The 131779-nt window shown below is 49.5% G+C and overlaps 1 long non-coding RNA gene and 1 pseudogene across 2 annotated transcripts; both read right to left on the bottom strand.

Annotated features, from left to right (window-relative positions):
- Positions 1-13288: 13288 nt before the first annotated feature.
- Positions 13289-121053, bottom strand: LOC120610284 (uncharacterized). Of its 2 annotated transcripts, XR_005654902.1 has the most exons (4): positions 120045-121053; positions 66024-66525; positions 25276-25379; positions 13289-13851 (listed from the first exon to the last, which is right to left on the bottom strand). It is a non-coding gene; the product is annotated as an uncharacterized LOC120610284 (long non-coding RNA). The 2 variants fall into 2 exon arrangements; XR_005654901.1 differs by lacking the exons at positions 13289-13851; positions 25276-25379 and having other exon boundaries at positions 62355-66525.
- Positions 83381-83499, bottom strand: LOC120610341 (uncharacterized; annotated as a pseudogene).
- Positions 121054-131779: the final 10726 nt, after the last annotated feature.

Below are 131779 nucleotides of genomic sequence, written 5' to 3'. Positions count from 1 at the left end.
ACCCACTGCATCACTGCGAGTCTTCCCGCCGGGCAGAGACCACATCAGCTTGAGCCACTGACGTGCTCCTCTTGCCCTAACAGAGCCTGGTGACAACGGAGCCCCAGAGTGCTCAGCGCAGGAGAAAATCCTGCACAGGGCTTCCATAAGGTCACACAGCAGGTTAAAAGCAGAAGGAGGCTGAGAACTGTGGGCTTCTGACGGCTGTGCTCAGGTGTGGAAAAGGTAAGCCTTCCATGCGCTGAAACCTGGCCCCAGTTGGCTGTCGCCCCCACCCCCAACAGCTTCCGCACAGAGAATGCCCCCTGGGTAACTTCGGGGCTAGGCCGGAGCAGAGTCCAGGTCTCGTGTGTGTGTGTCCTGTGGAGCTCTGCTGAGTGGGCCTGGAACATTCTAATCTTGCCAAGTGGGCACCTGGGAGGCCTGATGCTTCAGGCTGCTGGCTACTGCATCCTCCATGGGGAGGTCCCTGTGTGCCCTATGGGCTTCATAGGAGGGAGGTTGTCATTGCAGATGGTGGCGTCCACAGAAGGGCATAAGCAAGACTAGAAAATGAGTTTGTAACAGAAAAATACCTCTGGGCAACTACAGATTACAAAGTGTGCACCCTGCAAGGCCTTGGGCCTTTGGCATGGGCATCTCAGAAAAACCTTGGCAGGAGCCCATCCGAGGGCAGCCAGGCAGAGAGGTGGGAGCACGCCAGCCAGGCCTTGCCGAGCACACCAAGCCAGAGCTGGGCGCGCGCAGGCTGAGCTCACACCCAGGAACAAGGCAGGTTTTTCAAGAATGGGCAGCCCTACATGCTCTGTTTTGCGGGATGACCCTTACATGTTAGAAAAAAGCAAAAGGAGGTGACTTGGCACATAGTCAAGAGGATGCCTGGGGTGATCTGGAGCGGGGGTGGGGAGCGCCAACTGCCCACTCTGAGCTGTCCCGACATCTGGGAAGGAGGGGGCTATGAGGTCGGAACGGCAGCTTGTTGCGCCTTCACTCTCTCACCTGGACACGGCCTGTGAGGACTGAGCGAGCGAGTGCCGTCACGATCCTCGGCGTGCTCCACGGACGCTGGCCATGGCCGCCGGCGCCAGCTCTGCCGGGGCATCCAGGCATCCAAGCGCTGCTCTCTTGCCTTTGGTCGCTTGGAAAAAAAGACAACACCAAGAAGCAAAAGCAGCAATGTCACAGATGAACACCCGTCACGAACCGAACCGGAAATGACACTTCACTGAAACGCAGCGTTAATCACCCTCAGCACAGCCCCTCATTCACACAGATGTGTTTGTTTGCCACCTTTTGTCTTAAATGCTTCAGGTCCACCGACACCTTTATTGAAGGGCCCATGTGACCTGTTACTGAGGACACGCCCACTCTGTTTCACCGGGATGGAGCTGCTGGAATGGAGCTTTGTGTGCCTCTCTGACTCCTCCCACAGAGACCATGTGCGGTGTGATGGGAGAAGCTGCCCAGCTCACTCATCATCTACTCATTCATTCATTCATTCATTCACTCAGTCATTTGCCTATTCATCAGTTAGCTACTGAACACCTGCCCACAGCAGGCACTGTTTCAGGTGCTAGGGCACTGTGACATCCAGACGAGAAAAGAACTGCCCTGCTAGTGACGGGCAGATAGCCTGCAGATGGAATCCATCAGAAGCGCGGACAAGAATTAGGCAGAGGGCGATCGCATGGTGCTGGAGGCCTGTCTGGGGTCAGAAGGCCAGGTGGCTGGCTGAGCAGTCCAGGCAGGCGGGAGGCAGAGGAGGCTTAGAGGCCAGAGGCCCTCGCTGGCCAACGGGGGTCTCAAGGTTAACTACCCAGACCTGAGCTGCCAGACCCTTCTCACATCCATGGGCCTCCATCTCAGAGGCCCTGCCCCTAACCTCCAGGCATCGCTGTCTCCTTCTGACCCCGTGACACAAAGCCACAGTAAAATAGGAAGTGCTGGTCCCAGGAGCCTCATCTCCTAGTGTGGGCTGCTCTGCTCCCTGGAACCATGGGTGGGGAGGGGCCTCTGGTTCCTCACTCATAAAATGGGTGTGATCCCCTCTTCACAGGCCCGCCCGCAGCCCCAGGATACGCAGCAGAGTCACTGTGCGAACGAGGCCCACCGAGCACGTTGCATCTGAAATTGGGCTGTAGTCTCTTGAACTGTGCTGACCTCGACATTTCCTTTCAGACCGAGGTGACATCACCTGCCTTTGGTGCCTCTCCCAGCCCCAATCAGGGTACACCGGGCAGATCTTCCTTTGCTGTCTCCACCCACCTAGGAGGTCTCTGAGGCTGGGTAGGACAGCAGTTAGTGTCGGCAGTCGCCAGCTTCTACCTCATAGACAGGTACCAAGAACTGTCTCCACCTCTTTCTCTTACTGAAAAAAAATAGAATGGCCTTCTCAGGCGGTCACCAACCATCACCACTTGTAGTGCCTCTGTGTCACGGGCACGATTCCAAGCACTTCACTCGCGTTCACTGCTCACAGTAGCCACACAGTGGTTACGACCATCATCCCCACTCCACAGGTGGGGAAACTAAGGTCCAGAGGGGTTAAGAGGTGCAGGTAGGACTTGAACCGTGAGGTGCACTTCCTTACTCTTCACTCTGCCCTCACGCGTTTTTCTGGCCTTGGCTGTCCACATAGCTGCCTCTCTCCTCCGCCCATCCCGGATGGAGTTTGGGGCCTTGGCTCCAGTAGAAGGTGCATTCAGCTCAGTCCCCCCTTTTCCCTCCTCGTCCCTCCTTGGGAGGCTGTGGAACCTGAGGTTGGTGGTAAGAAGCCAGGCAAAGGAACCAAGGGGATGCAGTGACAGCTGACTTTGGAGCAACACGACCTCGCTTTGCCCTCAAACCCCTGGTATGGGTTCCGGCCAGGTGTTTCTGCGTCCTTACTGCTCAATTTGCAAGTCCCTTTCCTTCCCAGGCCTCTGAGTCCTCCTTGGCAACCAGGGGCAATGCTGGGTATTCTTGAAGGCCCCACCCACTCTCACAGAACTTCAGCAACAGCAGGGAGAGGGGATGGCGGGCTCCACAGAGGTGGCCCATGAAAATGTCTAGATGGCTACACCCATGCCAGTCGCCCTGCTGGTAGGTGGGAGAAGGGACCGGAGTAAACTCGCCCTTCTCAGATAAGGGCCCTGTCCTTCACCAGAGGCCCCTTCCAAATGAGCCCTCTCATCATAAAAGGCCAGGGTGATTTGGGCCAAGCGTCTCAGCACAAGCCCTCTAGATGTTCTCAGAGAGAGGAAGTTCCCCAAGAAATCTGTCTCCAAGTCTATATGTCAGGGAGTATCAGCATGGGATGAAAACTCGGGTCACCGGTGAGCTGTACCCCGATGAGGGAGAGCTCACTGTGCCCAGCCTCCTCGTCCCCGGGCACAGCTGAGAGGGCAAGAATGAGGAGTGAAAGGCCCGGAGCCGGGGTAAGCAAATTCCTGGGGCTCAACGGAACCGACGGGCAGGCAGGTGAGCTGGCCACTCTGCTACAAGGAAGGCTGGCCTGTCTTTGGATGGAGCAATCAGGGCACTCAGGATAGACCGTCTACGCATCCGTCCCTTGTGAACCTTCTTTCTTGTCTATGAATTTCTTTGCTTTTTTTGCTCAGAGTGAGAGGACGTCTTGCTTTCTGACATTTGTGAACCTCCTATAAAATACTCTTTGTGAGGCAATAAGGATGGTGTGGCCATTTCCAACTTCGCAAACCCAAGTACTACATTCTTTTAAGTAAACTCTTTATTGAAGTAAAACACTGAGAGAAAAGTGCACAAATGAGCACGAAAGCTTAATGAGTTTTCACCAAGGGCCCGAACCCATGAAATCGCTGGCCAGGTCGAGAAACAGGACGTCACTTGGCTCCCAGCAGCCCTCTGCGCCTCCTTCAGCCTTGTTCCCCAAATCGCTGTGCCTTGCTTGTCTCTTCTCCCCATCAGGGAGCTTGGTCTGTTCTTGAAGCTCGTGCAAATAGAGCCGCTCCGTGTCCCCTGGGTTGTCCGCCTTCTTTCACTGAACTTGAAGATTTCAGTCCTGTATCACTGTGTGTTAGATTGTTCACTCTCACTGCCAAGTGCATACATTGTATGTATCCATTCCACTGACGATGGAAACGCGGATGGTTTCAGTCTTTGGCCACTGTGACAGGGACAGCCGTGAGCAGCTGCGTGCAGGTCTTCCGTGCACACGTGTGTGTGTTTCGGTAGGTGCGGAATTGCTGAGCTGGGATACAGGTGCTCGGCTGCAGCAAACACTGCCCAACGATCTCCAAAAACGGTTGTAGCAGTTTACACCCTGCTGGTCGGTGGGTGGCGGTCCCTAGAGCCCCACGTCCTCTCCAGCACGCAGAGTCATTAGTCTGTTTACTGTGCAGTTGGGTCTCCTTTACTTTGCACCCCAGCTCACATTTCCTGGTAAATTGTGTCATCTCTGTTGTGAAGTGCCTGGTCAAGCCTTTGCTTACTTTTTCTATTGGGTTATTAGTGATTTATGCAAATTTTTAATATATTCTGGATACAAGTCTTTTATTAGGTTTATGATTTACAAATATCTTCTCCAACTGTGGGCCACCTCTTCACTCTCTTTATGGTGACTTTTGATGAACAGAACTTCTCAGTTTTGATGAAGTCCAATTTATCAATCTTTTCCTTTGGGCTAAGTGCTTTTTGTACTAGACTAGAGAAAATTTTTCCTGTTCAAGATCATGAGATTATTCGCTTAGGCTCTTTTCAGAAGTTTTGTTATTTTATCTTTCACATTGAGATCTACAATCCACCTGATTTGACTTTTATATCTGGTGTGAGGTAGAGTTAAGATTCATTTTTTAAAATATAAATATCTAATTGACCCAGCAAAGTCCATGAAAAGACCACCCGTCCTGTCTTCGCCGCATGGCAGTGTCCCCTGATCACAAATCAAGTAACTGCGTATGTGTGGCCTCTTCCAGACCTCTCTTTCCTCTTCCATTGGTTGGCTTGTCTATGCTTATACAAATCTCACACTGTCTTGTTCACTAAAACTTCAGAATAAGTCTTGACAAACGTTCTTATTCAAGATTGTTTGGGTCTTTTAATTTCCCAAATAAATTATAGAGTAAAGTTTATTTTAAAAATAAAATAAACACAATTCTACTGGGATTTACATTGAAACTGCCCAAGCTCTGGATCGATTTGGAGAGAACTGACTTTAAAAGTTTTTAAGATTTTTATTCTATAAATATTTAGGATTCTTTTAATTTCTCTCAACGTTAATCTTATAGTTTTCAACAATAATCTTTAGTTTTCAACTATATTTCATTAGATTTATTTCCCTGCATTTTAAAAAGACTTTGTTATAGTACTTTTAGGTTCGCAGAGAAATTGAGAGGAAGGAACGCAGATGTTCTAGGCACTGCCTCTTCGGTAATGGTCACCGCACCACCAGAGTGATACATTTGTTATACTCCGTGAACCTGCACTGACACATTGTGATCACTCCAAGTCCATGATTACATATGCTTCACTCTGAGTGTTGTCCATTCTGTAGGTTCGGACAAACGTATAACGACACGAACCCACCATTATAGTATCATGCAATGTTTTCACTGCCCTGAAAGTCCTCTGTGCTCTTTCTATTCCTTGCATTTTTGATCTTATTATAAATGATATTTAATTTTTTTTTCAATTAGTTGTCACTATTTAAAACTATTAGTTCTCTTAAGTTAATTAAACAACCCCTCTGCAGTGCAGTTGATGCTACTCATTTGTCATTCAATGCCACCATTCACGGTAGAGAATTTTTTCAGTCTATTTTCTCTTGTTATTCAGACTGGATGATTTTATTGTTCTTTCCTCAATGTCACTGATTCTATCTTCTGTCATATCCATTCTACTATTGAGCCTGTCCAATGACTTTTTTTTTCTGTTATTGTACTTTTCAGTTCTATAATTTCCATTTGGTTCTTTTCTTACAATCTCTATTTTTTTGATGAAATTTAAAAACCTTTTTTTTTTCATTTGTTTCAAGAGAATTTGTAATTGCTTTCTGATTCATTTTTATGACAGCTGCTTTAAAGTCTTTCTTGGATACTTCTGTCATCTGATTTGTCTTGCTGCGCTGTCTCTCAGCTGGTTGTCTTTTTGCATTTAAGTAATTTTTCTGGTTCTTAGTATGATGTGTATTTTTTAATGGTATCTGGACGCCTTGTCTTTTATGTTAGGAAATGTTGGGTCTTATTCGAATCTTCTTATTTTTATTTTAAAGCAGGCTCTCACCCTGTTTAGGTTTAGCAAGCAGGTCGTGGCCTGGTTTAGTGGGCTGTGGGGCCAACGAGTCTTCTCACACCGTTCGTCTCCGGGCCCCCACTCGTTCTTCCTGCTGCTGCCTGAGAGCTAAAGGAGGTCCCCCATTTGGCCTTCCCGGGGCCTCTGGGTGGAACAGGGAGTTCCAGGGCCGTGGAGACCAAGAGTGCTTCTCCCCAGGCAGGACCACTTGTTACAGTTCAGTCTGCTTTGTTGGTGCCACTGGCTACACCAGGTGTCTGTCAGTGAGGGAGGAGAATATCGGGTCCAGCAGGCAAGGGCAGGGATGGATCCACATTGGTGTCCCCAGGTGCCAGGTTGGGCAGCAGGAATATCAAGTCTGGATCACCTTCTCCTGTGGGATGATGTGGGAATAGAAGACATTCGACTTCTACGTTGTTCGTCCTCTCCCAGGACCCTAGCCTGTCCCCTGCCTCTTTCCCCAGCCCAGTTTTTCCTTAAGGGGCCTCTGGCATTGCCTCCAGAGTTCGTCAGGAGGAGAGACGGGGAAGACGAGTTCATGCCATAGTGTCTGGACCAGATGGGCTGTCAATAACTTCTGAATGAAAGAATTCATTGAATGAATTGTTAATGAGACCACCTTGAATACAATTTATCAACCTAAATATAGCCAGGCTCAAAAATTGGAAATAAGTCACGAACTCTTAGAATTGGTGGGATCTTAGAGTCTGGTCTACCCTCCTTCATAAGGGAGACACTTTTGCAGAGAGGCCACCAACATGGGGACAGCCCACCGCCACCATGCCATGGGATCACAGGGCTTGCCCAACCGGTGGCTTCCTGGTTGCACTCTGAGCAGGGCCATTCAAGGAAGACTGTGGGTCCAACGCACCAAGCCAGGGAGAAGGAGGCAGCGCTGCCTGTTTTAATTTCAGTACCTAGTATATATTGGGACAACGTGCGAGCAATGGGAAAGATGAATGTGGATTGCGGATGAAAAGAACACTCATGGAAGCAAAGCACGTGGGTTTTTTGGATGTATGTTTCATCCCCTCCCAGATCAAAAAAGGAGGCAGAGACCTGCTGTCCGAAGCAGGAAGTGTTAGCAAATGCCAGCTGAGACACTGCCCGCTTGGCACCCGCGAGCCCAGCTGGCCTTCTGACCCTGCTCCTATTTTAAGCCTGTGACACAAAGTCCAGCTTTTGTTTTCTGCACCTGAAAGAATGCCTTCAGTCCAGACAGAGTCCTTATTGCAAGTGGCGGAGTTAATTTTAGAGCTGGGCATGCAGTTCGGAGGGATGACTCTGATGAACACACACCCACTTCCCTGCCCCAGGTCCTACCAGAGGGAAACTCGTTTCCCAGGCAGCTTGCTAGTCTGGAGCCAGCTGCCACTGCCAAGGATGACTCTTGGCTCCCCCACTACCTGTAACACCAGATCGTACCCATCTTGTCAGTGGAAGTGAGCCCCTCCCATTCCTGCCCGCACGGGCTTACTTTCTCTGGAAAGCACAAGGACACAGTCAGACCGTGTCAGTCCAACTCTGACGTGCTCACAAGCTGTGTCTTTAGGAAAATTACTCCTTTGGGTCTTAGTTTCCCAACCTACACAAGTGGGACTAATAGCTCATGGTTATAAGGATTAAGTTAAAGGTTGTAGATAACAAAGAAGCCAGGGTTCTGGCAGCAGGTGGTGCTCAGTCAATTCTAGTCCCTATTATTATATTATTAGTTTTTGTAATTATTATTATTATTAGCAGTAGTAGTATTTTATTATTATTGGTATTCTCAGAGTTCTCAGAGCACTTTTATGTGTTGCTTCATCTGGTCTTAACAAGAATCTATGAGAGAGGGGTGATCGTCTCCACCTTATAAATGAAATCAGTGAGGCTCAGAATGGTTGGTGAAGTGACACAGAGAAGTCCCAGGGGAGTTCAAGTCTGTCGGCACCAGTGACGGTGCCTGGGGGCGGCACAGCAGATAGATCACTACCATGTAGGACAGCGGCCACAGGACCTGTGACAAGTAATCGGTCATCTGTGTACCGGCTCTTATTAAATACACACGACAACTGCAGGCTCTGGGTGCTATCAGTAACCCCATCTCTGGTGAGCAGACTAGACTTCAGAGAGATCCAGGAGGGTCCAGAGCCGGGAATGGAGGAGATGGGGTGTCCACTGGCCCACTGTCCCTGAGCATGCCCTCTTTATTGCAGCAAACCCTGAGAACAAGTGCACGTGGTCCCCTGTCGGAGCAGCCAGTAGAATGGAGACAACCTGCTTTTTGTAGACTTCTTGAGATTTTCTATGTAGATAAGCACATTGTCTGCAACAGGAGAGTTTTATTTCTTCTTTTCCAATCACTTTGACTTTGATTTCTTTTTCCTGCCTTATTACAGTGACTAGGACTTCCTGTGTCATGTGAATAAGAGTGGTGAGAGCAGACGTCCTTGCTTGTTTTAGAACTTAGAGTGGTGCCTTCAGCCTCCCACCACTAAATGCGACGTTTGGTATAGGCTGTAGTAGGTGATCTTTACGAGATTAAGGAATTTCCCCTCTATTCCTAGTGGGCTGAGAACTTTTTTCCCCCCACTATTAATGGGTTGTTTAATTTTGTCCAATGCTTTTTCTGTACCAAATGATATGATCAAATGATATTTCTTCTTTAGCCTGTTCATGTGTTAGACTACACTGATTTTCAAATATTAAATTAGTCTTGCATGATTGGCATAAGTTATTCTTGATCACAGTGTTTTTTTTAATATATATATATTTATATATATATATACATGCATATATTTATTTTATATATATATATCTGTATTTGAATAAATTTGGTTGGTGATTTTTGCATCTAAGTTCATGAGAGATATTGGTATGTAGCCTTTTTTTTTAAGTATCTTTGCTTGGTTTTGGTAGCAGAGTAATAATGGCATCACGGAAAGAATTGGGAAGGTGGCCTCTCCCGCTTTCTGGAAGAGACTGTGCACAACTGACATAAATTAGTCTTTGAATGTATGGTAAAATTTTCCATTGAAAATATCTGGCCCTGAAGATTCTTTTGGGGGGAGCGTTTTAATTACAAATTTGATTTCTTTAACAGTCATAGAACCGAATAGATTATCTATCTGATCTCGGCCGAGTTTTGGTAGTTTGTGGTTTTGAGGAGCTGGCCTATTTCTTCTAAGTTGTCGACTTTATGAGAGCGAAGTTTTTTCTAATATTTTCCTACTGTCTTTTTAATGGCTACAAAATTTGTTGTGGTATCTCCTGTTTTATTCCTGATATTGGTGATTTATGTTTTTTGTCTTTTCATCTCTGCCAATCTTGTTAAGGTAATTCATTTTACTGATTTTTTTTTTTTTGAAGAAACATCTTTCTGTTTCAATTACTTTTTCTACCACTTTTCAGTTTTCGATTTTATTGATTTCTGCTCTTTATTATTTCCTTTTGTATATTTGCTTTGAGTTTAATTTGCTCTTTCTTTAAAATTTCCTGAAATAGAAACTGAAGTCGTTATTTGAGCTATTTCTTCTTTATAATGACATAAATTTCCCTTTCAGCATTGCGTTAGCTGCATTTCATACATTTTAATACTTTTATTTTCATTTTCTTTAGCTCCACGTATTTTTAAAATTTTATTTGAGACAGCCTCTTTGACTTATGAATTATTAAGGAGTTTATTGTTTAGTTTGCAAGTGTTTGGAGATTTTCCTGCCGACTTTCGTTTTGATTTCTGGTCTAATTCCATAAGGTCAGACAGCACGCTCTGTATGATTTCAGTCCTCTCAAATCTGCTAAGGTTTGCTTTGTAACCTAGGAGCTGGCCCGTCCCATGAGCCCTTTAAAACAAGGTAGGGTCAGCTGTTGTTGGACGGAGCCTTACGGTGGTGGCGGTGTCGAGCGCTCTCTGTTTTCGCTGCTATTCCCTGTAGTTCTGAAAGTCCAGAGTGAGAGGGTGGAGCGGGAGCTTAAGCTCCCAGTCAGAGGTGTGGATATATCCAATTCTTCTTTCAGCATAGTTTTGGCTTCATACATTGTGAAACGCTATCGTTTGTTTCACAAGACGGCTCCGCCTTCTTGGCGGGTTAATCATTTTGTCGAGTAACTTCCCTCTTTGCCATTGGTTTACTCCGAATTCTGCTGGGCCTGATGTTAACGTAGCTACTCGAGTTGCGTTTCCTTTCGAGTAACACTTGTGCGGTATATCGTTTTCTTTCTTTTGCTTTCAGGCTACACGTGTCATTGAATTTAAAGGGAGTGTCTTGTAAACAGCGTATAGTTGGATCATGATTTTGAAACCACTCTGCCAATCTCTACCTTTCAATTGGTGAATTAAGGCTATTTACATTTAAGGTAATTAATGATCTGTTAGGAATAAGTCTGACATTTTATCGTTTGTTCCTTCTGTTTATTATTCTTCTATTTCCTTTTTATTGATTTCCTGTGGGTGACAAACATTTTTTCAGAACTCTATTTTGATTTAATTGTGTTTTTCAGTATACCGTAGCTTCATATTCTTTTGTTAGTGAGCGTTATGGTCAAAGACTCTGTTGCTAGGTAACCTTTGGGAGTGGAGAAGAAGCTGGTGGGCCTGGAAGTCCTTATACCACTTGGCAGAGGCCCAGAAGACATAGGGCTCCACGGATGCTGTGGCTGCCCACTGCATCTCAGTTTGGACCAGGAGCCAGAACTGCCTGGGCTTTGCTGCTGCCGGTGGATTGAATCATCTGCAAGGGCCCTGGGTCACAGAGTGGGGGCTGGAGCTTCTCGCTGGGTCCCTGTTACGTTTTCCCTTGCCCAGACTTTGGCAGAGAGAGCAGAGTATTCTAGGGTTTGAGTGGGGTTTTTATTTGTTTGTTTGCAAGCTTCTCCTGTGTCCAGGTCAGGGTACACGGGAGACACAAAAACTCAGGAAACAACCAGTTGTTGTTGCTCAAGTCTCAAGGTTTCTTGCCAGTCTTCCTTCTTTTCCCCCACCTTTCAGATTTTTTTAATCACTGTCTGTTGGACAGTTTCCAGGGTGTGTAGTTTACAGAAACGGAGTAGGGAGAAGTGAGTGTACGGACTCCCGTTCCAGAACCAGAAGCCAGGACAGTCTTTTTTTTTTTTTTAACGCTTCAGACATAGTTTCTTTCCTGGTTGATTTTCCGGAAAGCAGAAGAAAATACTATCAATGGTGCTTTCCATGATCCAAACCCCACCCTCATCCTCCTTGAAAGGGACCAACTGCGTTAGTCAGTACTGCGGTTACCGTTCTTTGCGCCTGCTCTGCGTTCAGTCAATGGGATATCGGACTCCTTTTAAAACCTAAACAGGTTGTCGCGTCTTTCCTGGACTGAAAGTTCATGAGCAACGTAAATACTCGTCTGTAATACCGCAAAAGGGTTTCTTTGAGCTCTCGCTGGTCCCTGCCCAGGGCCTTGAATGAAGAGATTTTCCTTTGGCCCTGGGAGGCTGGCTACATCTACCTAGACATAGATGGCCATGGACTCTCTGGAGCGTTCTCATTTACAAATGCTTAGCTGTGCAAGTACAGACTTCTTACATCAGTGCTGAATCACTTGTTTCTCATCTTGGGCCCTTGAGGGACAATATGGGATGGGCCTTGCGCCCCGTGGCACACGGGAAAGTTCAGTATCAAAAGTTGCAGTTAATGTTTTAAATTTATCAGCAAAGACACAATAAGCAGAACACTGTGCCAAATGACAGAGCCCTGAGCCTCCTTAAAAAAAAAAAAATGCTATCTTCTGCAGCGTTTCCCTTACCTTGAATAACCAGAGTGGAGGGCGAAAAAATGGTCAATGTGTTCAATATCTTCTACCTGAAAGACACAGTTTAGAAAAAAGCAGACTGGGTTGAACATGATTTATGTCACTCCTTTTTTGGTGTCATATATTACCTCTTTTCAGGATTTTGAAAACTTCTATAAAATGAATGGATATTAAAGTATATAGCACAAATTGTGCACTTACGTGACTTTAGGCTTACATGAGTACAGTGATTCACATACTGTGGTAAATAATAGATACTCTTAAAATGGAATATTTATATCCTGAAGATGAAATTGAACGCTCACATGTGAAGCAACACATGTTCAAGTACATTTTATGGTTTTGTTTTTTTTTTCTGAAATTGCTTTATCTCCACTGACTTTAATTTTTTTTTTCAAAAGATACTGTTTTCTGGCACTCCATGAAAAGTTTATTGTTTTGAGTGCAAGGTTAAAAAGCAGCCAATAAATTAACATATTATATTTGACATGGGCACTGTTCACTCCAAATTTTCAAAAGACCCAGAGAAATCATGCACAGACAACCAACCAGCCGATTAAAACTATTTTGAAAGTTATTTTAAAATCTGTGTTGAAGCACATTTGATTCTTTTTTATTTGTGAAAGTGGGGCAATTTGAGTGATTTTAATTTACAACATGAATAGAAGACTCCCAGAATCAGCTATAACCTCAGCAGAAAACATAATTATATAACTTTGCTTAAAACCTCAGTTTCCTACAGACACGTGTGAAATGAGAACATATTCTAATCTCTTAAAATATCTACCTCTTCACTGAACAAGAGACAGAGGACAAAATGAGGATGTAATACACACATGGAAAAAAGTGGCAGCTCTTGCCTACCTTCGACAAACCTAACGTTAAAAGAGAAAATAACTATAATGAACCTATCCTTTCACAAAGACAACCGCTTTTCCCCTTGTTTCTTTGAAGTGAACCTCCTTTTATTTTTTATTTTTGGAAACCTACAAACGAAGGCTTACTTGGAAACGAATGAATTTTGTGGTTTCCAGACTCAGAAGATAAACAAAGCAATTTCTCTTCCCTCCCCACCCCCACCGGGTAAATAGCCTGAGGCCACAGTCTAGGCTCCCTCTGCTCCCAGTCTGGGATGGGGGGTGGGAGTAGAGGAGGGGCTGGGAAGGCTAGTGAGGTGGGGTGGGGCAGGGGGTTGTTAACCACAGCACGCAGCCGGTAGAGAATGTCACATGCATGCCCGCACACACAAAACGTCCACAGTGGAACCAGGCAGAAGATTGTTTAAGAAGAGAAAGAAAGACAAAGTTCTGCTTCATCAGCTAAAAAACAGTGGTGTTCTTTGCTGGTTTGATGTCGGCTGGAAGCACTGGCTTGGAATTGCCCGCAGCGCTGCTGGGCCCCTGCCCACATGGCAGGCAGGCGGCTTTCTCTGCCAGCAACCGGCTTTTAATAACACAGGAGGCTGTCACTCCTAGGACTCCCCTGGGATTGCGTCCCAATCCCTATGCACTTCCTCCCCGAAAGCAGCTCAAAAGCAACTCGCGGGGACCCTGTGCTGGCCTGCTTGGCCCAGGGTTTGGCGAGTGTTTGCAGGCATCCACCAGGTCCCTGGAGCTATCTGCTCCCTGCTCATCCCAGCGTGCATTCCAGCTTTTATGAAGGCTCGATGGTCAAACAGGATGGATTTTGAAATAAGGAGCTGGCTTTCGCAGAAGGATTAAGACATCTGGTCCCCAGCTCCCCACAGCAAACTTTAAGCAGTCATGCCAGGTCTGGATTTGGATAGGACTTCCCATCTCCAGTGTGATGAGTTTAGCATTTGGGGAGGTCCCCCGGCTTTGTCTTCTTCCTGCTTGGAATGGAATAGAGCACGTTCCATTTGCAAAGCGATTTCGGAAGTTTTCCAACTACAGTCTAATATAAAGTCTACACTACTGAGTGAGCTCTCGGGGTGGCCTCCACACCCGCAGCTCCACACTGCCACCCGCCCCGGGGCATCAGCTGCCCTGAAGTGTCACCCTCCTCCTAGGCCCTGCTGTAATGTATTCAGGTTGGGTGAGCACAGAGTCAGCACTGGGGACTGGAGGCATGTCTACCATCAGCAGGTGGACTCTGATGAACTCCAGCGTGAAAGAGAAGTTGTTGTCATTGATAAAGAAGGTCTCACAACCGAGATTTCAGTCCCCAAATATGCCCTGGCTTCCTGACTAGCTTTAGACAACTTGGTGTGTGTGTGTGTGTGTGACCCAGTTTCCTCACGTGTGAAATGCATGGGAGGCTGTGGAATATAGTGAGCAGTTCACATGCTGTGACTCCTCCTCCAGGCCTGTGCAGACATTACTAATCCTTCCCAGCACCTCTCCCAGGCCCAGAGGGGAAACCCAGTCAGCCACAACCAATCGATCAGAGGTGGCACTGAGCAAAGGCCTTTAATGGTTTCTAAGTTTTCTTCCAAGCACAATAGTCTTTGAGTCTAAATCCACTACATTTGGATTCACTTTGAAGTTCTGGGGAAGAAATGGAAGGGACTGATGTTACAGGTGGTGTATTCATTCCAAGTTTGTGACTTTGGAAGAGAAAAGAGGAGAGGAAAAATGTAGGGAGGGAACATCTGGGCCTGGGGACAGTGTCAGCATGGAGAGCTGTGTCTCCTGGATCACTGCCCAGACCCACCCCGGAACAGCAGGGTGCTGGAGGGAAGCAGGATGCACTGACCAATCTGGGGAGAGCGTGCTGCAGGAGGCTCGCCAGCGTGACCAGAAAGGGTTTAGATGGAAACTGCAGAGGGAGGAAGGAAATAAGCCCAAACAAATCTATAAAACCAGGAAAAACGCAGCCAACATCAGAACCTCAGCTAGGGCGCTGGGCAGCAGAAGGGCTGGCTCCCGGTGACTCTGGCAAAAAGAGTGGGCTACGGAGATGTGCACGGAGTCGGCAGAAGAGTGCAGCCCCAGGCTGCAGGGACAGGCTGAGGCCAGCGCAGGAGCAGGACTGTCAGTGCCTCTGCGGGGCATGGGGGCTGCCTTGCTGCTCCCGAGGTTGCTGGACTCAGCCCGGCTCCGGACTCTCAGGCCAGCAGAGGGGACGCTGTGGATGACAGCGTGGCCACCTTACCGCTTCCATGCAGGGCCACAGCACCTAGATTCCCATTCTTGGAACACTGCACCATGGTCAAGGCTGTGCCGCAAGGGGACATCGAGTGGCAAAAAGGAAAGGGCCATATGTGGCAGAAGTGTCATCCCACAACCACAGTAAGTGAGCAGACTTATACTAGAATGGGGCATATGTCCATCTCAGAGGAAGAGAGGCAAACAGCCAATCCAATTCTGCAGGCCCACCGGGCAGAGTGGAGAGGTGACACCAAGGCCAGCCACCGGGTGTGGAAAGCCCGCCTGGTAGGCACGGTGGGGTCTGAGGGTGAAGACACGAACAGTCACCAGCAGCCCTCAGCACTACACTGAGTGGGGCATGGGAAGGGGTCGAGCACACATCCGTCTAGAGTCCAGCCAGGAAGCGCGGATCTGCAGGCAGGCACAGGGCGTCCACCTGCATGGCTAGCGGGGCCGTCTTGCTGGAAGGAGCTGCATTTAAAGGTCTGGCTGCCCTTCATGGTGGAGTGGGGGCTGTGTCTGGGGGTGTCTGCGATGTCATTCATGCTCCGGTGGGCTCACAGGAGCTCTCCTCTTGGGGAAAGTAAACCTCCTGAATTAAGATGGGGCTCCTCCTTGTCTGGGTCTGGACCTTACTCCCAGGGCCAATCCCCGCTTCGTGGTCCTACTGCTTCACAGGGGTCTGCAGGCTGGGGCCCAGGGCTAGGCCGGGTGCTGCCACTAGTATCTCGCTTCCTCAAGAAGCAGCAGCAGAGCCAGGAGGAGACCGCAGTCCTGGTGATATTCACGGAGCTCTGGACCCAACTGCTTGGTGGTCAGCCCTCGGAGAACATTCTCTGAGTCAGTTGATAGATGCACTTCTGTGTTTTGGCCCGTTTGAGTTGGATTTTTATCACTCGTCACCACAAACAGATAGGTAACCATACTAATATTATTCCCAACGATGTGAAAGTGGCACTGAAATTCAACAAAGTCAAATGGAGCAAAATGCCCTGCACTATGTCCTGACAGTGTCAAGTGGCCCATTTAATTGCTGGGAACCTCAAATTACATGAGACAGTTGGAGAAGGTGGTTGTGCGTGTCCTGCAAGAGATAAGGTTTTGCAGGGGCCGGGATATCTGTCCACACCTACTTGATGGGTGTCACACCGGGTGTGTCCCGGTTTTTGTCCTCGGAACAGCACGTTGTCTGCCTCAGGGACTGCATCTTCTGGGAAGGATCAGGACTCTGAGTCTAAGGAACTCAAGATCGCACTCAGACCCTCGGAGAGATCCTCCCAGCTGCTAGTGGGCATCCGGGGCCAGGAGACGGGCAGAGACCCCCTCTTCCGGGGGTTACAAGGAGAGGCCTTGAATCTGCACGGGGTTTGGGTGTGGTACCTTCTTTCTTTTTTTCTCCTTAAGATGGGAACCATCAACAGACTCAGGGTTTGGAAGGAGGGGTTCAACATCGTCCTCAGGCACATTCTATCTTTCTTGGAAAATGAACACTAGGTTTATTTCTGCACTCTTCCACCCTGCCACTCTGTGATGCCCTGGAGCAGGTGCAAAATTCGTCCAGGAGTCGCTTCATCAGAGTTCAATAAGATCTAAATGATTTTTCAGTGGACTAGTGCTGTAATAGCTGGGTTCAGAAGAAGGTGACCCAGTGACACAGACCAGATCTGACCCTGGAGTGGAGGGTGGGTCTCCAAGCAGGAGCCGATTCTTTGTCAGTGAGGAGGGTGTTGGAAGTGGGCATGAGTGGACATGTCACCCGGTCTGCTGAGAGGGAAGGCTATGAGCTGAGCTGCTTGTAGCCACCTCTAGGGGAGGGTCCCACTGGCAGCCCGAAAGAGGCAGACAGAGGAGTAAGGCGACTGAGACCTACAGACTTCGTTGAATTGGCCAGTCCGACTGTTCAGGCGTTGACCAATAAAAGCCTTTTTTAGCCACTCTGAGTTAGCTTCTTTCCCAGATGTCCTGACCTCTTACTCCTGGGCAGAAGCACTGCCCGCCCCCACATCATCAGGCCGCCTGCAAGGAGGCGGCTTCGGCGGTGGGAGTTAAGCAAACAGGAAGGTAACATTTGTATAGTGAGACCATTTTCTCTGTGTTTGAAACCAGAGATTTAAAACAGGCCTCTGGGGGCATTTCCTGGTCTGAGCTTCTGAGCGATGCACCACGTGCTTACTGCTCATTTAAAGGCACGTCTGCTCCTTAGAGTAAAAACCCCAGGGATGGTGGGTGCCAGTGAGGCCTTGGGGAGAGAATCCGGGTGGCTTTCACACCAGCATGGAAAGAGGGTCATTCAAGAAGTAGTATTTGGACAACAGGCATGCAGCCATTTGAGAAAAAAATGGTGACTCCATACTTGAATCATATATCTTAACAAAATCTCCATAAGCCAAGTATTTAATGTAAAAAAAAAAAAAAAAAATAAAAGCAAAAGAAAATAACCATTACTTTTTCACTTCAGAGGGAAGAATGCCTTTATTAGCATAAACACAAAGCACAAAACCAAAAGGGAAAAACAGTGGTTGAAAATGACCACCAAAGAACCAAGTTTTCTCTATGTGGCCAAACACACCATAAACAAATTCAAAATGCAAATGTCACACTGAGAAAAACTGTTTTAATTAATATTGCAAAGTACAAATATCTCTAATATGTAAAGGCTCCTAGAAATCAATTAAAGACCAATAGTCAAATGGAAAACTGAGAAGCGGTGTGAACCAAGGCGATGCAGGGGCAGGAGCGTGAACAGCCAAGCATTTGAAGACAGCTCGCCACCGCTCACAGAAAGAGAAGGGTAGTCAACAGTCACACTGAGATCCACCTCTCGTCTTTCAGACCATCCCGCTGTGGTCCCGTGCTATGTTCAAAGTGGTGTCTGGAACCAGGTGCTCTTCCTCTTTGTGTTTGGAGAACGGTCGTTTGGATGGAGGGCAATTCGGCGACAGACACACTTTCCTTTCACTTGGAGACGCTGCCTCTGAGAATTCGCCTACAGACATTCTCACACGGGTGTGAGCACACGGCCCGGATGGGTGTCAGGCAGCATTGTTCATATTTGCAGACGGCGGAATGCAACACAAATGTCTAACATCCTGCAACTGGTCAGACTGACAGCAGCACAATCCACTACCCTGCGTGTAACAAAATGTGGTCACCTTGACACTCAAGGGCCATCCGACTGCCCGTGCATGCTAGGAGCGAGTTTCCGCACACAGGTATCAAAGCCATCCTTGCCCCTCTGGAAGGCCCAGCCCCACTTCGGGCTCTCCTTGGCCCTACAGAGGCCTGCTGTCACGTGGTCCCCGCAGAAGGGACAGGAACACAGACTGGTCACTCTTACAAACGCCCAGCAGGGACTGTTTTTAGATGAGCCAATGAAGTGTTGAGTGAGAGTCCTGGAGTGTCCCTTCTGTGGATGAGCCTCGCTGTGTGCACACAGGTGTGAGTGTGCGCAGGTGTGATTATGTACGGGGCGAGTTTGCGCATGTTTGAGTGTGTGCGCCTGCTGTGTGCGCCACATGTGTGAGTGTGTGTAGATGTGAGTGCATGTATGTGCTAGGTGTGCGCATATGCGTGCACAGTGCTGTGCATGAACATGTGTGAGTGTTTGCAGGTGTGTGCATGTGCGTGCATATATATGAGTGTGAGTGCGTACAGAGGCTGTGTGTATGCACATGCTATGTGTGTACATGTGTGAGTGTGCACATGTGCTGTGGTTTTGCTGGTGTGAGTGTGCATGTGTGCTGTAGTTATATGGATATGAGTGCGCATATGTGTTGTGATTGTGCTGGTACGACTGTGAGTGCAGGTGTGAGTGTGCACATGTGCTGTGGTTGTGCAGGTTGAGTGTGCACATGTGTGTACCATGTCCATGTCGACACCAGGCTTGTTCACACACACACCCCGCAGCTGCACAACCTGCTCTTGTTCTGACAAGAATCTCTTTCCCAGACTGCCTGCTCATGGGACCTCTCACACAGGGAAAGATCCAGAGAAAACTGTCGCGCTCCTGCGCATCAAAGTAGCCGGTGCCTAAGGTGGCGAACAGGGCTGCCCTGCGAGACCTCTGACCTGCCAGTGGATGGGGAGGCAGAGCTGCTTCCCAGCCTTTGATGCTGAGCCCCCACGGGCCAGCCTGGGTACCTGTCTGCACCCACTTCCTCCATGCAGGGAGCATCTGCCGCACTGAGCAGAAAGCAGAGCTGCAGCTGCTTTTCTAGTTAGAGCTGGGGAGGACATTCTGAAAGGAAGGAGAGGGAGCGAGAGAGACACAGAGAGGAGGGGCTGTGTACACCTGCACCTGAGTTTCTCTATAGAAGTCACTACGGTATAGTGGAAGCTAGCACAGGTCCCACGGCCAGGGCTGTCATGTCTGGCTGGCTGGACCTCAGTGTACCCAGTGGACATTTCCAGTCAGCTCTGGGCATTGGACTGCTGGCCTCAAGGAGACTGCCAGGTGCTGAAGGGGTGCCCTCCCCGTAGTGTCCTGGCTTGTGGGGGAGGGTCCAGAATCCTCTACCACTAACCAGTAGGGATCTTGGGTAGGTGATCTCCCTGCTCTGAGCTTCACTCTCCCTATGTAAAAGCTACATCAGACGCTAATAGACAAAGTAGGCCATTTAAGTGCTAATCCGAAGGGAAGAGAGCTTGGAAGCAGAAGCTAGAGTGAGCTTGTCAAATGAAAACGTGTGGTGCACATGGAGGACTTTTCCTGAAAAGCCGAAATAGCGCCACAGCCGTAGTATCAGGGACTGTCCCCCCAGCACACGGAGTGGAGGAAGAGCATCAGGAAGGGGCTGGGAGGCCCACGATTGGCACATGCAGGTGAGGGCGAGTGTGTGCGCGCATGTCTGTGTGAGCACATGTATGCATGTGTCTCTCTGTGTGTTTGTATGCGTGTAACATGTGTGTCTGTGTGTATAGGTGATGTTCTGTGTTTGTGTGTGTGCATGTGTGTACGTGTGTTTGTGTGTGCTGGGGGTAAAGGGAAACTGGAATGAGCCCTGAAAAAAAGTAAAGGTGCTGAATGCCCAGCTCAAGCAATTGTTTTTCCCCTGAAGGCGAAAATTTGTGGGCAGGTAGCCAACAGCCACATTAGGATAAGAAATATAATCTGTTTATAGTAAGTTTGCAAAACCCATCTCATTGGTATAGTGGGTGTGCAGTGCCCTGCAGTCGCAGTGAGGTTGGCCTTTGCCTGGTGCCGACGGCTAGCGCCCAAGCTCATCGGCGGGTGTTTGGAGAGCCTGCCCTGCCCCTTCTCCACACTCAGTCCCCTCTGGGCCCGAGAGGCGACAGCTATAGGTCTTAGAGCCAGGGGAAACTGCTCTCAGGCTGGAGCCACTGCTGCTACTGAAGCAGAGACCTGGAGTGACCTCTCCAGGCTGGGAGCCCCAGAGGTTGCTCCGTTCTCCGATGGGGGAGCGCAGGTCCCTGTGAGGTCCTGGGCTCTGCTAGGCCCCCAGTCCGGACCAACTAGGCTACCTGCCCCTACCACACTGTTGTGCCTAGGCTCGGGTCTAGCTTCTGGGGCTATGGAGCCTGCCACCTTTCGGAGCCAACCAAATGGAAACAACAGCCAGCACGCAATGGGGCGGCTGCTGTGAGCCCGGCACTGTCTGAGCACGTCATGGGCATGACCTCCCGGTGCCCACTGTCACCTTCCAGGGAGACGCATTGTGACCCATTGCACATGTGAGAAGGAAGCCAGAGCCCTAAACGACTTGTCCAAACTCCTGCCATTTGTGGCATTAGCGTGGAGTCTCGGTTTGAACCCAGGTTTTTCCAACTCCAGACTCCTGGCTCCTTCCCAACAAGCACCACCATCATCCTCCTTCCACAAGGACACCCGTGGAGGTTCCTGTCGCAGAGCCTGGCATGTCTGTTGCCACCCACCCAGGAAACGTCCTCTAGCTATTTTTTAGATCTCTCCTGACCTCTGCAAACTCATGTCCCCAAAGGTCACTGGTCCCCTCTATTCAGAATCAAATAAACAATGAACCCAGACAGCTAGAGGCAAGGGCATCGGGGTCAGCACTCTGACCCCCACCCAGCAGGAAGACAAAGACCCCTTTGTCTCTTACCTCTGTGTCTACCAAGGCGGGAGGCCGAGTGGAGGACCTGGACAGTACGTACCCCCCGCCTCTCCTGCCGGAGCAGTGTCAGAAAAGGCCATCCCCGCTCTCACAACAGAACACCCAAAACATACAGGTTTCAACAGAAAATCCCTCATCGTATCAAGAACTGGGATAATCGCAAACTGCATGAAAACAACCAATTAATAAATGCCAACGCCAAGGTGACAGAGACGTTAGAATGATCTGACAAATATCTTAAAGCAACCATCATAAAAATGCTCCAGAGAACAATGAGAAATACGCTTGAAACAAATGAAAAAATTAGAAGTCGCAGGCAAGAAAGATAAAATAGAAGGAACCACAGGGAAATTTTAGAACTAAAAAATACGGTGCCCAAAACAACGACCACAACCACAACCCGCCTCCATGGAGGCGCCAAACAGCAGAGTAGAAAGGATGCAGTGAACATGGAGATGGGGCGATATTACATATCCAGGCTGCATGATGAGAAGAGAAGAAAACGCACTGGATACAGTAGACAGAGCCTTAGGGACCTGTGGGGTGACAACACAAGATCTAACTTCTGTGACACTAGAGTTCTGGAAGGAGAGGAAAAGGGGGCAGAACTGGAAAAGTACTCGATTAAATAACGGCTTGAAACTTCCCAAAGTTGGCAAAAAACACAAGCACAGATTTAAGAAGCTGAGCAAACTTCAAACAGACTAAACCCAAAGAAATATATATCAAGACACACGGCACTGTCAGATTTCTGAAAAACAAAAAGAAAAAATATATGTGTATTGAAAATGGAGAGAAACGACAATTTACCTAACAGTTATAATGACAGTTTTAATAGGAACCGTGGAGGCCAGTATACTCTCAAGTGCTGAAAAAAAAAAAATAATAAAGACATTGTCAGAAAAAGAAAAGCTAAGAGTGTTTGCCACCACCAGACATACTACGTAAGAATGGTTAAAAGTTTTCTAAACAGAAAAGAAGCGGTAATAGAGAGACGCCCGGAACATCGTCAGGGAGTACAGAAAACAACGAGCAAAAACACCGATAAAGATAGCAGTCATTCCTTTCCCTCTTGAGTTTTCTAAACCATGTTGACGGTTGAGGTAAAAACTCTGACACTGTTTAATGTGATTCTAAATGTATGTAGAAGAATATTTAAGACAATTATATTATAAACAGGTAGGGTAACGGGAGGTAGAGAGAGGTGAGCATTCCTCACTTCACTCAGACTTGTGAAACGGTACACTAGTAAACTGTGTTGAGTCTCGATTGATGCAGGAAGATCATTAGATAAAATCCAACAAATAGTTCTGATAACTCTCAGCAAACTAAGAATAGAGAGGCAGTCCATCACCCTAGAAGGAACATGTGCTGAAAACATGCAGCCAGCATCGTCCTCAGTGGCAGGAGATCGACATGTCCCTCGCAGGGTGACAGACCCACACGATTCCTCCTGGACGTTGTAGTAAAGACCCTACCCAGTGCAGCATGGCCAGCAATAGAAATAAGAGAGACCCAGCTTGGAAATGCATAGGTAAAGCTGTTCTTTTTGCAGAAAACACGAGGGACTCTGTGGAAAACCTTGCAGAACCAAAAGCTACTAGAGCTGAAAAAATGAGTTTAGTAAAGATTCGGGGAACAAGGTTAATGTGCAAAAGTCAACTGTATTTCGGTCTGCTTGAGATGAACAACTGGCAACAGAAGTTTTAAAAACGCCATTTACAATAGTGTGAAAAGGTGTAAAAAATTTAGAGTGAAACCGACAAAAGATGGACAAGATCTAGACATTGAAAATCATAAAACATTGCTGAGAGAAATGAAAGAGAGCCTAACTGGATACCATGTTTACGAGTCGGAAGGCCCAGCGTATTGTCAAGGTGTGCATTCTCACCACATCGATCTACAGAGTCCTTGCAATTCTGATCAACATCTCAGCCGGTTGTTTTTTTTCTTCTCTTTCTTTTTTTCTTTCTTTTTTTTTTTTGTAGAAATTGAGAAACCGATCCTAAAACTCCCATGGAAATGAAAAGGACTTAAGATAATCAAAACAACTTGGCAAACGAAGAACAGAGTTGAAGAAAGGACATGGCTTGATTTCAAGACTTATGATAAAGTTACAACAATCAAGGGAGTAAAGATAAGACCAATGTCAATGGAACTGCAGAATCGAGAGTCCAAAGAGAGACCACACGAATAGGGTCAACTGGTTTTCAACAAAGGTGCAAAGCAAAGCAGGGGAGAAATGAGCATCTTTCCAACAATGGCAAGGATGCTGGGATATCAGCAGGCAAGACAGGGAACTTCGAGCCACATCATATACAAAACTGAACTCAAATGAGATCACCATAGATTGAAATACCTACAGCTTCTAGAAGAAAACAGAAGAGAATCTTTATGACCTTGGTTTAGGCAAAGATTTTGTAGATGCAACACCAAAAGCATAACCCATAAAAAAAAAAAAGATATATTGGAGTCTTTCAAAATTAAAAACAAAAACCACTGTTAAGAAAATGAAAACACAAGCTATAAACATTTGCAAATCATACATTTAATCAGGGACTTGTATCCATAATACATGAAGAACCCCGCAAACTCAGCTTAAGAAACCAATCCCAGGAGTCAGTTTTAATCTTCCCTGCTCAGTTTCCTCTTTACAGGGCCATTGTATAGCCACCTTTCCAGCAGCTGAAAGCTTTCTACAGAAGCAATCTGGAGTCGATCTAGCTTGGAGACCATTTTTCTGGTGTTTTCTTTGAGGCACCAGACCAGGAAGTTAGCATGGTGTAGTGGAGACTGCCCAGTCCTTTTAGGTTTGCTTGTTTGCTGGTTTGAGGTGTCTTGCTTGAAAGGTGGCATCGTGCCCAACTAAACGAAAAAAGAGGCCGATGGAATGCCCTGCCTCTCAGAAACCTCCTCTAGACAGATTTTTGAGGACTGAACACAGCCCCAGGGTGCTTGCATCTGAGCCTGGTTCTGTCCAAGTCAGAGGGGGCCAGCAGGAGGGACTTGCACCCAGAACCTGTGGTTTTCCTGCCTCTGGAAGTTCTCCCCGCGGGGCTCAGGGAGAGGACTGACCCGAGAGGAGGTGCTTTCCCCCAGAGCATCTTCCCAGGCCTGCCTGGGGAGCAGCTCAACTGAGAAACCACAGCTGCCAGGTGTGTACGCAGTCCCCGCCGCCCGGCGCTGAGGTGGGCGCCCCTTGTGGTGACCGCCTGCGCACTCCTGAAGCCCAGACGCCCACGAAATCAGGCTAACAGGTCCTCCCTACCGCCTTATGTTTTTCTCATTTCAGTCTCTCTGAAATGACCAGCGAACACTCCTTGGAGATAAAATCAACCAACCGGAGAAGACGCGCCCCGCCTTTTTTGTTTTTGTTTTTGTTTTTGTTTTTGTTTTTGTTTTTGTTTGGTGCGGAAACGGAGCTTTGGGTCTGGAAGCCCCTGGACGGCCGGAGTCTGCAGTGCTGGGAACGCTGGGGTCTGCCCACTGAGGCACCGGCAGGTGGCCGGCCACGTCTGGCTTCTCTGAGTGCTCCTGGCTCTGTGGGACAGACACAACCGCAGCCCCAACCTGGCTGCCAGATGCGCTGCAGAGCTGCACCCGGAGGGCTCAGGAGACTCACGCCAGGTTGTTCTCAGCCCTTGTCCAATTTCGCTTATTAAAAAACTCTCAAAAGGTTCACATGCCATCTGGGGACAGAAAGGATGTGCGAGGATTCAGAGATGGAGCAATCCATCAGTAGAAACAGAGCCATTACACAGTCCCGCACGGGGTAGGGTGTTTTGCTTTTCCTCGGCAGTGAGTCGTGACTTAGGTGTTGATTAAAACGCACCCTATGAAGTGTATGGATTTCTGTGGACTGCTCCCCAAATGTTGCTGTCTTGCCTCTGTGTCACTGCCTGGGAAAGGACCGAAGCCCTGGCGCTCTCTGCACCCCTCCTTCCTGCTGGGATACCCTGTCCCCTGTTATGTCCCGTAAGCCCAGCACTGGTCTGGGAACAGGGATGCCCTCATGCACCTCCACAGGAGCCCCCAGCTCTTCATCTTTGAAGTGGGTCGGTAGTGTTCTCTTACCGGTTGTAGTCTCCTTGCAAGGATCTAATTCACAAGGGACCACTGGTGTAGAGATAGTCCATCTCGGCCAGGTCCTTCCCTCTCCTGCTTCCTGCTTTGCCCACCTGTAAAATATAGGGAAGGGTGCACTTTATCAGCAATGTTTCAAGTATTTTACCTAAAAAACACTGGAGTCATCATTACAAAAGATGACTAGTTCTGGAAGATGGGTCCTTGAGATTTTGTTAAATTATTCTCTGTAGTTTTCTGTATCTTTCAAAGTCTCGTGTTCCAATAAATTTTTTTTTTTTTTAAATTCACATATGAAATAGTGTCCTCTCCTGCCGGACTGCAGAAAGGACAGGCATCATTGTAACTCATCTCGGTTCTGTCCTTGCCCCCCGCCCCACTGTCCAGGCAGCTGCTGGCTTGGTGGCATAGGAGTTTTCTAGTTCTGCGCAGGTGAGTCGGGCTGATGCCATTGACACTTCTGATTTCATTTCACTCACAGTCCGCCCTCGACAGTACCGCCGGTACCAAACAGAAACATACACCTGTACCCAGAGACACCCCTGCCTGTGGGCATCAGAAGTTTGCTTAGGGCACTAAAATCCCAAACTTTCTTGGGCTTAATGAAACCACGTTGCTAGAAAAAGCTCCCATTTGACACCCCCTCCACTCTGGCTTAAAAACAGCCCCACTAAATTAAGTAACAACAACAAGACTTGTTCCCCACACCGTGTTGCTGTGCTCTTCACAGCACTTTGCAGCCTGAAACAATTTCATGCTTGAGTTGTAACTTATGAAAATAGGCGCACAGGGGGAAATGCGAGCAGACCCTCGGCTGCACTATTAGTCACCGCCACAGCTGAATGCGTTCCCGCACAGAGGCGTTATCCTGCCTGAGTATCTCGGTTTTGAACAAAATGCAGATCGCTAATGGGTTATGCCTCATGTAGCTTTCTGTAACCATCACATCGCCGTTCTCTGTGATTCATCCTGTTTTTCATTAAGAGTGTGTGTATCAGATGGGCAGGCACCCAAGTGTGCTCACGCACACACATGTTTTAAGTTCCATTTTGTTTGTGGCTGAAAAGAAGGGCCGTGGAGCTGTCGGTCATTTGGGGGAAACCCCACTGAGTATCGATGAAGAGCATCTCTGGACCTCAGAGTGGTGAGTGGAAGTGAGTTTGGATTCTGGAGCGCCAGTGCATCGGGGCGGCACTCTGAGCGAACGGATGGAGGAGGTGGAGGCAAGAGGAAGGGCTACCGCTGGGCAGAGGCACCGGGCTCGTTTGCGGAGCGCTCTCAGGTCCCCTGGACGACGACGAGATTCCAGCCACAGCCCCCGTTAGAGGTGTCAGGCCTGAGCTCAGAGGTGTGGCCCCAAACCAGTGGGGCTACAAATGTGATTAGTGAATGAAGCTAAGTGAATACAGGAGTCAAGATAAAACTCAAGGCTTTTGAGTGTTAACGTCTTAAAAAAAAAAAAAAAAGATAACAAAAATAGCAGGCGAGAAAAGAATCAGGAGAAAGAAACTGGGAGGGGCCATGAGAAGCTTGGAGAACATGCCGGCTTTCACGAACAATGACGAACCACTAGGATGGCCCGTGTGAGGCTGGGCTGGAAGCAGGCCCTAGAGCTGGGTCCTCCTCACAGCTCTCAGCCTGCGCAGAAGCCCTGGGCCTCTTCCCTGAGTAGGATAATGGCGTTGTCCCCAGACACCGCCTGGCCAGGAGGGTCATAACTGGGAACCAAATGGGCTCTTTTAACCCCTTTGAAGTGGTAACGAATGCTTGGATCGCCTTCTTTCCTCCTCATTAGGACAAATGCGCCCAGGCCGCTCTGCCCTGGGGTCTGGTGTCGCCACTTCTTGCTCAGAGGAGCCCAAGCACGGCCAAGAGTTCTGTCCTGTCTGGCGGCAGAAACGCCTGCCTTGTAAAGGCTGCTCTACCTTGGTTCCCTCTAGCACTTGGATCCCTGGGCACGTCCCCAGGGCCCTGCTCCCATGAAAACACAGAGGTGCTTGTGCTAACCCTCAGCCAGAATGTTCTGTTAGGGCTAAGGCATACAGACCTGCAAGGCTTCCTGGATGCTGTGCCCAGCACGAGTGATCAGCCTGGACAGAGTTCAGGGAGACAGAGCTGCTAAAAACCTGGAATCTTTATAGATCACAAAGCCCAACTCTGCCCTCACCCTCGTTTTACCGGTGACACACTGGGGCAAAGTGGTTGACCCTGGACCTCATGGCCAGGTGGCGTGGATTCTCCCGGCTGGCCCACCTGCCATAAGCCCCCACTCAGCCCTCCACTGCCCCATGCCTCAGGCAGGCCCCGTCAGAGGGATGGAAGCCTGTAGGCGGGAGGAAGATGGAGCCTGCGGTCAGCGAGGCGGAACCTGGTGCCTACTGCCGGGGTGACGTAGGCCAGAGGGACAGCCCTGGACTCTAGAGGCACAGACTGAGAGAGGGATCCACGATTCCTAGAGGGCACACTCTCAGTGACAGCTGTAGGCTGCGATGGAGATCTGGGTGCTGGGCGAACCTATCAGGTGGGAAATGGGACTGTGGCAAGAGGAGAGTTCACAAGAACAGAAATTCAGACCTGGGGCAGCAGCCTCTCTCATCCCACCCGCCCCTGGCTGTAACTTCCACGCTGACGAGCACAGCATCTGGCCGAGTGTGCGTCCCCTCACCAACTATGAGCCCTTGCACCATCTACAAGGCTTGCTTCACCACAAAACCTGCCCCCACTTTTATTTTTACTGTCCTCGTCATTGTAAGTAACAGTTCAAGAGAGCACATCGGCAGTGCCACATAACACCCCCCCCCGCCACTGGACTCGTCACCTTGAAACACTGAAACTGTCCCATTAAATGCTAACTCCCTATCCTCCTCTCTCAGCCCTGGCATCACCCTCCACTTCCATTTCGATGTTTGACTGCTCTAGGGACCTCCTATAAGTGGGGTCACACAGTGTTTGTCCTTTTGTGACCGGCTTCTCTCACTTAGCATGACATCCTCCAGGTTCATCCGTGGTATAGCATGTGTCAGAGAGTCCTTCCTTTTTAAGGCCGAGTGCTATTCCACTGTGTGTCATGTATACACATTCTGTTACCCAGTCATCTGTTGCTGAAGGACACTTGGGTTGTTTCCACGTTTTGGCCGTCATGAGTAAGCCTGTTGCAGAGGTGGGAGTGCAGATCTCTCTCTGAGATCTCGCTTTTCATTCTTTGGGCTGTATTCTTAGAAGAGGAATTGCTGAGTCATGAGGCAATTCTATTTTTAATTTTTTTGAGGAACCTCTATACTGTTTTTCACAGCAGCTGCCCCATTTTACATTCCCGCCAAGAGTGCATGAGCGCTCCCTGTTCTCCACAACCTCTCCAGCACCTGTTTTCTGTTTGTTTCTTTTTTTCTTTCATAGCAGCCCTTCTATTGGGTGTGAGTTGGAGTCTCATCATAGCTTTGATTTGCATCACCTTAACTCTTAGCGATGTTGAGCGTCTTTTCATACAGCCATTGGCCGTCTGTGTGCCATATTTGGAGAAATGTCTATTCTAGTCCTTTGCCTGCTCTTAAATCAGGTCGTTTGGTTTTGTTGTTGAGTTGTGGTAGTTTTTTTATATCCTCACTCCCTTTTTTTTTCCAAAAAAACAAAAAACAAAACCCAAAAGGTTCAAAGAGGTCTAGAACTTACTTGCTGAAGTAAACACTGCCCATCAAAGGCACACTCTGTGTTCATGGCCTCGTGGGCCAAACCACGTTTGAAAACCAGCGGCAAACGTTGGCTGCAGAGGACTCAGAAGGTGTAGACCCACGTTTGTGACAGATCCACCTTCTCCGCTGTTCCCCCTCCAAGGAGAGGCAGAGAGAAAAGGCTGCTCATGGAAAAATAAATCTAAACAGATCAGCGCCAGGCAACCATTTTCACATCTGTTCTTAACAGGTTTCAGCTGAAACTACTGAAAATCTACATAGATCTGTTTATGTGGAACCAGTTAAATATGATAAGATTACAGTTTGGAGGGGAACTGCGCTGGCGGAAGGGAAACGCGCCCTCCCCAGCGGCGACTGCGCATGCTCAGAGCGTTTTACCACAGATGTTGCCGGGGAGTCGGATTTGCTGCAAGTTAAAAAAGATCTTCGTTTTTCCATATTAGTTACAAACAAACTCAAGATGTCCCGCAGCCTCTTGGCAGCACGTGACTCCTGCCCGGCCTCCGATCTCCCAAGTCCTTTGTTATCAGGGAGAGGACCACAGCTGGGGAACCACCTGTTTTTTAGCGATTCTGTCTTCACCCCCCAACAAGCTGGTTAGGGGGAGACGGTAAGCAGGCTCCTTGTGCACAGAGTACCCAGGGGTCTGCTCTGTGCTCTGGGAGGCACTTGAGGCCAGCAGTGTCCCCTGAGGACGTGCAGCCCGCCACAACAGAGGGCTGTTTCTGTAGCAGTGCCCTTCTGTGAGCCTTCTACTGTACCAGCAGGCACCATCCAAGGTCACACTGTCATGCCGTTGTAAAGGTGGGAAGACTGAGGCTCTGTGGTGAGTTGCCAAGGGCCACTGGACAGCGAGGAATGAGGAGCTGTAAAAGAACAAGCTTTTTCCTCCTATCCGAATACCCCACAGGGCAAGGACACAGCTCAGACACACAGCACCCAGCGGAAGGGAAAGATGTGGGGGACAGTGAGTGGGCACAGCTAATAAGTGACTTCTGGATCTTGGTGCTGGGGGCAGGAGGCGGACACTGTGGGCCCAGATCTTCTGGTTTTTGTAAAGGGAGCCAGAAAGCACTAGATTTTTACATGTTGGTTCAGGTAATAAAAGCAAACAAAATAAACAAACCCACTGTGAGACCCTTGGACATGGGAGGAAAGGGACTGGCTTCCTCTCTAGGTGGGGACTTGGGGTTTGATTGTCAGGAGCCTTGTCTCCCCATGCGGAGGTCTCCGTCACACGAAACGGGCGCCACAGCTCAGCGCCTGGTCCTCATGGCCCTTCTACAGCTTCTTCCTGCAACTTCACAGACTCCTGGTCTTGTTTCCACCACCCTGCAAATGTGCATGCATCTATAAACATTCATCTAATAATTTATCCCCACAAAGTGACATCAGTCTATAAAACACACCACAGGACACAAGAATAGCAGTCACATGGCCTCAGAAACAATCAGCCCAAATCAGCATCTGACAGCGTCGCTCTCCACCCCACACCCAGCCTCACAAGTTGGTGAGGTTTTCATTCCTGCAGACCCCACGCTGTGAAAACGCACCTATGTCTGTTAGTTGGGAATCTTTTTTTTTTTTTTTTTTTTTTTTAATAAGCAGCCCAGTGGCAAACAATTGTGAATGGCAGCTTCATTACATGGGGATTTTTAGAACAAAGAGAATATTGCTCATACTCTGCGACCTGTTTGATGACACTGAATTTTAATTTAAAAATGTTAGCAAATTAAATTGATGACAAGGAAGTGTGACACTGGGGCTGTCAGAGAAATCAGGAAGGCAAACCATGGAGACAGACAGCATCGGTGATCTCTTCACTGGCACTTCAACCTTATCTTCTCTCTCTTTTATTTTTAAATTTGCACTGTTCCATTTCAAATGAGCAGAGACTTGCTCCAAGCTGTACAGACCTCGAATGGGGATGCTGTGACACTGGGGGAGGGCACAGGAACGGTCTTATTAGCCCTCTGGGGGTCTCAAATGCCATCATGTGTGAAGGATCAGCTGCTGTCTCAAAGACCCCCTCGAAGTGGCTACTGTCCCAGGCCACCTAGGAAGCCCTTTGAAAGGGTCCGTTTTTCTCAGCAGCAAACTTGGGGCTGTTCTCGGGTGATCATTTCAAGGTCACCTTTGTAGGCCTGAAAACTGAGAACAAACAATTTTGAAGCATAGACTCAAGGGCGTATGGGCCGGCACTGGACATCCAATCCAGCCAAGCTTCACTGGTTATAAGATTTTCTTTCTGAGATGACACCATAATTGAACAGAAGAATCCAAGTGTGTTAGTACGTCTGGTTGAAGAAAGGCTGTCTAAAGAAAGCCTGTCTGGACAGGCTCTTAGGACACAACGTGTCTGCTCACATCAATGAGAGTGGTCGGTTGTCCCCACCACAGAGGCCCGATTTCTGGCCATGGGGCCTGAGTGCAGGGAAGAGGCAGCTATCCCAGGTCTCAGGAGCCTGACTCACACTTGGACCAAGTTGCAGACAATAGGGTGCTGGGTGGCACCGGGTCCTGGAGCTGGTGGGACCAGCCTCACATATGAGACCTCAGGCGTCTAGCCTTCCCTGAGAGCACAGCTTTGCAGAGATGGGCTGCAGTCTGGACCCCGAGCCAGAGCAACGCTGTGACTCTCCCTGAGGAAGAGACTGGAATGCAGTCAGAGTCCAGGCTCCAAACCAGGGCAGACCAGCAAGTGCCAAGGTCCTGAGGCTGGATGGGGCAGGGCAGAGGGATGGGCCACAGCTGTGACCTAGGGGAGGTGTTGGCTATATGCAGAGAGGAGGCTGAATTATAAGAGCAAGAGGAAGCCAAACAGGAGAGGGACATAGCTCAGTGAGCATTTCCCAAAGGTCCCTCTGCACCCTGAATAGAGTCTAGAGGGGTGGGAGACCGGGCTGTGGGCCACATGGGCGAAGAGGTGGGAGACCCGGGGGATGGACCTGTGATGCCTTTCACAGGTTTAGCCAGCAAGACGTGAGAGGGGCTGGGGAAGGAGGGTGGGGGATGACCAGGATCAAGTCCTCTGACCCCTGTTGTCCTCAGGGGAAAGACTCAGTGATTCTCACCTATCAGAGCAGGTGTGAGGGCTAGAAATGGTACAAGTACCTGGCTGTCAGCAGGCACCGTGGCTGTGAGAACATGTCTGCACTCCAGTTGCCCCTTGGTCCCCAGGGCCACGGGGGACAGGCATCTGTCTCTGGCAGGGCTCCTTCTGGTCCCTGTCCCCTGGAGGGTGGGAAGTAGTGCCTGGGCCAGACAGCGGCAGGAGGGTTGCTATTGTCCTTCCTGAGAAATCATGTGCAGCTCCACAGGTGGACAGTGACACCACGAACTTCCAAATTTTTAAAACAGGATGACAGTTACGAAAGGACATTCGCGGGGGCTGATGTGCCCACCGCGGTGTCACTATCACGCAGCCCACACAGCCAGTGGTCAAATTACTCCCCAGAGTGCAGCAGGCGAGCTGACCCAGCCACTGCCCCTCAGGCTGGGACCCACCGGGACCCGCCATCCGCTCCCTGATGTGCATCCCCAGTCCCTGCACTCACGCGAGGGAAGCGGGACAGAGCAGGCGAAGGAAGCAGAGTCCCAGTGTCAGGCCAGACACGCACTTCTGAGCTCGCCCCCCGGGCCCTGCACACATGCCAACCTGGTTCCCCACAGTCCTCACTAGGGGACACATGCGGTTTGTCAGCAGGGGTAACTGGCCCTTAGACTGTGGGTTGTCCTGCTGGCAGGGAGGTGGAGGGTGTTGGAGCCATGTGAGGACAGGCAGCGGGCAGGTCCCAGCTCAGGACAGGTCCCAGGTCAGAACACACAACCAGCTCTCCCCAAGCCAGCTCAGTGTCCTCACCAAATAATAGCCAAGACGTCTCCTCTTCGTGAGGAGACCCGTGCTTCTGCATTTTTCAGCACTTCTGTGATTTCCAAAAGAAGTGAGCAGTGACTCCTGAGCCCCTTCACACCTAGCCCTGACCCCAGGGACCCTGGCCCCAAGGAATGATATCACCCATTTCGGGAGGCCAGCCTACCCCACAAAGAGCTCCCTTCAGCCACCACCCTCTGTAGATACCAGCATGTGTGGCCAGCCTGCCTTGTGCTCCCAGCAGAGTGAATCGGGCCTCAGTTCACCCAGGAAGGGTCACTGTCACCCCGGGGCCACAGTGTGTGACTCTCTCCCGCCCTGGCCTGGCTCACCTCTGGACTCCAGCCGGCGGGCTCTAACTGGACGGTGGACTCCTGCCTCCTTGGGAACCTGGCCACCATGGCGGGCTTAGCTGTTCATCACATGTCTGGAATGCATAGGACACAAGCCTTTTGGAGAGCAGGTGCCTGCCGCGGCTTCGGGCATGGTGGACTCTGGGCTGAGGCCCTTTGCTGCATGTTTTCAAGGGAGGGGACAGTTTTCCATACCTGAGTGGGCCCTGCTGATTGGTGCACAGCACTCCTACAGGAGTTCACATGTCCAGAGACCTTGGCAGTAATGCTGCCAGGCCCAGCGCTTGGCACACGGGGTGGCTGTGAAGCCACTTAGGAGAGACACAGGCATGGGGCTCGCCACCAAAGGGTTAGTGACCACGGACGAGGACAGCCATGCTCAGCTCCATGCAGTGAACAGTGAACAAAGCAAGCAAGAAAAAAGAAGACAGAGACAAGCCCACAAGTACAGTCCCCTCAGCCCCAGCAGTGCCCCCACCTCCCAAAACACCCGGACCCTGGGACCACAGACTGGCACACAGCCAAATTTGGCACAGAGACCGCAGCGAAGAAAGAACACGCCAAGTTACACAGCCCCATCTGGTTGGGCCTCCGTGCACTGTGCTTGCAGGGGAGAATCGGGAGGTGGCCATTGGGTCGCACACGCCCAGCTTGGCTTTCGTCCCAGGCCTTTGCTGGCCTGGCCGAGGCAGAAGGTCAGCACCCTGTCCCGCAGGTGGGGACAGATAGAAGAAACCAGAGGGTGTAATGGGAGGCAGGAAACCTTTCTTTCAAAAGCTGACCCACCTCTAGAGAGGAAACACGTGAGGACTTTGCTCTGGACAGTACTCTGTTTTCCCAGGGCAGCAGGGAGAGCCTGACGGCCAGGGTAAACAGGGCAACACACACGTGTGCTTGCAAGGCTGCTGGCAGGCGGGGCAGGAGGGGAAGTTTGCAAAGACCGCTTCCTACACTCTGCTCCAGCTAGGAGTGAGCTGTCAATCTTGTAGGCTGGAGGCACTCCAGAAAACTCCAGTGGAAAGAGAGGTGGCCGCAAGGGAGAAACCTAAGCCACAGGTGTAGACTGGCTCACCTGGCCCGCACCCAGTCCAAAAGGCTGCCCCACAACTCACAAGTCGGAGACAGACCTAGACTTCTGAAATGCAACCCGGGTGGGTTTCAGCCTCTGCTTTGAGCAGCAGGACAGGCAGGTGGGCGGCAGGTGAACAGCAGTGAGGCCTGTGCTTGGAGCAGGTGGGGGAGGGCCAGATGTGTTTTAGTCATTAGATACCATCCCTGCCAGCAGGCACTCAAGACACCAAGGAGATGGGACTGCACAGAGCATCAGTAGTCAGAATGACATTCTTGGGGTCTCTCGAGACGGGTAGGGTAGGGGTGGCATCATCCCCCCCATGTCACAGTGGAGGACGTTGAGGCACAGCCAGACCATGTCTTGCCCTGTGGGCACAGCTGGCTCCAGTTTGCCCATTAGCTAGGACAGGCACAGCCAGGAGCCAGTCCCTGCAGAGCGTGCCCAGGGCTGCACCACACAGTGAAGGACACAGTACACTTCATCCTTTTCCTGGTCTGTGCCTTGATTGGCTTCCTGTGCAGATAGAATGCTGTTATGCATGTGTCCCCTCAACATCTATATGCTGAAGGCCTAACTCCAGGACCATAGGATGTGATCTTATTGGAAACAGCTCCACTGCAGATGTCATTAGTTAGCTCAAGATGACACCGAAATACAATAAGACTCGAATCCAACGCGACTGATGTCCCTACAAAAAGGGGACGTTTGGACACAGACACACACACAAGGAGAAGGCCATGTGAACATGGAGGCAGAGAGAGGTGATGCGTCCACGAGCCAAAGAACACCAAAGATGCCACCAACCCCCAGGAGCTCGGAGAGGCCTGGACAGATTCTCCCTCGCAGCCTCAGAAGGAACTCCCCACCTCACCTGGTCCCAGACTTCCAGCGAACATTGTGCTTCTCTTCTAAACCACCTGGTTTGGGGAGCTTTGTTACGACAGCACTAGTCAACGAATGCGGATGCTGAGAAAGCCAGGGTGAGGAACAGTGGTGTCTGGGGTCAGGCTGCCTCCAAAACCAACGTCGAAGCCCCTTCCAGCTCTGCTTTATAACCACTTAATCTATGTTTCGTGGTTCGGACAAAAGGTAAACCTGGGCAATTACAAGTGCAGTGCCCAAGTCCTCCTCTCCAGACTACTCCTTAGCAAGAAGAAGAAAACAGCCTTCTTTCTTCTCAGAATCCTAACCTACTTTGTTCTCAGCAGAAACAATATTCTGCCTAATTCTCCAAAATGTCCCAAAGCAAGACAAGCACCACCTTGTCTTCTGGGCGCAGGTGGGACCATGTGCAGAGATCTCTCTCCCACACCAACTTGGAGACCCGGCGTCTCGCTAACTTCCCGCTTAGTCCACGGAGGCTGAAGTTACAGATGATGATCAAGAGCAGAAGTATCAGCTCGTCCACAGGGGAGCGAGGGGCACAGAGCACCAGTGGGACTCCAGGCCTATCTTTCAGGCATCCTCGCTGCCCAGTGACACCAACGTCCTCTCAGACTAGGGGAGCCCTCACAGAACATGCTGCCATCCCCTGAGTCCTGGCGGCTGCCCCTAGAGATGGAGCTTTGGGCACAGTGGTGACCGGGGCTGACCTCTGGAGTCCTGGGGCAGATGGTCAAATGAGGCCATCACTTGCCTCGGCCCTGGAATGCCGCCCACTCTTCCTTGCATTGTGGCCTGCCCTCACCTCCTAGCACCCCTCGGCCTCACTGTCGCCCACAGGGTCCTACCGTTTACACACGGTCTGGGCCATTTTCCCTCTACTGAGCATTACTTAATACATCGATTAGGATGTAAGGTTTTTAGGCAGAGAACCACACATTTATTCTCCCCCTCCCACGGTTTAGTGACTTCCGTGTAGAAGTCACCCAGTAAAGATCACTGGGGGCTGAGTCAACCTGCATTTATTTCTTCTGTCCGTTTGCTCTTGTTACGTGTTTTGGTCCTTAATCCTTCTCGCTTCAGAGTTTACTCAGTTCACTGAGAGAGGTGGCCCTCTCCTGACTTAGACCAACTGTGGGAGTGTCCAATGCAGCTCACCCCACTAACCCAGGGAAACAGGGACTCTGAGTCCTCCGGGGCCAGGAGCTTCCTCAGAAGTGTTCGGTCCACTTCTTTCATGAGAGGTCATGGGGCTTGTCCTTCATCGCACAGCCAGTGAGATGGCAGAAGAGGCCTGGATGCCAGATGTTCTGCTTTGAAGTGAGACTGTATGTCACAGAGGTGAAGACGTCATCTGCGTGGCCAGTGTGGGGTGAGGGGTGTCATGTCTCATATTGTTCCGGAAGCTTCCTTCATTGGCCCTGGACACTCTGGTTTGACATTGACACACTTCCAGGTAAGTCCAGACACGTTTGTCCTCATGGGCAGCTGGAAGAGGGACACCCCCTACACAGCAGGGTCACAGGAGTCTGTTCGACCCCAGAACTGCTGAGACGTTGTCTAGGGAGTGACTTCCTTTTAAGTGTCACGTGCATCTGTTCTTACGGTCCCCACTCGTCTCCAAGGCTCCTTAGGCAGCCCCTTCTACCCCGCCCCTTTCAACAGTTACTTCACAGATTCATAATTCAGTTAGATTCTTTTGTCTTATTTGGCATTCTATCCCAGAATTTCCCATTCTCTTAAATTTGTAGACATTTTAAAATTTCCTAAAGTGAGAACTTGAGAGACTGACTTGAGATCTTTCTCTTCTCCTAGCATATGCACATGGCACTATAAATCCCCGCTGTCCTCCTGTCACTGTAGATGGCCTTGCGTTTTCTAAAATCGTATGTAAACAAATCACACAGTGGTGTGTTTTCCTCTGGCTTCGGCATAACCACATCCAGACTTGTCTGTGTCCCTGTGTGTTCAGCAGCAGTTCAATCCTTCTCGTTCTCGGTTCCGTCCTACGGATGTGCCACTGTTGGGTTATCTGTTTACATGTCACTGCGCCTTTGTGTTGTCTCCAGTTTTGAGCTGCTGTCACCATCTATGCGAGAGTGTTGGTGTGGACATGGCTTTCACTTTCTCTTGGGTAGAGAGCTAGGACTGCAGTGGCTGGGTCACGTGGCAAGTGTATGTTGAACTTGTAAGAAGTTGGCTGTCTGTTTTCCAAAGCAGACGCACCATGTGGCATTCCCACCAGCAGTGTGTAAAGTTCCAGCCCCACAGATTTCAGTTTGGACGGTATTTCTCATTTTAAATGTTCTAGCAAGTGTGCAGTGGGATTCATTGTGTAAATTTGCATTTACCTAATTACTAATGATGTTGTGATCATTTGACACCCATACATCTTCATTGGTGAAGTATATGCTCGATTCTTTTTCTCATTTATGAAATTAGGCTTTTATTCTATTGTTTATTTTGAGGGTTTTTTTTTTTTTAATATTCTGGATTCAAGTTCGTTATCAGATGTATGATGTACAAATATGCTCTCCTAGCTTATCACCCTCTCAACAGTGTCTCTCCCGGAGCAGAAGTTCTTAAATGCTATGGAGTCCGATTTTACTAGATGTTTTCACGTCACGCCTTTGTCGTCGTATCGCAAAAGGCTTGGCTAACCCAGAGTTTCTGCTTCAGTTTGAGCATCTCTGATCTCCCGGACTGCCTAGGGTTTTCTCCTGCATTTTATTCTAGAACTTGCATCGCTACAGGTTCTAAAATTAGGCCTATGGTTCATTCTGAGTTACTTTACTTCTTGTGTGGGGTGAGAGGTGTTTATCCAAGTTCGATTTTTTAAGCGGGTAAACCTTCAACCGTTCCAGCCCCATTTGTTCCGTCTCCTTTTTCTACTGAACTGTTTGTCTGGGCCTCTGTTGAAAATTGGTTATCCAAGTAGGTCCACTTCTGAAACACAAAACATTTTATTTCATTGATCTCTTTGTCCATCTGTATGCTGGAACGACACCGTCTTATTTTCGCAACTTTATAGTTCGATCTGAAATCAAGTTGTGTTAGTCCTCCAAATTCGTTCTTTTTTGGCTCCCCTGCTCCCCAGTCTATTGTGTTTTCTTTTGAATTTTAGGACCAGTTTATCAATTTCGACCCAAACAAAAGGCTTTGGGGGTTTCTGACTGGGATCGTGTTGAATCTATATGTCTACTTGGAGAAAGTCACTATCTTAATAATGTAGAGTCTTTGGATCCAGAACATGACATATCTTTTTATTTATTCAGGTTTTATTTAATCTCTCTCAGCAACATTTTATAGTTTTCAGTATACAGGCCTTTCTCATCCTTTGTCAGATTTCTTAAGTATTTCTTATTTTTTTGGTTTCTATAAATGACATTTTTATTTTAGTTTCTGATTGTTCATTGCTAGTACATAGAAATGCAAACAGTTTTCTTATATTAATCTCACATCTTGCATAGTTTCTAAACTGACTGGTTAGTTCCAGCAGCTTTTTGTAGGTTCATATATTTTTGTTTGTTTTGTGGAAAGGGATAAATCTACTCCCTGCTACTCCTTTAACCATAAGTAAATGTTAGGAGGGTCTGCTTTCTAAAAGCATACCTTTTAAATGAGGCTATGGCAGAGTTGTTGTTTAAAGTCGGGGCATGGTGTCAGCAAGCCCAGCACAGCAGAAACAATGAGTCCAGTCCGCTCTGGCTGTGCCCATGGACGGGGGTGCTTCTGAGAGCCCTTCACCCCAGCAAGTGAGTGAAGACGTGAGGATGTGGGCTGGGGGCCCACCTGCAAATGGGTGTGTTAAGCCTGATGATGATGAGTGTTGATTACTAAAGGATCACTCACCAAAGTGTGGGAGAGTCACTTGATTGACTACTCTGCAGCCACCAAAACAAGTCAAATCAGTTCACCAGCATGGAAAATGCTTGAGGTTCATTACTGGTTCATTTTCTAATGCTTCTGTATAACAATTGATCATATATTTGGGGTGGGGGGGGGACAGGGAGATGAAGGCTCTTTCTCCAACCTCTCTTGGACCACTTTCTCCCCCTGATCTCCCCAAACTGGAAACAGCCCAGATGTCCTCCAGTAATGAATGGTTCCATAAAGAAAACCAGGTGCATCTACCCTATGGAACACCACTCAGCAATCAAAAGGATTGTGGGTGTGGATGCACCCCCAAATGCAGATGAATCTCAGAGAATTATACTGAGCAAAAAAGGCATACATACTAGACCCTATTTATATAATATTCTTGACATGACAAAATTATAGAAGCATAGGACAGACTATTTGTTGTCAGGGGGTAAGGAAGAGGGTAGAAAGTGGAGGGAGGGAGGCGTGGTTACAAACGGGCAACATGGGAGAACCTCGTGGGGATGAAGAAAAGATGTATCTTGGCTGTGGTGGACAGACGAACCCATGGGACTAAGTACACACACATGCATACACACACGCACACACGTGTGCACATATGCATGTGCACACATGCGCATGGAAGCACACACATGCACACGTGTGCACACCCGACATGCACACTCATACACGCATACACACATGCACACCCAACACACTCAAACACATGCGCATACATGCACGCCCACACACAAGTGAGGAGAAGTGAAAGCGTAGCAATGCCCGTATTCTGGTTCAGAGCTGACACTATAGCTCTGGAAGATGTGACTTTTGTGGGAAACTGCGTAAAGGACGTGCAGAATTTCTCTGATTTACTTCTTACAGTACATGAATTTACAATTATTTCAAAATAAAAAGTTTAATCAAAAAAGGTAAAGGAGAAATAAAGGTTTTCTCAGAAGTGAAGCCAGGGAGACCGTCCAGCGGGAAAGGCTGGAGCGAGCTCCGGTCAGGAGGAGAGTGATGCAGGCCAGGACCTGGAGTCTGTGTAGGGCAGCAGTGAGTGGGGAAATGAGGCAAAACAGAATCCCCCATTTGCCTTACTCTTCGTCAATCTGAAGCACTGGTCGTGGCTTCGCAGCTCTCTTCTAATATCTGGAGTCGATTCGTCGTTTAGGTGTCGAGCGAGGTGTCTGAGAGGGCGCAGGCCCCAGCAAGGCCCTGTGCTTGTGGGCTGATGGCCGGAGGAGCCTGGGAGAAACCCCTAAGGCTATGGCATCCCAGCCTCACCTAGCCATCCCAGCCTCTGAGGAACCATGGCAGTGTCTAGAGGAGGGGGACCCCGGACCCCTGAGCCCGTGGTGTTGTCGAGGCCACAGTGGTGAGTGGCAAGAGCAAGGGCACTGGAGTCAGGCCGACTTGAGTTCCAGCCGCCATCTGCCTCTTAGTCCCTTTATGACCTTGGGGAGGTTCCTTAACCTCTCTGGTCCCAAGTCTTCCATTAACAGGGCTTTTCAGGGCAGTGGTGGCAGTTATAAGACATAACCCGTGGGACAGAGACCGCCACATAATAGATACTAAGAAGACACATTCGTGGCTTCCCTGTGAGGATGTTTGTGACCGTCCTTTCTGCTGAGTACACGGCACACTCGTATAGGAGAGTCCATCCCGTGACAAAATTCACATGTCAGATCGACAATGTTCTGTCCTCTCTGAAACTATCACTTGTCAGCTGTCCTCAAACCTTAGGCTGGGGACAAGTTCTGTAGGAGCCCCTGTAGCTCAATGAGTCAGCTCTAGATCCCAATGTCTGGGGAAGCAGCGACCCCTCCACCACCTCCAGAGCAGTACCAACGTGCTGCCTCTCCGAGGCTCCCTAAACTCAGCAAGTCTACCCAGCCGTCAAATGGTGTCCTTTTAACAACAGTATCCTTTGTCGTGATTATTTTTTGAAAATTAACACATGCACATTGTAAGAAACTTCAAGTACAAAAAAACTATCCGATTCTTCTTAAGACTTTGAAGGCCCATTTCCTTCCCTTGAGGTGATCACTGCCACCAGCGTCCGTCCGGCTGGCTCCAGAAGAGCATTCATTTTTAACACCTTCTCTGCCTCACTCACACTGCAGCTGTGTGATGGGTCTGGGGGCCCAGGCGGGGATGGGAATGGCCTCTGGGTCTGGGGGCCCAGGCGGGGATGGGAATGGCCTCTGGGTGAAAGAATAAAAACCACTTCTCCTCAAGCCTCCACCTCCTAAACCCTCAGGGGCTCGCATCGTACTTGAAATAATAGCTGCAACTAGGGGCGCTCCAAATCCCCTGAGCTGACCCGGCCTCAAATCCCTGCTTCCCCAGACTCATATCGCCCTGGCTGGACTCGCCTTCTTTCTGTTTCTTGGCTCTGTGGGCGCCTCTGCCTCAGGGTCTTGCACTGGCCAGTCCCTGTGCCTGGACACTCGGCCCCTGACCTGACGCGCTGGCCCCGCCTTCCGTCTGGTCTGCGGCAGGGGCCTCCTCCACCTCGCGTGTCCCTCGGCACTCGCCACAACCTGAAACCAGTGCACACATTTACCCGTTCACTTGCCCTCTGCTTGCTTCCTTTTCCAAGAACGTTGGCTCCAGGGGACAAGGGCCGGTGACTTGGAAATCTCTGGCATCCAGATCTGGCCTGGCACATAGCGTGAGTGGTTCCTGATACTTATTTGGTGTTAGGTCCAAGGACAAAGCCTTCCCAGGCCAGGCTGGCCCCAGGGCGGGAGGCACTGAGTGAGGGGTAGCTGAGCGTGGTGCCCCACGCCATGCGGTCATGCAACTGGACTGCTCAGGGTTGGGTGCTTGCTGGGCTGACACCAGGGAGGGTCGTACCTGGCACAGATTTACCTCTTCCCTTCCACATCCCAGGTGCCCCACTCCCCCAGCAGCCACAACACTGTGGTAATAACAGCTCGGCTGCTGCCACTCAGCCCGCTGGGCTCCAGCCAAGCCGAGCAGGACGCCGCTCCCCACCAGTCTCTCTCCACGTCTCCATCCACAGAGACTCCAGCAGAGAAAAAATGACTTTTCCATAAAGATTTCATTTTCCTTGGAGTCTATCCATGTCTCTCTATTGTCATAAAAATTCAATAGGAAACTCCTATAAAAGAAGAGGCATAATTAAAAAGACATAGGGACAGCGCCAGCAGAGGTGGGAGATTAAAGACCAAGTGGCTCGGCACTGGCAGAGGGCTAAGAGTGGGGTGGTTACAAGCTACCAAAGAAAGAAACACACACGGCACAGAACCCGTGCCCATCAACACCGTCCTGGCCAAGAGAGGCATGCCATGCAGGCCGGCTGCTGGTCTCCGAAGCCTGGGGACAAGCGCATGGTGGCCACACTGCTCAGCATGAGGCCCTGTGCACGGGTGCTGGCTGGAGAGGGGTGCAGACCCCAGGAAAAAGCCACTTGCAGAAGTGTCAAAAGCAGGTGAGCCCTGCCTGTGTTGGAGCCACAGAGTCCCAGGGATAGCACAGTCCTCTGCAGCTTCCTGTCCAATGATAGGGTCTGCAGCCTCGGAGACCAGCAGGTCCCGGCAGAGGGTCTCAGCTGTGTGAGGAGCAGGGCATCCAGAGGTCATTCCCACCCTGGCCTGGGTCCCCGGACCCACCACACTACTGCAGCAACGGTGTGGGAAGGAAAGTCAGAGAAGACATTAAAAATGAATGCTCTCCTGGGACCAACTGGATGCTGGTAGCAGTGATCACCTCAACAGAAGGAAATGGGCCTTCGGACTCTTAAGAAGAATCGGTGGCTTTTTGTACTCACGTTTCTTACAATGTGCATGTGTTAATTTTCAAAGAAATAATCATGACAAGAGATACTGTTGTTAATAATGATAATGAAAAAAGTTATACAGACACCCTGTAAGTGGGAAGGTAGCCCAAACCCACAGTCTGGTAAATACATCTGCTCCATCCCAAGCACCGCCCCAGGCACAGAGATGAGAATCGAGAATTGTGTGTCTTCAGCATCAGCTAGTAAAGCAAGGGAGCGGGGTGTGTGCAGGCCAGGGCTGGGGAGCAGGCGGTGGATCCAGGCCTCCCTCTCACCTGAATCATAAAGAACTGAGGTCTCTTTTAGGGATGTGCAGTCAACAAAAGTGAAGGAAGCAAAATAATAGTTATAAAAATGATGTCTCACGTGTATGTAGTACTGTCTGTGTACCAGGAACTGCTTAAGAATTTCATATATAATAGCCAATATAATGCTAATAGCAATACTGTGAGACAGGTGCTATCACTATCTTATTTTATAGATGGCGAACTTGATACCTAGAGAGGCTGGGTAACTTGCCCAAGGTTGCATAGCAGTGCGTCAGAGCTGGGATCAAACCATCTGGCTTCAGAGTCCATGTCTGTACACCTCTACAATATGTATCCAAAGTATCCGATTCCAAACCCTTCTATTTGAACTGTTCGAATGGAAGTAAGACACTACAATACTAAGGAATATTAACATCTGCCTGGATGTTAGAGAAGTTATAAAAGAAGAGCAGTCCGTGCGTTTACCCAACTCCAGTCGCCTCCTGCATGATACAAGAGGCAGGAAGCGTTTGCTGTCAGAAATCAGGTAGTTGGTCGGCAGGAATCCACACACACATGTCCAAACTCAGCATCCAAACACAAGAAATGAACGTTGTAGACAAATAAAGGAAAACCTGGCTAGAGACAGTGGGCTTGTGCTCAATTAAAAGCCGCTGACGGGATTCGATGGGTTCTTTGTTGCCTGGGAGAGTTAGTGCATTGGGAATCACAGTCGCTCCAGAGAACACAACTGCCTCCTAGTCATCAACATTCCCTGGGTGATGCCCGGATATATTCTTTTCCAAGTTTACCATGTCTTGTTTTCCTCTCTGAACCATGGTAGATATCAGTTACTCTCTCCCAGTTCACATATGACGCCACGTTCAGAACATAGTTTGATCGTGGGTTCTGGTCTCTGTGCCCACAGTGGGAGTGAGTCTGAGTGACTCTAGCAATCCCTTTCATCTCTTTGGACCTCGATAAATAAAGGCGCTCAAGCTATAGTCAATGAAGCCATATGGACAAATCCAATGATCAAGTTTAAGTTCATCAGCAAGAAATGCTGCCCAAGGCCACCAATGATACCCCTGATTAACTTTCTCCCCAAGGTTCTTATGTCCTAAAAGCCACACCTAACTTAATAATAATGCATTTTGCCAGTTTGGGTCGGCCAAACCATACTTAACTATCAAGCAGTAGCCCTGACTAGCAAGGGAAAACCAATGTCTCCGTGAAAAGGATGACATGATTCCAACCAAAAGCAATGGCATTTAAGGTTTTAGTGATGGGCATCTGTATATTTTATGTTTGGAAATATGTTTAATAACTTATAGAAATTGCCCTTTAACCCTACACTACCTTCATAAATGCGTCTGAGACCCAGAGGCCTTGAACTGAGAATTGCTACGTCTGATGGTCTCCAGCGTTCTGGCATTTTATGATATTGTGCTTAAGAAATTCTGGTTGCCGATGGGGCGGGATATCTAGGGCTCTCATCTACCTCCAGTGAGAATGTAATCGGGTACTGCCTTTGTGGAGGCCAATTTTGCAATAGGTTTTTGAAAACTTAAAATGGGTCTAGAAGAAATACTAGCTTTGATGATGGTGGAGTGGCCCCTACCAGACTAGCCCTCCTGCAGAGAACAGTTACAAATTTTGAACACATATTTTAAAAACCAACTCTTCAAAAGCGTTGGAGAACAACCAGAAGCAGGAAAAACCTGGAGGGAATTTGACCTTTGAAAGAAGCAACGACACTGGGTGAGATCTGTGTCTACACTGCTTTCCTCTGAGAGTTCTTCCCAGTCTACCATGCAGAAAGCTGAAATCTTATTGCTTGAGGTATCAGAGGACAGAGTTCAGAGCTGTCACAGTGACTGGAAATTGAGGGGGCACATCCTAAAAGGAGCTAAAAACTTAGAAGGCTGAGCAGAGATTTCAACTGCTGCCAATTCAATGGGAGAGAGAGTTTAGAGTTTGAAGCCTGACAGTTTTCCCAAGAGAAATTTGGACATCCCACTGAAACTCCGGGGTGCAGGTGATCACACTTAAGAGCAAAGACCATAGCTCCATATTAAAAATTTGCCCTCAGACTAAGGAAGAATCTAAAGACTCATCCTAAAGAATAAAAATTCAAGCCTCTACAACTTCAAGGTGACTGCTATTGTCAAAGAAAGATGATAGACTCTTTAAACCTATTGTTCACAAATCCAGTATACAAAAAAAAAGTACTAGTCATGCAAAAAAGCCAAAAAAAATGTGACCCACACCCAAGAAAAAGAAACCATTCAATAGAAAGAGACCCCAAGGTAACTCTCATGTTCAAATTAGCAGATAAGAATTTTATAGTAGTTATTAGCTGTATGTTCAAGGACTTGAAGAAAAAGATCTCCATAATAAATAAACAGATGGGGAATCTTAGCAGAGCAACAAAAACAATTTTGTTTTAAAGAATCAAATAGAAGTTTTGGAACTGACAAGACTCAGAAATAAAAATTCAGTGGATTAGCCTAACATCAAGCTGGTGGCAACAGAAGAGAGGGTCAGTGAACTATAAGACAGGCCAACATAAATTACCTAATCTTAAGAGCACAGAGCAAAAAAGACTTAAAAATGAAAAAGCTTCAGTGACACTTGGCATAACATCAAATAGGATAATGTACGTGTAATTGGAATTTCAGGAGGAGAAGAAAGAGAAGGGGCAGAAAAAAATATTTGAAAGAATATGGCTGAAAATGTCCAAAACTTGATGAAAAACATTAACACAAACCCAAGAATCTTAATAAGCTCCAAGGAAGATACACAACAACAACACACACACACACATACACACACACACACACACACACACACACACTCGATAAACTGCCGAAATAAAGATAAAGAGAAAAACCTTGAACAGCTAGAGAAAACAAGTGACACACCTACAAGAGACTAAAGATATGAATCATACCTCACTTTTTATCAGACGGAATGAGGCTAGAGATCACGGCATAATACAACGAAGTGATAAATGCTAAAATCCTACATCCAGCAAAACACATCCTTCTAAGAAATAAAGGTAATGTAGACATTTCCAGTTAAATGAAGCTGAGAGAATTCTTCAGGAAGTGTAAAAAGAAGTTATTCAGATTGAAAATAACAGCTTGGATCTTCAACATGGAAAGAAGATGCCAGAAATAGTAAATATATGGGTAAAATAAAAGATTACTTTTTGCCCTTCTGTAATTTCTAATTGTCAATTTTTTTGCCTGTTGTTGTCTATACAATATCACACAAAGTGTAACCCCTGACCATATAAATATTAGAAATTAACAACAAAATTTCTAGAAAATCTTCAAATAAAAGTTAAGCAACACACTTGTAGGCTTACCAATTATAGACTTAAAAGTAAAAGCCTAAACTGTGGAAGAAAGTGTGGAAGACCTTTGTGATCTTAGAAGCAAGCAAAAATTTCTTAGACAGGAAACAAAAAGCACGAATAATAGAATTTTTAAAAATGATAAATTGGTCTTCATCAAATTCTTTGAAAGAAAAGAAAATGAAAATGAAACAAAGACAAGCCACAAACTGAGAAAAAATATTCTCAATATATTTATCTGGCAAAGGACTTTGTTCCAGAATATATAAAGGATACCAATAAAATCCATAATAAAAGATATACGACCCAGAATTAAAAATGGGCAAAAAACTGAAATGGACACTTCACAAATGGTGAGTAAATACATGCATAACATAATTAGCAATCAGGAAAATGCAAATTAAAACCACGACGAGATACCATCTCTCGTGCACCAGGATGCCTACAACTGGGAAAACCAACCGCATAGAGTATGGCGACGATGTGCAGCTACTGTAACTGTCATACTTTGCTGGTGGGAACATGCAATCACTTTGCAAAGGGGTTTGGCAATTACTTGTAAATTAAACATACACATACAGTATGACCTACCAATATTTCTCCTAGGTAGTTTCCCAAGAGAAAAAGACACTTGTCCACAAAATGCCTTACACATGTTATTAATTGCTTTGCTCATAATACTTTGAAATTGGAAATAGTCCAAATGGCCATCGACGGGTGAGTGGATAAACTAACTGTGGTATAATCATGCAGTTGATTACTTCTTAGCCAATATGAGGATAAACACAAGTGACCTCACAGCAGACCTTAGTGCTTTGCCCACAGTGAGACAGGTGACAGTAACCTCAGATGTAGATGCCAAGGTCAGGAAACACAGTGAGGTCAGAGGCTAACAGTTGAAGACCAGGAGCAAGGAACTCTGCTTCCTTACCAGGCCACACCTCCCCTCCTCTTTGAGCGACAGGCCAGACTCTCCTCTCTGAAGGCCACAGGCACACAGGTACAAGGTGCACCTGGATTGCATCTTGGAAAAGGACGAGGGGAGGAGAAGCCTTGCGCAATATAAGAAGTTTAGCCCTCACTGAGTCTAAGTTTTAAAACAGTAGAAATTAAGAAATCTTCAGTTAAGAAAATGCAATATTTTGCAGCTGCCAATAGAATGGCCTTCAGTGCAAGGTGAGCCGAGATATAAACAAAAAGGATGAAAGTTATATATATTTTTTTGCATTTCCAACATGCAGTTGAGCTATTCGTGTACTTCTAGAGGGTCTAAGTATGAGAGGGGCCATGAGGGGCGGCCGGTGAGAAGATGGGAGAAGAAGGGACACTTCGGCCTGAGAACGGAAGGACTCCGCATCCAGACTTCAGTGTTCCAGCACCTTGAGGTATAGCCGGGTGACCACACGTGCCACAGCAGCCTCACTGAGCCACGCCAGCCTAAGGTGACCTGCCCTCCCGTTGACGTTCACCTGGGCTCCAGTGCAGCGTCACCTCTCAAGAAAGGGTGTTTCCACACGGACTTGGTGCCAACTCCAACAGACACATCTGCATTTCGTCAAGTGTTGAACTTCACTGTTACAATAAATCTTACTGCTCTCATGAGCAGTAAGAAATCCTGAAGATATTTAAGGGTTCACCCTTCACTTCAGAGCCCATAGTCCTGGGAGGCCCTTGCTTTCACTCCAGGAGGCAAAGGCAGGGTGGTCTTTCCCTCCATCCTCGGTGCCCCCCAGCTGCAAGTGCAAGCAGTGCATTGGAGGGGCCTCTCGGGGGCCCAGGGGCTGAGGTTCTTCCATCGCCATAGAATTCTAGATACAGATGGGAACTTGAGTGACCAAGCACCCCCAGCTGGCCTGGGACTGTCCCCGTTTTATTCCTGAAGTCCCACATCTCAAGACATCTCTGAGTTCCACGGAAACTGTGCTTTGGTCCCCTTGCCAATAAGTCAGAGTGGTAAGTCAGAGTCTCTCCCTCCCACAGGGCATCTGCCTCCTGTTCTAGAACCTTCTGGAGGAAAGGCTTCCTGATGTGCCGCCTTCATCTGTGCCCTGCCTGCCTCAGCCTGTCCTCCTGGCTCTGTCACCTTTGACACCAACCCTGCTCCACCCACTCATCTCTGGATTTCAGTTGTAGCCTGTCTGTCCCGGTTCTTCTGGGTGCCTTCAGCCCAACAACACTCAAGAGGACGCAGCATTTAAAGAGCTTTTTTTTTTTTTAAACACCTATGAGTTACCTGTAAATTTGTGTAGCTATTCATTCTGACAATAAAGAATATATTTATTTGTGGCAGTTGTTCTCTTTGGAGCCACGTAATTCCAAAACACTGGACTCATATGTCAGTGGTGCTTGCTTCACTCTTCCGAGCCTCGCCTTCAAGCAGAAGCCCGACTCAGGGACTGAACTCTGGTGTTCCCGTGCACGTGAGTCCCAGTGGCAGAGAACTGGAGGAAGAGGAAACGGCCGAATGCACCAGAGTTCACCTGTGAGGCCGGACATAGCAGTCTGCCAGCGGGAGGGCGGTTTGGACCACAGTACCCATGCGTTCATTTACACAGTCACTTAGCAATACACTTGCGTGTAGCGCTTCAGAGATGATAAGCAAATGAAACCCTGCCACCACTGTCCAGGCTCCGCACACCACAGCTGAGCCTCCCGCCAGTTCTTGTGACCTGTCCTGCAAATGACTACACGTGTGCGCGGCTCATGAGCAAACACGGGGCTGCAGGGAAGAAAAGCTTTTCCTCGGCCATCCTGAGGTTGTTGGCCGGGTCTGAAAATAAAACTGACACACAGGCTAAGAGGCCAGCAGTATACACATTCACTTAAGGTAAGTATCACATGACACAAAATACAGCCCTGAGTATCTGATGCTGGCTTTGAGGGACAGTGCCCGGCCGAGGGAAAGAGTGACAGGTACAGAGTGACAGGTAGTGAGGAATGTGCAGGGAACTGGGGCAACCTAGGAGGCCTGCATGGAGGATTCTTCTTGGTGTCCTTTGTCGTAGGAGACGAGGACCTCCCCCTAGGGTTTATGACCTGTTCCAGGGGAGAGGGTTGAGGGCTGAGGTCAGGGAGACCGTCCTGCTGGTACTGTCCTCTTGAACCCCTTCAGCTTAAAACCTTCTGTGTGCCCGGGTGCCAACACCAGGGTAGCTATTCTGAGCCCAGCATGGCTCTGGCAGTAATGAGGCCACCTTATGTCATGGAGGAGCCCATTGTTATACAATAGAGAACGGGGGGTGGATGTTGGTGACACCAGATTCAACTGCCACTGTCATCTTCCGCCAGTGCACCAAGGCACACCTTCATTGACAGGAGCAAGGGCCCGAGGGAGCCTAGGACAGGTGGCCAGGAAGATGGCATTTAAACAAATGCTCGAGTTCTCCGTTGACCTCACACTATACACCATGCTTATATCACAGGGCTGGAGCACAAGGGACAGAGTTCCACCACCAAGGGCCTCATGCTAAGAGAATGGCGGTTCCCTACACACTGGGGAGACTGGGTATTGGGTTTGGGGATGGGCAAGCCCCAAGGGTGCCTGGGGGACCATGGCAAAATGAGCATGAAGCAGGACTCATGTGGTTGGGTCACAGTGTAAGCCCCCAAGTCTCAGGCACTAGCGTCCCAAGATATCAGAGCTCGGTGGTGCATCTACCCCTGGCTGCACCAAACAGGAAAGGAAGAGCTGGCACCTCCAGCTCCTGCATGGCACCTGGGTCCATCCCTCCCCCAGACATCACACAATGGAAGGAAGCACCGCCCAGAGAAACTGAGTGCTGCGGAAACGGGTAGCGCTGGTGGCCCCAGACGCTGCAGTTGTCCTGACGAGGTTTCATTGCCCCTTTGTCACTAAATATACCATTTGGACACGGGAGCCTCTGGGAGCTGGAGCAGTCAAGGAAGCAGAGGGTTTCCAGACCTCCAAAGAGAAGGACACCTTGGCTTCAGCCCAGTGAGACTACTTTTGGGGTCTGGCCCCCAGACCTGCCAAAGACGCACTTGTGTCATTTTAAGTCAGCACCGGGTATTATTGCAGCCACAAGAGACTGGAGCGCTTCATATGAGAAGAGCAGGAAGGTGTGGGGGAGCAGCGGTAAATGGGCCACACCCAGGACCCCAGACCCACTCCTTGCTGGGGAACCTCCTCCTGGTCTCCGAACACAGACACTTCCATGTGCGGGAGGGTCTCCAGGGCTCAGTGGGGCCTGGGTAGGCTGCGGTCCTCCATCGGCCCGAGCGGGCCGCTCTCCCCTCTCTGGACAAGGAAGCAGGCCACACAGATGCACAAACAAGCCCAGGTGAAACGAAAGGCTTCCTGCTGGCTGGTTTTGTTCCAGCCTCTGCCCAGATGTATTTGTCTCAACGTTTTTCAGCACAATGGGGTGTGAAGAGGGGGAGGGGGCCGCTTTAGCGACTCACTCACTGTGGGGGAGGGTGATTTAGTCACAACCCCTATTTACTGAGATGGCTTTCCACTGACACAGAAAAAGTCCCGAAATCAAGGAGCCTGTATTGTTTGCTTCCTTTTGCTTTTTTGGTGACAGTAATAAAACTGTCCTTCAAATGCAGTCCCAAAAGACATCAGAGCTTGACAATGACGAATGGGGCACAGATGTTTCTGGGCCATCAGAGTGGCAGCTTCCTCCTCTACACATGGGCTCCGTGACCCGGGGAGAGGGTCACTGTCCTGCCTTGCAGGCCACACGGTCCAGGTCTTGCCATCAGCGCCGGGCTCCAAGGGCATGTGGGACCCATGGCAAGGCTTCCTCTAATGGGTGGGGAGGTTTGGGGCTTGACAGCCTTGGGAATGACGTGAGCCCCTGCGTGAGGGACAGGACAGGCTCTGAGTTCCCGACAAGGGCCCACTCAGCTCCCAGTGTCTTCCTCGCTCCCGAGGCCGCGAGGCAGAGGACGAGGATCTGCTTTCCGCGGGACCACAGCCAGCTCCGCAGTTCTGGGCCACGTGCTCGCTCGCTCTCCTGAGTCACTGCACTCCTCTCCGTGAGAACCTCACGGTTGGCCAAGACAGAAGCGGGTGCAACGGCCAGAGCAGCCTCTTCCTCCCGGTCGCCAGCCCCACTCAGTCTCTGCTCCCCACAGGTCACCGCACCATCCTCTGCACACCATGCCATGGGCTCCTGTTGTCACCGGTGGCCCGGGGGCCGTCAGTCAGAGGCTCAGACACTATAGGGCCCAGGTGGGTGCAGTGGACACAGCCAGGTCTGCTCTCAGAGAGGTCGGTACTGGGTCTTGGGGGCACCCCACAGGGAGACTCGAGGGTCTTCCACACCCAGCAACCAGATTGAAGGTCCCCCCACACCGACCACGTCACCACATTTCTTCAGGAGCCGCTGAGCCCTACTGTGTATCAGCTCCTAGGAGGCAGCCTCAGTTTCCCTGTCCTTAAATGGTGAATTCGGTGCTTTCCTACAGAGTTGTTTGTGAGGATTAAATGACATGGGGCCTCTCAAGTGCCTAGCATGGACCTGACATGTGGAGGTGCATTAGAGACAAGGAAAAGAGACCAGAGGCCAAACTCCTGGCTGAGGGGTGGAGCGGAATTGGCACCCAGGTGGCCATAGCCCCCACACCTGTCAGCCTTCATGAGCCCAGAGCCACACGTCTGTGTCTTGTTGTCACACTGCTGATACCAGAGGGAGAGCTGCTTGGCACAGCATCCTCACGGGCCATAGCAGAGGGCAGGGGGCGAGGGGGCGGCGGATGCCCAGGCGGGGAGCCCAGAGCTCTCGCAAAGCGCTTCCTGAGCTGCACATTCGTGACCACAGAATGAGTCAAGGTCCCTTTCAAGTGGCTTGATGTGCCTCCCTCTGAGCTGCATAGCCTCCTGGGATGGCCTGGCCGCCAGCAGCCTCTTTCCAGGAGCCCCCTCCCTGGGCACTGGCCTCTCTCCTTCCCTGTACAATACCCCATGGGCAGGGTCTGCTGTCTCCGTTTTACAAGTGGGGACACTGAGGCTCAGAGAAGTCAGCTGAGCTGCTTTGGGTTACACGGCCAGCCAGGGTCAGGCCTGTCTTGCTCTCATCAGCAGGCTCTCAGCTGGCTTCCTGTGGGAAAAGAGGCCACACGCATCCTCTCTGCCTGGGTCAAATAGGCCTGGGTGCTTCTCCAGCCAACGGGAGTGGTGCTGGGGAGGCGGGCCTGGGAGCTGGAAGGGCTAGAACCTCACTTCCCGGAGGAAACGGGCTGTGCTCTGTAGGCAGGAAATACAAGAACCCCACTGATGGGGGCGCGCATCCCAGACCGATTCCCATAAGAGACAGGTCACAATACCCGCAAAAAACCAAGGTTCCCTGGGTGAGAGGAACTGGATGTCCCAGAAGGCTTCAATGAAGCTGGCCTCCCTCTGGGCCCCTGCAAGCAGGGGAGCCTCAGTCCTTTATCCTGAGGTGGGGGGAGCTAGATGTGGGGGGGTAATCTTGGGAGTACACCGCCCAACTCCCATCTGGGTCCCCCCTCGGGGGGCTTTAGGGCCCTGGACAAGGAGGAAGAATTCTCAGCAGGGCTCATGGAACAGGAGAGGAAAGGAAGCAGGTGTGTTCTGAATACAAATACAGTCCGTCAAAACCAGCACTTGCCAAGGGGGTCTGCACTGTGCCAGGCTGACTGACTCTTGGTTTTTGCTTTGTCATTGTTGTTTTGGTTCATTTTAGGAGTTTTTCTTAGCAATCACAACTAGGAAACTCCGAGGACCACAAAAACGAAAAAAAAAAAAAAAAAAGAAGAAGGAAAACAAAACAGGACGAATGACGACAGCTCAACAGATCTGACAGCATTTTCACGGGACTTGCCCAGCTTGTTGAAACGGAACCAGGCTGTGCCCAAAGGTCTCACACCTTTTTTCTTGACACCCTCTGTCTTTTTTTAAAAAATGACCTTCAATAACAGAAAGAATGCACAGCTCCCTGTAAAATATCACAAGATGATCAAGCAGGCTGGAGGGCCACTGGCCCCGCTGGGCGGGTGGGGGTCTCTCCCTGGGCTGACTCTGCCTGCTGGGGTCTTCCAGCCCGGGAGGCCTTCTAGTCTTTTTGTTATTATTACCACTTACTGTTTGTGGCTGGGAGCAGCACTGGGGACTAAAGAATAGTTAGTTCGCTGACTAGAGGGAGTCCCGCCAGTCAAACCCCAAGCGCTGCCCCATGCCTCTCTCCCCAGAAGGACTCGGAAAGGTCCAGTGTCCATGGACTCTCCCTCCAAGCAGAGTCTCAGCCCTCTCCGCTAGGCTCTCGGTCCCTGCACAGCATCACCATCTCATGGGCCGAAGACCAAGGCTCCTCAGGTAGCCTTCCCGCTCGGGCATGGCAACTCTGTGCCTGTGAGTCCTGACCACTCATCTAGGTCTCTGGATGCGCTAGCCTTCCAGCACGAATGTCCCATGCTCTCATCGGAGTCCCTGAGGCCCCAAAAGCTCCTGCCTCAGGCTTCTTGAAGCTCTGGGCCCATGTTCTTACGGGAGGGGGCCTTTCTATCCAGCTCCTAAAACCAGGGGCCCAAGGTGACGTATGAGGTTCCAGGACATTCTAGGAGGCCCTAAACAGCAGACCGCCAAGCGGCAGGTTGTGGAGACAAAGGAAGAGACGCACCAGCCCTGTCTCTCCTATGTCTTTCATACTGAGCACCTTCACACCGGCTGGTGAGAGGCAGGGCCCCCAAAGCCCCCAACTAAACTGCAATATGGCTCTGCAGATAAAGTGGGCTACTGCACGGGTAGGGGCAGCTGAGGCAGGCACCTTCAAGTGGGAACACCTAGGAAGGAGATAGAAAATCAGACGGCGTGATAAACTCCAGGACCTGGCATCCAGAGCAGTCTTCTCAAAGAATACTGTAGACAAAGGCAAGCTCGGGAGACTCACAGCACTTGCCCTTCCTAGAGACTGACAGTGCACATCAGCACATTAAAGGTCCTGAGGGTCCTGCAGTAAACCTGTATTGTATATATAACCCATAAAGTATATGTAATAGTAAAGAATATATAAGCCGTGGTCTCCCAAACTTACTAGTCCAGAGAACTCTTTTCTGGCAAAATGCCTGTTGCTATAGCCCCATGGATCACATATCGAGGCCTTCTGGCTTAACTTCAAGGATTCTGGCACCCAGTCTTGACTTTGATGGGTTAGACGAACCCCGTGTCTAAAACCCTAGGGCATTAATTACACTTTCAATGATAGCTTGAGTTGAAAACTATGGGGTCTCAAACTGCGGCCTGTGGGCCACATCTGACCAACTCCCTGTCTTTGTGAATAAAGTTTTATTGGATCACAGACACACCCATTTCTTTCTAGATCTCCTTTGGCTGCTTCTGCACCACAAAGATAAGTAGAATGGAATAGTCGAGATAGGCCATATGGCCTATGAAGCCTGAAATATTTACTATCCGGCCCTTTAGAAGAAAAGCTTGCTGAGCCCTGGGTTAAAAGAAAATCAGAACCCACTTGGAACACTGACCCCATCAGGCCTCCATGCCATGTCAAAGGAAATTCTGCATGTCTGATCGGGACTGACACAGACGGTGCTGTGGCGGGTGATTGTTATTTATGGCCTACACAAGGTTCGAGTGTGAAGGGCGTGTGCGTGTGCGTGTGCATGTGTGTGTGTGTGCGTGCATGCGTATGTGCAGCAGATGAGAATGGGAACGGGGATGGGCAGAAGGGGTGCCACTGCTTAAAGACATTGAATTTGGTATCAGCTCAGGGCCTGGCTCCAGTTCCATCACCGGCCAGGCAGTATGGACAGTGGCCAGGCCATGTGGACAGTGGCCAGGTCATGTGCAGAGCCCTCTGCCTCTCACGGAGGAATCAGTATTTCCTGTTGAATCCCAGAGTGTGCTGGCAGGATAACTGCTCAGCAAGTGTGACCCCTTCTCAGGAGTCACTGAAGGGAGCCCTAATCAGAGGACAGGCAATGTCTGGGCAAGACAAAGACCCTTTCTCCTTCCTGGATGGATGTGCTAGTGTGGGTCATCTCTGTGTGGCCCCCAGCCCATTCACACAGGCCGAGCGCGGCCCTGATCAGCTCATGTTGAACCATGGGTAAAGCGCAGGACCGCCCAGAAGCCGGTGGTCCCGTAAGTGCAGCCTGCAGAGAGGACGACCCCCAGCAACCGGCAAGGCGTGCGTGACTTCTCCACTGGGGCCATGATGGGCGTTCAGGATTCTGAGGCACAGCTGAGCAGCCATGCTGTCCACGGCGAGGTTGGCCGGCCGAAACCGCTGTTTTTGTGCCACATCCTTCAGTTTTATTGTGCTCGGTCGCCTTGCCTAGTTAATGAGGAGGTTTGCTGGAGTGGCCACTAAGCCTCAGGGAGAAGGGAAGGGAGTGGGGAGTGCTCCCCATGCTGTTTTCATGTTTAAGGTGCTCGAGCCTCGGCTGGCATCAGGGTTATTGGAGTGCACAGATGAGCTTATGGGGTCTGCCCCACGGTCAATGGCACCTTCAAGACCATGCCCCAATTTAGGGTGAGTGTGCAGAGTGGAGCGGGCCTTGTGTCTGGCCTTCACTTGAATGAGCTCCATGGAAGGGGTTGGAAGGGGCCATCTGTGACACAGGTGGTGACAGTGATGCCAGGACAGCGCTGCTCGCTCCGATGGTCTATGGAGCTCCACCCACACAGGCCTGACCTTGAATCCAATGGCTGGCCACTGTGCCGCATCCAGCTGATTCCTGTGAAAGCCCCCAGGTTCCATACTGATGGTTTGCTGTCAGGGGCCTCATGGTGATACTTCTTAGAGCTGATTGCTGGTGATTTCAGAAAAGTGAGGCCCCCATCTCTCAAGTTCTCGCTTCTCATTTCTATGATGGAACCAAGGAGGAAGCCTATCCTCTTGTGTCTGTCCAGGCTGATGCTGTTTCTGGATCTCACAAGGCACAGGGAGGATGGCAGCCAACTGGCAAGAGGGGTCCCCTTTCCAGAAGAGTTCATTCACGATGCCACATGGGGAGCACTCACCCTGGGCCCTGACGAGGATGCCACAAGGTTGCTTCTCACCTCAGGCAGGTGAAGGGTCTGGGCGGGACTGGGTATGACAGGGTGTCTACCTGCCATGGGCCTGAGGATTGCTGGGAAACTGGGGACAAACTGAATTCACCTTTTTAGACGATTTTGTTGAGCAAGCCCACTTTGAACACTAGCCCTACCACTTACTACCTGGGTTGTCTTCATTTCTTCCCTGGAGTCTTCATTTCTCTGCCTACGAATGGGGATGAAGCTATTATTTTCAATAAATATTAGACTCCTGTCTCCATCTGATGAAAAGATGCATTTCTCTTCAAATTTAGAGGGGAATTAGAGGTTATATTTTATGCGAAAGTCACAAACTTTGGCATAAATCTAGCTAAAAATCCTTTTACACTTACAGACACTGGACGATCTAAATCAACGGTCTCCAACACCCAAGACGGTACTAGTTCATGGCCTGTTAGGAACCGGGCCGTACAGCAGGAGGCGAGCAGCGGGCAAGTGAGCAAAGCTTCATCTGTATCTGCAGCCGCTCCCCAGCGCTAGCATCACCGCCTCAGCTCCACCTCAGATCATCAGGCATTAAATTCTCATAGGAGCACCAGTCTCTGGTGCCAAAAATGTTGGGGACTGCTGGTTTAAATGACACCCCAGCATGTCACTCTTAGACAGAGGGTCCCGAAGTCCTGTGGAAAGGGAATTCTACAATTTCATAGCTTTCTCTTTAAGAGGGTCTCCAGCTTCCCAGAACTGTGTGTTTGCCTGTTTTTTCACATAAGCCCGTGGGCTGCAGCCTATTTAAAGTCTGCACCACTTTTTCTCCCAAGTAAACACTAGACCGTCCCTGATTGAAATAAATACAAGAAACACCGTGTAAGACTCAAAGAAACAGCCTCCCAACTTACTGTCCCGGGGGAGCCATTCTCTGACAGAGGGAAGCTGACAGAGTTTCAAACGTGATGAGCGTTGTGCTGTTGGGTTACAGGGCAGAGCTGGTTACCAGTGGAAGGAGGGAGGGCTGCCGGTCTCACTACGAGTGCGTTCGTGAGCACACCATGACTTACACACAAGTACGTGTATAATTGTGATAAAAACTTTCAAAATAGAAACGCACATGTGCACACAGGACCGTCATCACTAACACTAGCCAGGCAGTCTCTGCCTTGACAACACCTGTTTTGTCATGTAGCAGGAGGACCATCGGCCTCGTCATCACCAGGGTCGGGAAAGGATGGGCCCGGCGGAAACCAGATCGACCCACCAACATGAGCAGCGACACGAGCAGCAGCAGCACTGAGTGACTTTGTCAGGATTAAAGTGCATCTTTGAACAGCATGCAATTCTCCAATTTAAATAGCTTGAAATGAATCAAGGACAGAAAAAAAGACATTAACCGCAAGCGATTTTCTAAAAAAATCTTTTATTGATGCAGTGCTATAAACGAATCCCTAGCCTTACCAGCCTCAGCCATTGATGGACACTCTGTTAACAGGGAGGACACAGGTGGGGAGATGTATGAGATTTCCATTCTCTGGTATTTACCTGGGGTCTCACCGTGTTTGCTTTTAGAGAGAGGCTGTTTGCAGAGCTATTAAAATGTTTGGGGCGGTTTGCTATGACACCAGCCCTGGTCTTTAAGAATTAACCCTTCCAGTGAACATGGGGGACTGGAGCCCTGGAGTCACATTTTTCTGCAGAGCAGAAGTGTGTGTGTGTGTGTGTGTGTGTCTGTAGCATTTAAAGAAGCATGTGTCTGGCAAACAGGAAGGGGCTGCTTTACAAGCAATGATAAGATGTGACCAGGAGTATAGGTCAATCAGATAAAGATGGCACCCACACATGTGGATTTTAGCCAGTTCTTTAATTTACTCTGAACAGAAAGAAAGGGGGAGGGTAGGAGGGAGAGTGGTGGCGGTCAACTTGCCACAAGCGGTTTCTCCCAGCAGCTCTGTGGTTCGTCCCACCTCATCTTAGGAGAGAGGCGGGTGGCTTGGTTCACCTTCCCCGCTGCCTTCCCTCTTTTCCTGCTTTCTCCTTCTAAGGAGGCAGGAACAGTTTTCTTAGAAGTCCTATCATACCACCGCCCTGTATCTTAGGGAAGACTTTAAATGTTTACTCTCATGTCCTCATTGTGTCTTCCAAAGAGGGCGTCCTCCGACAGAGATAGCCCAGCGGCCACCTGAACAGACACAGTGCTGTTGGCGTAAATACTGAGGAGGCTGGGGTCACTATGAGGCTTAGGGACCCTGAAGGACCGGCCACTCTGCTTCCATCCCCATGAGACTCCATCATGACGTGGCATGGAGAGGGCTTCTTTCTTCCCAACTATTTTGAAGCAAGTTGCAGATCCTATGTTTCGACGACACCTCCAAGAGGCCTGAAGGCCAGAAAGTCACATGTCCACTTCACAGTTCAGGAAATGGCAGGACAGAGGTTAGATGGCACTTTCAAGTGAAAAATCCACGTAGAGTCCAGAGCTTCCTTGTTCCGGTCGGTTCCCTGTAATTGTTCTTATTTATCACAAATGGTGTCACACAGTCTATCGGCAGGGACAGTGTTTACAAACACAGATGGCTGCCATCCACCTGCCTGGAGAAAGGAAGGTCACACCTGGGATGTGACCGTGTGTCCTAAGGCCCACACTCTGCAGCCAGGACTTCAGATGCCCTCTGTGCCTCCTTCACAACTTCTCAACGGCGACAGCGATAGGAGTGCTGAGCAGAGGACCGGAGTCCACAGGGAAAATCCTGGGGATTGGGGCGGGGGAGGGGCTTCTATCACAAGTGACCAACTGGAGTTTGGACTGGCTCTTTCTCTTGCCTCAGAAACCTCTGCAGAATGACTTTCCTCCCTCTGTTGTCTTTGTAAGTTTTTCTATTTCTGAATGGGTGTATTCACAGATTTTATAGGGGTTTTTTTTTTCATATATAAATTAAAATAAAGCAATTTTTTGGTAGCCAAGTGTCTCCTAAAGCAGAGTTAAGAAGCAGAATACCGAGAGTTTCAACCCTGCCCAAGACTGACGATTAGCTAATAAAAATTGTAGGTTTTTTTCCTATTTCCTTAAAAGTCAGTTCTCAGAAAAACAATTCATTTACTGTCGGTACTCTGTTTACCAGCAAGGTTAAAAGTTCAGGAAAAGAAAGACATCAAAATATTTACATTAAAGTAAATCAGTGTTCCTATACTGTGTCTGGCTCTGTGATTCTGGACTGGGCCCTTGTCACACTCACACAGGCAGAGGAAGCAGGGCTCTGGCTGCTGACCGTGCACTTCTCTCTCTCCACCCCTGGCCCCTGACCTTTTTTCGAAGTCTGCTGTCCCTGCTACCCTTGCTTTCTAGATCTTTTCTTCCTTTTGCTATTTTATATTTTTGGCTTAGGTTATTGGGACCCCATCAGAGTATTCTTACCAGGGCATGTTTCTACTATTTCTTGATACGTTTATTAAAACAAACCAAAACCAAAACAAAACAAAACAAACAAAACAAAAAACCCTCAGTTTTTAAGAATCAGGATGGCAGTGATGAGAATCGTCACTTGTTGGCTCTGTGCCTCGTGCCAGGTGGCCCTCTGGGCATCCACATAACATCACAAACAGCCTCCTGTGCCATGGGGTCAGCGCTATTGTCCCATGTGTGGATTTGGAGACCCAGGCTCGGGGTGGCTGAACGAGCTCCTGGAGACACTGCAAACCGGATGGCGTGTCTGTGCAACCCTGTCATCTGCGTGATCCTGTCATCTGCTCAATCCTGTCATCTGCACAGACTCTGCTTCCCCAGCCCCAGCTCCGCCCGGTCTCCAGAAATCCTTTCCTGGGTCATTCCCATCTCAGTAAGAGATGCATCAAGGCACCTTCAATGGTCCTCGGCTAACTTGAGTGATACTCCCCCTGGAGCAGCAGGCAGTGGACAGGTGGGCACCTGTGCTGGCCTAGGGGGCTCGGCTGCCTGTGCAATCTTTCCAGGAGAGAGCATTACTGGGCATGCCAGCAGGAGATACGGACATTGAACATGCAACTTGGAGCCCCAAGCACTCTCCCAGCATCACATGTCAGCTGGCAGAGCACAAGGAAGGGGCTTCCATTCAGGGTACTTCACCCTGGGCACATTCTTTCTGAGGCCCCACTATACGCCAGTCACCAGCTGGGCATGAACGGTGAGGCCCGGTTCTGCCTTCAAGGACTCCAGGCAGGGGCTCAGGGCTGTGCCCGGCCACGTCCCCACCTCGCACACCCATGCCTCCACTGGGGTGCCTTCCTCTGGTGGTGCTATGAGGAGCTCTGCGTGGGTCTGGAGAGCGCCCACCATCAGCCTGGGATAGCACCTGTCCTCCCTCACATGCTCCAGGAGCACCACACTCTCATTCCGCACATCTGCACACCCCATAGACACCATGCACATATGCATACATGCATACCACACACACACCACACACACACACACACACACATCTGCACACCCCCACAGATACTACACATGTATGCACACACATACCACACACACACCACATACACACACACCTGCAAACCCGAGACACCACGCACATATGAACGCATACACCACATACATACACACACCTGCACACATAGACCACACCATTTATGCACATGCACACACAACACCCACAGGTAGACACACACTACACACCGCATACATACCACATACCTGCGTGTAACCCACAATGGGCCCCACAATGATATCCACTCACACCCCATACCTGTTTTTTTTTTACATACACCCCCACAGGGCTCACATGACCACACACACACATGTGTGTGCACATGTGCATTCTTGTCATCTCCCCCCGATCCACTCCGGGGCTGGCCCTGCCACTCTGGGGCCAACTTGCCAGACTGCTGGTGAACTGCCCACATACTTCCTTCTTAGAGATGACGGGTATGAAGAAGTTGGTGTCAGTGGAGCAACTTCTTGTGAATATTAAGGTGACCTAAAGATGGGGGTCCATATAGTTTATTGTCCAAACCAGGACATGTCTGAAACAAAAGGCAGAGATGAAGGTGATACACGGACACTAACTGGCTAATAGGCTCGATGGGACCATCCCCGACAAACCAGGGGCCCAAAGGGACCAGCAGTCACTAGAGTCAGGTTCTGCTGCCTCCAGAGATTCCACAGGTGAAGTGGTGGAGTGAGAACTGGCAAGGGCTGGGGTGGGACCCTTGAGCTGGGCTGATTTTTTGCTTTTCCTGCTCAAGTGGCAGCAAAGCCCCTGCTACTAGGGCCACTGTCTTCATGGTTTCCTAGCCCTTCCCATCCCCATCTCGCTGACCCTCCGTTGCCTAAGGGGTAGAGGTCAGCCTGAGCCCCAGAGCCTCTAACTGCTAGCCTTGGCCTCTGACTGGCTCCCAGCATAAAGACTGAACTCACTTTACTAGCATCTGTTCCCCACTGAGAAGAGACGGGGACACGGAGCTCTGGCTGGGCCCAGAGGGGACCAGCAGCCATTGGAGTGCAGATCCCGGCTTCTGCCTTTCTGCCTCGGCTGACCACACGGTGAGGAGTGGCAGGCAGTTTTCAGAAAACCAAGCTATCTCCAGCCTGGCCCCCTAGCGGGGGCCCTCATACAACTCTGGCAGAGCAGGGCCAGCCTGGCCACAGTGTCCACACAGAGGAGGCTTGGTGGTCGCCACACTGCTGCAACAAGAGGGGGCAGAGGTCTCTGCTCGCTAGGCCATTGACCTCTGGTCTCTTCCTGTTGTCAGCTGTGCTCGGGTGTCTTTCTCCTGACTGCCTTACCACGCACAGCCCATTTTAAGGAGAAAAGGTTTTTGCTTTTGCCTATTTATAAAGTGCAAAGCAGCAGCACCTGGAGCACTGGGTGGCCATACCACACCCCCGACGGATTTAAATCATGGGCAGCTTTCAACCTCTGGTTCAGAGAGCAGGGGCACATTGAAACCATCAGAACTCAGCTTTCTTAACTGAAATGGAAGGATGATGAGCTCAGCCCTGGGGCCTGCTGTGAGGACAGCGATAATGTGGTGACACACCAGAGGTTGTGTCGGAGCCAACAGAGGCTGGGTGGAATGGCCACCGGGGTCACTCTGGGGGTGCTAATCCATCTTCTTAGGCAGCCACCCTGAGAACGCAGTACCTGTTCACCTGTGGGGCCAGCAGAGACGCTGCGTGAAGGAAGGGCCACAGGGACTCGGAGCGGCCTCTGAGTTCCTGCCCAGTCATGTAAAAGAGAGCAGAGCTGATACTAAAACAGTGAGAGTGTCATACACAGGTCAACCTCCAAGAGGTAACCCACCTTGCATATGTGGGGATACCTGGGAGTCAAGCCCAAGTCTCCCCAGGTTGACGCCCTTCCATCAGACAGAAGCCAATATGACTCCACAGCACTCTGCTTTAACAAAAAGGTTTAAATCTACAAAGTCCAAGTGGGGCCATTGGTCAGAAGGCCTCAGCATAGATCGGTCTGCTGCCGGTGGCCTGGACGGTGAAACCCTGGCTGCTTCTGATAACTGCGTCGGAGAACCCCACATAGGGCCTCCCATGAGTGAAGCCAGGTCAGCTCCATTGTCACTGTGTTTCTGACCAAACGCAGGGAGCAGCGGGAAGGTGGACTGTGGCCACCATGGTCCATCTTGCTGGAGCCATCTCTTTTGCTGGCATCTCTGAGGGGACACATGGACCAAGCGGCATGACAGGGGAGCTGCCTAAAGCCCATGTGGGGAGCTTGCATATAACCCTCAGCCTAGGACATGCATGGAGCCTTCCCTGGACCACGCTCTGGCTGTGTTTGAAATGTGTGAGGATATAACTTCAGAGCAGCTTGCAAACGTCTTCCAGGCACTACTGTGAAAGGAGGAAGGTTTGCAAGGCTGGGATCGAGCGCAGATCACCTCCATTTTCCAAAGCAATGGGTCCTACCAGCTACAGAAGCACATGCTCAGCCTGGCTTCCGGGCAAACCCAGAGGAGGCATCCGACAGGCTCACAGCATTGGGGAGGAAAGTGGTGGTCTCAGAGGCAAGGCCTGTTCTCTGAGAGAAAGTCATTCCATGCTAACCTCATTTCCTGTTTTGACGAGCTTCACCAGAACAGTCGATTGGGGGAATGCCCCAGAAAGTATGTCTTGCTTTCAGTAAGCATCTGAATATCTCTCGTTGTGTCCTGTGCACATAAGTACACAGGACCAGCAGGGAAAGGTGTGACCGGGAGCGCCCACAGTCAGCAGGACAGCCATCCCGACCAGGTCACCTTGTGTCAGCGTGATGATCCTGTGGCCTCTGTCCCCACTGCAGCCGCAGAGGTGGCCAGGCTGGCCGGACCACCCACAAGGTCTCAGATGGACAGACTATTCAGTGCTTCCTCTCCACTGGCAAGTCTGCTTTGAAAAGATTCTCAGCAGTTCCACACTTAGAGAAGGTTGAGGACTTCAAGGTGACAGTGTCTGTCTGTGGCTGGTGTGCACCAGTCATGTCATTTGAATGTTTCCATGGAGAGGCACAGAGCTCTGTCCTGTGTCCTGCCCACTTGCCGTGTTGAAAATAAGTTGGAGGAAGAGACACGGATGGCGTGTTTATCAAATTTGCAAATCACACAAACCTCTGGAAAAAATGGCCTCAGAGAGGCTTCTCACCATCAGAGAGCTGGGGTGGACCAGGGCAGAGCAAGAGGGAGGTCCCGTGCTCCTTTTAACAACACGGTCCCCCGCAGGAGCACAGCCTGGGCACGCCTGGTTCCAGTACAGCTGCTGTGGGCCCGAGTGTGGCCAGAGATGACAAAGCAACCCTGTCTTCACCTCTCCTCTTTAACTTTCCATAAGGTGAGCTTTTTCTCAGGCTGCAAGATCGGTACTAAAAATCCTTCCCTACTTAGTTATGGCCTTGCTCTGAGGACAAATTAAGTCAGAAGGGGTAAAGTGCTTTGAAAAAGGGAAAGCTCTGAAATTCAAAATAGTATTATTCTTTGTTGTAAGGTGCTTTCCCTCCAAAAAAAGAAAAAAAAAAAAAAAAGAATCTGACAGTCTGCGAGAGATAAGCAGAAAATGATTCAGCTTAGGCTTCTGTTTCTCCAGTTTTAACCCCAAACTGGTTAAGCATGCTGAGTGGCCTCGGTGAACCGTGTCTAGCGCTCCTCAGTTTCCTCAGGTCCCAAGCCCCTCCTCTGGCAAGCCTGCTCCCCACTGTCTCAAAGTCCGAGTTTCCTATGATTCAATCATAATTCAGAAAGCTCCCTCTCTGGCTGAGTCTTCAAAGATGCAGATCGAGTGCCTGGCCAGAGTGAATGACAGCTGATTTGGGCTGGGGCCTTGGACTTTCATCGGTTTTTTTAATTCCTTGCGTCCGTTCAACGGGCAGCACTTTGAAAGCACAGTGCCCTCATTGCTGCACGGGCCTTGGTTCAAACTGTAGATGAAAAATCTATGCATTTTTTTCACTTCCTCTGGGGCACACTGTGATTTCACTGGACAGTTGCAGATTCAGAGCGCTCCGAGGCTGAGTCACCCAGAAGAATGTCCTGTGACATGTGAGTTGCATCTCTGCATTGTCACCATCGCAGCCGCAATCATGTGCACATGTACATTTAAGTCAATTACAATTATAAATTCAATTCCTTGGTCACAGCAGCCCCGTTCTAAGTTTTCAATGGACACATGTGGCTGGTGGCTGCTGTATTGGACTGCATGGGTCAGCCTTGGCTACATGACAGGATGACCTGGGGAGCTGTAAAGAAGACCGATGTCTGGCTCCCAGCCCACATGCCGGTGTGGCTGGCCCTGGGGAGCCTGGGCACGTGGGCTTTTAAGAACTCCTGCGTAATCCAGATGCCTGGCCAGGGCTCAGGACAGCCGCCCCCAACGTCTGGGCTGCAAGGGCAGTCCTCTCTGGCCCTTTCTTTCATTAACCTTGAGAGCTAACTGTCCCGCAAATGCCCGGAGATATGTCTGCTTCTCCCTGAATCCCCACGTCTACTTCACCTCCAACAGGCTGTAAACGCCTTGGCGGGTTAGTCTCTGGGAGATTCAAAAGTGCGAGCAAGTGATGAGCAGGTGGGAGGAGACATTCGTATCAACGGGACCCATGTTCCAGGCCCAGGGTACATCCAGAAGGCTGATGGGTCTGCGTGGGCGCCTGCGGGTGTGTCCGCAAACCCACGGTGGGACCGGGCTGCTCGTGCTTGCAGGGGATCTGTCCTGTTGTCTTCAACATCCCGTGTGCTTCCTCCTCCTGTTCCAGGACCAGGAGACATAGAACCAGCAGAGGGGAAAGTATACCAGAAAATAAAATGGAGTCGTGAGGTAGAGAGAAACGGAGGGGGCCTTCTCAGAACACAGTGGCCAGGTGTTTCCCTGAGGAGGGGACGTGTGGCTGAAGCTGGCAGCGTATACTGGGCTATGCACACGGGGCGGACATTATCCTCATGGCGTACAGATTAATTACTCTGAGAAGAGCAAACAGTACATACAGTCATTTAAAATTATTCTTGGATGTCTGCCAAGTGCGAAAGTGAAGGCGACAAGAAGTACTGGGAGGAAACTGCTAATGGCCTCTGGGCTGGGTCCCCAGGAGGGTCAGTCTGCCCTACTCAGGTTGGGAGGAGAGGTGACCGCCACAGAAGGAACACTTTGACACTTACCCATGTTAAAGGAATATTTCGTCGCCAATTCCAGGGGCTCAGATCTCAGAGTGGATTTAAGAAGTTGGGATACCCAAATGAGATGTCTGTGCTGTCTGAACATGATGAGCTGACTGCACAGCCCTCTGCACTCTCAAGCAAAGCCCCAGTGACGCCGACTTGTACAGGCTGGAGGTGCGGGAAGGCTGGGGCAGAGTCGGGCCCACTCATTGCTTTGCCTCCAGAACCTGGCACGCAGCACAGCAGGCCCCAAAGAAATCTGTGTGGAATGAAGAAGTGAATGGGTGACTGATGTGTGGTGGGAGAAAGGGCAGCTGCTGAGAAGACAAGGTCCCCAGCTAAAGCTCGAGGTCGGCGACGACTTAGAGGCCACCATCTACAGCCCTGGCCACAGTGCGCACACTTCTGATGACTTCCAGTGTTTTCCCCAAATGCCAGTGCACCAGTACTGACTCTTGAGAGGTCGTCTAGAGAGGCCAGAGAATAGGCAGGATGCACGAGGCTGAGAAATAAGAGATCCAAGGTCAACATGGTTCCAAAGGTGTCATAACGAGCTGAGTGGCTATGGTAGGGCTTCTTGTGGTCCTATAGAAATTAATCTCAAACACTGCTTGATATCCTTTAAATTAGTGTTTAAATATAGCTAATAAGCAAACAATTTTTTTTTTCAGTTTTGCTTTTAATAAAGAACAAAGGATTAAGACACAGAGAGAATGGCCAGATAAATGGGAAGCCACCCAGACCAGACCATGGCTGTCATGTCACAGACACACCACCAGCCAACACAGAGGCCCTTGAAGTCCAAGGCTGTCAGTCAGAGCCAGGTCCGAAGGCAGAGCCATCATCTGCATCCCGGCCATGGGCTGCGGGCAGCAGGTGGAGGCACTGAAGGGGACTGAGTCCTGAATTTTTTTTGTCTGTGTCATTTTCGATCAAGTGTGTCATAGAGCTTCCTGTTTCATCTCCCAGTTATTCTGAAACAAAAACATGCATGAAAAACACAGGTCACTGCTAACCACACTGAGAGACAGTCACTCAGGTACTTGGAGACCAAGAAGGGAAAGCCAGAGCGTAAATGCCATCTTGAGCTGGGGGTCGAGTTGTTTGGTGCCAATGCAGACAGCGGCACCGACAAGGATTACAATGGTGCTGGGGTTGGGGCGTCTTTCTAAAAATAATGCAGAAGACGCTGAAAAGGTAGAGGCTCCCAGAAGCTTTCTGCCTGCTTATTGGGTCAGGGGCTGTCCTGGGCAACTGAGGCTCGTCCCCTGGAGCCCCTGTTGGCCCAGCTGAAGAGTCACACAAGACCTTCGGGACAACCCGGGATTTGCCGAGGCGATGCCCTGAGCCTCCTCCTCAAGGTCCAAAGAGACGGAAAGGAGGTCACTATAGAATTGTTACCATATGAGGATGGACTGGGAGGAGGGCATGACCTCCAGGCCCATCCTTCTCCCTATCCCGGGAGAGTTGGCCCCCAGGACATGAAAGCATAGCAGCCAAGGAGCCGGTACCACAGCCCCAGTGAGGCCAGGGAAGGGAGGACGAGAAGGGGGCCCTGACCTGGCAAAAGCCTGAGGACAGCCCACAGCTATAGTCCTACTGAGTCCTGCTTTGCCACCTGAGACCCACACATTTTGGCTCCCAAGTAGATGTCGTTTGCAGAAACTCCGTGCCAGAGAAAGCACCGCCATGAGGGGAGGTCAGCTCCACACCTGCCCGCCACACCCTGTGCCTTGTCTGCCAACCACTCCTGATGGTGAGAGCAGAGCCAGGCTCTGCCCATGACGACTCAGAGCTTCTTGGGGGCCCAGCTATCACCACCCCGTGCAACCTGCCCAGACGTGGCCCTGGTTCGCAGGGAACTGGTGCCCCAACCCCCTTCTCTGATTTTTGTTAAGGGCACAAGGCCCTCCGAAGAGGGGGAGGGTGCATGCTTTCGGAAGGGCTCCATAGTCCTTGGCATAGTTTGCACCAGACCCCGAGAGCTCGGAAAGTATGGGAGGCTGCTTGCACTGGTGCATCGTGTGCGTCCCAAGCGTCTGTGCAGCCAGCGCTCATGCTGGCCTGCAGGGTGACGGCATGGGCTGAGGGCTGTCCGTGCGGCCAGCGAGGAGGCAGCATCTCCCACACGTCATCCTGCTTCCCCACACTCACGGCCGGTTGTAGCCATCTCCACATATCTTTAAAAATTCTGTACTGTTTCTCCCAATCTCTTTGCCCTGGGATCCCCTACACAGGAGTCAGCACACTCACACAAACACCTCAGCCTTCATGTTTGTCCTCAGTCTTCATTTACTAGTGGTGGTGAAGTATATGCTTCCCGAGAAGGGGTGACCCTGTGGGATCTAACACATGGGAACAGTACTGCTGAGGGAAGTCTTCTGGGAAAACGAGCTTCCTGGCGTATTGTCACATCTTACAGTCCAGACGAGGCTTTACATGCAGAGCCTTCCTGGGTGGGTGAGAGAAACAGGAACCAAGAAATGCACTGGTGGCCGGCATGGGTGGCAGGGGAAGCCTGGTTCCTTTCGTTCACCCCCACAATGCAGGGTGGGGGTGGGCACTTCAGAACTTGGATTCCTCTCTGCCCCAGTCTGAGTGAGGTGAGAAACCTGGGCCACAGCCCGGCTTCAGCGTAGAGCACCAGCCATGTGGATGCGACCAGAGTCACAGAGAGGACCATCTCTCAGGCACACGAGGAGGAAATTGGCAACTTTCTTCAGGCCACACTGGAAGAGACATCACTGGGACGCAGACTGGGGTTGCTCCCATCTAGTCCCAGATTTCACGGCACGGCCTGAGTTGGCTCATCTGGGACTCTGGCGTGGGCGAATCCATCCCTTGGGACTCTGTGCTGGCCTGGCTGTGCAGTCACCAGCAAAGACATCCAAGGCAGCCTAACCCAGCAACGCCAAAAGGCTAGGCCCTCACCAGAGCCACCACACATGTGGCTTCCCCAGTGCCTCCTCGTGCTGGGACGGGCCTGGAGGAGCTTAGGTCACACATTTCTTCCTCACTCTCACTCCAGCTCCCTCAAGTCTCTAGTATTCAGGGAGCCCAAGTGGTCTGCCCACTGTGGGCACACAGCATTGCTGTCCCCTGGGTCTGAGGGGTGGCCTCAGGGTCACACACCACACTATGAACCTGGTCCCTCCCTTACCAGGGACCTCGGATGTGGTGCAGGCCTGCTGGGTGCTCCTGAGCAAATTCCCAAATTACGCCATGTGCTGCTGGCAGTGGGACAAAAGGCTCCTGGCAGGGGACACTGGTAAGGAGGCAGGAACAGCAGCTCAGACACCCACCGCCCCACTGAAGGCTCCCAGACAGGTGTGTTGCCTCTCCATTCGATCTCAGCCTCCACTCCCTAGGCAATGAGTCTCAAACGAGGACAGGAAGACCACAGATGTCACTCTGCTATGACATCTACGGTGCTGCCCACACCCCATCCTGAGAGGCCATGGCAGAGTCCCCAGCCATCCAGGACAGACATACCCGGGCCCATTAGGCTCTAGGTCTCCATCAGCATTTGGGAAAACCAGCAGCCCACACTGGCATCCTGATGCCGTGCCTCAGCTGATTGTGACCACATGAGAGCGGGGACAGCGTGTCCCCTCTGTGAGAGGGGACAGCGTGTGCCCAGCAACACCGGGGCACTGGCTCTCAGGCCCACTGTCCTCACTTTTCGGAAAGTCAGGACCAGGACAGCACACTTGGGAAGCCTACATTGTTCATCCCAGGTGAGTTTAGGGATAAGTGACATGGGTCCCTTGTGGATAGGAGGACGCTGTTGTCAGGCGGGACAGAGGGGCACATCCAAGTCCTCCGCTTTGTCTCTGAAGGGCTCCCACATGGAGAGCTGAAGCTGTGTAAGGCTGAGAGGATGAGATAGTCTCCTGGGGGGATCCTCCCAAGAAGCAGTTTCTACAAAGTGTTCCCTGCATCACTACAGACCTATCCGAGCTCAGAAAGATCCGTGTCCCTCAATCCCTGAAAGCGGAGTGCAAGCCAGCCCCAGAGTGACTCCAGGATACACTCAGTCCCCCTGGCCAGAAGCTCTTGCCCCTCAGATCATACCCTTAGGGTCTCTCTTTCATCTGGGAGCATCCAACAACAAGGAGTAAGCTATACCCATTTTCAATTCAGCATCCTGACGGCGAAGCTCAGCCACCTTCAGGGATGAACAGGCACTCACAGGTGACTCCTGCCAGCCCCCTGACCCCGAGGACCTTGGCAGTTTGCCTACTTTCTGGGACAGAGCAGTCGTCCCTCTATTAGTACCAAAGGTGGAAACAGAGAGAAGGGTGGACGACCCACAGGTCCCCTCGCTGGTTATTTCCTGACCCAGCCACACCTCCCTTAGCATGGCCACTTTCTCTGTTCGTAAGATAAAACCCGCTCTTCAAAGAACTATACCTTGAAAACAGTTTAGCAGACCTGGTTGACATCATGACAGGTAACCTTGCTGTCTGGTTACTGGGAAATGTACGGGGCCTTCAGAAAGGCTAGTTTTATGTCCAAGGTTGTACCTGGACATATGAAGGGACCTTCAGCATCAGAGGAAAATGCGGACAGCCAGCAGGATCCGTGAGACCTTGAGGTGCGCAGTCACCACGGCTGTGGCCCTCAGAGTGGCTCCCTGTAGTTTTCTGGACCAGCGGCCCCATGTAACCCGGACATTTGCCAGAAATGCAGACTTCCCACCCTTCCCAGACTTTCTAAATTAGAAACTTTGCAGGCAGGGCCCAGGAATCCCGTTTTCACAAGCTCCGGTGACTCAGACCCAGGCCCAGCAGTACCGGTGCTGACTGACTCGGGCCCCTGGAGACGCTCTTGGGCACGGGGCTGCGGCTCTGTCCCCGGTGACCGTGCGTAACTGCAAGTCGTCCGTCTACTGCTGTTCTTGGCTGAGTGCCCATGTGCTTCATGGTGGCTCTCTCCCGAGACTCCATGAGGGGATGGAGCAAGAGGCCAGAAGTTGTCCAAATAGTCAGCAAGCTCTTGGGGTAACTGAGGACAGGTGTCAACTCCCCTCGTCCCTTAGCTCCTTTTCTGGGTGCTGCTCCTCTGCAGCTCAGCCAAGCACTTGGGGACCCCACCCGCACCAGTGGGCCCTCCCTGCTCATCACACTGTCTGCTGGCCGCACTGCACACCCCTGGGGCCCCTGCCCCCATGCTTAGTCCACTTTGCCTGAGGACGGTGCTTAAGCCCTGAGGTCCACTGGCATTTTTCTCAAATGAGATAATAGAAGATGTGACCACTGGCTCGACTCTGCTCACTGCCACCCTGGGGAACAGGGGAAAATTTCTCACCCGACTCTGACCATGCCCAGGTGGGGACACCAGCAAAATGCTCGCCCCGCAGACAGGTAGGAGGCAACGTGCGACCAGGCCCCAAAAAGCTAAAAAAAAATAGTTTGTTTATCATTTTTAAAAAACTAACCTCATACAGGAAGTATGAGAAGAAGAAGAAGAAGAAAAAAAACACACACACAAACCCGGCGACACTGCAAGTGGCAGAACTGGAAGTGCACACATTTGTTGCAGATAAATGCGTGTTCCTCCGTTTCCATTTCCCGCTGTGTGGGGTGCTCTCAGATGGTGGGAACCCAGCAAGGAGCGGGGCCTTGGGTCCCAAGGCACAGACTTGGCCGAGATAAGGCCGTGTGTATGGCAGGGCTGCGCCCCGTTCAGGCCTCCCTACAGGTGCGGCTGTCCCGCCAGACGTGGGGAAGAGGACGCCCAGAATGGAAACCGCGTCGGGGGACCGTCCCACACACCGCCTCTCCTGCCCCACGGCCCGCCGTCCTGAGCTATGGACCGGGACTCCCTCCCCCATGCAACTTCCAGAAGTGCAGCCCTAGCAGCGGTCAGCCCAGGTGACACCATGTCCTGGCCTCACATCTAGGCCAATGGCTGTGCAGCCCTTCGGGACAACAAGCTTGCACTGGCTTTTCTTTAAGGACACTGAGGCCACAAAGTCAGGTGCAGAACACACAGCCATCTGCCCTCTCGGGAATACAGCTCCACTGGACTTTAAAAATAGGAGCAGAGGACTCACTCCGTCCACCTAAGAATGAGAATGAGTAAAGCAGGAGGCTCAGACATTTCCTCTTTCCCAGAGCAGAACACTAGGAGGACGGGAAAAGGAATCTTCCCCACCAAATGCGAATAAACACACACACTGAAAGTGTGCACACACTGAAAGGTGACCAAAGGATTTCAAGTCAGACTAAGAAAGCCAAGGTCTGAAAAAAAGAAAAGAAAAAAGAAAAGAAAAAAGAAAAAAACTGCATACCAAAATCTCAAAATAGAACCAAAACCTGCAAATCATACTCAGGAGTGTATTGTGAACCCATGCTGAAGCACCCTGTTGAAAGGTTAATAATTTTCCTACCGAAACTGAATGTGGGTTGTGAAAGAACATTAAAATGAAGAAAATTTCCCCGTGGCTGCTATTTTATTATCACCAAAGCCATCAGGTTTCAGTTTGAGTTATTTGTATTTATTTGTGAAAACAAAGATTAAATAAGTAAAAACATAAACCTCATCCTAATTATTGCTCCAGAGTATATGATTTTAAAGACCCCCCCCCCAAAAAAAAGACCATCGCACACACACTCAAGGCAGAAGTCAAAACAACAGGAGAGAGAGGATGCTGTTATCTCTTTCTATCACTTGAAAAAAATGTATTGTCTCGTGTAAAAGATTAATATTTGTTTGCAGTCTGTGAAAATAATATGAGAATCGATGTGTACATTTAGCTGTTGAAATTTCTGTCTACTGCATGCTCAGGTAGAGAAGTTTTTTTTTTTTTAACTGCTAACTATAATTTTTGTTTTATACTTGCAAGAATGTAGTAACAGCCTTATAATTCAATGTTGAAGGCTTGAAAAAAATGGAATTTAAGTGCTGCTTTAAAAGATCAAATTATGAGCTTTGAGACATTCAGGATCAGCTGGAGCTTGGCTGAAATGTGGGGAGTAGGTACAAAGCTGGGTTTTAACTCAAATGTCTCTCAGATGACAGGAGCAGCTTGCTTTCTGAACTTTTAAAAGAAATCCATTAGATGAAGTAGTTAATCAGAATCTATGGGTGAGCAAAAACTTCTCTTCATGTACAACACAAACATCAGAATGAAAAAAAAAACATGCAAAAAGAGCTTCAGTGGTCTCACATCACCGAACAAACTGTTTTTTTTACCTATTTTGTGTTGCTGGCTTTTGTTATCAGCCCAATCGGCAAATTGTGGCCAATTTTGTCATGGTTTAAGCAGACATTTTGTTCCCAAACTGCTATCAACATTTTAGCTACCAAATACAGTTTATGAGAAATTGAATAAGCCACAATACAAAGAGAAAAGGTAGCTATTCTTACTAAATTAACCCCCTTTTAAGGTAAAAATGACACATACACATAACAGATTTAAACAAAGAATTCTAGCAAATTGAAATTCTGAAACAATCTAATCAGGCTTTCCTGGAAAAAAAGAATAATTACCGATTAACCTACTGACTGGATTTTGAAACCAGCTACACGACATTCCCCGATTCTGACCACCATGACACCATGAAACTTGCTTTTAATGACACGACTTGTCATTTCTATTTCTCATACACACATCAAATATTACTTCGACCCTGCAGAGCAAAATTCTAAAGGAGTCGATCAAATTATGCTAAGGCAAAATAATCGGTTAAGCAGTTATTTACTACTGAAAATAAATGACACCCACGTAGTTCATCTTATATATTAATATTGAAACCAAATGGCAGTCTTATACCGCAAATCATTTCAAAAAAAAAAATAATGAAACTAGTTTAAATGAAAACACAAGGTTTTATTTTATGAAACATTAAATATGAAGATCAAAATGATAGAAAGCTGACAGGGCTTGTTAAAATTTGTTTCTGCTTATTTACAACAATAAATTGAAAATAAAAAAAAGAATGAAAGAATTCTTGCTAAAAATCCAAGAATCAGTCCTCGGAAGAAAAGTAGAATTTCAGACAGAAGACTGAAGAAAACCCCTCTGCTTCCAACCCCACCTCATATTTGAAGGCACAGCAATCTATACAACACTTTTAGACTTTAAAATACCAGCATGCCCACACACTATATCTCAGATTAAACCAAGGAGAAAATGACACATTCTGAAACCATTTTCTAAAGCTTCTTTTCCTGATAACACTCAGGTTCGTACAATCAAATTAATGAGTTTCTAAAAAGCCCAAACAACTCTCCATAAAGACACAGAATTGTTCATAACAGCCTGGAGACCTTTCTAGATTTTTCAGGCAATATTTGGAGCATTTTCATTTACTCGCTTTTTTTCATTTAGAAAAGTTAAGCTGTTTTTACTATGTCTGTTAGAAAGAGGACTACTCAGTGCTTTGGCTAAATTGAGGAACAATTTGAAAAATAGCAGTAGATCAGCCGGGTATTGTCCTAATCTCAAACAATTTAAAAATTAGTTAATTCTTTTTCCCCACATTCTTTGCACAAATATGTATGCTCCTAATCTGTTCATACTGAAAAATTCTTAAAGTAGTAAAGAAAGGAAACACCACAGGGAATGAGAAGACACTGCTCCTGAAAGTGGATTTCTTCATAAAGTAGAGACAGGCAAAAAACAGTGCAAAGAAGTAAAAACCAGTGACAGAATCCAGGGAGAACACTGAAAACAGAATGGATTGACAGGGAAGTTAGCAGGAGGGATTCTGAACCCTGGAGAATAGGCACACCTGTGGTCAGTGCAAAACACTGTCAGTGAGGGAGTTTTGCCTTTGGTAAACTGAAGCGATGACGGTGGCAGGGTAATATCACCTCCTGTCCCAGGTAATGTGTGACACTGTTTAACACCAGACCTAAAGTATGGGATTCAAAATTTACTCTTCATGTTTTCAAGTTCCAAATTTTTTCTACATTACGTGAGTGTTCTGACACTTTAAAGCAAGTAGCCTGAATTATGAAAGAACAAACAAACCAAAAAACTTTGAATGAACACTACAGCTAGAGATGACAGGGCGTAAGAAGACTCTGGTAATCACCTGAATTTGTCACCTTGAGACATTTTCTGTATGAGTGTCTCACCCTGGCGTACCTGCCCTGAACCCATCCAACAAAACCAAATGCTCACACTCAGAGAAGCCTGATTCCCCTCATGCTCGCCGCTCCTTCGAACACACGTCTTCCCGTCCCCCGACGGAAGACCTGGGAGATGGGCATGTTAGTCATCTGGAAAGAGTGAAACATGACATGGTCTTGAAGCACTTTCTTCAGAACCGTTGTCATTCTAAACTCTGTTTCACCACAATTAAAAGGCCATGCTCACGGAACAAATTCAAGTTCACCCTCGGTCATGTCTGTAACCCGGGAATTTCTTAAGAGCAGAGTTGCATATCACAAATGCTTTCATTGAAAACATATTCAAAGCATTAAAAAAAAAAAATTCCTCTTTTTTTGCAAGTATATAAATCAAAATGTGAACTCTTCCACATTAAAAATTAATGTTTTAGTACAATTACTTCACATGTAACTAGCTGACTTGTTCTTCCTTTTTTTCACAAAATGCATTTGTTAACATCAAGATTTTTAAATAGCATTGTTATATTTAGAGGCATTCCTGAGTGCAAGTAAAATAGAGTTTTCCTTCCATTTACTAGATGTACCTTTTTACTCTAAGCCAATCGATCTTGCATAAAATGATGACAACAATTTTGTTAGAGCAATCTCGCTTTGAGGGTTAGAGCAAGTTCAAGTGTAAAATTAGAAAGACCAACCTTTTTTCTTTTTTTAAAGCAAGTAATAATTTCCAGAATCTAGAAATAAGTGTAACTGGGAAAAAATGAGAAAGACAAAGGTGAGAGCAGCCCAGAAACTCAAAATTCTTGACCTGGAAACAAGGTCTCTCGCATTTCATTTTCTATTCTCCACAAAGAAAAAGCAAATAGCTTTCTGGTTCTGCAGTGAAATATGTAACAAGTGGAAGGAATCTGTACTAGAGTAAATACTAACACATCTAAGTGAACACAGAAACAAGAAATGCATTTCTTGTCAGTCTGTCACAGTGACTCTCACTGTGTTGGAGAAACGGTGACAAAGACAGAACCGAGCCTGGATCTGTGACTCGGGTTGTAAGCTCAGGTCAGAGCTCAACAGTCCTCCCGCAATGGGGTCTGTCAGCACGGTTGAGAAGCGCTGTGGACACTCCTGGACCATGAAGAGTGTCGGGTATTTCTGAGTCTAAGTCTTTCATTGATGTTGGCTTGAAAGCTGTTTAATTAGCTGTAGAATGCCAATCTCTTTATCAAAGCCAGCTGAAAACAAAACTGAGAGAAACAGCTTGTGGTTTCACAAAAATGTATTTACATGAAGTATATTTTAAAGGGAGTTCGATCACTAGGCACGATGTCATCTGTGATGTGCGGGTGGACTTGACATTTAAAGATGTCAGAGGCCATCAGATTTACCTCCAATCTATACTTAGTTCAGAGGCGACCACTCCTGTGAACACGTCTTGTTTGGTTGGTTTTCAGCCTAGAAATCTGACAAGGTTTAACTCTTATTTACTGAACACAAACCTTACCCGTGTCCTCTCCTTTGCTTAAGATCGATTAAAAAGAAAGTGGAGCCATGGGTGACAAGTGGAATAATCCCATTTTCACACCCAGTCCCCGGGATGGTGACAGAGGCTGGAGGGCCACAGGGGACAAAGTGCGAGGGAGGGAGCTGTTGATAAACATGGAGTTTCCTGAAACAGGTCTGAATCGAATCTTCGGGCCACCACTGGAAACGACCATTCTGATAAGACGGACTTTCCCTCACTTAACACTTAGAACTGCTGACGACAAGGAAAACCCAGAGTGACACCAAATGTTTTACCACAAGTTAAGCTGTCTCGACAGAAGTCATACGAAGGAGCGATTAAAATCCCAGGTAAATGCCTGCCCTCAGGGGTCTTCAACCAGGAGCTGGCTCAGGCACTTGGTCGGTTTGTTCAGCAACCGAGAATCAGTGACTTATATTTTATCCAAAGACAGATCAGTAAATGGCCACCGTTTGACTATTACAAGAATGTGTATTAATCACTCATTCATTCTCTTCCAAGTATCACTTTCCATCTTGCATAATTTGTTGGGAATGGAAATTAAGCTGTAAGACAAATTCAGATGAAGACGAGCTGTGGCAAAGCCACGTGAAGTGAGTGTTCTGCAGCTGACGGCACCTTGAACCACAGGGCTCTGACAAAGGGAAATGGCCCTCTGCGTGATGTGACAACAAAGTGCATTCAAACTGGAACCCAGCCTTTCCACCTGGTCCACTCTGGGACATGTGGGCAGGGATGACGAGCAGTTAGCAACAACGCAGCTTTTAAAAGATTACAGCAAAGTTTCCTAAAATGGCATTTCTCATCAGTCACTCTCCATAGTTTGCTTTTAAAAAGGTTTCTCCCCAAACACAACTCTTTCATTGCTAACCATTTTGCTGAAAAAAAGAGTAGCACAGTCCGTCCATGTAGCACAGTCGGTCCAACCCAGGAGGGCCCAGCCAGAGAGAATCTCACAGGGGTCCCAGCAGAGCAGCTAGAAAAGAAGGTCACGTGTGGGGGCCTGGGACAGCAGAGGACAACAAGGATCGCCCCTCTCACCTGCTCCTCCATTGTCTTACAGAAAACAGCAACTGATTTATTTCATAAACGCAAAAGCACCTGGGCTTTGAAAATTGATTTTCTTTGTTTACTAATAGTGCTCTCCTTGCCTGTGCCGAGCACCGTTTGAGGAGGTACGAAGACCGCGGAAGCTGGTCTCCAAGGCGGGGTGTTATGAAGGGCTCCCTCTGCCCCTGCAGCACCGGGGAGCTGCTCCTAAGTCTGGGGCCACGTTCTGCCAGCTCCTGTGAACCCCAGACCAAAGTTCTGAGCCAGCACACAGAGGCCTCGGGGACAGCTGGTCAGAAGACTTGCTTCATAGGTTGGTTTTGCAAAGGATCAGTAAAGAAAAGTTACAGCACAACAGTGAAGCGCCTGTGACAGAACTAACCCAGGATGGCCAATTTGGACCGCAAAACAGCACGTGACTCTCCCATTTCAGCACACCGAAGGGACTCCCACACACACTCCCACACACAGTCCGCACCTCCTTCCCACTTGCCTGAGCACCAGCACAGACAAGAAGCCAGTGAGGCCATGCTAGGTCCCGTGTCCCTCGTTCTGTGGCTGCCTTTGCTGTTGCCATTGTGTCAGTCTGGGGACACTGCTAGCATAGCTCTCTTTCTTCTGCTGCTTGTTGCTGGAAATGAGCCCTAATCCTTCAAGAGACAGTGGCAGCACTTGTCAATAAGCACCACCAACTCAGTTTGGTGACAAAGTATGAGTCAGGGGTCCCCAACCCTCAGGGCTGTAGACCGGTACTGGTCATGGCCTGTTAGAGACTGGGCCGTACAGCAGGAGGTGAGCAGTGAGTGAGCAAGCGAAGCTTCATCTGTATTTGCAGCTGCTCCCCAGCGTTAGCATCACTGCCTCAGCTCCACCTCAGATCACCAGGCGTTAGATTCTCATAAGAGCGCCGGTCCCTAATGCCAGAAAGGATGGGGACCACTGAGATAAGCCATCCTTAAAAACATCCTCGTTTACACTTCCCTCAGTGTATTGCCCATTCTGAAATGCGGGTTTTCTTCATCTACTGTTGGTTTGGTGCCTTTGGGATAGGTCTCATGTTCCTTCCAAATATCCGTAGGTCCTTGCCAACCGTCGCACCCTGGGTGACCGTGGGCTCTCAGAACAGTGTAGCTGTTGGTCTCCCTCATCAGCCTTTATTTACATTTTTTTTTCTTAGCATTTAAAAACATTTTCAAAGCATTTAAAAACAAAAACCGAAGGGATTGGGCTCCCAGGCTTCAAGCAGATGGTCTTTCCCAGTACTTATCAAGAAGTGACTTACATTTTCATGAGGATTTATATAGAAGTATAACGTCATAGTTGCACCAATGACCTATGTGTGCTTCTGGCCAGTGATCACTGAAGAGCAAGGTCTGTCCTTAAACCCAGACTCGCCTTGGTTTTCCACGTGGGTCCCCAGACCTTTCCTGTGCCCTTCCTGAGGCGGCCACTACCTCTGGTGCTGCTGGGCACTGTGACCAGGAAGCTGGTGGAGGTGGATGGAGCTGTCCTCTTGATGTGATCGCCCGCACCAGATAGGAGTTCTCTTGTCACTCTGTGGGTTGAAGGGTTGAAAGGTACCCCCTTGTTCCTCTCCCTGGGATGGTAGACTTGTCACCATGCAGCATGTGGGCCTTGTGTTCAGGCTTGCCTCCAGTCGCCGGGTCCCACAGGAAGGAGAGGAGGGCCTCCTGCCCCCAGCACACACTGTTTGGTGCAGAGCTGGCCTGGAATGGCCAGGAACCTGCCCAGCGGGCTCGGAAGTGGCAGGGTGGATGCAGCCTGCCAGGCAGCGAGAGGCAGCTTTCTTGCTTAGAAAGCAGCAGCAACCTCAGGGTCACGGGATCAGCATGACGAGATGAACAGGGCAGGCGACCACCACTCGTGGAGGTAGCATCATGTAACTTAGCGAGCTTGCCTAGCCCTCTGAGGCAGATCTTCTCGTTTTCCTCACTCGGAGAGAAGGGAGACCAGAAAGTCCTAACCTATGGGGTGGCAGCGAGGGAAGAGGAAGCACTGGGGACTCTGTGGGCCCAGCCCACACCTGGCCTCTTTCTCATGCCGCCTTCATTGCCATGCGAGTCAGTGACAACACCCCACAACCCACAGAGACCTTTCTGCACAGGCGTGAGGCCGCGTACCCATGCACCTGGCTGGACCACCGCTTCTCCAGGAACAGAGCCAGCTGATCCTGTTTCGCCAGCTCCGAGCACTGCGGCTGGAGCACCATGGCACTCTGCCTGTGCTCTTGGGACCCTTAGGGTCAAAGAAGTGGCTTGCCATCTCCTGCACACAAGGCCTTTGTAAGCAAAGACGAAACTGTCTTCAGAGCTGGGCGTTTAAGTTCGTGGAAGCGCAGAAGGCCAGCGGACCTAGTTAGGTTCAGCGCTCAAGCACGTCCGCCGGCCCCGGGTTCTCATCAATCACCAGAGCCCCTTGCAGATGGGCCATATGCCTCCAGGAGCAGATTTGCTCTCGGTGCAGGAAGGGAGACTTGCTCACATGAGGTCATGAAATGGCCCAGTCAAGTGGTGGGGGGGCATGGCTGTCTCCCCACCAGGTGGTTCACTCTCCCACTGGCCACAACCACGCCCTGGAATTAGCATCACCCTGACTATTAATTCACTCCTTCATTTCCACTCCACAGTCTGCCCCAGTGACTAGCATGTCCTAGGACGCAGCCCTTCACATCCATGCAGACTCAGAAATCTTTCCAAAAGGTGCTCTGTCAACCATGTCAGCAGGACCTTGAAACAAAACAGAAAAGGAAGACTACACAGAAGTTGTTTATCCAGTTAAGTAACACTTCTCTTTGGAGGTTCATGTGCATATAATCATCATAATCAAGGCTAGAACATTCTGGTACCCCTTTTGCAGGTTCTGCTAAAGGTTCTCATAAGCAGGGATCCAGGAAAATGAGAGGGCTCCTCGGTGCCAGGGGCTCTTGGTGAGCCAGGAGGAGCCACGTCTGTCACACTGGGTCTAGTCAAGGTGTGACGACTGTGCCATAGGGTGTTGGGGTATAGGGGACAGGAAACGAAAGCTATAATGCCAAGGAAGGAAGCCAGCATATTTTCTCAGAAATTAGAAGCTATCAGACTGATTATTCCAGTGCCATAATTAGATAATCTCCTCTGAGTTTGCAGGGTGCCTCCCAGTTCACAGGGGCTTTGTAAACATGGTTCCATCCAAAACTGTGAGGGGCAGCAGGCGGGGCAGCAGGCGGGGCAGGTGAACTCAGGCCCGTTCATCTGTTTTTTTGTTTAACAGACGTTTTTATAGACAGAAAGACTCAGGGAAATGGCTGCTTAGACCAGGCACAGTGAGAGAACCCACACTGAGGTCTGAGGCCTCCCAGGCCATCCCAGATGTGCCACGGGGTCAGTAGAGGAGGTATTGCCCTGTAAGACACACACCGGCCTCAGGACAGAAGGGGAGCGGGCCCAGAATTGGGTTAGAGGCCAAGGAGCTGGCTTCTTGCACTGAGCTCTGACAAAGCTCTCAGGCTTGGCTGTCTGGTCTAGCATCCAAGTCCCCATGTTGCGCATGTAACAGGCCCTTCATGGTGATAACTAACTCACCGCTCCTGTGCTAATAGTCCCAAGACTATGCATCCCTGGGGACTGTAAAGACACAGAATACTACCAGCCACCACCGAAACTTGGGCATGATTAGCAAGCTACTTCACATGAGTAAAAAGATGAGCATTTGAAGACACGCACGCACGTAATCAGGTTTTCGGGCCCGCCCTCAGTGTCACAGCGCCGTGAGCCAGCGAACTCCGGAGTCGAGAGCAGAATACCCTGTGTAGCAGGGATGGAGGGAAGGAGAAAGGGACACCAGCTTTCCTTTCCTCTCCTGGGAAAGACGATCTGGGCCAAGCCCACTTTAGGCATCCTAGACCCTGAGTGTCCTTCCATGGGCCCCTCCACTCTGTCCAGCTCCTAAACCGCTGCCACTCCACCCCTGCCATTCCCTAGAGAGACTGGGAGGCAGACTCTGGGCACTGGGTCACTGGTCAACACAGTCCTGAGGCCTCGTTTGGGGCCAAACTGTTGGGCGGCAGTTGGGGAGAGATGTTTGGAGACAGGCCTCTCCCACCCCCAAGCAGCTTACAAGATCTGTCCCAGCGGAGCGCATAGACTGCCCCTGTGTCCAGGGTGTCCTCTTGCATGGCCTGTAGTCCCACTCTGGGGCACAGATGACCAACGTAAGAGTTGTGTTTCTATCATTTGCTGCTTCCCTGGACCTTCTTTTCTTCCTGTAGACTAATATATCAAGGGCGGTTTCACTGTTTAATTCATGGCTTCTTTGAGAAAAAAAAAAATAGAAGCGATTTATGTACATTGTTTAAAAAATGCAGAGAAAGACATGGATGAGAGAGTGAAACAAAGAAGGAAGGGGGGTTGGGAGGAGTCTGAGGGGGAGGCGGCCCCATCCAGAGCGCCCGCAGGAGCGCAGCCTTGGCTTTCATTCCTGAGGGTTTTAGAAAAGCAGTTGGAGAAATTAAAGGGAGGGAGCTTTGGTCACAGACTCACGGTTTTTATGGAACCTGGTCCTTTCACGATGGGAGAAGCCCTTCCTGCCTTGCCATAAAACTACCCGCTTGCCTACCTAGAATTGTGGCCGGCCGCCAGGACGGTGGGTCCGTGTGCGAAGCCAGTAGGACTTCTCTCAGGACTGCAGGTGCCACTGGAAAGTCCTGGTGCGGGATAAACCTCTGCCTGCAGGGCGAGGACAAGCCCTAGGGGGAACCCAGGGAGGCAGCTGGCAGGGGCCATTTGTAGGCACTTTAATAAAACTATTGTTCTCATGGAAAACGTTTCGATAGTAATGACTGATCTGCTATTTACTTGAAAATCTGTAAATTATTGGAAAGTCAAAAAGATTGTAATTGAATAAAATGAAAGATACCCCCACTATGCCGGTGTGTGCAATTCCCAGTTGGGGCTCTCACGACCACCGCGCAGTGATGGAGGCTGTCGCAGCGCCACTGACCTCCAAGTTCAGGATGCCACTGTCTTAACTTCGGGAACAGAGGTGTAGAGGGGCCACCCAGCTGTCCAGCAGCTCCACACCCAGGGGCTGCCCCAACTGGCCTGTGGCTTGGAGGGTGCCCTGAACAAATTCACTGCTGCCCTTCGGGCCAGCAACAGGCCCTGGCCCAATGCTCCACCAGCACACACCCCGTTGCCAGTTCTTCCTGCTCAGTCGCTTTTCACTGTCACCTTCTTTGCAATGTCCCTGGAACTGGTCTACCAGTTTTTCATTTTCCTGATAAGCCCCTTCCATACTCTGATGAACACATCCCCATTTGGAAGTTTATTTCTAATATTAAATCCCAGGACATCATCTTCCCTTGGTTTCACCCCATTACGCTCGTTACCCTTTGTACCTGCTAAACCCTTTTTTTCCTCCAGGGTATCAGTCACCTTCACACATGTGACAGTGATACTCTTTTCCCCGCCCAAGCTCCACATATTTCTCCCTCAAGCCTCCAAACACAGACTGTTCTCGGTGACCCGCTGCAGTCACTTGGGTTCTGCCTTTCTTTTCCATTCATGTAAGTGCTCCCAACTGAACGTAGGTGGCCCACTTCTGTTTTTTATTTATTTATTTTTTTAGGCGAGGCAACCCTTGGTCGACCGCACAGATTGCAAGGACCTCGTAAGCTTACAATCCCTTATTTTTTTATTTTTTACGCCTACAGCACCTGGTCTTCCTAGGTGGTCTCCCATCCAAGTACTAACCAGATCCGACCCTGCTTAGCTTCCGAGATCAGACGAGATCAGGCTTGTTCAGGGTGGCATGGCCACAGACAGGTGGCCCATTTCTGAAGGAGCTCGGAATCAGGTAAACCCATCAGACTGGAAAATACAGCGAAGCCTACCATTCCCAGGCAGTTGAAGTGCAAAACTAACCACAGAAATAGCCTGGAACCACTTGACATTGAAGGTGATGATTCAGCATTCCCACTGGGGCATGTTGTCACCTATGATAAACCCACCAGCCGCATTGCCTGTCACTCGTGCTGGATTTTTCAGAGTGGCGTCTACTTGGGCGATGGTGGGGTTGAGCATCCATTGGCTCCCCACAGGATGCATTTTAGAAAGTGAAAGGCAAGCAGGCTTTTGAGCTGTAGTGCTCGCCGCCTCATTTGGAAAGAAAAAGTATGTCATGCTTTTGTTTCAGTGAGATGCTTGCCTCACATGTTAGGCATTTGTGGTCCCCTGCTCATGCAATTTCTTCATTCTGTTGTGGCTCCACCCAGAATGATTGCTGCTGGTCCTGGGCACACTGTGTGACAATAAAACCCTGCGCAGTGTGGTGCTCGCTGTCAGGGGGCAGGCACGTGGAGCACCAGCAGGGCAGCAGCTGGTTTGGACTCCAGCACGGCTCACGTGAATTCCCACGAGAACACACACTATCAAATGGAGCTGCAGAGGTGGTTTGAAGATGGAGTGAAAGATGAAGGCTGCCACAGCAAAGTTTGGGGAATTATATCCCAAGGCCACGAGTGGTTGTTGAAAATCGTTGCATATGGGCTGAGCTCCTGAGCCAATTTAAACCACTCACGAAGGTCGTGTGGATGACTGTCTCACACAGCCTCTTCGCAGAATGGCACACTAAGAGGAGTAGATGTAACTATGTGTGCGGCAAGGCTGTGAGGCTCAGGTGGACCATGTCACACCCTAAGCTCACTTGCAGCGGCAGTGTCCACATGCCAAGAGAGCCATGCTACCACTTGCAGAGCCAGTAGCTGCAAACTGCCACCAGGAGCCACTTTGGTTTCAAACTGGATTTTCCCATGAAACGAAAGCCCTCCATCTAATGGCATCTGTGGTCACGGGGCTCAGTGGGACCAGCACCAGGTCTGGACTGTCCCCGGAGATGCACTGTCTGACACAGGAACCGTCTAGACTAAAGGCTGCAGGATCAAAATGCCCTTGTGCAGGCCTTTATCTCGAAGTCAGTCTAATCGATGATATGTTTGCTTCAAATGAGAAGCAATGACCATTCGGGTGGGGGGTGGGCCACAGAGGGCTCCATCCTCACTCTGGGTGGTGCACACACCCTCCGGCCTCAACTCCTGGATCTCTGAAATTAATCTGCACACCACGGGGCTCCTGGGTCTTTTGCCCTATGATTTCTACAATTCCTTACAGATCCCACCAGCATCTAACTTTATTATATGTAGGAATTCAAATGTCTGTCTCCATTCCCTGCAGGCACATTGTTTCACTGTGGCAAAATATACATAACATAGCATTTACCATTTTAAGCATTTTTTCTTTCTCTTTTTTTATTTTATTAAATGTACTGGGGTGACATCGGTTAATAAAATTATATAGGTTTCAAGTGTACAACTCTATAATACATCATCTGTACATTGCATTGTTTAATCACTTTTTAAGCCTACAATTTAAAGGCATCAAACACAATCAGTCACGAAGCTGGATAACTGTCACCACCATCCAGCTCCAGAGCATTCTTATCAGCCCAAACAGAAAGTCTGCCCCGTTAGACACTCATTTCCCCTCCCACCCCACTCCTGCCCCTGGGGACCTCGATCACACTTGCTTTCTCTTTGGATTTGACTACCCTAGATATCTCGTATAATTAGAATGACATATTTTGTTATATTCAACACATCATCGGCATTGTCCGGACGGAGCAGTATTGTTTCTTTGATGCAGGGTCCCCCTTTTCTGTCCTGCTCTGGGTAAGTCATATGAAAACACAGTTGGCCTGAACAAGTCTTTCACAGGTTTGCAAGTGGAGGTCAAGTCCAAACATGTAATTGCACATAAAGCACATGAGAAACGACAGGGCTTGCTGTTTTGGTTTGGTAAAAGACACACTTTTAGAACTGGTATTTTAAAAGTCATTTCAGTAGTAAAGTGAGCTAGGCTGCTGTCTCCCACCCCTGAGAATACGCTGCACTCAAGTCTTTTCTCGCCACTGAGCGAAGTTACAGGAAACAACAGGAAACCCACTGCGGACCCCGCGTTGGTCCCCGGTGACCGTAAGCAGAAAATACAGTGAGTAACTCCCTTGAGGATAGGGACTGAACTTGATCGTTTAGTGTTCAAAAACTAAACAGGAACAAACAAAAAAGAGAGGGAAGAGAGAAAAAGAAAATGTTTTTTTTTGTGTGTGTGTGGATAGAAAAGGCAAGTTTTTGTTTTAAAATTCATCTGTTAATACCGAGAAGTGTTGATAAAGGTAGTGTCGTGTCACTTGTTTGTGACTAAGAACTGCAAGCATCTAGCTGATTTTCTTGACTTGTATACTACAAGATGAGCTGTAGCATCACAGAAAAATTAATGGCATAGGCAAGCAAATACAAAATACATATTTCATAGGTAAGCTTACATAAAATATTAGTAGGTAAGCATGTATGAAATACTAGTGTCATGCAGTAGGTATGAGTATGAAGGCAAAAATTACTGACCCAGGATTAATGAGCACTGTTTACTATATCACAGCACAACAAAACATGTGAGTGGTTATATGACAGGGCTAATCTGAAATATAATTCTACATCATTTTTACCTTAGATTTGAAAAAGCCCGATGTTGACAAAAATGGTTAAAGCTGACCAGAAAAGAAAAAATGAAAGTCACACGCTGAATTTTCATTTAGAACTGGGCAAATGTCAGTGAGTTTTCATTTCTGCACTCCCTCTTTTTAGGGTTATTGCACAATATCCTTTTTTGACATTGAAAAGAAATTGAGATTAATCAACTAGTAGTATTCCTCTTTTTTAAAAAAAGTCTCAGATAGCTCGTATATATACATTAGCTATATAAAATATACAACATATAAGATATATAATATTATTCCAATAACCAAGGAGATTTATTAACAGATTTCCCAGGAAAAGGGAAAAAGCCAAGCAAATTCTTGACTGGGCATAATTTGCTTTAGGCTCTCTTGGTTATCTGGAGGGAGAGGTTAGGAAGGGTATATATTTATATATATTTACAGAAGAGAATGGATTTTCCAGACTGACGACCAAACACTGAAGCTCTAAAATTACACCACCGAGGTCCCTACTGCTTCCTCCTGTGGACAAAACCCAGCAACAACCCTGTTCGGCCCAAATGAATGCTGTTTGGGGCTGGGCAGGCAGCTGGCCACACCAGGGCCCGGCTCTGAGTCCACGCCCGCTTGCCACGAAGGATTTTGTAATCACCCAGTCACTAGACCACACACCAAGCAAGGAGTGATCACTTAACAGAGAGAAAATGACTCTGTTTAAAGTGAAAACATCGTCGACATTGGCCTAAGGCTGGTAAAATGACCTTCAGAAAAATTTCAAACTGAAACAGATCAAATTTGTTTTCAATCCCTCCAAAAATGCAAAGTGTCGCAGGTTGCACTGCGCCCATGAGGAAATCCCAAACTCACTGATTGAAACCCCAAAACTTAACAGCAGGGCCCTTGAGAATGGTGCTTAGTCCTGTCACCTTTGCTTGTAACAGTGGCCACACTGTCATGTCCCAATGACAGAAGCCAGGCATGTATGACTTCGAGGACCCTGAGGTGGGTGTTTTATTTCACACACACCCTTTGCCATGAAGTGTCGTGGCCGAGTGGGAGTAAGCATGCTCCAAAGACACCAGTGGATCATAGTTTCAGCTCCCGTTAGCCTGTGAAAGCCACAGTGGGGGCCGCAGGTCTGAACCGACTGCGGGAGAAGGCAGAGGGACGATGCTCTAGGCCCTGGCAATGTGGGCGCAGTCTCGTCTAATGAGTAAGACTGAAATCAGTGAAAATGCTCAGCATTCAAGAGCAGGGTGACTTATCTGCTCCGTAACCACGGAGCTCAGCCATCTAAGAAAAGACAACGATTCATGAAAACTGAGTCCAAATAGACAAAAGTAGCCCAACGCTTTGGGCAGAACATTTAAACCTGACTTGACTTTTGGGCTTTCATCTGGATCCATTCACAGACTGGGCAGGGGTCTAGCCCAGGAAGCATTTAGATGCTTCCTTGCTGGATTATTCCATATACTGACAGGCCTGACTTCGGTGGATACACTTCCTGACTCTGAAAAGAAAATAAAATGTTAAAAATCGGAATGAATGTCAAATGTCTACATGCTCAATCCTGGAAGGCGCCATGTGCTGGTGAAGTCTGTGCCCCCAGGAACAAGGACCACTGCGTCCCGAAGACAAGGCGGTCCGTTCTGCGAGCCTCAGGCTTCTCTCAGCTCTGCCATACAAGGTTCTTCATGCAGGGAGTCAGCATGAGAACTGTGCCCTCTGGGACCTCTGTTCTAGCACCAGGTGAATGCTCGCACACCTGACGTAGCCAGGTCTCCCCAACACAGGGCTGGAACCAGAAAAGATGGGATGTACACTCCATGGACCCCCACTGTGCCAAGGGCTTTGCCCTTCTCCGGTGCAGACAGCAGAGGAGTGGCTGATCCACTCTCTGCCACTTCTGATACTAACAACAGCAACAGTTCGAAATGGCCTGGGCCCCAGGGTAGGGTCCACTTGCTCAGCCACCTCACTCCCTGTCGCTCCTGCCCAGGCCCACGCTCCCGCGGCCACCATGGCTCTACTTTCCCCTTCTAGTTCCCAGCGCTGAGTTTCACTCAGTAATAAACACAAGAACAAAAAAGACAGAGGGCGCCTGGGACAGGGCCCTGTCTGGGGTTGTGTGGGCATCAGCCGTGGGCCCAGGTTTAACAAGAACAAAGACTGGGAATTTTGATGACTCGGGTGGGTGAGAACTCCAAGCCTTGTGATGGTGGAGGGGATAGTTGGTGTATCTCTAGAGAGGGCAGGCTCCCTTTGTCCCCAGCTCCCTGTCTAGGGCCTTGGGTACACTCCAGAGCCGAGCCCTGCTCTGTCCCCAGCCCTTCTATTTCCTCAGCTCCCCCTTCCTGAAACTCTGCACCCCTGGTTCCTGCCCGGTACCCTTACTACGAGAAATCCAAGGAGGTGGTACCACAGTGGGGACAAAGGCAAAGGCTGGGGGCCTAAGACTGCAGACCTGGTTCTGTGAGCCCTCACATAGGAGGCTGTGAGGACGGAACAGCCCTCCAGTACAGCATCAGAGCAACCGCGGTGTCATCACGCAAGACTGACTACACTCCTCAGATGGCACATCCCAGGCTTCCCCTCCTAGCTGTTGGCATCCTGCACCCAGCTCGCACCAGCCAAGATGTGCTGGGCCCAGGCCTGGGAAGGCAGGGTTGCTTTTAGGTTCTTGCCTGTGTTCTTGTCATTTTGTCATAGGTCATGAAACCAAGTATCGGCTGCAGTGATTATGAAAGTCATTCCTTTCACAAAAGAGAATAAGATTCAGATTTCCATACCTTGTTCAAATGTCAAATGGCAACAGACCAGGGTTTAGCTAATTAACTGCCTAAACATAAATAAAGGTTTGCAAGTTCTTAGTAAATCGTTTGCTCCTGGTTCTTACACACACACACACACACACACACACACACACACACACACACTAAAACAGCCTTGTGTACTCAGCATGGGGAGCAAAGAAGAAAATACATTTTCCATAGGAATGGACTTATTTCCACCCTCTTAAAATTCTACAGCTTGGTTCAGGACAAATAAAGAGGAAATTACCGGAATATCTAAGCAGGCCCTCTGGTCCTGAACCCAGCGGGAGACAAGCAGCTAAAGAGCAGACACAGGCAGCTTCCCCATTTCTTTGCTAACATCACCACCTACAGGGATGGCTTTGAACAGGGTGGCTCGGGGTGGCCCCAGAGCCCTACAAGAAAAACCGCCTTTAGAACAATTGCACCACATTTTTTTCGACTTCCTGTTTATTAGTATTTTATCTAAGAGCAGAGCAAAAGTCTGTATAAACGGGGGAAAGAAAACAAAGCACGCACTACAGTGCCCTCACACAGCATCGTTCCAAATGCTACCTAATTTTGATTTTTTTTTTTAATCGAACCCACTTCATGTCTTTAAATGTCTTTGGTGACAGAGGTTAAGGTGAAATAAAGAAATTCATTATATTTTAAAAATTACATATATACATTTTTTAATTTTAAGTGGGCTTTTTTCTACACATCTGCATGACAGTATTCATTTCTAATGGGGAAAAGTGAAAATATTTTATCAGCAGGATTTTGCATTTTGCTAGACGTGCCCACAAAAGCAATGAAAATACAAGTCTCCCATAATATCTGTTGCTGAGCTTGGTTGCGTTGGAGGAGAATGAGGAGGCGAAGGCCATTCCCGGACGCAGAGGTGGACAAAGCGCTGTCCCCTGTGTTTTTCTTCATAGTAGTAGGACCCCAGCTTGGGTCACTCCAACTGAGACAGGAGGCCATTGCTGAATCACGGGTGACTTCTGTGAACCCCGCCCTTCTTCCTTAACCCGACCCCACGTTATTCTCTGGGCTTTTTCCCTACCCACACTTTGCACAAGGCTCAGGACCAATGAGACCGAGGTAACAGTGACTGAATGGCCACAGAACTTACAACTCGATGGCCACATTTCTCTGGAGAACGGCCTGGAGTGTACAGTCTGTCTCTGTGGGTGTGTGTCCATCAGAGGCCCAGCTCCATGGATTCCTTCTCTATTTTCCTCTTGTCCTAAACGTCACAGAGTCTTTCATTTTGAATAATTCTAAAATTATGTCTTCTCTACTCAAGGGATCATCGACTCAGGGAACTGCCCAAGATTTTTTTCTATGTGCCAATTATCAGGAATTTTATGATTATTTGCCCTCCGTTTCTGGTTCTTTTGTGACATTGGCATGTACAGCCTTGCCTAGGTATTCCTGACACCCATAACCTCGTTCATGTGACAATGAGGACAAATAAGAAGAGGTCTCCTCTTGCATAGGGTCACAAGATGCACGACTGGCAAACAGGATGACCTTTACGTGATACATTTCCGCTGGGGGAGGACCTACTCCTTGGGCCCAGAGTAGACAAAACATTTCGTCAGTATCGGAAAGTGTTTTTGAAGCAATTCATTGGCTCTAGCTAAACAACACGCAGACAAAAATCAGAAAGACAGAACTCCTGCGTCTGCTTCACCAACAGAAAATGTGGATGCGTCACTTAGGAAAGTCCTCCACAAACACGAAAGATAGCTCTCTGGGCCAGTGAGGAAGGAGCTGGACACCTGGCACCGGGAGCCAGAGTGGCAGGGAGGGAGGTGGGAAAAGCGAGGGCAGACAGTCTGTGCACAGGAGCTGCCTTGCCTCCAGCTTCACACTGGGCTTGGGAATAATGGACATGATGCTCGATTTATGAGGGGCTACCTTGGAAGCCGCTGAGGTCCCAGCCAGCCTCCAAGACAGTAGCTGCTGGGATAAGTCATACATCGGTGGCTACTCGGATATCAAGAAATGGCTCCTTTTGCTCACCAATAAGTTTGCATTTAGCAAGTCACCTGTGTCACTGAGTAACACCTCCTGGACGTCTGCGGTTTGCTTCCCTGCATCCCATTCTCACTCCCAGGAGAAGAGTGAAGATAAGGCAGGTAAACCCGTCAGCACACTGCAGTCCTGTCCCCAGTGACTGGCTCAGGGGTAGACACATGACCTCAGCTCATCCAAGCAGACTGAATCTCAGTGCTTTGCAGAGAATGCTGGGACAAAAGCTCTTTTCTGTTGGATTCGGATGGGGAAGGGCTGCTGGCAGCCACCTCGAGACCATGAGTCTTGAGTCTGTTTGAGAAGGGAGTCAAAACAGAAAATGAGCCACAGGGAGCAGAAGGAGACTGACCTGTCTTGGCTTCCTATGGGCAGAGTCCATGCCAACCCCATTCCGAGATTGTTTTCTTACATGAGATGATGGCAAGTTCTGGATTTGGCTTAAGCCACTCTGAATTGGGCTTTCTGTCACTTTTAACCAAAAGACTTCCAACTAAATCAGAAATGCCTCTGCAATCCTAGGCTATCCTCCCCTAACGGGGAGGGTCCACAGAACGTGGGCCCTTCGTGATGTACCTGGTGTCATTCAACAATCATCTCACTTAACTAGACACAGAAACGTGCCCCAGAAGTCCCCATAAAACCCAGCGGAGAGCAGTTCTGTTAGCGCCTCTGCCCTCAGCGAGATGACACCCTGCTCAGCGATGGCCCTCAGCCACCCAGGGCACCTCAGAGACACCTGTATAAAGAAAAGTAAAGCAGATGAGAACGCATATGGGAGATAATAGAAGGCCAGGTGAAGTGGTTTGTTGAAAGAGTGAAGGCCAAGGAACGACAAGGGACTAGCTGATACCATCATTAGACTTCTATTTTCAACATCGTTTCTCATTCAACCATTTTGTAAAGCGCCGATCCTTTCTGCCCCAGGAATTTTCTTTTCTTTTAGGCCCAATATTCTTTGCTATGGAATCTAACCAAGTAGGAGAGAAGATAACACTTGATGAGCTCAACACATAAAGGCTCTTGATTTTCATTTTATAACAAATCATGCTTATAGGTTTCTTGGCATCGTTGCTTTCTCACTGAGGTTCAGAATCGCTCAGCATAATAAGGGCTTTCAAAGGCGCTCACACATTCTAAACTCCGAAATGACAAGAAATGGTAATCCAACTTCTATCGAACTATATATTTTTCAAATGTTCTTTTTACTGTACCCTTCGATCCGCTTCACAGACACAATCCTAATAGGAAGGGCATCTGCTGAGGCTTGACATCTGCCCTCTCCTGATCTTGTGTTCATTCATCATCATGCAGCCCTGAGTACCCATAGAAAGGGCTGTGACATTGAACCTAGAGTCTAATGTGACACCAAGATCCACCTGAGCCAAAGACCAGGGAAAGAACCCACACTAACCTACCATTGACGGTGGCTAAAGAGCTGAAGAAAGCCAGTGGCACTGACTCCAGTGGCCAAGTCAGACCGGGCAGCCCACCAGAGCCGGAGGCTGCCCCGCCACTGCTGCCCGTGGGCTTCGCCGCTCCCAGCCTGTTTGGTCTATGAATGGATTCTGATCCTGGAAACCTCAGTTCAGCCTCTCTTCACTTCCCAGGGAAATATCAGGGGTGCCACACCCCCTGGCTGCAAGCCTCTGTTCGGCTCTGGGACACACCATGTCCCGCTGAAATCTCAACCCCCTCACCCCAATCCCACCCCCTCCCCTGGTGGAACTAACTCCATGGGTGTGGACTCTGAACTCCTTGGAGGCCAGATTGTCCTCTCTCACTTCACATGTGAGGGGAGCTGCTCTCTGTCCAATCAGATCAGAGCCTGTGGCCTTGTCTCCAGACAGAATTCCAACTTCCTGGTCCATCAGGGTCCACCTGCCCCTCCAGGAGAGAGCATTGACATAATGAGAAGGAAGAATCTCCCTTCGTCTCGCCAGTGCTGTTGGGTGTCTACAAGCCCTTCGCCAAGCCTCTTTCTGGTTCCCAGTCCTGGGCCCTCCCGCTGGCTCAGAGCTCAGGGCTGGCCATAGCAGTCCCCCTCCAGCATTGCTTTGGCCATGGAGGTCCCCTGTGCCTCCAACACTGAATTCAAATTCTCTGCCCAGGTTGAGAAAGACCCCATGGCTTGCTTCTATCCTAGCTATGCAACATTTTTTCCCTCCCACCCATCTACCCATGATTTTATTCAAAAAAATACACCGGGCACTTGTATTATGTGCTAGAACTACTGTAACAAAGCACCACACACCAGGGGCTTAAACAGCAGAAATTGATTTTCTCATAATTCTGGACTCTCACAAGGCAGATATCAAGGTGTTGGAAAGTTTAGTTTCTTCTGAGGACTCTCTCCTTGGCTGATAAATGGCTGACTTCTCTCTGTGTCTTCACATGGTTGTCCCTATGTATGTGTCTGTGTCCTAATCTCCTCCTCTTATAAGGACATTGGTCATAATGGATTAGCACATACCCGAACGACCTTATCGTAACTTAATTATCTCTTTACAGGCCCTTTCTCCAAAAGCAGTCCCATTCTAAGGTACAGCAGTCCTCTTTTATCCACGGTTTTGCTTTCTGCGACTTCAGTAACCTATGGTCAACTGAGGTCCAAAAATATTAAATGAAAGTTCCAGAAATGAACAATTCACAAGCTTTAAACTGTGTGCCGTTCTGAGTGGCGTGATGAAATCTCACAATGTCCTGTTCCACCCCCTCCAGAACAGGGATCATCACTTTGTCCCCATATCCACCCTGTATATGCTCGCCAACCGTTAGTCACCTTGTAACTGTCATGGTGGCAGTGCTTATGCTTGAGTCACCCCCATTTTACTTAGTAACGGCCTCAAAGCACAAGAATAGTGATGCTGGCGATTCAGATACGCCAACAAGAAGTCACAAAGTGCTTTCTTTAAATGAAAATGTATGTGTGTCTACGAGAAAACAGTGTATATAGAGTTGGTACTGCCTGTAGTTTCAGGCATCCACTGGGGGTCTTGGAATGTATCCCCCATGGATAAGGGGGCCACTGCACTGGGGTTAGGACCACAACAAATTTGGAGTGGGACACAATTGCACCCATCACAAGCACCAGTGAGATGCCATGGTGCAAGACTAGGCGTGGTAGGCGCCAAACCAATCCTTGGTTTTCTATCTAAAAGCCACCGGAGAGCAGGAAGGCCTCTGGCTTCTGCACGGCTTGTCTCTGCGTCTTTCAGGTGAGGACTGCCGAAGTCAGAGGGCTCCAAGACGTGATTTGTCACAGCTCACTGGGAGGCTTCCTAGTTCCAGCAGTGACAGCCCATCAGCACACCCTGAGGAAACAGTCTCCCGAGTGTGGTGATCTTACGTGAGCCCTAATCCACATGTGAGAAGTGACATATTCCTATGTGAGGAAGGAATGGTTTCCTCACCAGCCTTAACCGCATAACACGAGAGTGACATCTAGAGAATGAAAAACAACCAGGGTCCTTTAAACACGATGATCTTCAGGTGCGACCTGGCTGAGCTAAACACCAGCTCCTCCTTGAAGACTCCCGGACATCACAGACACAGCCTTTCAGGTTCTTCTCTTTACCCCCACATGCATCATTCACAGTGTGGCTTAGTGACATGTGCATTCTGGGACCCCCGACAGTCTGGCTTCAAATCCAGGCCCTGCCGCCCACCTGCTGTGTGACCTAGGACACACAGGTTTTACGAATTTTTCTCATCTGTATAACAGGGATCATACAGGACCTCGCTCGTGGAGTATGTGAGGTGAAATGAGATCAGACCGTCCTCATGAGTAACTGGGCCAGAACCTGGCACATATTTGGCCCTCAGGAAGTGGGGGTGTCGATGTCACATTATCTCTCACAACTGTCTGCCCTTCCAAACTGTGAGCTCCCCAAGGACAAGGTCGCTAGCCTTTAGGGTGGCATGGTGCCTGAGTCATAACCCCCTAGGTAATGTTTGTGGAAATAAACACATGTAAGAACCCAAGTGTAAGAACCCAAGTCTAGATTTAAATACTGGTTTTTCCTTCTTTTTACAAAATGCAACCAGAAAAGTAATACAGACCAGTTAAAAATGTTATGTTAACCAAAGAAAGCCACCCCCCTCCCCACCCTGCTGTTGTCTTTCAGACTCATCCATAGGTTTCCAGGGAAAACAACCCCAAAATGCTTGATAGAATTACATGCGTGTAAATTTTCTTCTCTTCGATGTCCCATAAAATAAATACTTTAAAATAAGAAGTGGAATGTGAAAGCCACGCTCATCGTAGTAGAATGAAAAATAGTCCCATCGTGTTCATCCTGGGGCCAAGTGAACAACGACCAAAATTGGTCTCTGACAATTCCTGGAGGACACCCTACTGGCAGCACACTGTCACCTCCTCATGGCCCTCCTGTCCGGTGACAAGGCCAGTCTCAGGGCTATGGCACTCATCTTCTGAGCCTGAGTCACCCCGCTACACACACATTATGATAGTAGTTATATTTGTATTACCTGGTAATTTTTAAAATATATGTAAAAAAATGTATATTATTTGCATGAAACGAGCTCCTACATCATAGAACATAATTCCAGAGTCATTAGTTATTTAGTAAGTTGTAGTGGCTGATGGAGTGCAGATGGAACCCAGAGTCCCTGCGAACGGCCCGGGTTCACAGCCTCCAGGGTGGGGAGAATGTTCCAGAACACGCCCTTTGTCCGCCATCGAGGAGACGAGCCAACTGCCGGCCGAAGACAACAGAAAGGAACACAGCTGCAAAAGGTGTCTACCAGGAGTGCGTCCTCTTTACAGCAGAACACCTGGGACTGAGAGCGAACCTTCTTCATATCAGAAACTTTCGGGGTTATCACCCCAAGGCACTCTGTCACTTCAGACTCAACTAGCCACACATGATAGAACTATAAGCTCATGTGCCTGTCAGGTTCCCATCAACCAGAAATGCCTTGCAGCACCTCAGGGGGACAGATCCAGCAGGGGAAGGGGGGGTCCCCAGGCTCTAGCCATGCCCCCAGACTCCAACCGTGCCCCCAGGCCCAAGCCCTCCTGGGGAGTAGGCATGGGCCACACTGGCCCCAAGTGTTAGGCTGTGGAGCTCTCATGCTGACTCAGACCTGACTCTCAGGGGGAAGAAGCAGCGACTCTTTAAAAGTGATTTAGCCACTTTTCTGACTTCCCCCGTCATACTTGATAGGACCGCATTGAGCCAGGCCCAAAGGTACGGCAGGAGAAAAGGGAGCTGTGTGTCTCCCAGCTGAAAGCCGGGAGCCCACAGGCCTGAGCTCGGGGTGGGGGGTTTGATTCTGGTTCGCACTCATCCCCCACTCCCTCTCCCTGCCCTCCACCTGGCTGTCCCCCTGCCCCGTGGGCGAGTGGGGAGGGCACCACGTGTCCATGGGGGCGTCTGTGGGCGACAGTGACGCTGGGAACCCAGGCCCCACCCACACGGCCGGGTTTCAGTTTCACCATTATGCAAATTGCTTTCCTTACCCACAGCGCCCCACCCAGCCTCACACACTCACTCTACTCTGACGCTGGTGTGCACCCAGGCCAGCCAGGCCCGTGCAGCACATTTTATTTAAAACGCCCAGGTGCAACTTTGAAACAAGATTCTCCTTTCCGAAGGGCAACCCGAATATAAAGTGATGAGTTAGCAGTGGTGTCGGGAATAACAGCGGAGGCACACTCCGAACTCCAACAGAAACGGAGCTTTGAGCAGCCCAGGAACCACACCGCCAGAGGGAAAGGGTCTGTTGTGGAGGTCTGGCCCCTTCAGTGGGTCAAGGGGAGAAAGGCCCCACCACCCGCAGGGGCCTCCTGGGATTTAGGAAAACAAAAGTCTGATTTATATTTAAGTCATATTCTAGAAAATGGGGTGTAGAGTCCTTTTTATCTTCATTATGGATGATTCATTAGTGATTTAACTCAAGTTTTTCGAGGTAACATCCACTCAGACAAAAAAATCCCCAACCAGAGTGTCAGTAAAACTTGGGGGCGGGGGGAAAGCTGCCGCAAAGGCATGCCTTCCTGTACTCTTATGTTAAATAAATTATTCAGGGATATTTTAATGTGAGTTGTAGATCAGAATAATGCTTTAAGCTATAATCAATGTGATTTCACCCATGAGACTCATACTCTGGGTGAACGATGTTGAATGTTTTCCTAAGAGATGCCCAGGGTTTTCCTCCACAGAGACACTGAGGAGGTTCGCAGAACCCTCACTTCTATTTCCCTCACAGACCTGTGTCCTTGGGCCACTAATATTCAGTTTCGTTTTCAAGGTGCATTTGCGGGGTGTGGGAAGCTCACAGCTGCAATGAAGTGACTGATGACTCTATAAATTATCCCAAGTGGAAAGAAAATCTAGTTCATTTATATGAAACTCTTAAAATAATTATGAACTAAACTGCAGGGGGGGTACTTTTATAAGACAAAAACTGCCAAAGAACAGACACTTCTCGGAAAGCCCCGAGCCGAAAGGAACCCCCTAGTGACTTGTCACCAACTAAAGCTGAATCTGACCATGGCTGAGAGTCGTGCCCTTCTGCCTTCATTGTGAGACAACCACAGGTGACAGATGAGGCCTGTGCTTCCTTGGAGGGACTCTGAGCACACTCAGAGGCCATTCCTGCCTCTGTGAGAGGTCATGGGTGTGAGGCCATGGTGTAGGACATCTGTGGCTGCACAGCTGACGTGCCCGGCTATCCACTAATCCCTGCCAGGCGCTGAGTGCCTGAGTCCCCCATGTGTCAGGTTTGGAACCAGGAGACACCACCATTGCAGGTGATAAAACCAAGGCTTTGGAGAATTTAGGGAACTTGCCGTGGTTGGGAAAAAGCCAGAACTCAAGGCATTTGTTTTTGAACCCTGCATACTATTCGTCTTTAGAGGAACAAAACAACCAGATGTACAAGTTCTGCACAACTTCTGACCACCATTTACTCGAGAACGCATTCGCCAGCACAGGTGGACTTCTGGCTGTCAGCCCTCCTGGCCTGCAGGTTAGTTCTGTGCTGTGAGATCGGCGGTCTTGTTTCCATACAGCAGAACCATGTGCTCCAACAGCTCTGTCAATAAAAGTAACCGATGTCTGTGGGGGAAGTGGATCTTGCCTCAGGTCTCACTCTAGTGTCCCGGCCTGCAGAGAGCCTTAGGGTGGAACATGGGACTTGGGGTCTCCTTCCCACTCTGCAGGGGACCCCTGTCCTCTCCTTTCCCTTCCCTTGGAGGAGCTTGGAGACTGTCCCTCCACCACTGTGGGCTGAGGGACAGGAAAAGTGCCCCTTTCATCCCTGTGGGGACATCAGTGGTCTTCACGTAAACATCACAAAACATTGCGTGCTGGTGTGCAATTATGGGACCGTCAGTTCTCCCAGTCCCAAAGTCCCGCAGGGGAGGGTAAAGGAGACTTTGCTGGATGCTGGGGGGCCGTCCCTGGGACCTGCCCTCTGTAAGTGAATGTTTCTGAGTCCAGGCCCAGCCAACAATCTACTCTCAAGGTGGGAAAAGCCTTCACAGGGACTCCCATTAGCCCAGCCGGTCAGGGTCAACTGGACAGCTCGGCTGTGGTGGCAAATGATTGATTCTTGTGGACATGCCTGCTACCAAGCTAGCAGAGAAGGTCTAATAGATTAGGACTTCATTCTTTGTGATCGGGAAGATATTTCAGAATCTTACACCAGAGACCGCCAGAAAAAAATCAATCACTGAAGACAGAAACAATTAAACAGAGCTGTCTGCAATGCCCTCCTCAACTCTGCCAAGGTGGATTCTGAACATGTCAGGGGCGACTGTAATAGGCTTTAAGGAGGAGGAAGAGATAAAAGTTGGAGCAAACCAAAGAAGGCTCAACTGCCAACTGCCTAAGAAGAAAGAGAGCCCGGAGGGTGGGGTGGAGGGAAAGGGAGACATGGGGTGAGGCTGGGTCAGTGGAGGGCCCTGTGCCGGGGACATAAGGAGAGGACACGGCAGTCGACGTCCTCTTACTTCTCAGTGCACACAGGGGCTTGGAGCCCGCTTGGGGTCGAGCCTCGGCCTGGGCACCCAACCCCAGCTTTTGTGGCCATTTTTCAATCACAGTCAATACAAGTAGATTAGGCAATTTCACCACCTGCCACAAATTCCCATTTTTTAGTAGAAAGTTAAACTGGAGCATTCAGAATAATTTCACCTCAAATAAGTCTTTAGGAGTGTAAGTGTATTTCCATACAGGTATATATTTGCAGACTTGTATGCAAGAACAACCGTGCAAATAAATGTTATCTGTACACACAATCCAGTGATGGTGCTGGCTACATGATCTCAGAAAGTCAAGATTAAGGAGTGTGTCGGCCAGGACAGGCTGGGCCAAGCTGCATAACAACTACCACCCCCACAGCTTAGCAGCTTATCCCATCAAGGCTCCATTTGTCACCTGCACCGCACATCCCACTCTCTCATTATCTTGCCAAAGCAAGTATTAGAGTCAGGCATACCTTCAAAAAGGCTGGGCAGTTACACTCCACCATGTGTCTGCAAGCGAAGAGAGAGGATGCCACAGGCCACACTAGAGACGGAGTGACAGGTGGAGACAGGGAGACAGCAGCCCAGAGACCCCAGGAGGACCGCGTCCGAGGGGTTGAGCTGCCCTTTCTGAGCCCACTGGCGCTAAGTGTTCACTGTACATCTTCGTACTAAACCCTCACAACCAGCCTGGGAGGTGAACACCATTAAAACCCCATCACAAATGAGAAAATGGAGGCACAGAAAGGATAAAAATTTTCCCCAAGAGCCAATGGCAATCAAGGGGCAGATTTTAGACTCAGACCAGGACTCTCTCAGCCCGGGCCTGGCTGCTGTCCTCACTCGCCGCTTTCAACAAAGTGGGCTCCAGCAAGGTGTGCCCCTGGGGATGGACAGCTCAGGAGGGCTCGGAGGTGTCAAACATTTACTTGTCCCTATGAGGAGCAAGACTGGAGACCCAAAGAGACACTGTCACCATGGTGAGTCTAATGGGAAGGGCGAGAAGGAAGCGCGGGGAGCAGGTGGCAGGGAAGCGGTGCCACATGTCGAGGAGCTCAGTCTGTGTTCCTACCGGGAGCTGGACAGCGCCCTGGGATGCACTTTCTGGAGGGGCCCATCTTGCTGGGCCTCTGGAGACAGAGACCTTAACTGTGGGAGGGAGAAGGTACACCCTCCACGGCTGTGTTCTCCATGTTCTCTGTCCCTACACGGTCGTGCTGGGCAGGGCTGCAGTCAGCAGAGTTCTGCAGAGAAATGGGCCAGTGGAGAGGGAGGAGGAGAGCTTTGCCTGAGGGGATCAGCATATACAGTCGTGGAGGCTTGGCAAGCCCAGACGCCACGGGGCCGGCCGGCGGGCTCGAGACCCTGGGAGAGTTGCGTTCGAAGATGTCTATTGGCAAAATTTCCGCTTCTTTGAAGGATCTTAATCTTTTTCTCTTCCAGCTTTCAACTGATTAGATGAGACCCACCCATGATGAAGGGTCATCTGCTTTATTCTATGTCTACAGATTTAGATGTTAGCCTCATTGAAAAAATACCTTTACAGAAGTATCTAGAATAATGTTCAGCACATATCTGGGCACTGTGACCTAGCCAAATAAACACACAGAATTAAGCATCACTTGGATGATGAACAGCACAGGAGGCACCTGAGGGTAAGGGTGGGGATGGAGGCAGATGAAGAAAGCAGGTCCCGGCTCCCACCTCGGTGACCTGCAGCCCAGCCAGGCTCTTAGAGCCGCCACACTGGGCTTCTCATGTGTTCAGAAGGCATGACGGTTCTGATGGCCACAAAGGGCAAGAGGTGACTCCATAAACCCCGAACCTTATGTTGGCCCCTGACAAGGTTCTGAAATGCCAAAAATAATGTTTTATAAAGCCTCAGAAAGGAACGGAGAGCCCCAGGAGCTGGTAGGCGAGCACGACCAGGCACATCTAGCTAGTCGCACTTTCACATGGCATGGTCTCAAGATAGGTCAAGGAAATACAGGGAGTAGTGGCTCTAGACTTCAGCCGGGCGTGCAGAAAGAAGTATTAGAGGTCAAGGTGGAAAAATATGTCCACTAACAAGGTTAGTAATTTCCCAGTTGCTTGGCTGACCCAAGAATTCCAACGGTGTCCCCTGGAGAGCCATCTCTCTCTGGTCACCCTCCAGACCTCCTTCTTCAGCCATCCTGTCCACCCTTTCTCAGTGGCATGAAAACACTAGTCTGTGTGTTTGTCAGACCTCCTGGGGGGAAAGTGCATATACTGACTCACAAACAATACTGGCAGACTGATAGGGTCAGGCTATGGCTTAAATATTCCAAAACAGAGTTGAATAATGGCAGTATGAGGCTATGTACCTTTGGGTGCAAAAAACCCTAGTTCCACAAATTTAGAGTATAAGAAACTCGACTTTTATAGCAGAAATTAAAGAGGCAAAAATTGTATAGGCTTTTATTAATAACAAATGCAATACTAACAAAACCGGAACATGGCCACCAGCTAAGCAAAGGCCTCCAAGGGGCCTAGAAGGGTCCTGTAAGGTGGGAGGTGGGGTCCATCTACTCTGGGCTGGTCAGACCTTTCCTGAAGCATTTGCTTCTTTCTAAGATCCACAGGTTTAAAAGGATGACAGCAGCCGAGAGCATTCAGGGGGAAGTGAGGGGACGTGTGTTAGGTGTGAAGTAGTGGAAGGAACTTTGGACTTGGGACTCTCAGAGGGACATGGGAACAGATGGCTTGAACTGTACCAAGCCTCAGAATGTGGGCCAGGAGTCAGCAAATTTCCAATGAACAGACTGGATCAATGAAAACCAGAATTTCTCTGTTACTATTTACCTCCACCCCAGTTGGATGCTGAGCCCTTGGGATGCACGTTGAAGCATATTAACTTCCCTGACTGGTAAGTGGAGAGCTGGGAATCCCAGCCCTGCTCTGTGGGCTCCAGTGAGAAAGAACCAGCGCTCCCCAGGGAAGGTTCAAGTGCATTATAGTGAGCATCAGAGAGAAGAAAAGTTGGGGGGATACTTAGGCTGTTCTCTCAGCTATCTTCACCCCAATCAATTCCTATGTGAATAGAACATGTGGAGAAATAAAGGTCAAAAATTGCAAAGTGAAATAAATAAAACCCAAAAATCCAGGCAGAATACAGGCCAAAAGCACCACTGAAGATAGCTGACCCTTCGGAGGATGGACATGTACAATTTGAATTTGAAAGCTGCATGGAAAAGGCCAGTGGAAGGTGGGCCAGCTGGACACCAACCCGTCTGCCCTCAGAGCTGCCTTGGGTGCAGGAAGTGCAGCTGTGAGCGTGAGGCTGGGCCCAGAGTGTCACTCGATCTCAGAGCGGAAAGTGAGACTGGTCAAAGATCAGGCCAACCACAAGCGCTGCCTTTGTCAGGGGACCGAATAGGTCTGGCTATTCGGCCCGCAGCATGGCCCCTATTACAGGAATAAACTAGGAGCTCCTGCAAACATGAGAGCCATCTCACCTGCTTGCATTTGGCCAGAGATCAGAATCTGCAGAGATGAAAGTGGACTATTTGAAACCAGAAAGGGATGTGATGCTGCAGCTAGCAAAAATCTGAATCGAGAGCTACTGGGAAGTCAGCCATGAAGATGTGAGGCTAAGCCTGCCTCGCCTTCAGAGTCAAGCACCGTGATGTCAGCTGGATGGACACTTCACCTAGCTAGTTGCTGCGGAATCCATCCGCTGATGTCAAAGATACATGGAAGGGAGTATTGTAAATGCATTACTGAAAACAAATTGTCGTGGGCTGAATTGTGTTTCCCTAAAATAGGACTGTATTTATCGATTGGGCCTTTAAATAGGTAATTAAGGTAAAAGGAAGCCATCTGGGTGAGCCTTTACCCACTGTGACTGGTATCCTTATAAGAAGAGAAGACTAGGACATGTGACATAGACCGAGAGATGACCGTTTGAGGACACAGCAGGAAGTCGCCAAATGCAAACCAAGGAGAAAGGCCTCCAAAGGAACCAAACCTCCCAACATCCTGATCTGAGACTTCCAGCCTCCAGAACTGGCAGCAGACACCTTTCTGTTGTTTAAACTGCCCAGGCTGTGGCATTTTGTTATGCTCCCCACTCCCCACCAGCAAACGAATGCACATGTCAAAACCACTTTGGATTTTCTGCTTGGTTACGATCGGGTATAAGTAGTCCAGGTTTTCTCTGCCCTGGGCCATCAGACACAACTGCAGCAGCCCTAGCCTGCAGGTGCTCAGAGGGCCCTCGACCCACGCAGTCTCAGCCAACATGCGAACTCTGATTTCACCAAGCTGAGTACTACTGTCCTCCCAGTGGAATCCTAAATAATAAGGAAAATGGTATAGAGCCAAGATTTTATGACAGCCCAGAAGCATGTGTGTGTACACACGCACGCCCCCCACAGAGTAGCTAGGGACAAGCCATTGAATCCAGGTTGACCCTGTAACAAGTCTGTGATGGTGAAAAAAGGCACCTAGCATCACAAAAGGAAAGACCCCAGAGAGAAGGTTTGGAGCTTTATTAATGCTGTAATGTATGGCCAATAAAGAATAGTCCAAACAGACCTGGCTCTGTAAATCAAGGAGATTTTCTTGCTCTTTGGAACCAGCAGAATTCAGCACTCACTAGTCTGCCTGTCCTGGAATCATGGCTTTCCACAACATTGCAGTCGTAAATAAAGGGCTCCATGCATGATTCAAACAAGCCCTGTGGTTTAGAAGTCACCATTTTTCTGCTTACGTTTCAGTTTCGAAGCTCTTCTCTTGGAAAAGCTTTTCAGGCCCATGGTGCACGTTATGGATGCGTAGTAGAGTGACAAATTATGGCTGGGTCACAGTGGGGGCAGCGAGGGTTAGTCTCACTCTGGCTTCTGTCGGACTCCAGTATAACCCCCAAAAGGAACTTCAGCTGGGTTTTGAGCAATATCTACCCTGGCAGAGGTGTCTGTCCTGACATCTTTGCCGTGAGGGGCATATTTATGTCACAGCAGACCTGAGCAGAGCAAAGCCACCTTTCCTGCTGAGTTCTGACCCTCTACCTCTGCGATCATTTGCCAGAAAGACACTCCCAATGCCCTCCCATGCACACAGCCTGGGCTTGCCCACCTCCACGCCTTTGTACCTAGAGAGCCTGTGTCACCACCAGTGCACCTCCAAACACACCTGGCTCCCCAGATGTGGGAGTGAATTCAGGTTCAGCCCCTCCTCCCCACCTCAGCTCACGTGGCCCAATCCCCTCTGTGGCACTGTTTCTTCCTCCCCATGTCGTCATATCTCAGGTTTTACTCTTCCAAGCTGATAAGCTGTCCCCACCAGGATTCCTTTCTTATTCGTGGCTGCATTCTATCTATGCCTATAGTGTGTATTAAAATATCTGTGGTTTTTCCCTTCGTTCAGATCTCATGACTTCCTCATCGCACTGCGGAGATGCTTCTCTGAGAGGATTGTGTTCTTGATCATGTAAGACAACAGCCACATCTGCCTTTCCAGGTACTAAACACCTTCCAGTCTGCCCTGGTTACATGCCGGGATGGAGGGGTTAAAATCTCACAGGCCAAATGTCTGTGTCTGGGGGCACACGTGAATGTGTGCATGGGCTGAGGCTGTAAGAGGGGGCTGTGCAGAGGGCAGAGGCTGACCGGGTTTCTCTGGCAGGGGTCTGCAGTTGTTGCAGAGATCCACACATAAACTCCGAGGCTAAGAAGCTTCATTTCTCAGATGCTCCCTGTCTCAGGCGCAAATATTGGGCCCCAAACCCCATGACTTCCAAACCACAGGGCTTGTTTGGATTATCATCTTGGTTTTTATTAAAGACTTCAGTGTGTGAAATCATGAGCTTCCAGGATGAGTGAACGAACAGTGGACATTGCTGGCTCCATACGACTCTGACATTTGCAAGCCAGCTCCAACAGGAATGAGCCTTATTCACCGCGCATTAGCTGGTGGCATCCGGGTTTTAGCTCAGCCAGTAACGGTTAGCTGTCCATCAGAGCAGGGGCTAGCCTATGCTCCCCGCCCCGACCCACACACACACATATACTTCTCCCAGACACCACGCCATCTCCAACTGGACCCCTGGCCAGAGGACCTGGCCACATTGCAGTTCTCAGCTGGGTGTGCCACCACAATGCAGTCCTGGCATGCAGGTGTCCCCGTCTGTTTTAGGTGGCTGCTCAGCCAACACACACTTGAGGAAAAACGGGGGAGTCCCTCTGTAAGATTCTTAATGCTTGGGCAAGAGAAACAACTTCCACTCACTGCCCACCCCTCACATGGTCATGGGCACTCCCCTGACCCAGCTATACAGACAGGCCAGGTGTGGCCATCCGCTCTGACTTCTTGAAATATCAGTAGTGACATGGGCTTCCTGTAGTCTCACAACTCAGCCAGTTCTCCTCTCTGCCACTACCCTGCTCGTGGCTTTTGGGTATCTGCTCCATTGCCCGCTATGGCCTGGGCCACCCCTTCCTGGCCATGCTAAGCTTCTGCGATTCTGAGGACAGGAAAGGGTATGCGTGTCCAGTATGTCTCCACCTTGATTCTCCCACAAAGCTGTTTTCCTAAAGGTGCAATTCGCCAACCTACCTCTACTCAAAACATCTAAGTGGCGTGCAGACACACACATGCACACACAGACATGCAGATACACAGGCACACACTGGCACACAGACTCACAGACTTACAGACTTTTAGCAGAGACTGCCTGCCGTATGCCATTTCGGCTACTTATGAAGCATGACCAAAGGCTCTGAGAAGTCCTGCAGGGGGAAAAAAAAAATGCCATTCTCTTGGCTGGCCCTGGATGGCCCAGCCTATCTTTGACTGAGGGCTGTGTGGACACAGTGCTTATTATGGCGGCACTGCTCACTTGGTCCCCTCCTACCCCTGTGCCATCTTTATGGATGTTGACACACTACGGACAACTGACCCACAGGTGGCCAGAGCATAAAAACAGCAGAGCGCCGCCTGCAGCTGCGTGTCCTGGGTGTTCCATTTGATAAGCCATCATGTTGGCAGAGCTACCAGAGTCTAGGGACCCTTCAGCACGCATTCCCCAGCCTGAGCCCCATCAGCCCTCCTTGGCTGGAAGCTGATTAGTGACATGCGGAAGGAGAGCCCACTTGGCAGCCGTGGATGCAGGAGCTGTTGGCAGGGAATGCGGGTTGGCATCCTGTCCCAGTGCTTTCCTGACAACTGACCAGTGTTTCCCCAAAATGGGTGCCTGAGCCTGCAGTCCAGGTGGTGACGGAACTCCTGAGGTCACACAATGCCATCTGCAAAGGGAAGGCTGGCGAGTGGCAGGACACAGTGGGGTGGTGAGAGAAGGATCCAGAACACGACATTACCCCAAAGAGGAGATAAACCAGGAAGGTTGTCCAGCAGCCCTAGAGGGCCGTGGAGGTGTCTCAAGTGGAGACAGAGAGGCCTCCCACTGCCCTTCAGGGCAAGGGAAAGTCTGAGCATCGATGGCGGCGCGCCCGAGCATCCTGCTAGTGCCCCTCTCTCAGTAGGTCCTTTTAGTACAGAGACTGGCCAAAGACCTGACTCACATGGCTGGAGATCTTGAACTGGGCAAATTTCACCAAAAATTCCATCCTGGTTTCGCATTTCTCTAAGCTGCTTTTAGTACATTTCATGAAGCATAAAGCAGTGAGGGATAGGCCACGTCATAGAGGCACCTCCATTCCATCTCCCAAAGGTGCTGCCATCATACAGGGCACCCTGGAGCACCGTGCTCGGGGACTGCAAGCAACGTCAGGCTCCCAGGAACCAGCTGGAACATCAGCAAGACTCAGGCTGGCATGGTACACGGGGGCAAAGTGATTGCGGTCCTCGCTTGAAAGCTGGCAGGAACTCCAGTGGTGACCACAGAGCACTGAAGCACATGGGGACCTTCTGAGCACCTGTGCAGGTCCAACACTGTGCCGGACCCATGAGCGACAGTGCCAGGGTCATGACGGTCCCACCCTAAAGTCTCCCCTGTGGCAGGACAGAAGTCATGGCACTCTGGACAGCCTGGTGGCCCTCTGGACCCCTCCCCAGATCCCTTCCCCAGATCCCCCAGCCAGCTTAGGGGGCCTCTAAGCACCCACTTTGACTCTACCTCTGTGCTTTGGGGATTGAGCTCTTTGTAGGTGCTTCTACTCCTTGAGGTTATTTTCATTGATCTGCTGGTTTGGGCCCCAGAAAAATCAGGTTTCCATTTCTAACTGAGTCACATGTCTACTTTTCACACTTCAGGTCAAATTTTCTCAATAGGCAGATGTCCATTGAAGCCCAGTTGTCCCAGTGCCCATGCATCTGCCCATGCATCTGCCCGTGGTGGCGTGGGCAGCTGCCTTCCTGTGAGCTGATGCCAGCTGGATCCACTTATTCTGAGCCCCTCCCCAAACCTCCTTCTCTCCTCAGCTCTGCTGTCCCCCGACTGTCCACTCAGCCCCTCCCTGTTTCCATCTCGTGTCCCCTAAAAGTTCCAGCCCTCAACCTTGAAGTAACAGAGCATCTGAAAGACAGAGACACACGTCAAAGTGCTCAGCTCCACATCCCAATCAGAATCTCCTAGTCAGTCTGCCTTCTCCAACACCTCCAACGTGAAATTTATAAACTTAGAATATATTCCCAGCAGGGAAAGGTCACCTGCTTAAGGAGTGGTGCCAGGAAAACCTGTCCATTTAGAGGAAAATTAGATCCTAAATCCCTGTGGAATTGGTATTCCAAACCTCAAAAATAAAGTTACGAAATACCAGGAGAAAAAAAATCCATGAGAATATTTTTGTCATCTGCGGGTGGGTATAAACTTTCTAGGCAAGCCAAAATCTGGGTGTCAAGAAAATAATAACAGCTCAGACTACATAAAAATTAATATTTTTTGTAAAATAAGATACAGTAAAAAAAAAAGTAAAAATCAAGCAACAGACTGAGATAAAATGTTTGCAGCATTTCCATCAAAGATTTAGAACCCAGAAGGTCGGAAGAGCTGATAGAACCACCACGATGACAACAAAGGGGGGAGAAAAGCAAGAGAAAGAAAGAAAGAACAAAGAACGGGCAAAAAAAAAAATACGAGCATGGAATTTATAAAAGAACCATTAATAGGCCACAAACCTCCTCTAAACCAACTCTCCCTGGAACAATCTGCTAGTTTACATATTTGTTTTTAAAACTGATATTTCTGGGAGCTGGGTTTAATCCTTCAGCTCTTTTTCAGGGAATGGCTATGGTTTCATCAGACTGATGCCTGGCCTCTTCAGCAGGGAGGGCAGGTTGTAAATACACCCTAAAGGCAGAGCCCCTCTGGAGATAGACAGCTGTGCGTGGCTGCCCAGGCAGGTGACCACAGAAAGGAGAGCAAAGGGCGCCAGTGAGCCGTGCTGCCGGGACATCGAAGAAGAGTCCCCGTGTTGCAGGTCACTTCCGTGGCTGTTAACCGCGTGCAGAGGAAACGACCGGGAAAGAAACGCGCCTGGAGGGATCAGCAGCACGTGCACCAATGGCAGGAGCACCGGCGTCACTCTCTTCTTAGCCCTTCCTGCTCACGGTCCTGCCTGGCATCGTTACTGGAGCCTTCGCCCAGACCCCCGCCCACAGGATACCCCCACACTGGTGGTTTCATCACAGGTCACCTTAAGGGAACAAGCCTCTCACATCCCGCAGACACGATAGTTACTTACGCGCAGTTTTTGCCTGGTTTCAAACAACGCCCTCAAATTTACAATAAAGCAAGGGTCTCCAGGCCCTGGGCTCTGGACCGGTACCAGTCTGTTGCCTGTTAGGAACCAGGCCGCACAGCAGGAGGTGACTGGCAGGAGAGCGAGTGAAGTTTTATCTGTATTCGCAGCCACTCCCCAGCACTAGCATCACCACCTCAGCTCCACCTCCGATCATCAGGCATTAGATTCTCATGGGAACGCTAGTCCCTTGATGCCAAAAAGGTTGGGGACCTCTGCAATAAAGGAATTGTTTAAACATTTAAAAGCTGAGGCCACTAGGGGTCCCCAGTGGTGGATGTGTCACCTGCCAGGCATCAGGATATCCCAGCCAGCTCACTGTGCCCAGGGGGCCTCCTGCCGGGTCACTCCCAGGGCCCACACCAAGGCCAAGCAGGCCCCCACCAGCCATCTCTGTGCTGGGTCTGGGCCCCCTGCGCCCCACTCAGAAGTCACGTTTCAGGCTCTTGACGAGGAGTCATCGCTGAAGGCTAACCTTGTCACTAAAATAACTTTCCATGAAACTCTGAAAGCAGCCTCTTGACTGTAAATGCCCTTGTGTTATAAGAAACGCCCGTGTTTGTGTGTGGTCACATCTTGTGTAACCGACTCCACCAGGTTTTCGAGGTGAAAATTGCTCTTTTTTGTCATTTCCCAAACCTAACATTCTTTCACTATAATGTGGCAACTTCTCAGTTCTTTAAAGTTCTTTTTTCTCTGAGTTCTCGTGAATTGGCAGTTCCTGTTTTTCTGAACCTCTGGTCGACCCATGCGGCCGTAGGCTCACAGTCACCCCTGTTCAATCACTAGGAGCTTGGGGAAAGGTCCCTGCAGACATTTTCACCTCCCACCACGTGGCGCCTCTGCCTGGCTCTGGAACTGTACAGTGGAGTGAACATCAGAGTCAGGGGAATGAGTAGGAAGGTGACAGCGTGGTGACAATGGTGACTGTTGTGCAGGGCTCCGTGTGAGGTCAGCCTGCTCCCTCTTGTGGGGCCCATGGCTTAGACACCACCCCTGGCTGAGCCCCACAGTCTCAGCACGAGACTCGCGTGGAGCAGGATCCCACCACACACGAAGAGGAAGCAGGTCTCTCCTTTCCTTTTTTTTAAAAGCCAATATAAAGACCAAATCCCATTTTTGAATTTCTGTGTTTCTGCAGTTCAAGGACAGTTAAAGTGAGAACATTGTATTCACTAAAACAAAAGATGATTTCCTGTGTATACATTGATCACTTGTCCATGGTCAGCAGACGTCCCCTGGATGGCCAGTCTGCGCTAAGCTGGACCTGGGATGGAGACCTTCTGGGGGGCGGGCTGCAGCTGGGGGGCGGGTGGGCGAGGGGGGAGGGTGTCACCTGTGGTGTCAGGAAGAGTGTCACTGTATCTGTCTCCTGGAGTCACTGTAAGAGCAGGCCATGCACAGGAACGCGTCGTCTCCCATTCTGAAGGCGAGAGTCTGGGGTCAAGTTGTCCCAGGGCCACACTCCCTCTGAAGGCATTGGGGCAGTATCTGTTCTAGGTCTCCCTCTCGCCTTCTGGTGGCTCCATGGCTGCGGCAGCTTCACTCTGGTCCTCATATGGCACTACCCTGTGTGTGTGACTGTCTCCAAATGTTCCCTTCTTGTAAGGATGCCAGTCGCATTGGGATAAGAATAGGGCCACCCTACTCCAGTAGGACCTCACCTTAACTCATTCCAGCCGCAACAACCTGATTTCCAGATAAGGTCTCATTCTGAGTGATTGGCAGGAGTGGGGCGTCCTCTTATAAATCTGGGGAGATACATTACCCCCTGTTACACACATGGGGGTGTAAGGAATGACTCACCGAGTCTGTATGCTCACTCCCTTCCTTGCTATTTCCTCAGCTCGTCCCTCCCCCAGACTCATCCTCCTGAAGTGAGCCACCTTCCTAATAGCACAGTCCCTTTGCTTTCTTCCCCATCAGTGTCAATATCTGTACTGGGAAAAGTCACATGAAAAGTGTGGCACAGCTCAAGCCTGCTGCTCCCGAAACGTGCCTTCAGGGAGGCACCTGTCCCCTAAATATTAGATCCATCCTTCCTGCTGCCAGGAGCCCTTCGCAATGAGGCGAACCCGCTCCCTGTGTTTTGGGCAGCATGACTAAGCTCCCTCCAGTCCTGCAGGAGGTGTAAATTAAAACCCCCTCATGTGGACCCAGGGCCCCTCTTTCCCATCAGCAGAGCACGAAGTAGCTATGATAATCTTTGAATCAGTCACTCAGAAAATTCTAGGATGCTCCATTTTCTGAAGTATGAAGAACAACTCCCACTTCAGTAAGTCTGTCACCTGCCACTGAGAATGATAGAAATTACAGTTGGAAGATTCTAATAATTTTGGCAACCAGAGGGCAGGCGCCGGTAGGGACGGGCTAGGCGGGGCTGCATGACTTTACAGGCTGTGTAAGGACTGCGGGGGCAGCCACTGGCCCCCCTCTAGTGACCATCCCTGTTCTGTACAAGTGCCCCTTGATGGACTGAGCCAGGAACACCCAGCAGGCAACACCCACTCTAGATGGAGATACAGTGACGGAGAGCCTCCTGGTTTGCAGTCACCTCCTGTGTGGCTGGGTGGCAGTCTGTGCTCACCTTTCGCCTCACCTTGCCCCTGAGCAGAGCTCAACTCTGAGCAGACAGTTCCGGGGACTTCAAAGGGACTGCCACACAGACACAGCCCCCATTTGTCAGGCCCGTCTCAGCGGCACCAGCGTGAAAGATATATCTGAAGTGAATGAAATGCACCCAAACCACAATCTTGAGGATGTGACTGTATATAAACAACTAAAACAACACCCATGGACAACAGGGCCTTCCAGCACTGCCAGAACCTCATCACCAGGCCCCCAGGGTTGGTAGCCGGCCCAAAGCTCTGGGTGCTTGGGGCTGGGGGACAGAAACCAAAGATACCTCTCCGACTGCTGACGATATGATGTGTCACATGCTAGATTAGAGAACAGGTAGGGCCAGTTTAGAAGGTGGTACCAAGGACACTGTAAAGTCTACTTATATTAAAAAATTCAAAAGCAAGCAAAAACGTCATCCCCTGCAATGCAAAATGAGGGACATGCGACTTTGCACATTTCCCCACACAAAGAGGCAGGTTAGTCAGCTGACTGCAAGTACAGTGTGGGCCAACAGATGGGTGTGTTGGCCAACACCTCAGCCTAGTGTCCAGTACAAGGGAGGTCACTGTGCTCATGTGAAGAGGGATATCAGAAATCTGCCATTTGTGCCGAAGAGGGCAGCATAAGATCAAGGTCACTGAATGCCTCACTGCACTCTGCGCCTTTCAAGAACCATGAGAAGAAGGAAGAGCTTGAACACCAGAGGTGACATCCATGTAGTTCTCGGGGCCCCAGCAGGGACAAAGCCGGGCTCGTGTTGTAATTCAGCAGTTTGGAGATAGAATAATTGCTCAGTGAATGTCGCCAACTGTGTTGAACCGTGAGCATAACTAAGACCATGGCTATGACAGTGACTTCGGGGGACAGAGCATAGTCCAAAATGTGCACAAGCCAGAAAACGACTGGCTTCTTTATGGACCCTCTTCCCAGGGGGGCTCCACGGCGCTGGGCTGGGCCAGCTGCAGAGGGAGAAAAGGGTTGTATCATAGATTGGGTGGCCCCTTCAGGACACATGTAAGCACACTGCTGTGGAGGGCAGTGCCCTCTAACCCAGAGAGTCCCTAGTGCAAAGTGCCATGTGTCTTCTTCGCAATGACAATTTGACTCCAAGATAGGCTGCTGGGACCTGCTATTGTCTGTCCCCTCACCCAGGCCGTACAGAGGCTCAGAGAGGCTTGTGACTTGCTCATGACCAGAGAGCTAGCAAGGGGGAGCCAAAATCGTATTTCAGCTGCCCTCCCCACCCGGGAAAACAAAGTGTACAAATCTAGTCTTCTCACACTTCCACTCGAGCATTTTCTCCTCAGAGAGCTCTCAGAGCCCACCCCAGCCCTGCTGCACCCCTCCTACAGAAGCCCCTCACAACCATGTATGCTTATCACCTGCCTCCATAAGCCAATTGAAGAACGAACGAATGAATGAATGAACGAATGAACGAATGGACAATTGAATCCCTTTCCCCAGCTGTCCAGAGGTGTACCACTAACACTGCCCCCTGGGCTTGGAGGAATTCCTGGTCAGCCACCGTTGCAATGAGTGGACAGCTGCAGGGAGTGGAATCTGGGCCGAGAGAAAGGCTCCTAGCCAGGAGGAAACAGCAAATGCACCCCTCCACGATGACAGCTAAGACCATTGAACATCCACGATGTGGGATGCTTTTCTAAGGACATTTCATCAATTCCTTTCCTCCTCAAAACAGCTCTCCATGGTGGCAGCTCCAGAGTTCCTATTTTACAGATTGGGAAACTGAGGCCAGCAGGCACCAAGGAACTTGCCCCATGGCAGGTAGCTGGCTGAGCACAGTTCATTTCCAGCAGTGGCTCATCGCACTGCCCTGAGGTCTCCCAGGCTGGATGGCACACGGAACTGCAGCAAACAGCACTATGCCTGGGGGAGCAGCCGGGAGCAAATCCCTGGACCACGGTGGAGAGGCTGCTCCTCCAGGGACCAGCCTCCACTTCTGTGATGAGGTCCTTCTGAGATGTTTCTCACCTTCTCAGAGCTGACCTCTGCTTTGGGCACAGAGGGGACAATGCCTGGGGCCCAGAACATTCTTAAAAATAAAATGTTTAAATCTATCTTAAAATTAGAAGAAAACCCTGACTACAATGAAAATGAGTATATAATAATGAATCTAGTATGGATAACATTCATCTTCATTTACGTTTTTGCTTGAAAAAGGGGCCAGGAAGGCAAAAGCACCTGGGGCCCATGGAAGTCACTATACAGCCCTGAGCCCTTGTCCCTTATACCAGAGACATGAAAGGCAGCTCCACACAGAAGAGACACTGCTACTCCAACAGACTCTCTTTGTTGACCTATAGGTTGAATTTCAGCAGCGATTTCTCCCATCTGCCTCTGCATCATGCAGGTAAAACTGCTCTAAAAATCGTCACATCTCCAGGCAAAGTGCCTGGTCTCCTAAAGTCCCATGATCATCTACCCTCTCTGATATCTTAGCTTTGGCTTCCTTCCTCAAAATTGTCCTATGGTCTCAAAAAGGCTGTTGGAGATCCAGCCATCACCTTTGCATTCCACACAGGAGGAAGGAGGAAAGGGGTGGGGTGTGGCAAAAAGTTAAGCTTCTTAGATGTCAAGCTCCTTTAAGGAGATTTCCTAGAATTCTCAACTACCTATTGGCCACCTTCTCTATAAAGGAGCTTGAGAAGGAAGATGGAAGAGTGAAGGGAGGCCCTGAGATGGTACAGAGCAAAGAGGGCACCAGAGGGGCCTCAGTGCCAGGCAGAATAACAGCAAACCTCCTCCCCCAGTCCGTCCTCTCTTCACAGCCCTGATGGTGCCATCGGGTAACAGGGGTTGTGTGGTTTCACCTTTTCTGGCCTTTGAGTAGGTTGAATTAAGTGAATAAACCCTGTTTCTTGGAGTCGAGCCTCTTGTACTTCTGCTACCCTGCCCTTTGCTGGACTATCAGCTCACCTTTGAAGCCAAGTCTGGTTGGTTTCCTGGCAGCACCCAGGACTGGAGGATGTGGTCCTGACTCAAGCAGGTGCCCTCTGGAACTGCTGGCTGAGAACAGGGGTGGGTCATGAGCCCAGACGTAGCTGAGGTTCCTGCTGTGTCTTCTGGGGGATGTGCTCAGCTTGGACTTGATTCTGCAATGCGGTCCCCCGAGGAGGGAGGGGCTGCGGGGCTGAGGCAGCCCCACCTTCCTGTCTGTCTCCCAGGCACTTGGGCTTATGTCTATGTCACTGGAGAGGCCTTGTCTGTCGGGTCACTTCCACATCCGTAGGTCAAAGAACCAAATTGTTGGGCCCCAAGCTGAGCTCCCCCCTTACTAACAGTGTGGCCCTGTGTCTCCCTTAGCCCCAGTGTCTGGATGACGGGGACGACAGTGCTAATTGCCATGCACAGTTCTGTGTCCTATTTGCAGAGCACCTAGAACAGTGCCTGGCACCAAGTAAGCACTCAATAAACAAAGTAGTGTTCAAATTATTATTTTATTAGATAAATGATAAATATTTGTGAAAAGCATGAATGAAAAGAAATCCTATTAGGGTATAATCCACAAAAATCAAACAGTGACTTCTGTTCCTTTGAATGCCCTCCTCCAAGCTGTTCAGAGCCCTTGAAGCCACAGTCTATGCCTTCCTGACACTTCTCATGAGAGCAGTGTGGTTATTTCAGAGTAGAACCTGGTCCCAGAGGAACTAAGTGACTGGTTCCCAAGTCCATTCACAGGACTGAGAATCTAGTTGTCCTCAAGAGCACTCTGTCACGGGGACTGCTTATTGCCCATCCCATATCCATTCTCCTCCCTTTCTCGTGTTGTCAACAACCCCCATATCGTCAGGAGTAGCAGTGTGCCCAATTAAAAAACTACATTTTCCAAGCTCTTTACTGATCAGGTAGCCATAGAAAGATGAAGATTGAAGGCATTAGTTGGGGTTTCTAGGAAAGCTCCTTAAAAGAGACTAACATCAAGGATGCTTAATCTTTTGCCCTGCCCCGCTCCCTCTTTCCCTCTGTGTCGAAATAGTGATGATGGCTAGAGCTCCAGCAGCCTTCTTAAAATCATAGGACAACTCTGAGGAAGGAAGCCAGGCTAAGAAAGCAGAGCGAGAACATGAACGAACGGGCTGCCTGTTGCCCCTTGCCCTGGATAGTTTGTTGTCTTTTTCTGTCTGCAAGTAAGCCTGTCACTTGTTGGAGCCACCGTCATTTTGTAAAGTTTTTCTTTATTTCCAGCTGAATATGGCTGCATCCATCTTCTATTCTACAAATAATTTGTCCAGTGAGAACAGCTAAAATGATACACTCTTGCCCTCATTAAAAATTCCAATTTTTTAAGTACGATAAATTTTTGAAAGGGCAGGGTAGAGGGAAGGGCTAGAAATCATAGCAGAAGCCCTCGCCTGTTGGTGGATCAACTCTGAAAGCAAAAGATAAGCAGGAAAATTGCAATGGATGAGATCCACCATCACCATTAGCTTTTCCAGTTATACAAGATGCCATAAAACCCATTTTGTTAAATCAGAAGAATGCTCTGAGACCAGCCCAGCCTCTCACTCGCTCCCCCATCCTGGGCACCCAGCTTCCTTCTGATGTGTATTAACTTCCCCTTCCCTGAGCAATGTGGTCTAACCGGAACCCTCTTGCACCTGTGGGGAGCCCGCCCCCCCCACAGCCCTGGGCCAAGCACACCACTGCCTGCCCACGGACAACTTTGTGGGCAGAGAGTCCTCTGGATTGTCGCACAGGAAAAAACTCCCCACAAGTGAGCACCAATCACAACTGACCGACACAGCACAGCCAATATTCAGCACTCCAAGCCTAAACTCTCTGAAAGGAGACATAGAGCACTGGACGCCTTCCTTTGCCAGGGCGACACCAGGGAGGGCAAGCCGAGAGAACGAGTGTGACATTTTGGCTCCGAGGCACTGCATAAGCTTGAATTACCTTCGGAACTGGCAAGGAAAGGCCATGTTATATGCACCCTGGTTTTAGTTTTAAGTGTATCTTACTTAATATTTTCAATATGAGTCAGCTTCAGGTACTGTGATGATTTTCAAATAACTAGAAGTTGACTATAGCTGGCTTTAGACAGGAAGCATGAGTACAGAATCCAGCTGCTTCTACCCTAAGAGCAAATCTGAGGCCGATGGTCCTGGATTCTCTCAATCTGATGGATTATGCAGAACCCTCCAGTCCCTGCTTTTCCCAGCTCTCCTCTCCTGCTGGGGGCAAGGGGCTCCCCTACTAATGCATCTTAGAAGAATTCGCTCTGCCTGATACACTTACCTAGGAATCCTGGACCTCAAGTGAGTCAAGTTAACAGGCCATGCTTCCTCTCATCCAGGGTATGTGGGGGAGGAGAGTAAAGGTAATCACAGAAAGTTACTGCCATGCTGGATGAGATGGGAGCTGTTCTTATTGTGAGGATGTTGCCAACAATGGTGATGATGGTGATGGTGGTAGTGATGATGGTGATGTTGGTGATGGTATGATGGTGCTGATGGTGCCTGATGGTGGTGATGGTTGTGGTGACAGTGGTGGTGATATGATGGTGATATGATGATGGTGGTGATGGTAGTGATGGTAGTGATGGTGCGATTATGGCGCTCGTGGTGATATGATGATGGTGTTGATGGTGATGGTGATAAAAAAAACAAACAAAAAAAAAAACCTGACGTTTAGAATCCTAGGCTTTTCTAGACAGAGCCAAGAAGCACTTCCAATTTACCTGTCTTGAGAAGATAGAACACGTCATAGAACTGAAGACACAGACAGGCTCTCACATCAGGAGCATGAGAGCCAATTCCTATGGATGCCGGAGGGTTTGGAGGGAGCAAGCACAGATACAAAGGTGTCTGTAATATTTCTGAGTCAGTGACTGTGTCCTTTACAGTTATTGAGCCTCCTGTAACTCAGTCACCACAGATCTTTATAAGAAGCCATGAGTAAGTACTAGTACCACCCACATTCCACCAGGAGGAAGGTGGGACACCAGGAAGTTAAGTAACTTGTCCAACACAAGGGCAAGCTCAACACATGGCAGCTGATGTTGGGAACACCTGTAGGGTACCATGGGAACCTGTCAACAGGAAGTAACGAAAGCTCAGATGGGGCGCTGGTGAGAGTGGAAAAGTAGGCTGGTCCGCAGGCTGAGCAAGGGCAGTTGACAGCAGGACTCAGGGCAACTTCCAAATGTCATCAAACTGCCAGCATTTTCTTTTTGCATAGGTGTCCTGATCAGCTTTTTTGCATAAGTATCTGATCAGCTTCTATCATAGAATGCTTCCCTCTTCCCTCACTGTTGCATCCACATTCAGAATCAGCAACTCTTGGTAGTTGGAAAAATGACAAAACAGCAGATCGGATTAATAAATGCTCTCTATTTTCAGACATGTCCACGGCCTTATTTCTGGCCTTTTTAAATGACTCTTTCTCCTGATTCCAAAAGTTCATCACAGGCTTCTTTCTCAAGGGTAAGAGGTGAGTCAATTCCCAGCCTCCATACAACTGCCCAAATGTTATACCAAAGACGACACTCAACGTCAAGGATAAAATTGGCAACCTTGAGCCACTGTCCAGCTGTGCTTATCTGGGAGAATTTGAAGACACAAGACCTAGGGATCAGCACACACCCAACACCAGGAGTTCTCTGAAATGGGGACAAGAGGAAGTGCATGTGTGGGAAACACCGAGGCACTCACTCAGGAAGCCAGTCAGCCTTTCACAGCCCTTCTCTCCACGAAGACCTTTCTCTGGGTGCTTTCGAGGACTCACTGAGAGAGAGGCTCGGCCACTCCCCATCTTGGAAACCCACAGAGACCACCTTGCAGAGGCCCTAAGTTGCCACTGGCGAGCTGTCACTGGCATGGCTGCAACTCTCAACCTCAGCCAGCCGCTGGCCATGCTGGGATGGCAAGATTCCACTTGGAAAGTCACAATGCTAACTCAGGGGCCACAGCCCACAGCCTTCAGACTGAGCCCAAATAGAAGCTGGTAGAGCTGACATTGCTGGAGCCTCTTGGGTTCAGACCCTGGAAAGCCCTTGGCAGATGCCAGCTTTCAGTCGTCCCTGCAGCCCCCCAAGGCCAGCAGGGCCACAATCTGGGAGCCTGAGCCTCCCAGAGGCTGAGCAGCAGGATCTGCAATCTGGCCACCAGCCATCGGAGCATAGAAATCCGGTCCTGGGTGGGCCCACCTGGACTCGACGGAGTGCGTTCGAACAGGACACCACATGGCCCCTAAGTTGCATGCCTGCAACCCCAGGTATTTTCTTTTTAATTTCCTTAACGTCATTCTCACTTTATAGAAAGAAAGAGTAAGTTTTCAGAGGGACATTCTTCCTCCAAAAGCTGCTCTTTGATTTCCAACCAGCCATCTCCCACCATCTCCCACTCTTCATGCATGCACAGAATGCCAGCTTGAAGCTCAAGCCAAGAGTGCCTCTCCCACTCAGGCCCTCAGTGGGTGTGACAGCCCAGGACACCAGGTGCAGCTTTGGCCCCGAACCACAGCAGCCTGACATCAACTCTGCATTTTTTATTTAACAAACTGTATATTCAACCAGTTCTGTCAAGGCGCAACCTAAAAATTATTACTATCAGCCAAAGGAGCTAGTCCTGGCACAGGAATCCCTTTGCAAAACACACGGAGGAACTGGTATCCAAGCTAGGAAGGGGTCACCCAAACAGGGGAAGCATCCAAAGCTGATTTTAACCAAAGACCAAACGGTCAAATCCTCCTAGAGGGGCGACCAGCCAGTGTGCTGTGATGGGGGTGACCGAACGTTTTCTTGGCTGCCCCAATTTTAGAAATTGGGTGCTGAGTCATTATTAGCCCAGGAAGCCCACGCACTCAAATGATAGGACTGAGAAAGCTCCGTCATACTCTGCCTACTAATGTGCAGCTTTTTAAGCAAATCCGAAAAATGTTTATCATAAGGTCTTTATGACATTTTAACCGTTTCATTTACAGTAAGTAGAATGACATTTAAAAATATGTATTTCCTGTATTTTACTTGACACTCAAGCTGAGGCTGATCAGAATAGTAACAGCTTGAGAAACACTTATCAAGCTCAGCTCAGGCCTCCTCAACTCAATTGCCCCATTCTCAGCCCTGCCCCAGCTGCCAGCATTTTTTCTTTCTGATTCCACCAGTTCGTGACATTCTGTGTTAAGGAAAAAGAAAGACATACAATAAGTTCCTGGAATAATTCATGCATCTTTAGAGAGGGAAGCCAAAATTCTGCCTCTCTATTGTGTTTCTTGCGCTAAAACTGGGCAGCTCGCACCATGCGGCCAGAAATTGCTCTGGGGCTGTTTCCTGCAGCTCTGAGTGGCGGAAGACCAGCCCCAGCACCCCAGGTCAGCAACCCCACCTCTCAGCTTCACCGTGGCTCTATGCAGGAGTCTCCGACAGCTTCTTTTCCAGACAAGCATCACTGTCTCTTCCAAGGCGGCACACTGACAATTATCGACCCAGAAACTTCCCCAGACAATCAGGCAAAAATATAGCAGCTATGGGGGAGGGGACAGAGAGAGCCACTTCTCTAAAACAGCGGCTCCTCAAAGTCTGAACGAAACGCAGTGTCCACTCCAAACACGACAGCTTTGACACAGCAGAGACTCTGAGGCAAACTGCAGAAATGACCAGAAAAATGACAGAAACATACTCACCAGGGAGAAGCTGATGGCTCCACCTCTCCAAGAATGGTGCTTGTGATGGTCTGGAGACGCACACCGGCTCAGGCACAGCCTGCCTGAACTATATCAGTTTGAAACTTAAAAAGCAAGGACCATACAGTCACTTATTTCCCTCCATTCCCAATGATATCCACATGACTGAGACCAAAAAAAAAAAGAATTTAAAGAAAAAACGGCGCACACCTCAGTCTTCATTCTCATTGGAACGAGATGACTCATGCTGACTCACAGCCACCACTTCCTCTCCCGACATTCTCTTCATTCTTGTGAGCTGGGCTGGTCGGTTCCCAGGGTCTATGCAGCTCTTCCTGGAAGGGCAGCCTTCCTGCCCCTGGCAGAGAGACCCGCGACCTCACATGTCACCTCAGGGGAAAAGCTTTATTTGGGAGAATTGAGAACAACTGAAAAGTAACATGCACGAATCTCACGTGCATTTGAATTTCAAACACACACTGAAATTTTGTAATGTATCACAGAGCTCGTGTAGGAAACTCTTGTTCTTTCCCAGACACTTCAGGGAAGGGAGAGGAATGGGGTAGTGTCTTACTCTTTATGGAGATTGTGTTTACTTTGCCCTGGTCATGCTTGTTTCAGTCCACGTTTTATTCTGTATTCCTTCCTCTGATACAGTAAATCTCGGGATCTAAATTCAAGATCTCTTCAAAGCTGCGTCAACCGATGGTTGCCAGTCCAACCCCAACAGGGATCCTCAGTTTGGGATGCAGTGAAGGAGGCAGCTTTATTCAGTGCTAACAACTAAATCATGATGCAGCACGGCCGTGAGAATAGCATGGCTATGGAGCAGCTCAATAGCATTATAGCTCAATTAGGAAGCAGCACAGCCATAAGGCAGCCCTCAGGTAAGGTGGCTCCGTTACACACTGTTCCACCTGCTCTAGCTCTGGTTCACTAAGATGGTTTGATGCCTGGACTGGTACTCCAACCAAGGAAACACAGCCTGCAATCCCCACTGGAAAGAAAAAGTTGCTCTCTGAGCCAGAGGGGAGCTGACTTATATAGAGAGAAGTCCTGCTCCTGGTCTCTGATTGGTCCATCCTCATGCAAATGAGGACTCCAAATCCTCGCAGTTTGATTGGCCCAAAAAACACTGTCCTGATTGGTCAGAATTAAGCCACTCTCATTGGTCCGTGAAGATGTTGATGGGATATAGCTGCGATAATGGACAGGGAAAGTCACAGCCCTAATGATTACAATAAGATTCCAGGAGCCCTGTCCTAAGGGCTGGCTCAGCCAGCAAGAACATAGTGCAGGCAAGCAGTTCAGAGGGGGCTTTTTCCTGAAGCATTGCTCATGTGAGAGAGCCCTGTGTAGAAACAGCTGCTAGGCTCTGCTTTAAATTTGAGCCCAGTTAGCCACCAGGAGCCCTTCTTGGTGAGTATCTTCTTTCTCAGGGTCAATGGCTGTTTATTAAGAGGGTATATGCCCTGTTTTCAGGACTGACTTACAAAATATTTTCTATCCATCTTTTGGATTTCAAGTCTATGCCAGATTTGCATGTTAAAAGGTATAACAATTAAACTTTTAAACATTGTTGATGATTATTTATGTGCAGAAATGGAGACTAGCCCTGGCCTCCCAGTTTTCTTAGGAAGGTCCGAGGTTAGGCAGCCTCCCATCCCTTCCTGCATTTTTAAATTATGAGAAACAGCAGAGTGAGCAGCATCCATGGATGCTCGGCAGCCTCTGAGAAGCCAGGAAGGCAGCTGTGATGGCATTAGGCCAACCACAGTTTCTGGAGGGTGACACATGCAAGGCCATTGGTGGACACTGCTGACTGAGCGTCTGCTGCTGTATGGGCCATACTATGACACCCCTAAAGCATACAGAGCAAATAAGGAAAGGACACTTTGGAGAGGAATGGAAGACCAGGCACGTGCACCTGCATGCAACAGCTCTCCCCCTGGAAGAATCAGCAGACCCAGTTTCCACTGGCAGCTGGTTTCATCTTAGGGAAAAGTAATTGTTCATTATCCTATATCTCAGTTCTCATAAAAGGAAAATCAGGAAATTTGCTATGAGACACTACCAAGTGCTCTGAGCTCCCTGTGAAAATCGTACTGTGTCAATCAACTGACCAAATATTCTTATTTCTTGCAGTTTTGAGTTTGGGGTTTTTTTGTCTTTTTGTTTTTTTTTTTTTTTCCCAGGAGAGTAGAAAACCTCTTGGTTTTCTGGAATTTAGGCATAGCTTTGTTGTGAAATTCATTGCCATATGTTCTTTTTAGAAGAGAATAGGGAGTATTAAGTCAACTCATTAATCTCTGAGGTAACTGAAAAAATATTAATTTAAAAAACCACCAGGAATGAATTAGAGAAAGTTGAAATAGTTGGAAAATATCAGCTCCAAGTGTCAGCCACACCCTAATGCTGGAAATGCCCTGCCAGAAGCGTCATCACTTTATCAGTGGTTTCTTCCACAGCAGCCCAGTTACAACGAGTCTTCTGGAACAGTCCAGGGCAAGGCCTTAGATACCAAGCTAGTCCTCCACCCAAAGCAGCAAGCTCAGCCACCATCATGGAAGGCCAGTAGAAACAGGTCCTCCCTACACAGTGTCACACTGGATAGTCTCATAGGTGCTGTGTCTGAGTTCGTGGCTGACCATCCACCCAGAGCTCTTCTCGTCTCGGCGGGCAGGTGGGAGAGGGCATCAGTGTGGGATGAGGGAGGCCGCTCCCAATATATTAATCCCCCCAGGACTGTTAATATGGAATGTTCCAGAGTGAACTCTTTTCAAGCTGGCTCATTCCTTCATGTTCCACCAGAAAGGAAGCAATGATGACATTTTAAACATGGGAACACTCTGTAAACATCTGCAGGCTCTTTTGCCAATGAAAACAGCACCATAAAAAATGTAGGTTTCATTGAATTAAGAAAATAAACATGTTTTAGTCCTAAAGACAGTGCATTCTAGCATGTCACAGCGTTCTCACAAATACTGAGGGTTCATATTTAAGAATATTTGACATGTGACAGTCAGCCTCCCACATGTGCACCTCGCGTCCTCAAAATAGCCCTGTGAAGAAGGCAAGAATGTCATCCCCACTTTCCAGCAGAGACACCGAGGCACAGAGAGAGCCAGGAGCCTGCCCGAGGTTGCAGAGCCTGCATGTGTCCCCAGGTCACCTGATGTCAGAGCCCACGTCTCTAACCACCAGGCCATGTGAATTCTCTCAAAGGACTTTGAGAGAATTAAAAATCTCTGAACACACCCCCCCTCCCCCGCCGCCTTACCTCATGGTGCCTTCTTCCAAGCTCTGCAGGCTTGTGTAAGGTGTAAGTACTTCTTACTCGTGTGAGAAGTGAACGAAAACTCTAGCCTTGAAGTGATCTGTTCCTTAAGACACTAACATTTCTCATTCATGGGAAGAGTCTATTAAAATTATCCTCTGGCACGTCCCCAAAAGTACCGAGAGGCTGCACATGACACCAGTGCCTCCACGGACAGTGCTCCTCCTGGGAACACGGGGGTGTCAGCAAGCATGCTTAATGGTCCACGTCAGGATTCCACAGGCTGGCTGATAAAGAGAGCTGGACGGAGGGACAGGGGCAAGATAGCACGCACCCCCCAGGGGACTTGGGACAGAGAAGCGTCAGCACTCACCCAGAGCAGTTCAGGGGCTCTGAGAGCAAGGGGACACCTGCAGCTGACGTGATGGGAGGTCAGAGTTTAAGTGGCAGTGGTTTTTCTTCCTGGGTGGACTGTGAACTCAGTGGCACACATACATCTTAAGTTAGATGGAATAGAGTCTGTGAAGGCACGAGACTAAGTGGCTTCACCAGAGCCGTGTGTGTAGGAAGAGGAAGCAAGTTCTGAGCCAGGGCCCTGCAGCCGCAGGGGATCAAGGGCTGAGGAGGAGCCAGCAGGAAGGGATGGGGGGATGTGAGGTGCAGGGCCAGTGAGGTGGGAAGAGGGAGAGGGTGGCTGCTGGAGGTAAATGAAGAAGGTGCTTTCAGAGCAGATGGTGATCACCTCTGCTATCACCTGAGGAGTCACCCGAGGGGGAAGCGGATTTGGTGGGGGTGGGGCTTCTTGGGGAGAGGCAGGGAAGTCTGGAAGGAGTCAGGAGAGAAATGGGAAGAAAGACAATGGTGAGAAGAAACAGCACTTCCTACAAAAGGGCATCTCCGGACAGGGTAGCGGGGTCCAGGGAAATTTCTAATTTTTTTAAGATGAGAGAAAGAAGAGCTCATCTGTACACTTATTGGTCAAAATGACAGCGGAAAGGGAGGAGCTGATGATGCAGGGAGGACTAGACCTGCTACCAAGGGTCCGGCCTGGCCTGGGGGACACAGAATCCACAGCCAGCAGGATGTTGGGTGGGGAGGGCCCAGTGCATGCATGTTCTGTGCTCCCCTAATGAAAGGAGAGTGAGGTCAACTAAAAATTTAATGACACGTAGTACACAGATATTGTTTTCCTATGAAAACCCTTAACACATCACAGCTGAAGCCAAATCCCTTTGATGGGGAGGTGGCACTGTCCACCCAGGTAACAGGGACCCACTGGAAGGATGTTGGAGGCAGAGTTCGGGGGAGTGGAGAAGAAGCCTGGGCTAGTAAGGGAGGCAGAGAAACCCTAGAGATATGTTGAGGTGGCACAGGTTGGAGGGCCAATCAAGCTCGGTCCCCAAGGGAAGGTCAGTGTGAACACATCAGTGAGATGGCGTGTGCCTGCTTCCCTCCCTCCAGGGCTGGACTCCCCAGGCTGAACTGGCCCGTGGGGGTGAGCACGCTCTGTACCGAGCTGGGGAGACCAGTGCCAGGGCAGCTCTGCTGGGACAGGCCCTGGAGTGCAAAGTCCCACTCTGCTCCAAACGCCCCAAGCACACACACACACACACACACACACACGCTCACACACGCTCACACACGCATACATGCACATGCCATGCTCATGCACCCATGCACATGCACACAATCATGCACCTGAGATCTGTTGAGTCGCTGTGTGCATCCATACCTATTCCTATTTCTCATGCTGTTCCAGCATTTGGACCTATCACAGGTGTTTCTCCATTCACCTGTTGAGAGACATACTTGACAGATACAGCTGCTATGGTCATTTGGGCGCAAGCTTCTGCATGGACACTAGTGGTCATTTCTCTGTGGTGGACATGGGGCGGCGGGGCTCTGCCTCTTGAAGGAACTCTCGAGGATCATTCTGCTTAAGTGAGCCGCACGCTGTGTCCTGGTCCTCCTGCCGCCTTTGACTACTGTCTCTCTCCTCCTCTTGACCTCTTTTCTGTGGCTATTGGCCAAGATTCGTCTCCTGACTCCCCCTTGCTCTGTCATTTAGAGACAGACTCTGCATCCCAGCCCACAATGCTGTTCTCCTGGACCGTCACCAGTGGTGGTCAGCGTCCAGCCCTCTGGGCCCCCACAGGCACAAATCAGCTCTCTCTCAAGCCAGGACAAGTTGTTCTAGCACACTACCGCCTCCATCATCACCAACCCTCCGATAGTCCTTGTTCCTTGAGTTTTTCATATAGGAACTAGCTGGTCACCTGTTTGGATCCTTGGAGAGGCACTCATCTCTGCATTTGGAAGGGGTCTGATTGGATGAGTTATTCTCAGCTGTGGGTGTGCAAAGGCCCCTTTGGGTGCCCAATGAAATCTATAGGTGGCTCACCAAATCAGTATGCACAGCACACATTTTGTGCACAAGGACCATTTGTGCTAAGTCCAGACTCCTCCAGTGTCCAGACGTGTCAGGGTAGGAGTCTCTGGTAGGTGAGGTCAAGTGACCTGGCCATAGGAAAGGGGTTAGAGGGATGAGCCCTTTGAAAGTAGAGGCTTCTCCTTGGCTGCAAGTGGAAGAGGAAGTCGGAGACTCGGCACAAGGATCATGTGCTCAGAGCAGGGCCTGGACTCTGCCAACAACACAGACAAGCTTGGGGTGGATTTTCCCGCACAGCCTCCGTAGGCAAGCCCAGCCCAGCCGACACCCTGGTTCTGATGTGTAAAACCCTCGATGAATGCCAGCGAGACTACTGACCCACAGAGCAGCGAGCTGAAAAACGGGGGTTGTTGAAGCCACTCGGTTCGTGGTGATTTGTTGTGCAGCATTAGAAAACTACTACAGTCAGCCCATTTGCAAAACTGAGACAGTGGAGCCCCAACCTCAGAGGGTTATATGAGAATTAAGAGCTAATTTACATAAAATACCTGGAACAATAAAGACCATCTCGAAGTGTGGCCTATTATTCACAAATGCCATCCACTTGGTAAAATGCCAGGTACGTGTGTTTGATTATTTGAAAGTCGCCCCACTGATACAGTATCTGAGTCACAGGATACAGTCAAAAGTCTAGAATTTTAAATGAATGAATCACACTCTAAATATGCATCATCTTTTAAAACTCAGAGCTTACAAATGAGCTGTGTGGTTATCAACCATTACTTAACAGCCCAGACCATAATAAAGAAGATATCAGGCTATATAGAGAAAAATACAAGAAATCTGGGCCTCAACCACCCAACAGTTATTTAATGGATGCTTGCCAGGTGCCGAGCACTGATGCAGGTCCTAGAGACGCAGCAGGAAAAAAGACACAAAAGGTCCTTATTCTCATGAAGTTTATATTCTGGTAGGATGAGACAGAAATTAGATGCCTAAGAAAAATGCAAGCTAGTGATGTGGACATGCAGAATATTAGCATAAGTTAGGGGGAGCTACTTGAGATTAAGAAGACCACCTAGAAAGTTCTTTCTAGAAGGATGCCATTTAGACTGAGATGTGAATAATGGTCAGGAGCCAGCCAGCTGTCCAGGGGACAAGAAGGGGACATAACGCTGAGGTCCCCAGGGCGAAAAGGAGCCAGGAATGTGGCAGGACCTGAGGGGGGTGACATGGCTGACACCTGGTAAAAGCAGGGAGAGAGGATGGAGTAGAGCTGGAGAGGGCAAGAAAGGAACTCGGATTTTATGCCAAGTGCAACAGGAGGACTGGGGGGCTTTACACAGGAGAGTGATGTGGTCTGGTCTGAACTTTCCAAGGCTAGCTCTTACTGCTAAGTGGAGAGAGCTTGTGCAGGACCAAGTGGGAACAGGAAGTCCAGGGTGTCCTGTTGGGCATCTGAAGGTGGTGGCAGTGACGGAGAGATGAGGCTCTGTGTGACGTTCAAGAGGTGGAGTAGGCGGATGGATAGGGTTGGGGGCACAGAGTCTAGACTTTTGGTTTGAGCAACCGAGTGGTGCCATTTACTGAGATGGGAAGGTTGAGAGAGGACGGACGCATTTCGGGAGGAGAGGCACCATGGGTTCTCTTTCTGCACCTTAATTTGGACGTGCCAGTCGGACAGCCAGGTGGAGAGGCTGAGCAGGCCTGCAATTCTGGGGAAAGGCCATGTTGGAGACAGACTTGAGAGTTCATGTCCTAGAGATGGAATTAAAGATCTGGTCTGGACGAGCGAGAGATGACATGTGAAGATGGGACAGGAGCCTGGAGACCTCAGCCAGCAAGGTTGGAGGGAAACCAAGAAAAACGGAGTTCAGCTGGAGAAGGCATTGCAGCCGGGGTGAGGTGGGTGCTGGTAGAGCATGTGTAATCCCTGAGTAAGTATTTATCACACCCTGATACCCCTCGGTCCCGACAAACACGGTGAGAACATGCTGAGGTTATTGTCTAGATCTTTTTGCTGTCTCTGGTTTGGAGAAGGCAGACTATACTTTTGAAACGTTAACAAGAAAAACATACAGCAAAACTATCATGAAGAGCCAAGGCAGTTAAATTCTCCATTCTTGGCTAACAGGAAGACCTCATGAATGATTTTTTTCCATCGTAAAGAGCAACAGATAACAGCCTTCACCATTTTGCATGATTTGATGTAACTGAGAAGTTCCTCAGGCTTGATAACTGACGAAACCAAACCAAACCAAACGCTTCCTGTCTAAAGCATTCCTTGGTCTGATGCACACTGCCATCGCATCCTCTGAAGGGCCATCCTGATTTGAAACCCAGCCATATTTTTAACAGGAGTATCGCTTTTTAATTTTCACTTCATTTCACACAAACACAAACACCACGAGCCGTTTGAGTATGCCCCTTAAAAAGCTCATAATTAAAATCTTTAACTGTGTTGAAAAAACAAACAAGCATATTTCCTGATGGCCACCGATGGGTTCTTAAACATAATCAAACAAGAACTTAAGACAGTGCACTAATCTCTAGTGGTTCTTAATGAAAAGTTATGAGTTAAATATCTTATCTCATAGAGACCAACACCACTGAGGGGTTTGAGAAGGACTTAGCAATGAACTCTCCCTGGCCCCGGTGTCACTCGTTAACCACTCATTACAGGGTCTGCCCCGTGTCTTCCTGCCTCCTGCCTGCCACACACCACTCCCTTCTCTGAACTGTTTCTTTCACTTTTGTGATGAGACAAAGCCACAGATCCAATCTGGCCACTCTCCTGCTTTCACATCTGCACAGCTTTTTGGAGTCTGTGCGGGGTTTAAGGGTTTGTCCCTGAGTCAAACAGACACAGATTGAAACCTAGCTCATAACCGGAGGGACTTAAGAAAGTGACCTTCCTGAGTCTCCGGTCCCTCGTTTGGAAATTGAGGTTAGCCTAGCCGTGGTCATCAGAGTCTTGTCCCAGCATTTCGATGTGGGTTAAATAATGATGCAGGTGGAGTGTTTAGCACAGGGCTGGGTCCCTAGCAAGTGGCAGCAAGTGACAGGACTCTGCAACGAGTAAGCTGCTGTCTCATAGCCGCTTCCCGTGGGCCCACTTCCCCTTCATGTGGCCCTGGAGGCTCTATCATCCTAGTAACCCCAACCCTAAACCACCTATCACACCTGGGCAAGCATATAAGCTAGACTCCATCTGGCTATAATGTAACAATGGCTCAAGTTAGGACTTTGTTTCTCTCTGGTGTAAATGTAGTCTGGCATAAGTCATGCAGGCTGATATGGCTGCCCAGGTACCACTAGAAACCTCAGCTCCTTTCTGATCTGGCATCCTGGAGCACGGCTTTCAACCTCAACCTGACCTCATGGTCCAAGATGGCTGCTGGACTCTGGCCAGTGAAGCCATATTCCATGAGTTGACAGTAAGAGCAATTGAAAGAAGACAATGAAAGCTCTACATGATGGTTCTGTGTATGACACTAGATCACATGGCCTCTCCTAGCAACCAGCTAGTCTTGGAATGTAGTCTTTTTACTTGACACATTGTCATCTGAAATATAATACGTTTTTGAATTAAGCAAGAAGGAAGAAGCATCTCAGTGGGCAACTAACAGCGTCTGCGATGGCATGGGGTCAGGCGGGGCCTGGGATCTGGAGACTGGAAAAGAGAAGGTCCATGTTCCCTTCGACCCATGGACTGGGAGCACAGTTGCACACACACAGGATGGGACCAGGGAACACAGTCACACACACAGAGGACACTGTCGGCGAGGGACAGAGTGTGCACCTGAGTGAGGCTGCCAACTGGCATCCCTCTCCCCTCCCTGTTTTCGTATTTTACTGTAATTCCTTCCCTACCCCTAACCTCACCCCCAACTAGACTGAAAGGTCCCACCGAGAAAACCCCACCTGCCCACATGCACACTCTTCCAGGTGACCACAGATGCTCATCACTGGGTGACTGAACAAACAGCAAGTGTGCTCATGTTTGGCAGGTACAGATACATCCCAACAGCCGTCTCCTGAGCAAGGGCTGTGGTGCTGGCCTCCTCCCCCTGCCTCCACTGTTCCCATGATGTCAGGGAGTGACAGGAATGACACTTCTCTCAAGGGGCTGGCACATAGTAAGGCCTCGGTCAGTGCTGGTCATTCATGTCATTACCACATGCCATCAACTCTGACATGCGCTGGTTTTTCTTACATTATAACGGCTTTTTCACTACGCGGGGGTGTCATGATTTTATTGGCAGAGGATTTTTTCACTTGGTGGTGTATAGACATGAGCTCTGCTTTATAATCAATGCTGTCTGACATCCGGTGGAACTGTTATTATCTGGAAAGAAACACAGAGGGTCTAGAAATTCAGGGGCTTAAAAGCTAGGAAAGCTCAAGTTCACCACCATTTGATCAAAGGAGAGGCCAGGGTCAAGGAATGAAGCAGGTCTGAGACTAGCACCATGGGTGTGGTCACGGCCGTGTGGTGTAAAACTGTCTAGTTCCACACAGATCAGAAGCTGACTCTGTTTCTATTACACCTGAATTGTCCCAGAAACTGTGAGCTGAAAACAACATGCAACACATACAATGGAGCCTCATTTAGTCATAGAAAGGAATGAAGTCCTGGCATGTGCGACAACGTGGCTGAACTTTGAAGTGTGCCAAGTTGAAGAAGCCAGTCACGGAGGACCACATGTGTGTGACCCCATTTCCACAAAACATCCAGGCAGGTCCACAGGGACAGAAAGCAGCTCAGTAGTTGCCAGGGGCTGGAGAAGGGGTCGGGGACACCTGTTGATCAGTTATTCCTTAGCACGTCCCTAAGGGCAAATTCACTTCTGATGGCATTCGTGGAATTTTTATTTTTGTTACCCACCTGGCAGTGCCTGCTTAACACTTGCCCAGTTTAGGGTAAGAAGAGGCGTGTTAGGCAAGACAGTGGCCGCTGGTCAGCGTGGCAGTGCTCTTTTATCAGATGTTCTCAAAAGCTGGAGGGAAAGTATGAAGATCTTGAAACCATGGATGTTTTCATATACAGTTTATTTTCGGTGATGATAAGAGTTATAATTACTGCCTGGGACGATCTAGAGAATGCAGAAGGCTTGAGACCATCGATTCCCCGTCTCAAAGCCAAGCACCATTGTTTCCGTGCGTTTCCCCCTCCCCCCTCCTTCTTTCCTTCTCTCCTCCTTCCTCCCCTTTCTCCTTCTCCCCTCCTCCTCTCTCCCTCCTCTCCCTCTCTCCGCACTCTCTCCTTCCGCTTTCCCTCCCTCTCTCTCCCCCCATCTCCCCTCCCCTCCCCTCCCCATGCCTCGCTTTTCTCTCCACTCCCCCTCCCTCTCTCTCCTTCTCCCCACACAAGTTCTGTTTACACAATTGTATCAGCCTTTGTACCTGTTTTACTTCACTTAACGTACAATGTAAGCATTTCCCCAATTATGAAAGTTCCCCAGTGCCAGGTGTAGCCCGTTTTCATGGTGACACTTCAGTGGCCCTCAGTGGGCTCATCGTACCAACCTTCATTACACAAAGCTGGGGTGCAGAACAGGGACCAGGGCTGAGGGCCACCTGTTGTGCTGTTGGCTCCCAAGGGCAACGCATCACCTGCTAAGCAGCCTCATGAATCCAGAAGCTCTTTCCCACAGAAACATGCGCTGGCTTTGAACCAAGGAGGCAGACCCAGGTCACAGCAGCTTCCGGGTGGGGGAAACCCAGACACAAAAGGAAAAAGGAAACTACGCCCGTGATTGTGTGGTGAGACTGCTGGGTTTAACTTCCAGGAGAAAAGAGAGTAGCTCTAACTCACAGTCGCAACACGGCAAAGGGTGTCCGCCCACAGCCGCCCTGCCTGTAGTGCCTGCCAGTGCACCTTAGGGTGCAGCAGCCCATGGGCTTGGACCACGGCTGGGCGGGGTGGGCACTGACCCTGACCCTACAGTGGGACCTGCCGGGTGCCCTGGCGTCTGACTTGGCTTCTCTGAAGCCAAATATCTTTTCCGCAGAAATGCAGCAACATGAGGGTAGGCTTTGCAGATTTATTCACATCTGTTCCCCAGC

This window comes from Pteropus medius, unplaced genomic scaffold (assembly GCF_902729225.1).
Source record: "Pteropus medius unplaced genomic scaffold, Ma_sr-lr_union100, whole genome shotgun sequence".
NCBI lineage: Eukaryota > Metazoa > Chordata > Mammalia > Chiroptera > Pteropodidae > Pteropus > Pteropus medius.
The sequence above is the reverse complement of the archived record's forward strand: the minus strand, read 5'-3'. Positions and strand labels throughout refer to the sequence as shown.